Here is a 144,179-nt window from a genome sequence, read left to right on the forward strand (position 1 = left end):
CTAGGAGCTGGGAAAACTACTCTTCTAAATTACATACTGACAGAACAGCATAATAAAAGAATAGCAGTTATCCTGAATGAATTTGGAGAAGGTATGTAAACATGCAGAAACTTTTTTTTTGCCACAAAATGACAAGTATATAAAATTGCTGTAATCAAGACCATTGTAATTTGAAATCCATTAATGAAATTATTGATATACCCCATAGTCTTCAGAAGTGCAGAAAATCCTTTTGCTGGTGTTCCTAAAACAGTGCTACACATTAATCTGTTTTGCACTTAAATTCAGGCTCTCAGAGTAAAGTAAATGAATATATCACCCTGTTGGAAGTGCTATACCTCCATTTGTCCAACCCAGTTTCAAGCAAATGGAAATTAAAATAACGTGGTGGTAGATAATATTTTATTTACTTTCCCCTGAGCCATTTACAGATCACAAATTATCTTAGACCAAGAAATGGGGGGAAACGTGTGCTTGGTATCTATGGTTCTTTGAACTCTTTGCTTTCAGGATTTTTAATTGCTATGGCTGTAATTTTCTATCTGTGCCGTAGTCAGAGGTGCTTACAGTTTGCTCTGTGTTGGTGCTGGGCTCTTTGTTTCTTTGTTTTCATCAGCAAAGATGCATGCTGTTTTTCTGGCCCTGGAGCCTAAATAAAATGTAGAGACAGATCCTTTATTTGATACAGAGGCACTGGCTAAATTCCCTTTCTTTTAGCAAAGTTTGTGGCACTTATGATGTACATCATCCTGTGAGTTTTGGTCTTTGTAGAACCAACTTTACCTTGGCTTTTAAATTTGTCATAAAATGGAAAATGCTAATTTCCAAAGCACATGTCAGAAGCATGGTCTCAGAAGAAAAGAATATAATTTAAGAGTAGTAATGTGTACCAACTTGAATCTTTTTCTTTCTCTTACAGGCATTGGCATGCAAGATTGTAGATTAAAAATATAGTACTACTTGTATTTTCAGGAAGTGCCTTGGAGAAATCTCTGGCAATCAGTCAAGGGGGAGAACTCTATGAAGAATGGCTGGAGCTCAGAAATGGCTGCCTGTGCTGTTCAGTAAAGTAAGGAATGACTGTTGTACAAGTTCTTACAGTGAGTCTTGGGGGGAATTGAGGAAAGGAAAAGATATCCAGGATTTAGTTCCTAAAACTGAGGGTAGTATTGATTGAGACTTTTGTCAGATGAAACAAGAATTGGAATTAGGGAGATAGAAATTTATTTCCTTTTGTTGCCTTACTGATGTGGAGTTAGTGTCTTCTAGAAAACTAATCTAAATACTGGTGCATACGCTATTGGGGTATTGGAGAGTAGAGAGCTCTTCTATTCTGTCCCTCTTCTATTAGTATTATGTACTTGCATATAGAGAGCTAAAGATTCAAGGAGGCTGGAATTAGGACTCAGGTTTTCCAGTTTTCACGTTACTCTGTGTTTCTTTCTCTGTATGGTGGTTAATACTTGCATATTGTATATTGCATATTGTATACATCAGAAGGGGTGAATGGAGAACCTTTTGCAACCTAATGAAACACAATATTCAAAATTGTAAGCTGATGGTCATGTTAAAAAGCAGGAGAGTATTTGTTTCTTTGGCATGGTTTTTACCCTATTTGTTTGAATGCTAGATTGTTTGTGCTAACCTTATAATAAAAGTCATGGCGTGTTTGTCCTAAAAATTTGGAAGAATTGGTCCTGTGCCTAAGCTAATAATAGGTAATAAGTGGTAAACGGAAGTCCCTATTGCATTGTGTTCTGCTGGAGTGTAAGGAAGGGTACCATTGCTACTATGTTCTATATACATTGTTTCTTATGCTATAAATTTCTACTTCAGGCTGACTTCATCAGCTGCGATTTGAGTAAATGGCACATCTTAATTTTGGTATAGGTGAGATGGAAAGGTGGGAAGAGGAACGTGGTTCAGTTCCACCCCATCCCTTTTTTCTGTAATCTCAGCTGCCAACCCAGATATATTACATATCTACACAGGTCCCTACTGTCCTTTACAGAGTATTCAGTGTTTGAAAATAAATCTTCATTTGAGTCACCTTTATTATGCCTGGTGAGAGTAGGCAAGTACTATTTTCAGACTAAAATAAAATAGAAAACTAAAATTTGCCTAATATTATAGTAGCAATATGATGACTAAATTTTCATTGTAGACTGTAAGTCCTGACTCAGGACTTTGGCTTTGATGATACTAACACTGTGTTCTGCATCAGAAGATACATGTTAATGCACGTTTTAGCTTGTTTTCTCTGTTCTGAGGTTTGTTTCTTCTTACAGGGACAATGGTGTGAAGGCTATTGAGAACTTGATGCAAAGGAGAGGAAAATTTGACTATATATTATTAGAAACAACTGGTTTGGCAGATCCAGGTAGTTCACATTCTGACTTTAATAACCATGATAATTATTCTGTTTTTATGGAATGTTTATTTGCTCACCAGTCAGTTCACTTTGCAAAATGTAATATAAAATGGTGAGTTGTCAGGCATATATGCTTTGATTGCTGTGTAGACTCCAATGAATTGGATAAGGGCAGATGTGGGATTGTGTATGGGTTGTTTAGTTGTGTTTTGTTTTGTTGAAGTTGCTCCTAATTGACTCTAAAGGTTAACAGAAATCCAGTTAAAATATATTTCTATCAAGAAAAGACACTGGTCTTAGAGAAGAGGAGCACTCTCTGAAACTAGTAGTTTTCAGTAGACTTTTAATGTTCTACATTGCTCCTTTTAAAATGTAAATTGTTATCATCTATTGTATTGTTACACTGATTGTGATAGGCCTTATGTTTTGTGAAGTCCTAAAATACAGTGTGAAACAGACCAATACATTCTTCTTACAGAGCAGTAATACATTTTACAAAGTCTTTGTGTACTCTTTAGTGATATTTATTATAAGAAGGTGTTTAAACTTAAGCTCATGTTAATAATAACTATCTAAAACAATTTTATCCAAACCATCCCAATTAAAAATGTGTTGTTGATGGAGAGTGAAGGAAATTCTTATCAGAAATCCAATTGTTTCCCCTTTAGGAGACTGATGCCTTTCAGCTCAAAGCTAAATAGTTGTCATGGTAAAGTAATTTTCTTCAAAAGACAGGATATTGATTTGGCCTCTGTTACACACAAATTCTGTTTGAATCAAATTGGAAAACTATTAAGCATTTTGGAAAAAAATCAATAGATATCAGAAAACCATTACATGTTGTCGCCCTTGCTATATCTTGCATGAGTAAGCACTGTGAACAACTGACAGGTATTTGGTGTTGATACAGAGTGGTGTTTGAAGGACTGCATCTTATCACTTCAGGTGGGCAATTTTAGGTGTTGGAATGACTTTAGTTACTGATTTTTTTCTTTTTTCTTCTGACATGTTCAACAGTCTTAGCCTGATAGGACATTGAGCAACCTGGTCTAGTGGAAGGTGTCCCTGCCCATGGCAGAGGAGTTTGAACTAGAATCTGCTTTACAGGGCTATTTTAGCAGAAAAAAGGATTAGCCTACTCCTAGGCCATGTGTAGTACAGGTGTCAGGTCACACATTCCAGGTCTTTGATAGGATGTGGTCCCACTTGTCCAAATACTTGCTAATTCTTTTTTTCTCCTGACTTGTCAATTTAACATTTGCCATTTTACATTTTACTGTACAAAAAAAGACAGAGTACTGTGTGTTTCATTATTCAGAAACACCTCATCTTCATGGAAATTCAGTGGATATCTCCTTTTTGGCTGGTGGGGTGGGAGTGGACGTGTGTATCTCTGTGCCATGACCTATAAACAGGGGCTGAAAGATGAAGAGGGGAAGTACAGGCTATTTAGAAATGATGAAGATTTTAAAGATTTTTAAAGCTTTTTGTAGTCATAGCTGTGGACGTGTACACCAGTGCAATGCTTTGGTAGCTTTTGTTAGGTCAAATGTGTGGCTTGACACAGGGTACTTGACATCTGTGATTTCTGAATTTGAAGAGAGCAATTTCAAGTACAGCACTACAAATGCAGTTTTTCTATGAAATGTCTGCATGGTGGTAGTTTACTGGAAAATCTCAATTTTGCAACTGTATGTATACTACACTTCTTAGGAGCTGTGGCCTCCATGTTCTGGGTTGATTCTGAACTAGGAAGTGACATCTACCTTGATGGTAAGAAGTGCAAACTTGTTTTCCTATGTATTTGCATTCCGTATCTGCGTTTGGTGTAATATAGTCTTAGCATTTAAGGCAGGGTTTCAGACAATGTTTGAAATGCATGAAGTTGGTTCTCACATCTGTTTTGGCCACAGAGATACCCTTGCTTATTCTGATGCTTGTTTGTCTCCTTGACAAAATATTTCAGTTTGCTAAATCCAATAGAAGTTTTGTAGTGCTTTGCCAGGGGATCAGATATGGAGAGATCTTGATTGTCTCTTGATCCTCATTAGCTAGATGTTATAAAACATTATTTATGAGTAATATTAGAGCATGCTTTTTTCCTTTTTCTTTCTCCCCCCCCCATGCAATGTTTCCTAAGTGGTTTCCTTTTTTCTGAACTCGTGACTTGTCAACATCTGGATGATTCTGCCTTTTGTTTTTCGCTTTCTCTGCCTACTGGACTCTTGTTAGCTCTAGTATTTGCTGTGTTCCAATAAAAATCTGCATTTACTGAAATATAAATCATCACTATATGTAGTTCAAGGGCATTTTTTTAATGTAGGAAAAAATATTTAATTTTTGGCTTAAACAAATGTCCTACCAATGCTTTGGTCAGTCTGTGAAATACCCATTTGCCCAAGGAAGGAAACACTGAGTTGAATAAGAAAGAGCTTCCTAAAATTCTGCCAGAGACTTGCAAATTCCTGGTCACTTAGAATATCTGCATACCTCAGACAGTTCTCTTAATTTGTTTCAATATCCTGTAAAAGCATACCTTTGCCAATTTGCTGTTGTGGAAAAAGAGGCATCCACTTTGTGAGAATTTATCTCACCTGGTTTTGTAGACATTTTGTTACCACAGATGTGAGTGACAAATAAAAAAATGTTTGGGTGACAAGTCTAGAGTTCAGATACTTTCAATGCTTCCATTTTATTATAACCAATTGTAAATGTGCTGGTATTGTTTACCAGTTGTTAAAACTGTCGCCTGCTTTCAGCAAATTTCTATTCCATTTTAATGTTTTCTTTTAGGAATTTTATGTGTTGTTGACGCAAAGCATGGATTGCAGGTAAGTTACTGGATTTATTACATGTTTTAAAACTGCAGCATTAGAACACCTATTGCGATAATGTTTCTGTGGATGAATTAATTTTTACAGTAGCTGTAATTCTTACTGTGAATGAGGATGTTTCATTAGTACTGTGTTTTGAATGGGAACAAGGGGTTACTGATATTCATAGGACTTTAGATTCTTACTGACACAACTAATGTTTGCTAAGAGTTATCAGGTTGCTAAGTACTTGGTTCCTTCTAGTTCTATCACTTCACTCAGGAATCTTGCTTTTATTCCAAATAGGCATTTGGATTACTGTAAAAACAGTGAAGAAATTGGTCTTGCAGAGTGTCTTTGGTCCATGTTAGTTGAAAGGAGAGGACTGAGAACAGGCATACCAATGTGATAACAATTGAGTTAGGGCTTAGACTGGGAAGGGTGCTGATGTAATGGCAGTTGTGGCGATGAAAACACCAGTGTCCTGGTACTGCATTGTATGAAATTATTATTTCATTTTATGGAAGCAGACAAAAAGGGTAGGCATTAGAGTAATTTATATAAAGTATAGTGTAAAAACAGACATACAGAACAGTGAACTTGATTAACAAAAAAATTATGATTAAATCAAATAGTTCAACTTTTTTTTTATAATAGGTACATGTTAATATAGTTATCAGCAACATAATAAGTTTGGAAATTACTGCCTCGATTGGGTATTAATTTTGCAGGATTCAAAATAAAAGTAACCACAAGAAAAGATGCCTCCATGGTTTGAAAAGTTCGTCATGCTATGGAAGTGGTTTTAATATTTCTGCATTTTACATGGGGGAAAGGGTTGGCCCTTTTAAGCAAGAACCATCTTCTAAATCAGCTCAACCATCACAAGAAATCATGTTGTGTCTTAGGTCAGCCCCTTTTCAGCAGAGTGCCCACATACTAATTAGGATGTGTTTTATTACTTGCAGAAATGTTGTTCTGTTTGTCTTTCTTTTCATGTAATACTGACTTCTTGTCTTGAATGAAATATAATTGTGTTGCACGTAGCAGCACTACATTGTTACTGTTTGAAAAATAATTTTAAAAATATTTAAACTTTCAAGTAATATATCAGAAACAACACAAAAATGTTTAGAAACATTCGATTTTTCAATGTACTGTTATCTTTGACAGCTCACTGAAAGCTCTTACATTATCTAGTCAGGAAGCCTGTAAAACACTGACATTTACTCACAATAGTAGGAATTCCAGATTTTCTCAGTTATATACCAAGTAAACAACTTTTGCCTTGTATAAAGGATGTGCTAACTTGAGCAATTCCTCTGATTGCAAAGCTTGACCTCAACAGCTGCTTGTGATTCAAAGAATTTTGAAAGCTGTACAGGTAATGATATTGAGATAATAGGCTGCAATTTAAGTTGTCATGCTTTGAAGAACTAACCCATCAAAAGAAAAGCTGACAAATAGCCCTGTGACCAGTCAGCTAAATTGAAACTGAAGTGGTAATTGATATCATGGGTTATCACTGTAATGAATTTGTCACCCAGCAATCTGAAATACTCAGTTTTTTAATCGAGGGCGAACAGCTGGACAACTTGAAGTCGCATTTGTCTACTTCCCCGACTTGACATCTCGACTATGGACATTGTTCTTTTCAGGACAACAAATCTGACAACATGTAATTCAATAGAATCAATACACAGAGGAATACAAAGAAAAGGTCAGAGGAGAGGTTTCCTGACAGATATCTTGTAGTTACACTCTGCTTAGGCTGTGCAAAATCAGAAAGCACTTTAATTTGTTTTAAGGTGACAGACTCACTCAATAATCTATTTTTGTTTTTCAAGTAAAATATTGTTAGATGCCTGATAATTCCACTCGAAGAAAAAACCAATTTTCTGGGTTTCTTCTTTTAATCTATATATCTTCCATGACAATTAATTCCACTTTAATTTGATATTTCTGTATCTTGAAAGTCAAATTTTAAAGTAATATTCCTGGTGTATTTATAGTTGATGGAGGAACGCAAGGAGTCTAGTCTTCCCAGAGGTGTAAGTGGCGAGTTCTTACTAATGGTACAGTGTTGGTTTAAAGTTTTACTTCCTCCAGATGTCTGTAACATTTCTCTCCTGTAGATTGCTGCCTCCATGTTAAGGGGCAGAGAATAACTTGAAGCTAAACCTTTGCTGCTTCAGCATAGTCTGTTGCTGTGGCTAAATTAAATAAGGCTTTATATTGCTAAACTTCAGGCTACTGCTTGAGATGCAGGAATTTTTCTCCCTTTCACTGATTCTTCTTTGAGGACATTAGCTTGGGCAGACAAGTGGAGCACAAAACTGCAGATGATACTTAACTCGTGCGGCATGACCAGAAGCTTCTGATATTGGGCAGACTTGCCAAGGAGTAGTGGTTTATTCATACAAACCTGGAAAAAGGGTTACCAGTTTTTGCTGTCAAAGTAAAGTTTGTCAGCTCTTTCAGAGAAAAGGAGTGTGATTCAAGTTATGCATATGAAATACTGTACTGCAAGCCTAACCCATTTTTAACAGATAATTGAGGTCACACTGATTTGTGAAACTACTGAACTTTCATTTTTTTCATGGTTACTGTATGTTATGGTGACTTTTTTACTGCATTATAAAGCTGAAAAGTAATTAAAATATAATACAGTTTTTCAACTCTTTTGCATTATAATAATAAAATTATTTAGAATAGTTTTCATAAAAGTAATTATAAGCTTCTGTATTGGTGAATGTATAAATATACTTTATCACCATAATTTTCAGAAAAAATTATAGGTGCCATCTTCCTCAATACCTTGTCGAAAAACCTGAGCTGAATTGGGTTTGACCTCCCTTAGTTTCAAATTAATTTAAATGTAATTAGAATATGATTAATCCAATTGTTTTACTTTTTATCTAGCACTTGACAGAGGAGAAGCCAGAAGGCCTTGTCAATGAAGCATCTCGGTATGGATGTAGAAATTAATTATATATATCACAGTTAGGAATTGCACTGTATAGAAGTTCATCGGAACTGGTTTCTTTTTCTTTTATAAGGTTTTTTTCTCCTCCTTTGCTTTAAACCAAAGTTGGTTTATGGTGTAATGAGGCAGAATATAGAAAAGTGACTTCATGCTCCATTTGATCTTTCTGCCAAGATCTGACTCTTCTGCTTTAAAAGTGATGGGATTTTGCGTAAGTGAGGGGAAAACACCTGTGTAGGGGGGGGAAGAAAAAATTTCATGTTAGGATCTATCTGATGCTCAAAGTAGAACTGGAGGTAGAGGAATATTTTTTGATAGATGTGGAGCCACAATAATTAAGTATAATTGTAACAACTGAAGTTTTCATAAAGCGAAGAGACTTAAAGTATCACTTTACAAAGACTGCATGCAAGAGAGATAGGAACTTCTGAAGTTGTTAGATCAGTAAGCACTTTGGATTAGATGATGTAAAAAACCCATCTAAGCAAACAAACAAAAAAAAACCCTTGAAAAAAACACCCTGAAACAAAAAATCTAGCAAGCTTTGATTTGGTCTCTTAGGACATAGAATAACACCTCAAGGAGAAGCCAGTAGTACTTTAATCATAGTTTGATTAATGCTTGCCCTTCTGTATTAACAAAGTTCATATTATTTTTTGGGGCCATGGGAGAGATGATGTTTCTGCCTTACAGATATAGTGTTTGTTCACATTGTCTTTTTTTTTTTTAATACACAGGCAGGTTGCATTAGCTGATCTTATAATTATCAATAAAACAGATTTGGTTTCAGAGGAAGAATTGAATAAAGTCAGAACATCTGTGAGGTACGAAGCTTTTGGTATAACCATAACATTATTTTAATTTAAACATAGTTAGTTACTTCTTGCTGTTGGTACAGAAATTAGATCTCATGATTACATTGACACAAATTGTTAGCTTGTAAGGGAAAAGAGACTGCCTCTTTCTAATGGAATTTCAGTACTTCTGTGTGCTTATACAGCCTTAGCAGTTTGCCTCTTTAGGTAAGATCTGATGTTATTTACTAAGTACAGGCCTTTGTCTTAAGTGTCCATACTTTTACATTTCTGGGCATCTGTTGCCATTTTTCAGAATTAGCATCAGGGAAAAAAAACCCTGATGGTAATTGAGAATTCACTAGGAAGTGCAAAGATATACCAAGGAAGTCACAAAAAATTGTCATGGGAGCAGAGGAACCAATCTGAACCAGTGTGAATCAAATTAGTGATCAAAGACATGACCCTTTTCTATCAATACCATGACAACCCAAATAGAATATTTAAATTTTTAAATACTTTACAACTGTATAGTTGTTTGAAATCTGAAAGTAAAAATGCTTAGACCCAGTACAGCGTATCCTGAGGAGCCTTGGATAAGAAAATGCTGTTCTCACTGGTAGTATCTTGTCAGAACTTGTAGTTTCCCAACTCTGAGGGGAAACCAGTTATCTCAAACCAATTGTCTTGGTTTGACCTACAGGTTGATAACAGAGTTGGGGTGCTATTTTACATGGTGCTGTCCATGGTTAACATATTCAAGCAATATATCACAGTTGTATTTTCATCTAACTAATGATTTTTCTGTTTTATTTTAGGTCAATAAATGGACTTGTTAAAATTCTAGAGACACAAAGATCAAGGTATTAAATGGCCAGTATTACTAGGTACTAGATCCTGCTTCTTTTGTGACAGTTTTAAGTGTTCTATTAGATCAGCTTGCTTAAAGAAAAACTATTGAATTAGAAATATTTAATTCAATATTAATTTTATGAATAAACATCCAGATAAAAGAATTCTTTTAAATAAGTAAAAATGTATTTTTCTTTTTTTTTTTGTTAGTTTTCATATTGCAGACTCATGGAATGGGTCAGGTTGGAAGGGACCACAGTGGGTCATCTGGTCCCACTTCCCTGATCAAACAGCAGGGTCATTGTAGAGCACATGGCACAGGATTGTATCCAGAGGGTTCTTGAGCCTCTCTGGGCAACCTATTCCAGTGCTTGGTAAAGAATCAGTAATGAAGTTCTTCCTCGTGTTCAGGTGAACTCCCTGTGCATCAGGTTTTCTGCCCATTGCCTCTTGTCCTATTGTTTGCACCACCAAGAAGAGCCCGGCTCCATCCTCTTGGTACCCCCCCTTCAGATACTCTTATACATTGATGAGGCCCCTCTCAGCCATCTGTTTTGAGGCTGAACAGGTCCAGCTCCCTCAGCCTTTCCTTGTAAGAGAGATGCTCCAATCCCCTCATCATCTTCGTAGCCTCTGTTGGACCTGCTGTGGGAACTCCATGTCTCTCTTGTCCTGAGCAGCCCAGAACTGGACACAGCACTCCAGATGTGGCCTCGCTAGGGCTGGAGTCACTTCCTTCAGCCTGCTGGCAACACTCCAGTATGCCATTGGCCTTCTTGGCCACAAGGGCACACTGTTAACCAGGTCTTATAACTGAAGAGCAGCTTGCAAGGCCGCAGTGTCTATGAGCTAATAATGGGTCATACACAATATAGTGTTTTCTTTCTGTTGTGTCAGCTTAAATATTTTTCTCATGATTGCTGCTGCAAATGAGTTGTTACTGCAAAATTACTTTGAAAACAATGGAAGGAAGTTTATAAGAATGAGGAAAATCATTGCACCAGTTTTGTTTTTTTTTTAAATTGAAATTCTGACTCAGATTTCTTCTTTAATAAGGAGTTAAATTGATATTGTACTCTCAGGAATGTTACGAGAACAGTGTATCTTCCAGACTGCTAGGGACTGATTTGTGTACTTTTACATCAGTTATTTGACTACATTGTGATAAATGTTTCCATAATACAGGTTCTTGATTCAAGCAATTTTTAAAGGGAAAATCGTAGGCATAATAAAATATACTTCAATTTTTAAAGTTGTTGTCAAATGTAGTTGGAAAATGTAGACAAAAGAACTTGCAGTTGTTGAGTGATCAGGAATGACCAATTTTGAAGAAGGTATTAATACCATGCTTTGTGTCTTAAATGTCCATTTGGAAGACATCCAGTATGAGATGTGTTAACATATTCTCTGGCATCTGATGCCAACCAGCACTAAATTTTGGATATGAGATTAAGTGGGCCTCAGATTCAGTCCTCATTGACGACTCTTTGTTACTTGTAAATATTCTTTAGTAAATGACACATAATGTCTCTTCCACAATTAAACATTCCAAAAGTGAAATAAGCGCAAAATTAACTTATTGGAATGTTATTTGAGAACATATCTTTTTTAATTAGGAGAGTTTGTCCCTCAAAAGCCCACATTTAAAAGGGACTAACATAGCACTTCCTTGAGAGTTTTGGTATGATTTTTCAGACAGCTACTGAGAACAAACAACTGGCACTGAGCTGGTCATGAATTTTACACAGGAATTGTTTGTGTATTACATTATAAATCTTTTATCTTAGAAACTGCTTTGTAAAACTGCTGTTGAATGTAAAAGTTTAATAATTCTGGCTATGCTCTGGAGGTGGCTTTTTTAAACCTCTCATCCTCTTTTTATTTAGCCACATGCCACTAATTGCATTTGATAAGCTATCAATTCCTTTTGGCAGTGAAACCTATAGTCTATATTTCTTTATAAAAAAAAGTTTCTTATGCAAGTTTATACATAGCTGTTCTTACAAGCAAATATGATCAGAATTGTCTATTCTGTATTAAATTTTTCATTTGTCTGCTTCAGATTTTAGAGTTGAAATTCCACTTAGTAGCACTTGCCTCATATAGTTATTTCAGTTTTCTTTGCTAACAGCATGTCAGTATAAGCTACATATATTCCAGGGGTTTGTGTCTGTCTTGAGAGAGTCAGGATTCCTTTTCCCATTTAGGGAAAATCAGGGTTTTTTTCAGGCATCCATTATAGGGGATTTTATCATATTTCTTGGAAATATTTTGTATTTTGCTGTATTTTTAAAAATTTTGTTTCTGTACTTACTGTGTAAATAAACACAGCATTTCCTTGTAGGAAACAGTACCAACCACCAACATCCAACAATAAGGCTAAGTATGTATGGCATTAGTCTGATCGACAGGAAAACAAAGCTTCAGTGAACCCCTTTAAAAATTATTATTTAAGTATACATGATATTTAAATGCATCTAAAATACAAAGCTTTTGTTTTTCATTCTGTTTAGAGTTGATCTCTCCAATGTCTTGGACCTACATGCTTTTGACAGTTTATCTGGAATAAGGTAGGGTGATAATTTTGCTGTGTTCTATTAGAAATAATAACCATTGTATAAATACATATATGAAATAGACACCCTCAAATCCTGGCTCAAATTCACATTTGAGTTTTTGTTAAAAACTCGAATTTAGTCACTTTTTAAAGTGACATCTTGATGACCTGGAGGCCTCTTTAGATTTCACAGAAAAGAATGAAGAACTGAGGTTCCACAGCAAACAAAGGCACTGCAAATTCTGGTTACTGTGTTCCATTGTCCTGGGTTTTTTTAATGCCAACTGCATGCTTCAGCATGTTGGATGGATGCAAAAGTAAAACTGGAAGCAAGGGTAAAGGGCTTTCTGTTTATTTGTTAAGTTGTTCAGCAAAGAGAATGAGAAGTACTGGAGTAATCATAAAGGAAAGGAAGGAATATGCAGCCAAGGGCAGTATCAGCTTCATTTTTCTTCCTAGATGCAGACTGTTCATGTCAGGAAAGGAATTGTAGCCACTTCCTTACTCACAGAAGGGAGAACTGCAGGACATGCAAGTTAGTAACCTCTAGTAGGTAAGGTGCTTATGAGATTTCCCTGTGAACTGGTGCAGTACTATCCCAAGTGCTACCCTTTTTTTGTTTTTTCTTTTTTTATTTTTTTTACAGCCGTCGGCTTTTGTCTGATCAGTGAAAAGTAGTGTTTGTTTCTTTTGTGCTCCTTAAATGGCCCACTGAGATTGGTACCAATGGCAACACCAGGGAAGTTACAGACTAGGGATCCAAGAGAAAGGAAGGCCAATATATCCTTTAAGGGCAATAGATAGATATTAGTTCATAAGCCAGATCATAAACCCATGTCCTGAGTTCTTATAATGAGTCAGCTAACTAAATTGACTTGTCCTGAAGCCACACAGTAAGATAGATGGGATAAAACAGTAAGAAGATGTGAACCAGAAAAGAATTGTTCTTGATAATGTCAATTGATAGCTGGATCTGATTACATGTAATATTAGGTGGTGGTCTGCAAGGTTTACTAGGAAATGCTGCATTCTTCAAATCTGAGAAAGTTCTTAAGTAGCTGACAAAAAAACCCAAAACCAAAACTTTCTTGCTTTCCTCAGTCTAGTCTTCTCTCATATCTCACTCATAGTTCCTTTAGAGGTTCTCGATATTTGATATTAAACCAAAGGAAACACTCTAAAATGTCAACATTTAAAGACACATTCTAAAAGCACCAAGAAGTTCAATTTACTTTATGGTTGAACTCTGTACAGGAAAATTGCTTACCCTCGTATCAGTTCTTAAATACAGAACCAGTACACTAATAAAATTGTTCTTTTAACTGCATACTGCAGTAAGGATTTCTGCCAGCATAGCAGAGAGGTATAACATCTGATCAGTGTATTTGTACTGGTAGAACCTTGCAGTCTGTACATCCCCTGAAGTCACAGAAACGGATCAAGAATTCTGTGTTCGGTGGAGGGCAGTATGAGAAGAAGACAGCAAAGCAAGGAAGATGGGAGAAGTAGGAATGTGAAATGTTACTTCAGTAGCCTAGAATGCCTCTTTTCCCCACCATTAAAGGCTTCTTAAATTTTACAGTCATCAAATTAGGAGTAGGCATTTTTATGGGCAATATTCTTACACAAAGGAACATCCAGGGTCCTATACTCATTGAAGTATACATATTTTTAATACCAAAGACACTGCACATCAGGACTCTGATTCTGTTTATATTTTAAAAGAACATAGTTTTCTAACACAAATAGTTAACTATATCAAACAAATACAATCAAACATTTCTATTTTGAGATTAAAATGGAATTAACAGTTGAAGCTTTTTCTGGGTATATTTTTGATACTTTAGTTTTGCTCTGCAATACTGGAGTTTTTAAAATTTTGAAATGACACTTTGCCCACCTTTACTCAAAAGTGACATTTAACTTTACTTATTTTCAGTTTGCAGAAAAAGCTGGAGCATGTGAAGACAACACATGCGCATCTGGATAAGGTAATTACCAAAAATACTCCTTCCATGTTTTTGTAACAACAGGGTTGTTCAAGGTAATTGCAAGCTTTGCATGCTGATTATGGTACCTTTTCAGAAGGCTTCAGTTAGGAAGTAATGTGTTCTAAGATATTTGGAAGATTACTTAGGATACATAAAAGAACGTGCTTTGTTTTAGACAAGATTCTAAATGGCTATATTGTCTTACTTTCAAAAATAGCTTAGAGGCTTCCACTGCTCCAGACAGTCACATCATTCACTGATTCACATAGAGGGTATTACTGAAATAAATAGCACTACTCTTTTTAATATTTGTAGAAACAAATCCTAAATTTGTAGCCAGTCTTTATCTTGTAGGTTTTCTGTCCAAAACAAAATCTTTGTGGTTCAACTGTGGGTCACAGTCCTTCCTGGGGTATCCCCAGATGGGTGGGATTCACACATAGGTAACAGTTCCTTCAAGGGCTGCAAAAAAATAAAAACTTTTATTTTTGTAAATTATCTTAGAAAAGTGTGCTTTCCTTCTAGAAACTTGCTATGATTAAATTTAATTTTAAGTTTAAAATATGATGCATACAATGCCTTCATTTTTCTTTTTGAACTGCAGATCTTGACTGTGAAGTTACTAGTCTTGAAAACAGGAAAAGGCAAATCTCCTTTTGGAACTAAAGATTAAATATAAAATCAGTTTCATGCTTAACTATAATTGCTATGACAGTCTTAAGTTCACAGTTTTTGTTTCATTAAAAGTCTTAAACATACTCAGTTATAGAGTCTTAATAATTCCCTAAAGTAGTTAAACAAGTTAGGTAGAAGCCTTCCTGAATGTTACAAGTTATAGCGTCCTTGTATTATTAAAAAGATTATTGTTAGTTTTGTAGTGTGGAGCCATTCAACCAGTAGGAAACAGTGAGAGTTGATTGTTACTATCTCTATTTAGTTTAACACCCACATATTTAAGATGATTGTTGAGACAGACGAGGCATAAATGAGAGCAGAACAGCTCTTGTGGTAGGCTGCAAGTCCTTGTTGGCTGATAGTGTGTGCTTATTATCTTCATGTGGAAGGTCAGCAGAAGCAAACTGCATTATGTGTGGAGCCAGTGAACTTCTGTTGTGTTTTAAAGCTGCTCTTGTGTTGGCTTTTGGTGGTTTAGATTACTTTACTTGGTCATTAGATAGACATTTGCTGCTTGTTGCTTTTATTTTTTTTCCTTAAGTTAGATGAGTCAACTGAAAGTAATTGTTTGAAAGAATTTTAAGTTGTACTGAAAGTTATTCTTTATTCTTCCATGCCATTGAGAGGTAATAGTGACAAAAATTAAACACATTATTTCTTTTTAAAATAAATTGTTAATTTTATATTACATGTTTTATTTTCATATTCTCTTTTGATAATAATTAGTCCTGAGCAGTAAGCCAGTGGTTGCTTTGGAATGAAACATAACTTCAGACATGTTTATTTTCCGAATCTATGCAGATGGATGAAAACTATCTTGATTATTTTTTGTCTGACAGAATTGTCATGAAGATCAGTATGCCAAGAATACAGCACTTATCCATATTTGAAAGATAGAGCTTACTAGCGTCCAGTAATTAAGATTTGTAGACTTTCTTTGAGAACAAACATCAGCTACAGCAAAACATTGCATCTTAGAAGCTAATGGCATTAAACTATTCAAAGTATTGTGTATATTAAGTGCACACCCAAACAAGTAACAAAAGATAGAGCATAATTTAGAAAATTAGAGCAGAACAGAGATAGAGATTTCTTTTTTTAATTTGACATGGGTATATAGTTGCTATTTTTCATGAGGCCAAGTTACAAAGAACACCTTTTGAAATGACTGTAATGAGATGTTTATTCAGTTTAATAGGTAATAATAAGTGGATCTTTCAATTTGCAGGCTATAACTACAGTAACATTTGAAGTTCCAGGAAATATAAAAGAGGAAAACTTAAATCTCTTTATTCAGGTAAGGAATACATCACTGTCAACTCAAAAATCATGTTGTAGATATCATCCAATGCTGTTTTGTTTATGAAAACAACATTTCTTTTCATAGAATCTTCTGTGGGAAAAGAATGTGAAAGATAAGACTGGACGCACCATGGATGTCATAAGACTGAAGGTTAGTTAGAAATTATCAGCTGCTCTTTCTCTTTACAACAAAACTAAAGCTGCAGTGTTTTGTCAGTACCAGACATTTCAAAGGTGTTACTGGATCACTGTAGCAGAGCATATGAAGTAGGGAATAGCTAATTGCCATTGTTCCAGGGACAACTCAGAAGGAGATAGCTGGCATAAAAGCAAATATTGATCCTATTTGCTTTGGAGAGAGAGAGAGCAGATATACAGTCCCAAACATCAGTGGCAGAGTTAATAATCAAGATATGGTTATATTACTTTCCATTTTTCATCTCTATTCCTTTGAAAGATTCCATCCATCTCATATATCTAGGGTTTGGATACCATAGATTGGTCCTATAGATTGCTAGGTGTAATTATGGTTGTTGCAATAATATGCAGAAGCTGAATTTGGCATAACGTAGGAGTGCAATACTAGTTGTGATCTACACTTAACAACTTCTTACAATATTGTCAGACTGTAGTTTTAAAGATGCATCTCGTAAGGATTCATCTTTGTGGGCACTTCATAAGTTTCTCAGCTGCATGGTTTTGAGAGGAGTAGAGATGACAATTAAGGATTTATTATCATTTTCCTTATACCAAGCTGCCAAGTAAATAATTAAAAAATGAGAATCAAGTCAGTCATTTGGTAGGCTGTAAGAAATAAAAGAAAGTATGCTCTGATTTGTTTCCTGAGAAGACTTGTGCATTGTAGATAGCAACATAATTATTTTCATTTCATTGGAAGGCAGGTTGTTTTCTTGCTCTTTCAGCAACAAAATTAGAATATCCTTGCCTTCCCCTTCCTGATAAATAGAAGAAAATAGCCACTGATGCACCTTAAGCCATCTGAAAACAGTAATGCCATGTGCAAGTACGTTTTCGTTGTGCTGAGCATTGGAATCAAAATAATTCTTTAGGAAATCTGAGACCTCTGATAAGCTGTGTGCTGGCTCTGTCACAGAGCCAGCTGTCCCATATGGCAAAGAAAATGACCCCCAAGTAATTCATTACAGAATGGGTTCCAAAGTTTGTTGCTTTTATATTTATATTTTATCTGCAGTCATAATCCTTTGGGCAGTAATAGACATGGAATTCAAACTGATAGGTCAAATGCAGACCTTTATATATTAAATATTTTAAACCTTTTTTTTTTTTTAGGGGAAGTATAAGACATGTTTTACAGAATGTGTTCCACTAGAATATTTCAGAAAGTTTTACTATGAAGTGATGAAAACTGCTTTAATAGAACAGTTGATATGGGGGTTAATGGACTCACTCTGACAGTAATCTCTTCTAATTCTTTTACTAGTTGTTTTACTTCACTTCTTTCTCCAGTATTCAAAGACTGTATTTCAGAAAAGTTGAGCATGAGAGCTTAATCAGAATAATCTGAAATCAAGTATTTTGCTTATTTTACGTCATTGCTGTCAGTCAGGCTTTCATGGGCTCCCATGTCATACACCATATATATGCTCAAGGTGGCGTAGTAGCTGATGACATTTTATTTTTGCCCAAGCATGCTAGGTACTGACCAAACGAGGGATAGAAGGCACAGTATGGTTAAGTGTAGTTATTAGTCTCTAACAAAATAAGGAGGTGTGAGAATGTATGTTATGAGTAGAAGTGATGATAATACATGGTTATTTTGACTAACAGGTGATATTGCTAGAAATATTATTCTCTCCTGGGACTAGTTTCAAAGGTTTTTTCCCCCCTCTTATACACTTTATTTTTGAACGTTTGTTTATATATCCTAACAGTTATTTTTCTGATAAGGGACTGGTATCTATTCAAGGCAAATCTCATCAGGTGATTGTCCAAGCTGTCCATGAGCTCTATGATCTGGAAGAGACTAAAGTAACCTGGAAAGAAGATGAAAAGAGGACAAATAGACTAGTTCTAATTGGTAAGAGGAAATTACACATCTTCTTGTTTGACTTTAAGAAGCTGTTTTTTCACAGGCAGTCCTGTGACTTGTCCAATGAAAAGCAACCAGATTAAACTCACCAGAATAATTGCAGTATGTTCAGCATAACCTCCAGTCAAAGGCTTATTCATCAAAACTTCCTGCAGTTTTAATATTCCAGATGAGATGGATCTACATGATCTGTTTTAGTGACACTAAAAGAAGATAAAATTCCATGTAGTTTTAAATTATTTTGGCATCTTGAATGTTATTTTTAAAATCCGTAATTATAAATTAGGTGATTGGGATGGTTTGAATGAATCAAATATTCAGCAACTGTAAGGAAAGTGATTATAGCCATTAAAATGTGTAAAATCAGTTTTGTTTCTCAAAAGCTTCATAGCAATGTGCTGTGTTTCTATTTTCTACTTACTAATCTCTGCTTTGCAAAGTGTTTTATGATCAAAAATAACCCAGTTTTTCCTCCTTTCCCTTGTACAGCTTGAAGTCTGCTGTTGCCCATAAAATCTAAAGTTACCTTGTTATCTGCAGCTTAATTTTATTACTGCTGTTCTCATTCATTTGTATAATAAATATTTTGTTTGCTGAGAAGACTGGCAGGTTGCAACTTACATGCATTTTTTCTGATGCACTTTAAAATACAGTTAGCTATTTTATTTCTCTTTACAGGCAGGAACTTGGACAAAGAGACCATTAAAGAAGTATTCATAGCCACTGTAAGAGAAGAACAACGAAACAGTTGACATCAAACTACGGAAAAGATTAAATGTCTATTCTTAATCCTACAATCTGTTTATGACAGAGAAAACTGAATGACATGGGATATAGCAGTTTCTCTGTCCTTTTTCAGTTTATACAACAGTTAAACCCTGAAGTCTTCCTAAGAATCCAAGCTGACTGACTACTTAAACATTAGCTCCTATGGTCTAGAATCAAACACAGTTCTACCATTTTGGATTTGGCTTAAGTTATGTCAGTTACATCATGCACCTGTGCAGAAGTGCAGATAGGCAAAAGACTGTTGCTTATGCTATACATGAAATATTGTAATAGGGATATGGTAAATGTGTTTGAAGCCTAGTGCTTTCCCTAACTAACTGTCTTCTACTACTTGAAATAAAGCAATAGTTATTATTGCCAGTGATGTAATCACAGTAAAAATTATTTAGTGTTTACTATTAAACTGTCTTCCATCTCTTTCCACTTGTATTGTGATTTTTGAATGAATATTCATCCCAGGTACCACTAAACCTATTGTGTATATGAAACTAAAAATACATAGATAGCAGAGGCTCAAGACCACGTGGAATATATGCTATCTGCATAAAAGCTGTGAATGCAGTGTTTGATCACATAGTCAATGGGCTGAAGGATGTAGCTGAACTCTTAGATCTTCTAGGCCACGACCCTCCCAGTCCAGGATCTGGGGGATCAGCAACAGCACATTTTCACTGTGTTGTCCAGGCTGCCCTGCGTGATTTGTTATGGGGTTCTGTGACACTGCTTTGAAAACTTAGTTTGATGTTTTTTATCTCTGTACTCGTTACAATTTAGAATTGAACTTCCTGCCCTGTACCATCTGCAGTATTCTTCCTTTCCCATTAGCTTTAGAGATATTTTGACTGCAGCTGGGTGAAAGCAAAATGAGTGAATTCCAAAAAATAATGTGGAATTAAAAATGTTTCTAAGCAAAACACTAGGAGATGCAATTCTGAAGAATGAAGTCTTACTACATGGTTCTACATGAATGCTTGCTGATGTCTAAATAAGTAGAAATTTGTTTTAGGTTCTAGAGATCTGTTACTTGTCCCATACCCAACATGAAAAAAAAAGAAAGGGGGCCATTGCCTTATCAACAGTCTTAAAATTTTTCATTTTACTTTTATTAAAATATATGACTTTGGAGTTTGTTTTTGAAAGAGCTGCGGAAGGAGACAATCTTTTGCTGTCAGGAGTTGGTGTTTCATTTGATTAAAATATTTGTCATGTTCTTAACTAAGATAGAGCTCTTCAGTCTCCCTGTGGATATGTTAGCAGGCATGACTTCATTCTTCACATTGAAAGTAATTTTAGATAGCTTGAAGTAATTTCCAGAAACTATTTTCTCTAAACTAAAGCAAGGTAAAAAGGAAGAACAACCTGCTTACAACGTTCCTTTCTGTTTAGCAGAGCTTGGTGGCATTTCAGTGAAGTGGGTATATTTCTGAGTGATACTGTGACAGTTTACCTTAGCAATTGCATCTCTTAATTTTGAAAACTAATACGTGTTCTCACACTGATATATGTTTTGGACTGCATAAATGACAATCCTGCATGAAAATTTGTCAAATGATTACCATCGGTGTTATTGACTGAATAATAAGATCGTGTATGCGTAAAATTATGGATAATGCATTTGTATTTTCTGCTGCTCTTTTTAATTCTGCCATTTGTCATAGGGAAAGTAATCAAATACCTTCTATCTTTAGCAATGCCTCATGTAATTGAAGAACTCTGTTCTCTTTAGAAAGATTAGTCTCTGAAATGCCCAGCTATCATTAACTTTCTGTTTGAAAAAAAGTTCAGAGATTTAATAAGAAGAGCTTCAACCATGAGTCATAAGGGCAAAAGCCACTGTCATATTTTAGATGCTTATATTTTAATATTTGCTTACAGCCCCACAATCCAACACACTCTAAAATTCCCACAATGACTGTCAGTACACTGGGTTATTTTTTTGTTGTTGTTGCTGTAGTGGGGCATCTCTGCAGCCGGAAATATGTATAGCTCATCTTGATGCTGCTCTTTCTCACTAGGACTTTACCTGCCTTGCTTGCAAGTGGTAGTGTCAGAGAATCTTTAGTCAATGTACACGGCTTTGTCTCTGCTTGTCTCTTGTAAACTGCCTTCATATTTCCAGGGATCCCTTGGGACGGAGAACAAGCAGCTCCCAGGCAGGGTGGGAGTATGTACGCCTCTTGTACTTGCTAGCTGACAGGAGGCCCAGTGCTTTGTCTTCCATTCTCTTGACACATAATGATACTGGTGTCACAGCCAAAGGCCTCATCTTTATCCTCTTCTCTCAAGAAGACCACTGTTTTCTTTTCTGGGATATTTGTTTACCAGTGTTTTCCGGTCTGTTCTTCATGTCCAGCCTGGGGTCCTAAGTCTTGTTTTGCATCATGCCAAAAGGGAAAGAGGAGGAAAGGTAAATGACAGCAGTAAAAGCTGCCTGCAGTGAACTGGTTGCAATATTTGTGTTACTGGGAGTTATGTCAAGGATGCCCTTCTCCAAGGAACTGGAATTGGTTTAAGGTGAGAGTGTGCAGGAGACTGGAGGGGACAGGCTGGCACCACTCAGTCCTGTCCTGAGGTTGTGGTGGCATGGATGGTGGGGCAGCTCAGGGATGCTCAGGATGGGATGAGGAGGAGTCTGGTGAGGAAATGCGTTAGCATTTCTCCCCTTGCAGGTCCTAAGAGGGTCATAGCAGGGAGCAAGCTGAACCTTCTCCTAAAGAAGTGGTGGCCACCCACACCTGGGTTTACTTCCCAGCCAAATAACTCCCAGGATAATAGTGGTTTGTGCCCCTCTATCAAAACACATGAAGTAATAGGTACAAAATGATCTTGTCAACAAATCACACACATTTTGTTGCTTAGCAGAGGCGGTTCTGTCTTAGAGGCAAATTGCAATGATTTAATCACCACTGTGCTTTCAAGAATATCAAATGTCTACAGAAATCAACTTTCCATAACAGTGTTTTTCTCCACAGTATTCTACTTTCCACATGTTTTTGTAAGCTCTATTAAATGTGAAACTAACAGAAATGTTGCCCTTGCACTAACTCTTGTGCCATTTGTTTATATCACCCGTCGGTTTTAATCTTCAGGAATTGCCCAAGGAGATGGATGAGGTTTAATTTTTCTGTTTTATTATGCCCTTTAAAATTTAAGCAGTTCTGAATTTGGTAGATTTGGCACTAGATTCTTACTTTTTAATCCTTATTTATAACCTCTCATTGCGCTGGAGCAGGTTGTTGTGCATGTCCCCTCCCAATTCCTGTAGGCAGGATGTGGCTAGAGGAGACAGGAAGATTGGCGGTGGGGTCCCAGCCTCCTGCTGTCCCCATGAGCCACCCTGTTTCTCTGCTGCTGTGATCAGCCCAGGTGCCCTGCAGAGCCCACAGCAGCAGCACCTGCCTCCTCTCATGGGCCACTCCTGCTACCAGGAGTGTTGGCCTAAGCAGTGTCCATTGTTTCTTCTTCCTCCCTAAAATCCATTTAGGCATCATTTTTTGTACGTTTGCTACCATACTTTGCTGATCCTGCACTGCTCTGCAGCTTCACACTGCATCCAAATTTACTATATAAATTATATATACATTATATACACTATATACAGGTCCCAGTCTGCACTGTTTGTAGGTGAATTGTTTATAACAGTGGCATTCCAGTGCCTGTGCCCCTTTCTTACTCACCTCATGCCTGTACTCCACTACACCAGGTCCTTGTCTCTACTTCTGAAGGCCACTGATTCTGTATCAGTCGTGTTTCTCTGTCCTTCTTCATTGCATTACAGCCATAAATACCTCATCCTACACAGAATGGCAGCGTATTACTGCTAGCTGTAAAAAACTACGGTTGTAACATAAGAATAAAAAAGTAAAACACATTAGCAATTTATCAACGGCCAGTTAGAGAAACTGCTGTCACAGTTTCTCTTTGTCACACAAAACTTTAGGCAGGCCAAGAAAAGATTTGCCAGACCAGATGTGACAAACCTCAGCCCTGATGTGCTGCACACTCAGTTCAAAGCTTATGGCCTGTTACTGACAGTGGCAGTGGCATACTACATGATGACAAAGTTATACCCCAATGCCCTACATGTGGTCCTTTGTTCTTCCAGCTGTGAACATGCAGGTAAGGGGAACAAAGAGGAAGTCCAAGTCTGGCTGTGGCCAGCAGCTTCACAAAGACAACCTGCTTGAGGCATCAGTGCTCCAGTGCACCATGATCTCAGTCCTGCATCCACCAACATCCATAGAAATTTTGGGAAAAGAATGCAAGTGTAACAGATCAAGCATCAAGCAGTCTAGGATGAGTATTGCCTGTTAAGAAATGAAAAAAAACCCACTTGTTGCTTGTATTTACTTATAAATATTGGTCTAAAATGTGGGTTGTATAACAACTTAATGCCATTCTAATGTTATAACAAGATGAAGGGACCTGATTGTTGTTGACTGATATTGCTGTCATCAGTGTATTGGGGGCTACCTGAACCAAGGCTGGACATTCATGTGACATTTAAACTGTATTTTCCAGGAGGACTCAGTTATAACCATAGAATCACAGAATTATAAAATAGTTTTTAAAAGTCAACCCCCTGCACTGAGCAGGGACATCTTCGACTAGGTCAGGTTGCTTAGAAATAATAGCCTGGATAAATAAAGCTGCTTAAGTCATAATATTTTTATTTGCCTCTTTGTAAAAATTCTGCTACTTGTTCCCAAAAACACACCTGTGGGATCAGCATTTGCCTTAGAAGGAATTGGAGGAAGGTGAGTAAAAATCCAAACTGACGCCGTTTCTGGAGTTCCGGTTTGCAAACAAGACTATCAGAAAGCCTAATATCTCAGAGGACAACTCCTTGAAAGTTAAGACTGTAAAGCCACATGTTACCTGGGCTAAAAAAGAATTTACTACCCAGTAAGTAAATTTTACTCAATGAAAAACTGTTGTCTCCATGAGAAACAGAATTTGTTTCCAAATGGGGATTTATCCCAGCTCCTCCATTTCTTTGCCTGTTTTTGCCTTCTAGTAATTGATCTGCTCACAGGTAGGAAAATGTCACAGTAAACAGATATTTGCTGTCATCTAGTGGTAACATTTATTTCAGCAACTGTTTGTTAGCTTTGCAATGATGTGGATTTAGTCTTCTAGGAAATTCTATGTCTGATTTTAATGTTATGCCCTTTCTGTATAATAAAGGATTTATGAAGACTAAAAAAACCTGTATCCCTTTACTGGTGGTTCAGTCTAAAATCACAGTGAGATTTTTTTTTCCCTGCAAATTCTTTCCCCTTTCTTCTAAAATAGAATACTGACTTCACATTTTTTGAAGGACTTCACTGACATCATTACATGATTGAATTTTGATGTCAAAGGTGCCTGAGAAGGTAAGCTTTAGCTTTCCACACCCCCCACTGTAGGAAGAGGGATAACTTTAACCATGTTCTTTAAAAACTGGACAGATGCTTCTCTATAGCATCTTTTTAGTTTATTGTTCTCCCCACTCTCCCCAGTTATTCCTGATGCTACAGGATGTACAGTGGCATATCGTCTGTAATCGTCTGTACTCTCATCTGTAATATACTACTCATGGTGTAGTGGTTTACAGCTCCTGTTGCTTGGTTTAGCTTTGCATATATCAATAAAGCTGCATCGGCTTATGCTCTTTGAAGAACTGCCAAATAAAGCACCCCTGCTTTGGACCAGTTAAAGGCAATTACACTGACGGAATCAGGAAAATCACAAATGTTAAACCTGGGATGCTGGATTCTACCCAGGGTTTGGCATGCAGGAAAGGATGCATACAGCGCTGCTGGGAAAGGGTAGGATGGATGAGAAATTATGCTCTGCCATAATGCACCCTTGATTTAGAGATTACACGAAGAAAATGTGTATGGGGTCCTCAAAGACCCAACTCCAAATTTATGTGAGCCTCTTTCCAACTATTTCTAACAATGGCTATTGTAAAGAAGAAATTGTCATATGTTGTTAAGTATGCTTCCAGCACCTTCCACTTGAATGTGATCTTAGGAATACTGAAAGACAAGCTTGTAAACTTTGGCCCAAGTCATGCCAGAAAAATTATTTTGTCTTGAGGCAGGGATAGCTTCAACACTGGAGAAAAACTAAAAATAAAGGTCCAGAAGCCCTAGTACATTGCCAGTCTAGTAGGTGTTTGCTCATTAATCATGTGGCCATGGAAGAGACTAGATGGGAATTGGCATTATCGACATAATCTGATTCAAAGTAAAACCTGACAGGCAACAGGGTTAGGGTGGGGGTGGGGGATGTGCCACCACAAAAGGTCAACAAGAGCAAGTCAAACCAGCACCCTTGGTAAAAGAGGTAGATAGAAATAACCCTCCACTTCTGGGCAAGAGGAGCATCCTGGGAAAAAGAACTGGTAGTTCTAGAATAAGTAAGCCAGCCTGTTAATTCCCTAAATGCATTGTGGTCTAAACATGACAGACTTGTTCAAGCCAGTTCCATGACAAATTCATTTTTGCAGCAGTAGGTGCTGAAGACTTCGACACAGGTGTGGACTACAGGTATAAATATATACATTAACTCAGTGTTTCTGGCAATCTAAAGGAAATGCCCTACTTCACACCTGCATTTTATTATTTTACTTCAGCTATCCTTTTATTGCAACTGCCAAGTACAGCCACACTTATTTTCCACAGCACATCAATTTTTTTTTCCACTTACACTTTCATGGAATATAAGAATACAAATAAGAAAATCTGAAGTTACCCTGGGTTTATCTGAGACTAGATGAAAGGTTAGGCAAGACCAGGAATGGAAGACACACCAAAACAAAGAGTTAGTTTGTCTGACAAAAGTTTCCAAAGGTGAACATTCAAATGGTTATCCCTAACTGTGGCAGTAAATCTGTATTATATGAGAAACTGTGGTTTAAACGTTTCAAAATGGCTTTTTGTATTTCAGCAAAGTCACTGTTCCTTCTTCTCGACACCCTCTGTGAAGGACTCTTATCTCCCATGCAGGAGTGCCCTGGGAAGATGTCCTGAGATGTTTCTCACTGGCCTTTGTTAATCCCTTCCTATTGGCTGTTAACTCTTTACCTGATTGGTTTTTCTGTAAGACCCTGAACCTGTAATTGGTCCCCTTTTAACCCTCCTAAAAGCCTTATAAACCCCTATCCCCACAATAAACTTCCTCTTTCGTCCGTCCCTCCCTGGTGGTCTGTGTGAGCTCCTTATGGGTCGCCGGGCCACGTGGTGGGGGCAGGGGGGAAGAGCATTCACTTCCAAGTAATGGGCTGGCACCCAGGGCCTGAAGGTTCCCCCTCCAACTAATCTGCCGTACCTAACCAAGCACATTTCCTGGCTTGCAGGTAGTGAGAAGTGAGAGCAAACTTCTCAGAGATGAGCCAGAGGATATGGTACATAAGGGAAAATGAAATCAGTCTTTTCCTGTGGGCAGAGCCTCAACAGAGGTTGATGGAGAAGATATCCCCACAGAAGGAGGCGCTGCTTTACCACTTTCCCCACCTCATGGTGGCACCTGCAGCCACGTGGGGGTTTCAGCTGCAAACCAGGGCTCAGACCCAAATCTCCTGAGGTATCTGGAAATTACATCTTTGACTCATTTTGTCTGATTTTTGTTTGGACCTTTGGATTATTTTTATAATTTTGAAGCAGTGCTGTCTAACCTCATTGGTGGCCAGAAACAGACTCACTTGGATGTGGAAAGGTTATTAGCAGATATGGTGTGTTGCTGTGAGAAATTTTTCTTCTTTTCATCAGCTATTGTCAGAGTATACAACAAGTTCCCTGGCAAAATCAATTTCTCATGTAGAATTTAGATTATGTATGCTGAAAAATTACTTGACCTTTGACATGAGGCGGAGGAGAAATCTTAAGAAGAGAAAAATCTCACGTGCTTTGTCCGGGTCAGACACAGCCCATATAGTGAAGTTAACTATTCATTTTTCAGTGGGTGCAAAAACACCGAAAGCAAACAGTTAAGCAACTATGCAAAGTGATCAAAACCATAAAATTGACACTTTTTAAGGATCACTGGAATTCTGTTTGGGAGCCTTGTTTAAAATAGGGCATTTTAATCCCTAGGTCTCTAAGTGCTTTCTAAAACACCAGTTAACTTGATTGGTAAATTGAGGGACTTAAACGTATTGTGACTTCCCCAAAAACTCCCAAATAAAGCTACTTTTAAAATCCTCCCCCATTCAAAGGAGTTGTTTTTACATACTGCTTTGAGTTCTTGTCAGAGACACTTAGACTCAGAGCAGGGCAATGGCATTTTGCTTTACTTACCTTGCTATGTTGTTGTAGAAGCTGGTATAAGACAAGGAATCCCTGAACCAATCGTTATGTTGAGTGTGTAATTTCCTTCAGATATGTTTGTGAAGGGGTGTTGTGGAAACATTTCTTCCTCTGAGTTTTTAAACTTCTTATAGGCTTTGACCTAATGTTAAAATCATGGGCTTCTAAAACGGATGGACAATAGATCTCTACTATAAATTCAGTCTCTGTTTCATGTACTAATCTGTCAGTACAGCAAGAAACCTAGCAGTTTTCCTGCTACCTTTACTACTTAGCATCCCTGGGTTAGTAGGTAGATAGACAGGATGAATTTGAGAACGAGTGTCTCATTTCTGTATTATCACTGCCCAGGCTCCCAGGATCAAACAAATCATTGTGTCTCAGCTGAGATTTTCATTCAGTAATTTTCACTCAGTAATTCCACCACTGAGAAAGATAGACATACATAGAGAATGTGCTCACTTGTAAGGAGTGGAATTTAGACCTTGAAGTTATTTGTTTGCCAGGAATTTGCAGTGCACAAGTGGGTTACGATGTGGAAGAGGTGTCACAGTCTGATGAGACTGGAATGTTTACTAAAGAGGATGAGTTATGAGATAGACCAAACTTCTCTCTCTCAACAATTGTAAATTCAAAATTAAGGGGCTTTAATCGAGGAAGTGTGGAAAAAAACCAGAAGAAATAACAACCCTTTATTAAAAGATATATGTATATTGGCAAGAACAGTAACAGAACATAAAAACAACTAAACAATAGTCCTGTACCCAGAAGTTCCCTTCAAACAAAAGAAAGTCTGAATACTCCTCTGTCTTTGGCGCAGTCCTGACCGTGGCCTGCAGGGGCGCTGTTGGGTCGCCGGAGGTGCAGAGCTGCCGTTCTCGGTGCTGGCCTGCAGGGGGCGCTGTCGGGCTCTGGCGGTCACCGCGCGGGAAGGGGGTCTGGGGGGGTCTGGGATCGCGGGAGAAGCCGAAAGGAAAATGGGGACCCTTCTCCTAATGGGAGAAAGGCAGAAGGGAAAGCAGTTCACCCCTACGGGACTCACTGTTCCCAGATGATGGTGTTCCAAGGCTCTCCCCTTCTCTCCCAGCAAGCACAGACCTCTCTGATGAAAAAAAAAACCAGTAGGTCCCAGCTGGAGTCACGAGGCAGTGGCGGCGCAAGGCCAGTGGTCAGGCCTCCCCAGGACGAAAGAACCAGAAAGACTGGCTCCCAGGCTTTTCCTCCAGAAATGCCCGGACACAGTCCCTGTCTCTGACTTGGTGAGAGAACTCCGCAGTCTGACCTGTCCTCTGTCAGAGTGGCCAGCTCCCCAAATCTCCAAAACCTTCCCCCCCTCACTCCAGCATTCAACGGGCCATTAGCATGGAATGCAGCCTGGCCAGCCATTTCTTTTGTAAGGCTAATTGATTCCCTTTCCCCTTCCCTATTCGAACTCTGTTTCTCTTACAGGGAAGCAGGGAAAGAAAAATTTCTCTCTCAGATTTATAACCTATAACAAGAGGCCATTCAGTTAGCAGCATCTGTAAGACATATTTTGTCATAGTTACAGAACATGATGCCATCTGAGCATTACAGCCTGGAAGGCCAAATCATATGTCACTCTTTTTGGATGCAGTGGTGAGGTGTTGGTAGTACCTATTTCTTGCACCTCTGAAAATCAGATCTAAAATCTGCAGGTCTGCAGCAGTAGGAACAGTCTGTAGGTTGTGCTTTGTTCTTTCCACATTATGTGCTGGAATGCCAATCATATAGATAAAGTTTCTACTCTTAACTCATGACATAATTGGTAAATAACCACAAATGGAAGTGTAAGTCTTCCACAGTGTATATGAAGTAAGTTCCTCCTAAATCAGGCCTTGACAACATGGTGCTTACTTGGCAGTACAAACAGCCTTCTCCTCCAGTCAGAACCCCAGAATAATAGAATATTCTGAGCTGGAAGGAACCCACAAGGATCATCAAAGTCCAACTCCTGGCCCTGCACAGGACACCCCAAGACTCACACCATGTGTCTGAGAGAGTTGTCCAAACACTTCTTGAACTCTGTCAGGCTTTCTTGAACAGAGTTCAAGAAAGGAGATCATGAGGCTGTATACTACCTTCCCATCCCTAGCCTTTTCCTTACTCATTATAACTCCCCATTATAACTCTTTCCACCCTTGAATCATGTTACTTCCCAATCGGTACTTAATTAAATGACAGCAACAAACATTGCATGTGCTGATGGGTCATCATTCTATTCTGAACTTTCTGGTATTAATTTATTTTTAATCCCCACTAAAAAAAGATTAAAAAAAACCCTAACTCATGTCTGTGTATAATTCACAACATAAACTCAAGTGAAAAATCAGACTTTCTTCCCAGAAGATGCACTCTGCAAATGTCCTAAGTGGTTAGTGTGAGTCTAAACAATTATACAAATTTTACAGCTCATTTGACTGATTGAATCTAGCAGATCTTAAACAAATGTTACTGAACAATACCAGGAAAAATTTGAACCATATACTACTTACAGTATTTTTATCAATTAAGCATTTATTCCACCCTTGATCCCCTTGTGCCAATCCAGATGATCTGCCTAATGAGAAGCGGTCCAGAAGCATATCCACTATGTCGTGGAGTTCAGATATTCAGCAAAAGTCATTGCACAGCAGTGCCTGGTTTGGTCCACACAGCCATCTAGCAAATCTAGCACATGGAGTAAGACTTCAACTTCTCAGTTTTTATTTTTCCTTAACCTACAAAGAATGCATAACAGGTAGTGATCTAAGCAAGCTGTGTAAATAAGCAAAATGGTGCTCTTGCTAATAAGGTGACATATTCAGAGGAGAAGCATTGCATACCCCCTTGCATGATTGGAGAATGAGCTTACTTCGACTCCCACGAATTACATTTTGTTTTCTCTCCCATGCTGGTGAGTCACATTCCAAGCTGCTGTTAAGGCAAATTAAAGAGTCAGTTGCTTGCTCCACTCATGGCAGGACTAGAGTGAGGACAGAGACCATGGCTTGGGTCCATGTTCAGATTCTGCTTCTTCCCCACATTGGCCTAGCATTCAATGCCCTTGCATGAGTATTTCTGTGGAATTACTTGTTGAAAACAAGAGTGATGGGACTGGTCTGTCAGTAACACTGGAAAAGAAAAAATTAGTCAGTGATTCTAAGATATCTAATTTGAGTGACGATATTGTTGTAGTTTTGAAATGGACATTGGTCTTGATTTTCTCTGCTATGCACAAATTTATCTGAATAAACTTCCCGCAGTATTTGGACATTTTGGAGGATGTTCTTTTTACAACAGTTGCTTTTTCTGTTAGGTTAATGATTGATGATTATCCTGTCTCCCTTCCTCAGTCCCTTCCTTCCTTCCTTCCTTGTTTCTCCCGATTAGATGAATAGTAACAGGCAATTTTGTAAGTCGGACCTGACTTATACAACATCACAGAGCAGTGATGTTGACATAGCATTAAATCAATTATCAGTTATCAGAAATATGTTTTCAGGGAATTTTTCGTGTTTGAGTTTTGTAAATCAATTTGCATGCAAGTTTCTGTGAAAATGTTCCTTAGAACAATTTCACAGTAATTAGAGACTTACAACTGTAGTGGTGACTAAGTAAAATTTCCAGAAAACAACCTGAATTGTGGTATCCATGAGATCATACTTCTCAATAAAGGTCCACTACTAGGGAACTAACTTTCCTAAAAAAATGTAAAATACAATTTCTCTGCCTTTTCTAACAATAATAGAAAGGCTTGCATTGAAAGACTTTTATTTGAGAGCTGAAAGACAAGACAGATCAAGTCAGTCAAAATACCTACAAATTTTTCAATTTATTCTCTTCTAGATTTTTTTTAAAGTCTAAGTAATTTACATTTTGAAACAAAGGTGATTGCAAACAAAGTATTCACATGTAGGAAATGCCTCATTTAGAAGTACTGGGTTTTAAAACTGGTTTTGCTTTTATTAGCAAAACAATACATTAATTGTATTGTAATTCTTGGAGTGGTTTAGTTAAGTCAATTTACTTTTAGAAATTTTTTGCAAGATGCTTTTTTCAATAGCTCAGGTTAACAATCATCATCTTATAGTAAGTCTATGCCATTCTTCAAATGATAACTGCATTATAAGAGGAACTGGAATATCCTGTTCAGTGGCAGAATGAGAATTTGAACTTCAAAATACAGCACCATGGGGAACGGCTGAATTAATTTTGAGTATCCATATTTCTATCTGAAAGACATTTTACATGAAACAACTGTAGAAATATGTTTTCATCTAAAACTCAGGTGTACTATACTAGTGATGCATTATGAGCTTAATGGTTAAACTGAAAGACCTTGCTTAGTTAACTTGCTCAGTTAATGGTGCTGGTTCAGTTCTGCTGCAACATTTGCAAGCTGATACAAAATATTTTTCCTTAACAGAAAGTAAGCTTCAAGTCCACAGCAAGTTCTGTTATATTGGCATCAAATCAGAGCTGGGCTGGGCTTCCATAATCTAGCTTTAAGAAGATCCATCAGTAACTTCTGCCATTTTGCAGAGGGGACACCTCAGGTCACCAGATCAACTGAATCAGAATTGTGTGGCTATAAAAGGTTTTTGTTGCTATGGGACAGACTTCTTTCCTTCGAGTCAACACAGGCAACAACCCAATTCCCAGTTCAGTACATGAAAAAATTTGACCTAACAGAACAAAGAAAGACACCAGAACAGTGCTGGTAAAAAAAAAAAAAAAAGATAAGCAAACATAAAAGTTGTAGCTCTTAAAGTAATTAACATTGTCTTGTTATCACAAGACAAATGAGTTATGGTAAACATTTTAAGGCTCAAGAATTAAAAGGGGTGAAAATATTCCTGAACAGACAGCATACGTCAAACCAAGTTTCTAAAACTGGCAGTCAGAAAGGTAACTTTTTACTTGGAAATGGAACAAATTTAACATGTATCTTATCACTACATTAAGTTATTTTTTATTTTAATAACCTCTCAAAAACTAACTCACAACACGCTATGGTAATATGAAGAATAAATTTAGCTGTTGTTTTCCAACAAGACATTCCAGACTTTTAATATCATCCCACATTGATAATTAGTCATTTGTTAGAGATACACAGCAGTAATCACTTAATGCACTGTAATACTGGCAATTTACAGAGACCTTCACTTTTCAATGAAATCTGCTGAGAGTAGAACTGCTTGTGGGACTTGAGTTGATATAAAAGACAAATTGAAGCACTTTCACATGGATCAACATAATGCTACTCTGGGTACTGGGAAATTGAAGAATTTATTTCAAAAAGTAAGAATTTTTTTCTTCTTCAGCTTTTGTACTAAAATGTTCAGGCTCTCTACACTAACTTTTTCATGCTTTGTACTGTTACTGTGAAGGTTGGTAATTTTTTTTAAAAAACAAAATCTGAGCTCCTCCTGAAATAGTATGATTTTATGAAACTGAATTTTGCAAAGTATTACAGAAATCACAATGAAAGAGGGGTGACGCATACTTTTGCTTGGGCTTATCTCAAGCAGAGCTTGAGATTGAACTAAAAAATTTACAGTGCTCATTTCAATAACCCATTACACTTCTGGTAGAGCCCTTGTCAAGAGAATGCTTGAAAAGACTGTAAAACACACTTTTTCATTATTTTTCAGTAATGTTTACATAAATGATATGAGTTGAGACAAGTAGTTCTGGAAAATTGTCGCTGATTGTCCCTTTTAAATGTATATTCTGGGAATGTTTTCAGAATTTTTAACATTGATTCAAACTGATATATTTTCTTCCAAATGCTGAACACATTTCCCCAATACATATGAAAAATACAGTCTACTCTTTATTCAAAGACTATTGCATTTCTTCTTACTTTGGTCATATGTTTTCCTTTATTTCGCATTTTGATCTTATAATTTGTTCTTTCTAATGTTTCTGATCTTTGTTGCTGTTTCCTTGTTGGGTACTTGCTGTGGTAGATAGCACTTATCCTATTCTATTTCAGCTTTCACTAATGCAGACTATATGTCATGGTTTCACTGGTGGCAGTGCCCAAAATTATCTGAGATATAGCAATCTCATCTATAGCTGTGCCTTGTTTACAGTATGAATCTGAGATCTGGCATTTCCACAGGGCCGATTTGTTTCCTTTTGCTTTTTAAAATTCATTCTGAATCAGTACAAGAAGCCACAATCACGACTACAGGCTAGGAGGTCTAACAAAGAGAAGAGATTACTTCTTCCTTGTACGTGCTCTGGTTCTCTGTGAGAGTATATGGCCCCATATAAGAGCGTTCTGTCAATGGAGCTAGAATTCCTGTATCTGCTTCAGTGGATTAATTTATTTAAACTTTAAACTTTATTTAAATTTTTATTTAAAGTGTTGGGCCTTGCCTACCGTAGCATGCATAGTGTTCTACTGCAACGGCAGTGGTCCTGGCAAAGGGATGGATGTGTAGCAGACAATTGTATCTGAAACTGTCACACTCTGTCTGCTATGAACCACCAAAGAGTCTATAGAAATAGAGGTCAAAACCATGACTGAATTCCTCTTGTTACCATTCATCAGGTGACGCTCACTGATTCCTAATGAGTTCTTAGTCTGTGTAAGAGATAAAAGCAGTTTACCCCATGTTTGCCCAGCCACCTCCTGTCACAGAGCTAACCTGTTGTCTTATTGAGCCATGACACTCTGTTGGACTTATAGGAAGTTTATGAGCAGTCTCTTTCGTAGAGAGCAGAAAAATGCCTTACAAAATTGCTTTTGCCTGCTCAGGTGCAGGTGTACACCAGGGATTTCTTTAACACAAGAATGACATCGAGGTTACACAATTATTTTTTCCAGCTCTCCAGCCAACAGGGTTGTCCTGCGTGGGTGCAGTGTGAAACCAGCCTTTGGATGGCAAAATTCTGCTGATGTTTGACAGTTACAGGCATCTGTAACAGTTACGGCCTTTATACAGGGAAACGCCAGGCATCTTCACAATCACTAGGGCCACCACCTCTGCATCTAATTAAACCAGAATGAACACATATGTCAGTGAACTAAGCTTTGCCGCCGGCTGTTCTCCATGCCCAGAGGTAGGCGGCTGCTGCGGCTGCTGCGGCCCGGCGGCGGCCGGCGGGGGTCGGGGGACGGCCCCAGCGCTGACAGACCGTGATCCCCCCGAGCAAGTGTGTGGCGCTGGCTCGCCCGCTCCTCGCTGCCTCCAATTACATCCCTGGCAGGAGACGCAGCTCTCGGCTTCGCTTTCCAAGGTTATTTTTGGCCGGGGCCGCCGCATGGCGATGGCAGCGGCCTGTCGAGCCGCGAGCACCCTCGCTGACGGCAGGCGCCGGCGGGGGCCCCGGCGGGGCGGGCGGGGAAGGGGCGCGCGCACCCGCGCCCGCCCCGGCTCCCGCGGCGCCGGGCTCCCGCCACGGGCCGCGAGGGCTGAGCTGGCCGCCCCGCCGGGGGAGACGCCATTGTGGCTCCCTCCGCCTGGTCGGCACCCTGCGCCAGGGCTGCCGCTGCCAGCGGAGCCCACGCCGCGGGCGCGGGCGGCGGCCCTGGAGCGGACCCCCATCCGGTTGCTGCGTGAGACAGCGCCTAGGGGACGCCGGCCGCCGGGCGGCGGGGGGCTGCGGCGGCCACGGCGCTCTTCGAGAGCCAGCGCAACTACCTGCCCAACTTCGTGCAGAGCCTGCTCTCCTCCGTCGACCTTCGCGACCGGCAGGGCTGCACCATGGTGGTGGGCAGCGACGGCAGGTACTTCAGCAAGACGGCCATCGAGATCGTCGTTCAGATGGCCGCGGCCAACGGGGTAAGCGGCCCCCTCGCCCTCCCCTTCGCCCCCTCCCTGCAGCGGGACCCGCGCTGTGCCCGCACCAGCGGTCCCTGAGCATGGGGAGAACCTTCCAGTGTCGTCACCCGGACAGCGCTCAATATACAAATAAAACCAGGAGGAACTTCGCGTCCGGCTGTTTCGGCGCTCTACCCGTCAGGTGCCCGAGCCAGCCCGTGCCGGCTCGTGTGTCCCCTCTGCTGGGCTTTGCCATGGGTGGTGGCTCCGTCGGGGTTTGACGGTGGGGATGGTGGCACCCGCAGGAGACTGCCAGCTGTGCCGTGCTGTTTCACTTTATTTTAGAGTGAGGAAGGAATGGCAGTTGAAACATAGGGTTCACTCTGAAGGAGAAAATGTAGCAAGACTTAAAAATATGTGCGTGGGAAACAAAGGTATCAGAAATGTATTTGCTGCTCAGGATATTTTAGAAATATTCAAGGAAAATGGTACTATTGAGGGAAGAGGAGTTCAGCATTTTGGCTGCATCTTAAGAAAATAATCATTCTTTTCTGTTGTGCACTTGCAAACGAGTTACAAAATGCAAGAAGACTGCAGTCGCAGAAGCCTTTGTGGCCACATGGGATACAGATTTCTCTTCTACAGTTTTGAAAATAGGAAAGAACTTGAGTAGAAAACTGTTGTCTTCTGTTAGATACATGCACATTCGTTTGTGGATATATATGTACAGACAGCTGGAAATACCAGATAATGTAGGCTTGAAGTTCCCACTTCAAAGCAGAACTGAAGCTACTATCTCTTGTTATGGTGGCTAAATTGATTCTCTAGATTTGGCAAAAGGAGTGATATGGTTTTATAGATCTTTTGGTATGGAATTTAATTTTTTCCAAAAACTCATTCTTTCAACTTTGAAATGAATCTCTGTATCTGTCCAAATTTTTTCCTGCTGATTTGTTGTCACAAACAAGCTATATAGACTACCCAGTCTGATATTAATAATGAGTATTTTAGAATTATTCCTAAAGCATGTTCTCAACACACTGATAGCATCGAGCTGATGCTTAGTGATACTGGGGATTTCAGAGAGACTGTTTATGTTACATGCTGGCTTCCTTGTGCAAAATAGCCATTCACACAGGGAGTTGGTGCAGATGCGAGGGTTTATGTGGCCCTGGGTGTGAGAAGGGCTGTCAGGGGACAGTGGTTAAAGTGAGGACAGTGGCAAGGGTAGTACAGGTGGGATAAAGTGCAGCAACAATTAAAGCAAGAGTCTGGTGGCAAGAACTGCCCTACTGAGGCTGAGATCCTTGCCTGTCCTTGCACACTGGCAGGAGCTACAAGAGTGGGTTACAGCTGCAGTGTGACCACAAGGACTGAGGTACTGAAAAAGAAAAGAAATTTAGAGTATAGAACAGCAGGGGCTTCTCAACCAGGTTATGCTGACTAATTTTTTCTGTCAGCCTGCTTCCTTCCTGCTGCTTCTGTCACACTCCCCATCTTGCTCTTTCTTCCTTGAATATCTTTCTGATCTCAGGAGAGTTCGTTTCACATGTTTCTGGCACCTTGCTATAATAATGATTCCACTTGCTTAATTTACTGCAAGTTTCTTGGAAACAGTTTCTCACTAGTGTTCTGAAGCCAATCCCCAAACTTTTGTGCTCACAGTTCCCACAAATATTTGAATTCATTCATGATACTTTTACTAGTGGCACAGTCCTCACAAATTTGGTAGGCCAGCTGGTGGGGAGCTACTAATACTGAAAAGACTTCCCATTTCCATCTGCTAATGTTTCTTTCCCTCTCTAACATTTTCACCCTGGTCACCCTCTATTTCTCTCAAGCACACTATAAATGCTTAAGCCTCACATTTATTTAGTGAGTACTATTGGTGTGTTTTGTTTTTTGGCTGTTAAAATACACCTGGTGGGAAAATATCTAAACCTTCTTGATGGCACTGTTTAGTGCTGTGCTATGTAAGTTGGGAGAGAGGAAGGAAAGACCCACGAGGGCAAAGATCTCTCCCCTTGGATCGTATTAATGTCACTAGAAGGAATGTAGGTCCTATCACAGGGAAAGAAGTGAACTGAGGTAGGCAGGATTGGATGAAATGTGTGGAAGCCTTGAAGCTGCATTGAAAACCTTAAGCCACCCTGAGTTCCAGGAGAGGGATAGCCACATGTTGCTGAGAAACTGAACTTAAATCTCCTTCCTGGGAGACACATACTGAGTGTAACTGTTAGTTGTGCCTGCTGAGTACAAAAATAAAAATGGCTTTCTATTATCAACTGTAAATGTATTGCCCTTTAGAGTTGCTAGGTTCCTCTTGTTCTAACTCGGTGACTCATCCCACATTCCCCCTGTGTTAACAGCCTAGCACAATTGGCATAGACTCCAGTACAAGGAATGAGATGAGGTCCACTTCCCAGTCAGCTGGCAGTGCTTGGCCTGCCTTCTCCTTATCCTCGATCCCACTGGCTCATGCCATCCACCTCAGGGCTGAAGGTACATGCTCCATAGCTATAGCCTGTGTAGACTTCCACTGGTGGCAGCAGCTATAGCCTGGTCCATGCTCTGCAGTTGCAAGCAGCACATGCACCCACAAATCTTTCTGTTCAGAGCTGAAGGTGGCTAATCAGGGTCACCCTTAAATGGGGCACACAGCTGGGGCTGGAGCAAACACATTCGGGTAAGGGACTGCATGTCATGGGAGGGTGGGGCAGAGTGAAGAAGGCCAGACAGAGGTTCTGTACCATTCTGGGTTACAACAAGCAGTTTTACAAAGTAGTGGTAGGACAACATCTGAGGCTCTGTTGCTCTTTTCACCAGTGTCCTGCCAGTAGTAGCATCCTTCAGCCTTAATGTCTAGAAGAACTGAGGTAAAAAGCTCCATCAGTTGCAATACAGTTCCTCTACAACTTAGATGCAAATATTCCATTAGACCCACCAACTGTATAGGGTGTCTCATTTTTGATGCAAAGTTTGGGATAGGTTTAAATGAGAAGCTGCTATTTGTGAGTCTCAGTGGCAGATCAGAAGCTGACGATCATCCACTGAATATGGAAAGTCATGACAACATTCTAGAGAGATTGTTGAGTAATGCTGTAGAAGTTTGAGATGGCAGAGAGTTGAGTTTTACAGTTGTATTCTATATAATACCATGTTGGTTTTAGTTTCCATGGCCTTCCATGTGAATCTTGGCCTCCTTTCCTGGCCATGTGTGATTGATTTATTTGCTTCTACATAGATTGTAGTGCTCAGTCATCTTTAGAGTACTGTAGTAAATGATGGGAAGACACAGCCTCATGTTGTTCAGGATGTAATTTGCTTGCTTCATGTTCTTTTGAGTATAGTTGACTGAGGCATATGAGAGATTACTTAAAAAAAATAATTAAAAAAAGCATTAAGTGACTCCATGACAATCAACTGAATTGTCTGAAAATGCACAGCTGCAAGCGGTAATATTGCATAAAAATGTTCTTGTAAAGTACTTGTTATTTTATTCTTTCAGCTGTAACCATTTGCTGAGGATCTTTGTTTCTGCTGTTGCTACTAAACGTAGAGTGACAAATTATAATGTGGCGTAGGGACAAAGTATTAGAAGAGACATTACATGCCTGTGATCTTGTAGCCATGCAAGTTTTTGAATTCCAAAGATAATCTTTCAACGCTATGAAACTGTCCAAGTTTTTCAGAACAATGTTACTAAAACTTTAATTGTGAGTCAGTGTGTGGATAATATTTGGTTACTTTTTTAGCCCAGATTGTGAGAAGTCTATAAAATCTGATATTAATTAAATTGATTAAAGAGTTAACTAAATGTCCATTTAGTATTTGGTTCAGAGACAAAATTAAGAGCTTCTGAGCCAAGAGAAGATGACATTCTGCATTCTTGCCACCAAAACAAGAAAGCAGAGGAAGATGGGTAGCACATTTACACCTCTAAGATCTGCAGTGTCCTCAGGGAGTTTTGTAAAAGCACTGAAGACCTTAATATAAGGTGAAACTTTATAGTAGTCACTGCAAATAAAATACCGGTTTATCATTCATGTAATTTGACTTCAAAATCCTTAATTTGAAATACTAAGTATTGCAGTATTTCTATAGCATAGAAATTAGTATAATAAATACTTCTAAGTAGTATAGAAATGATAGCCTTCTGAAAAATGCTGAAAGCAAAACAAATTACTCATGTTTATATAAATATTTTGCATCCAGAAAAATGGGTAAACTAGTTTATGTAACTCCAGTTGAGCGGGAAAAATGAAATATGGTAGGTGCTAGGTAATTTATGCATTCTGAATAATCTGAGTATTAACTTTTAAAAATACAGTTTTGATGTGCACGAAGGCAAAAACTTAAACTCAGTAGTTTAGAAGTACAGAAAATGTACTCATGATAAGCCTGTAGGCAAGTATAAATGCATTTATACTTGAGTACCTTGAGATAAATTTAGTTTTGTGGTTTTCAAGCATTATGTAAAATGTTATCACTGTCATATTCCTTTTGCTTACCCATACACAATGCTGTTTTAAGAGCTGGCACCCATTTCTGACAGCTGTGTTTGGAAGATTGAGTCATTGGTCTAGCTTTCTACATGCTTCGTAGTTTAAAAAAGGGAGAGACAATATTCAAAACAAACATTTTCAGTATTTATTTTCATCATGTTTTTCTTTCCATAATATTTTTTTTTGTTTCTTAACTTTTTTTTCCCCTCTCCTTTGGAATTGTTCCAACCTGGGAGAAAAAAAGACAGTGAAACAAAACATTTTTCTAATAGTAGTAAGAACAAGTCAAATGAACCTTGAAGATTTACGTGAACTGTATTTATAATTTTGATAGCTCTCCTGTTTTCCAGCAACAATCCATAGGCTTCAAAATTAGCTGCAAAAACTGTGAAAAGAAAACCGGGTGGACAACCAATCATTGTATCCTCAGATCTTGAGGTAGAAATCTCAGTTAATAGAATGCATTTTCTCTGCATTTTTTTAAAATTTGAAAGCAGATCTTTTACTTCTCAGTGAAAGAGAAATGGCTAACCATAGCCTGTGCTTTGCGAGAGCTATCAAAAAGTAACTTGTGCTTACTTTAGAAGTTGATAATTTCTTTGTAGAAATCCTATTTTTTTAAACTAAAATAGTTCACAAAAGCAGGCTGAATAAATAATCTATTAATCCTTTGCTTTTCTGAAATTATTTGCAACTGCACTTCTGAGTAATTAAGTGCTTCACATGAGTGACTGGAAGGTCATCTGTATGTGAAGGAACAGCTCTTTATGGAAAGGAGAAAAGTAGCACCTCATGTACTGCTGCTTTGCCACAGAGAGCTATCAAATCTCCTTCAAACTTGAGAACAAAAACTGAAGTTAAACTCCCAGTCTGTTTTCACATGGGGAGTGGGAAGAATTCAGTGTTCTGGCTCTCCCTCTACCCACTCTCTGCCCCTTCCCAAACTACTACTCAGTAGTGGTGCGGGTGGGGTTGTTTTTTATAGTGATGTTATTAAAAAACCCTGAACATTAGCGATACACTTTTCAGCTCTATATGCAGCTGCATCAGTTCTCATCTGTGACACTAACCTCCCCTTCTCTCTTTTTTTTTTTTGTCTGCCTGTTTCCCAGAAATTGGAACTCTTTTGTATTTCTTTGTAAATACATTTCTGGTTGGCTTCTAGATTATTTATGTTCAGCTGAAGCTGTAGTATCTGTGTAGGGGATGAAGGCAAGGTTTTGAAATTGGAACCTTACAGTGGAACTGCATAATACCAAACACATTGAGTCAGAGTTTAATAACACCACCTATAAGGTCTTTTTTCACTTTAAGAATGGTGGGAACTTACCCTGCTCAGCTGTGCCCCGGGAAACACACCGTGTTCATTTGGAATAGCCCAGGAGTCACTGATGGCTGAAAGAGGAGCAATGTTTTCTATGGAGCAGGACATCCAATGGTGCCTTGGCAATAGAGGTGTAACTGCAAGAGACTGCTGGTCCTAGTGTGTAGTGATGCTTGTGGTTGCACTGAAAGGCTGCTCTTTGAAGGGCCATTCTCTTTCATGCTGGTTAAAGCCCCAGACCTGAAAGCTGCATCGACACAGTCAGCCCTAAACTATATTGGTATCTGAGGGGGTTTGCTGATTTGTGAGGATACCTGGAAAGGTTTGGTAGCAGGATCATGGCCCAGTGCTATGCTTGGGAGCTTTGCAAATCGCTGTCATGACTGTGCTCTTGCTTTACTGTCAGTACACAGTCCACTGGTGTTTAATGTGCCAGGATACAATGTTTTTTGTCAGTGCTCCAGATTAGCATGCAACCAACGCATGTATGTATATTTCTCTGCAAAAGAACATGTTCCATACTAGGACTTTACCATTTGTATTCTGTACATAAATGCCCATATGTGTGTGTTTATATATTAATTCTAAAAAAATGTAGTACTATTCAGAGTACTTTGGCTTTTTTTTTCCACCTAGATCGGCAGATTAGTTATTGGACAGAATGGTATCTTATCCACACCTGCTGTTTCATGTATCATCCGAAAGATCAAAGCAGCTGGTGGAATTATTCTAACAGCTAGCCACAGTCCTGGAGGACCTGGAGGAGAATTTGGAGTCAAGTTTGAAGTTGCCAATGGAGGTATGGGTTTAGCAACATACTACAACATTGCATCTTAGTATGCTGAAAATATGCTGACAAGGATAACTAGCTGCCTTTATGTGTTTTTCACTTTCTCTGTTAAAACTGTGAAGAACACAGGTGTCTCTTTTTTCTTTTTTTTGGTAATAGGGGTGTATTTGTCTGCATGGATCTGTACAATAAGCATTAAATCCTTACTGAAGTCTTTGTAGTAGCTGTGAGATTTCTATAAACAAGAGGTTTGCTATCCTGTTTTTACAGTATTATATGTAGTCTCCCAGATCACTGTAACAGTTCCATATAAAGATACTTTTATAAAGATACTTATGAGGGAGCTCTGTTCTGCTCATATTTGTGTTGCTTGTCTTGGCATTTACTTTAAAGCATGTAATTTCAGAAATGCTGTAAGCAGTATAACTCATTGTCTTGTATGGAAGAAAGCACTTCTTATGTTTACCCAGGAAGTAACTGGTCTTACCCAGGGAAAGGGTTGTACAATTTTAACTACTGCAGTTCCACCCCTGAATAACGGAATTTGGGTATATAGCTAATGTCCTGTTTTCCAAAACTGTCAAGCTAATGCAGGTAGGTATGTTACACATTCAGTATGTTTTATATTATATATCTGTGTACACCCATAAAACATTATGGTGGCAGTTGCTGACACCTTGTATACCTCATACGTATAGTGTTTTCTACCTGAAAAAACTGATCTGAAAGTGTTTTTAAAATCTTTCCTTCCCCATTTTAGAAGTGGGTGAACTTGAGAAGAGGGTGCTTCTCCCTTGTCCCTTTTTCAAAAAAATGTCCAGGGTTAAATGAATGAGATTTTATAAACAGAATAGGCTTGAATCCCAGAGAGATTAGAGGGACTGTGTAAGGGCATCCAGTGAGAAAGCCAGGGTCACAGCACACACATACCAGAGCCAAACTGTTAGATGTATTAGCACTCTATAAACTTTAAAACACCATGTATACCTAAAATCTCTATGATAAATGGGAAACAGTTGGTGGGGAAGTCTTTTTAGTGTACTTTGCCTTTTTAAAGAGAACTCAAAAAGTCTATTAAGCTTTATATATGAAACACTCCTCAAACAAAAATCACAAGGTTCAAGTATTTATGTTAATCATTGGGGACATAAAGAAAAGCAATTAGTTTAAGTTACAGCTGAGAAAATGTGGGCTGATAATTAGGTAAGGCTTTTGAAGTAAGAGAATGGCTAGACACAGCAACAAGCTCCTAGGGAAGGTTATCGTTGCTCTACGTTATTTCTCAATCTATTGATCCAGGTCAAGCAGAAGTGTTTTGTTTCTATAACTGTACAAGAAAATGTAGGGTGACACTGTGGGATCTCCTTAGCTGGAAATATCAATAGATAAGACATCCATCTATCAAGGATGATCTGGAGCTAATGAAATCTGTCCTCACCCTTTGAATGGGTTTGAATTAGATGAGTAAGAAGTAGTATTCTAAACCGAATGAAGAGTTAAGTGACTGTTACTTATTGTATTGGTTTGGAACATCTGGTACACTGCATCTGAGATGGACCACACTAATTTACATGGCAAAGCTACACGGCATATAATGGGAAATTAGCACTGAAAAAATCTTCAAAGGCACTTTGGCACAGGAGAGAGAACACATAAAAGAGACTAAAGGAAATAATTTTTAGAGTGAAAGCGTGGCTTTAGTATAAGCTATGCAGAGTCAGATAAGCCAGAAAGGACTTGCACTACATATGGCATAATTCATCTAGTAATTTTTGCATCAAGCCTGCAACTTTTATTTGGTTAACAGTAAATCTTTAAAAGCAGAGCCATTTTTCAGGCTTTGGCAGTGAAAGTAATTCACAAGTAAGATATGTTTTCTGTTTCTGAATGACATAATTATTTCAGGTTGAGATTACTAATTGTTGAGCAATTAAGGTATTTTAAATTCCAACAAAGATAAATTTCATTAAGCTATTGGAGGAAAACTGCAATACAGCACCACTGTCAAACTGCTAAGGCATTTAAAAGTGATCATTTTTTCTAATGAAATAATGTGGAACACCAAACTAGCAGACCTTCTGAAGTGTGCATTTGCAGAAAGTGCTATGAAACAACAGAAACTGCTGCTGAAGGACAGGCTTTCCTTTAATAACTACATTGAGATTCTATGAAGAATAAAAAAAGGCAGTCTTTGAGCAATAAACTCAAAGATGACTGTGTGTTTTTTGCTTCCCTCATCCTCCCTGCTCCTGGGTAATGATTGATTTAAATACTCTACGTAAATCAAAATGTTGTGTGTAACGCACTATATTTCCATGTTTTATTTTTGCAAAAAACATTTTAAACTTATGTTGTGGTGAAAGAACGGACCTTATTTACTGTAGTACTTTGTGTTTATTCTGTACTAACTCCAATATATTCTGAAAAATGTTTGCTATAGCACTTTTAAAATAGGGAACCTTCATTTAACAGAAATTACCTACCACATTATTTTCTCTTTTAGGACCTGCTCCAGATATGGTTTCAGAAAAAATCTATCAAATCAGCAAAACCTTGGAGGAATATGCAATTTGTCCTGATCTCAGAGTTGATTTATCACGCCTGGGAAGACAAGAATTTGATCTGGAGAACAAATTCAAACCTTTCCGAGGTAGCAATGTCTGCTTTTATGCATGCTAAATACATTGAGTCTAAATATTAGTATTGCTGCAGAATCATAATGCGTAATTACAAAAACAAAACTTTTGTTCTTCAAAATGCCTTACTAAAAGTTATTAAAATAAAAGTCAGTATAGAATCATAAGATGGTTTTTATTGGAATGTACCTTAAAGATCATCTCGTTCCGACCACCCCTGCCGTGGGCAGGCACATCCTCCACAGGTTACTCAGAGCTCCATCCAGCCTGGCCTTGCACACTGACGGGAATGGGTCATCCAGAACATCTCTGGGCAACTTATTGCAGTGCCTCACTGCCCTCACTGCCCTCACAGTAAAGAATTTCTTCATAAAATCTAATCTAAATTTCTCCTCCTTTAGTTTAAAACCCTTCCATCTTGTCCTACCACTATTCGCTTGTGTTGAAAGTCTTTGTATAAACCTCCTTTAAGATACTGGAAGGCTACTATATGGTCTCCTCAGAGCCTTCTCTTCTCCAGGCTGACCAATCTTACCTCTCTCTCTCAGCCTGACATCATAGGAGAGGTGCTCCAGCCCTCTGATCATCTTCATGGCCTTACCTTGGACCTGCTCCAACAGGTCCATGTCCGTTTGGTGCTGAGGACCCCAGAGCTTGACACAGCACTCCAGGTGGGGTCTTATGAGGGAAGCATAGAGGGGGAGAATCACCTCCCTTGACCTGCTGGCCATCTGTCTTGTGATGCAGCCCTGGATATAGCTGGCTTTTTTTGCTGCAAGTGCACATTTCTGGCTTGTGCCCAGCTTTTCATCCACAAGAACTCCAAGTCCTTCTCTGCACGGCTGCTCTCAGTGAGTTCTCCCAGTCTGTATTCGTGTCTGGACTTTCTGAACCTCAGGAGGTTCTCATGGACCCACATGTCAAGCTTGTCCAGGTACCTCCGCTTGGCACCCCTTCCTTCTGTTGTGTCAGTTGCACCAACCAGTTTTATGTCATCTACAAACCTGCTGAGGGTGCACTTGATCTCACTGTCAATGTCATTGATAAACGTATTAAAGAGCATCAGTCCCAAGACAGACCCCTCAAGGAAACCACTCCTCACTGGCCTCCACCTGGACATAGAGCCAGTACCCACAAGTCTCTGGTTGTGTCAGCCAGCTGATTCCTTATCCACTGAATAGTCCATGTGTCTCCAGTTCGGAGATAAGAGGTTGCGTGGGACTGTGTCAAAGGCCTCGAAAAAGTCTAGGCAGATGACATTGTTCTGTCATATATCATCTGAAAGATCAAAGCAGCTGCTAGAATTAGTTTAACATCTAGCTAGGGAGACTTGGAGGAGAGTTTGGAGTGAAGTTTGAGGTTGCCAGTGGAGGTAGTTTTTTTTTTTTTTAATAAAGCAAAGGTGTCATCAACAGACTCCGCTGGTCAAGTGGCCTGTAGTAGACCCCAACCACGAAGTGTCCTTTGTTGGTCTGCACCTTGATTTTCAAGCCCAGGGTCTCAGTCTGTTCATGGCTGTTTCTCAGGGACAGCTCTTTGCAATCTCTCCCTTCCTTAACAGAGAGCACAACACCCCACCCTTCCTTCTAAGCCTGTCTCTTCCAAAAAGCTTGTAGCCCTTAGTTGCAGTGCTCCAGTCATGTGACTTGTCCCACCATGTTTCTGTGATGGCAATTAAGCCATAGTTTTCTAATTGAACCATGGTTTCCAGCTCCTCTTGCTTGTGTCTGATGCTGTGTTCATCTGTAGGTAAGTGTTATGTTCATTTTGCACATAGGGAATCTGAACTACAGACTTCAAGTGCATCAGGCCTCAGCTTTTAGCCAAATATCTTTGCCAAATATATGTGCTTATGCTTGCTAGTAGTTAAACACCAAACAAAAACTGTTTTGGACTAGGAATGGTTTGCTTATGGAAGTCTAATTGACAGATGAGTTTGTGAGAATCTAAGTTTATTCATTCTTTGCTCACACTTTCTGAAAAGTTGTGGCACTATGCATCCAGTGACTCCAAATCTAAAGGGAGTGCTGAAGCACGTTTAATTTTAAGCATGTGAATACTTTTATGCCTACACTTGATTCAAAATGATCTAACTTAGCTATCTCCTTGAAGGAGTCAGAAGCAAAGGAAGGGGTTCTGACATATGTTTCAAATTTCATATCTATTTCATATCTATTCCATATCTATTTCATATATTTCAAATACTGTAAAACTCTGCGTGGCCTCAAAAACTTTTGCTCGTTCCTGATGCCCTAGAATTAAAGCTAGTTTTTTTTTCCACCCAAACTTTACATTTGAGAAATAAAGTTTTTCATTAAAAAACCCATTCACTTATGTTTTGTTTTATTTGGTTTGTGTTTGTTTTTTTTTTTGTTTTATTTTGGGTTTTTTGGTGTTTGGTGGTTTTGGTTTTTTTTTATTTTATTGCAGAGAACACATTTGGGTTTTTCAGGCACACAAAAAGCAAAGAAAATTCAGCTCCAGCACCACTCCAGAATCAAAAAATTGCCAGAATTTTAAATTTTGTTTTTTCAAGCTTTTTAATCTCTCCAAATTGTATGTTTCTAAATGAAAATGAGACAACCCTCCCCCACATTAGTATAAAAGTGCATACAAATAGTTGCAATTTTTCTGTTATGTTTTTATATTAAAAAAACATTTCCCAATCTTGTCTTCTAACAATACATCAACCTGAGACAGTAGAGCTACCAGGGAACCCTGCTGAAGCAATGTAATTGGCCTATAAGTGCACAAGTAAGTGTAGTTTACACAAATTTGAATGCAGGTTGAAAGTGCAGAAAGAATGAAAGTAATTTTAAAAGTAATTTAAGGTACTATCTGATGTATTTAAAACTTCTACTTTTTCTGTTGTATGAACTAATTCCTGTGAATCAAGCCTACAGAGGTGTTGAAGCAACTGAGTTGGGATTGATAGGAGCTAAAATAATTTTTGGACTTTAATCCTACATGCACTTTGTATTGACGTGTGCGAGCAGCTCCACTGCAGATGCACATTTGTTCATATGTGTAAAGCTTAGAGCCTACTAAAATACTGCTAGGAGCAGGGCATAGAAGATATGCAATAATATCATTTTACTGAAAGCTCGAGACTTTCAACGTATACCATAGAACTGACTAATTTTCAAGTAGGTTTTAGAGATTGTTTTTCATTCTTGAGAGCCTTTTTTGTTTCTTCCTTCAAGCGTATTGTCACAATCTATTCTAAGTGTTTTACTCAGGCTCAAAAAATGTCTGTGTCATTTTCATGTTACCTGAAAGAAGAGCATTAGGGCAAGGTTAGTGTTTCTGAGCAAAACTGGCTGACATTCTAAGTAATATTTTAACTTGTAACTAAAATATTTTAAGATACTTATTTAACCAGATGAAAAGACATTTTTATAACATATGCTTTTTAATTTAATCAGGAAAAATAATTCGTTCCAAGATTACTGAGAAGCATGGCTTTTGACAGTTGTTTAGTAACTGCTTTCCTTATGACAGACTTATTTTCATTGATACATTTTAGTTTAATGTTTTACATCCATAAGAACTAGTAGTGCTCTGCTTATGAATTTAAAATTCAAGTTATCAAGGCCTTAATGAAAAACAGATGTTGTATCTGAGCCTTACTTTTCTAAATCAGTGAGGTATACAATGCCAAAGTCTGTTAGATTGCCAACAAACTGGACACAGGTATTCCTGGTGCCAGAATTTAGAAGAATAGGCTGTATATCTCTCTTGATGGAATGATGCAGATAGATACTGCTATCAGAAGACTAGAATAGAATAAACCTATTTAACTTGGAAAGTTTTTCGGCGGCTTAGTGAATGATATATAAAGAGTTTACTTTGATAGAATGTACTCTCTTTAATGTTCTCAGTGAAATATGAACTGTCAACTTACATTATCTCTGCGGTTTTTTAGCAGGCAAAACTGTTTATCTTTTCAGCTTAATGGTTGCCACACTGAAGGCAGCAGGAGTCTTTGACTTTGCCTCTATGGGCTTCAGAGCAAATCCATGTTATGTAGAGGTTGTGTGCTCTGACATCAGTTGAGTTACATGACTGGTGGAACTGTGCTGGATCCCATGTGTGAACTGTAATCACTTTTTTCTGTGTAATTTTTCTAGTGGAAATTGTGGATTCTGTGGAAATCTACCTCAATCTCCTTCGAAGTATTTTTGACTTCAATGCGATCAGAAATTTGCTGACCGGACCCAACCAGATTAAAATAAGGATTGATGCCATGAATGGAGGTATGAACTTAAGTGGCTGTCAGGACAGAAATAGTTTCCTGATAAAAAATGTTACACGGCAATGGTTTCTCAATAACAGTACAGAATATAAAAGTCAGACTTTTATATAATGTTAAGGGTAATAAGAAAGGATTTGAACCTTATACTACCAACAAAGGCAATCTTAACAATGGGTTAGATTGCTTACTAGGCAAAGGAGTTTATCTTACTTCATAAATAAGCAAAGGCATATGTATCCAATTAAAGTTCTCTTTCTGCATTTGGAAGGAAGCAGGATGAGGTAATCTTGCCATTAAGTATGTTGCAGTATCCAGTGACCAAGGAGCCTCTACTAAGAGCAAATTCTAAATGTTATAAAACTAGATAAGTCGGAATAAATTGTACCCAGAAGCCCTTACAGAGTTGGCTGAGACCTCTGTCTCACTAATTTCAGTGTACTGCAGACAAGTTGAAAGTGTCACAGAAGACAGCAAGGGGACCAGTATTAAAAAAAATATAAGCTGTGTCACTTGGGAAGACATAGATAAGCATGAGATCTATCTTAGGCTATAGTATCAAAATGTAAGTAAAAATTTCTACAGATAATGAGTTGAAGGATAGGAGCATAAGTAAGAATGTTCAACATCATCTTATGGAAAGCCAATTCCATCAAACAAAACAGGTTTCATTCTTTAATGGGATTACAAAAATCAACCAATAAAGAGAGCTGTATAGACTTAGAAAACTTATGTAAAGCATTTTAGTCTTGACCTCTAATACAGTGTGATAGTCTTCAAAATATCATAGTGGGTTCACAGTCAGTGTGAACACCCAGTTCACAGGCCATGGCCAAGGATTATAGTCTGCATCAGTCGGTGTGAACACCCAGTTTTGCCAGGCTGTGGCAAAAGGGCGAATCGTGTCCTCAAACAATGTAGAGAGAGCAATAAGAAAGGCACTGCCTGCTGTCATGTACAGTACTGGAGAGAACGTTACCCAAATACTTCGTTTCTTTTTTACAAGGTAATGACCTTTATTTACAAGCTTTGTGACCTTGCATCTTGGTGCAGTAATATCCATACTATAATATAAAGTACACATAGATTAAGTGTATACAAGACTATTTCTTTGTACAACAAAGTAAGTTGTCGGGGTTTTTTTCTGCAGAAAAATTATTGTTCAGTCTGTTATTCCCAAAAATGCCAAAAAGAATCAATAGAGAGAGAAGTTGAGTCCAGGCAAATCCAGATTGAAATGTTGCTCACATATTCATGAGTAATGGTCAATAACCATTGGAGCAATCTATCAAAGGTAGTTGGGGTTTGCCCTTCTCTTGATGGCATGTGATCAGAAGACTTTCTGTATGAGATGCATTAGCCAAAAGTGAGTTACTAGCCACAGTGTAGTGAACATTAGAGAGGACCACATATGTATGTTGAAAAGCTGTCTTCTGAAATTTGTCTTCGATTTGCGCCTCTGGAATGTGTTTTTATGCTGCAAACATTGGTATTTTAACACTGGAATAAAAAAAGAGTAATTTGTCAGGAGTCTACTTTTGATAAGAACCTGAATCATGGTATGGTATACAGAGTTAAATTTTCTTGGAAACAAGGTTCTCACATGGTTTTACCTTTGGTCACAGTTGTTCCAGTTAGCAAGATCTCAGAATAAGGTAGGAGGAAGAGAGGGCATGAGAGACAGACCAGTCACTCGTATTTTTTCACCTCTGAGGCACCTGTTCACAGAGTGCTCAGTTAGTGGCTGATTAGTCACCAAATGCATACAATACTTATGGTATATAATAGCACAAACTAGGGTCTTAATTGGCCATATCTTTAACAAAAAAAAAAAGAAGAGAAGTATTTTGGAGTTAGTTTTGAGAAAGCTTTTATTCATTATCTGCATGGTAGCAACTAAAATATACTAAAATTCTTTGATGTCCAAATCTATTGCAATTTTCACGTGAACGGGAACATTAAGGTAGGTGTATTTCCCATTTACATTCCCCTGCTGTTTACTTTTCTTGCTATTATGTGTTAAACTGTTGTTTGCATCCCAGGACACATAGAATAGCATTTTATTTTCATGCTAGGTGAGAAAAAACCCTTTATGCATATGATAATTTCTTTACTTAATAATGGAGAAATAAAAATTTCATCTTTCCCCATTCAGTGATTACTTTTTCACTTCCTGTAGAGGTGAACTGTGTGTTTTATACTGAATAACAAATTAATTATTTACTGGAAGAACAATCACATACTTCTCTGTGAAATAAGAGTTTGGGTTTTGTTGTTCGGACAGATGTATAGAGTTGCTATGTAAAGTATGTTTTATATCAGCTCTCCCCAGTGCTGTGAAAAATTTCAGTGTCAAGCATACGCTTTAGTGGTTGCATGGCAGACTTCTGTTTTTTGCAGTTATGGGACCTTATGTGAGAAGAATCTTGTGTGATGAATTGGGAGCTCCTGCAAATTCTGCCATAAACTGTATTCCTCTGGAGGATTTTGGTGGACAGCCTCCTGATCCAAATTTAACATATGCAACTGCCTTGCTGGAGGCTATGAAAGGTGGAGAGTATGGATTTGGAGCAGCTTTTGATGCTGATGGAGTAAGTATTTTGATCTGTCTTGAGGTTTCACTATTGTTGTTTTGTCTGAGGTCAGATATGGGACGTGTAAGTATAATTTATTTGCTTTTCAGTAATGGATTTAAGCTGAAAGTGGTATTACTTTCAGGTACAGATGGTAGAATTTGCAACCCATCAATCAGACACATATGTTGCAATTTGCCTCTGCAGATGATTGCAAGTCAAGCAGGATTTGAAGGCAGAATTATTTAGAAAGAGACAGCATATATACATAATATGGATTTGTCACAGTAAGACCTAACAATGTTAAGTCCATTTTGGTTAGCATCATAAATTAAGGGATTTTTAGCTAAATGAAGCATTGAATCATAATCTCTGTTTATTTTAATTTTAATATCATATTATCAACATTATAAACAACAAAGTATTACAGAAACTTTTTGGCCTGACAGGGTGGGAGAAGGTTGAAAAGGTTCTGAAGAGCAGAAGCTGTTTTCTATTGTCAGTAAACACAAAACACCCTCCTGCTCACCTAATAGTGTGTGTCATTGGCAAAAAGATTCTCCTACACAAGCATTCCCTCGGCAGGAACAGAAGTGCTGAAGTGACATGTAGGCGGCTGGAGCTAGAGGCTGATCTGGAGCTTTGATTTGCAAGGCAGGAGGGAGTGATGGTGTGATAGTGAGATTGTAAACCTGCCAGGATGATGCCAGTGAATTATTCTGCCCAAAGAGGGATGCGAGTAAGCCAAAGCCTGTTCCTTTTTTTCTCTACCTGCATTGGATCTAGTAAAAAAATTACGGCTCCACAATACACAGAATTATAATTTCTTTTTTGAATTTCTTTTCTTCTCCAGGACCGCTACATGATTCTTGGCCAAAATGGTTTCTTTGTGAACGCATCAGATTCATTGGCTATAATTGCTGCCAATCTGTCTTGCATTCCTTACTTTTGTCAGATGGGTGTCCGAGGATTTGGCAGGAGCATGCCTACCAGCACAGCCCTGGACAAGTAAGATGAAACATTTATTTGTATCACCTTGGTCATTACTTTAGTTATCTCTATTTTTATTATGTAGCAATTCTAACATTGTGAAGTCTTTTGATAAGAGCTTCTAATTTTCACCAGCTTTATGTGCTTTATGGTTTTAACTAGTTTGATGACATTTAGATTTTATCTAAACTAATTTTTCCCATCTTAACTTGCATAAAAAGAGTTTAATTCAATCTGGAAAAGAAATAAATAGGTTAAATCTAATGTACAAGTCTTTGACTGGTAATTCCTTTTCCAGAAAACTTGACTCTTTTTATTAGTAAATAATGTTTTATAGTTTATCTGGCAGCCCTTCTTATGAAAGTCATGGAAGTTTAAAACAGATAAAGTACTAATTCAGTACTCAACAAGTATTAAAAAACCAAAACCCCCTCTCTAATTATAAGATGTTGAAATATATAATCTGTTAGATTAAAAAATGTCCCAGAAGTGACTGTAGGCAGTCATGAAATCCATTCCCAGTTTTAAGACAGATTAAAAGTATATCTAAAGCTATTTCTGACAAGTCCAGTCTACTCTTTAAAGATTTGCTGGATGAGCATCTTGTGTTAGCAGCTGAACTTTGGACAAGTCTCACCCGGGCCTCAATTTTCTGTAAATATCAGGATAAGATGATTAAGCTAAATATTATTGATGTATGTGGGGGGCCCCCTGGTGGTCTAGTGGTTAGGATGCGGTGCTCTCACCGCCGCGGCCCGGGTTCGATTCCCGGTCAGGGAACTCCCCCGGGCAGAAGGAGCTCGTCAGCCCTGTAAGGCCATCCATCTAAGAGAAGGTCACTCTAAACAAACCTACGTCCTGAGGACCTCACTGCCACCGTCCGAGCTCGCTCGGCCCCGGCAGATGAACCTCAGGATTAAAGGGTGGGCTCAGTTCAGCGCACACTGTGTCTCACCTAAAAAATCCACTGCGCAGGCTCGAAGGGTAATGACCTTTCCCAAATCTTCGCTCGCGAAGACTGGCCATACCTATTGCTGTATATACTCTGTGAAAAAAGTGTTCGCTAAATCCCTTGTGTCTCAATGTAGATCTGATTGCATAGCTTTACTAAGACAAGAGTGATCTGCTGCCCCCATTAAATGTGTCTAATCAGAAAACAGTTATTTTAAAATTAAATGTTGCTTGTATAAAAAGTTTGATTGCTCTCTCTACAGTTTGCCTATTCAGGAAGTTTCTAAAAGTTACTAAATTCAGAGCTTTCAGCATCCTCTAATACTTGACAGAGTCTTCAGGAAAATGTTCCTTACTTGTGGGTAGATCGTCTAGTTTAAGCAAGTACTGTTAGGTCAGTGTATGATGTATTTTGTTTATTCAGCTCAGAGATCCAAAAATCTCATTGTTTAAGTGACAAAGATAATGTTATATTGAAATATGATATAAAATAAATAGAGTTCATTTTGTATATGAACACCATCATATCTTAATTCCTGTTAGACTTGAAGGAACAATGACATTTATATATTTTAGTCTGTCTTCCTGTCATGAAGTTTGATAAATATGTCAGAAAGCATGGACTGGAGTCCCCTTCAATAACACTGTGACTGTTTGAATTATGTTCTTTACAATGTTTACTTGACCTTCTGGTGCAAAGATCGTCCTGTGATGATTACTGCCTTATTTAGTTCTGTGGAGCTAAGCCTGATTATTAAATAAAACTGAGCAATTGATAATGATGGAGGGATGTAAATATTTTCCCAGCTGTTTTTACAAATATTTATTGTTATGAGGTTTTCAGTCTGTGTCCAGGACACTTGAATTTTTTTTTTTTATTTCATTTTGTGATTGTCTTTGTTTTCTTGAAGCCTTAAAAGTTACATGTTGTCATGTAGTTCACTGTAGACCATCTAGTTCCAACCCCTTGCCACAGGCAGGGACACCTAACCACTAGACCGGGTTGCTCAGAGCCCCATCGAACCTGGCCTTGAACACTTCCAGGGATGGGACATCTACAACTCCTCTCGACAACCTGTTCCAGTGCCTCACCATCCTCACAGTAAAGAATTTCTTCCAGATAACTAATCTAAACCTGCTCTCTTTCAGTTTGATGCCGATCCCTGTCATCCTGTCACTACACGCCCTTGTATAAAAGTTCCTCTCCAGCTCTCTTGTAGACTCCCTTCGTTGCTGGAAGGCTACTTAGAAGTCTCTCTTGGGCCTTCTTTTCTCCAGAATGAACAGCCCCAACTCTCTCATCTTGTCTTCATAGGAGAGACCAGCCCTCTGATCATCTTTGTGGTCCTCCTCAGGAACTACTCCAACAGAGCCACATCTTTCTTGTGCTGAGAACCCCTGAGCTGGATGCTCAGTGAGGTCTTACAAGTGCAGTGTAGAGGGTTGACCTGCTGGCCACCCTTCTTGTATTGCAGCCCGGGATACAGTTGTTTTTCTGGGATACAGTTGTTTTTCTGGGCTGCAAGCACACATTGCTGAGTCACATTGAGAGTCTCATCAACAACACCCCCAAGTCCTTGTCCACAGGGCTGCTCTCATTCAGTTCTCCTTCCAGCCTCTGTTTGTTCTTGGGTTTACCCTGACCTTCATGCAGGACCTTGCCCTTGTCTTTGTTGAACTTCAAGAGGTTTGCATGGGCCCAGCTCTCAAGTTTGTCAAGGTTCCTAGGGGTGCCATCCCTTCACTCCAACATGTAGACCACACCACTGTAGTGGATTTCTGTGGCTGGGTTTTGGTAGTGGGAGTGGGGGGGAGGGGGCTAGAGGGGTGGCTTCTGTTAGAAGCTTCCCCTGTCTGGTGGAGCCAATGCCAGCCGGATCCAGGATGGACTTCCTGCCGCTGGCCAAGGCCAAGCAAATCAGGAGTAATAGTAATGCCTCTGTGATAACATATTTAAGAACAGAAGATTGTTGCGCAGAAAGAATTCCAGCCAGGGAAGAGCAGAGTGAGAACATGGGAACAACAATGCAGACACCAAGGTCAGTGCAGAAGGAAGGGGAGGAGGTGCTCCAGGAGCTGGAGCTGTGGCCCCTGCAGCCCCTGGTGCAGACCGTGGTGGAGCAGCTGTGCCCCTGCAGCCCACGGAGGAACATCGGGGTGCAGAGACCCACCTGCACCTCATGGAGGAGCCCCTGCTGGAACAGGGGGATGCATGAAGGAGGCTGTGAACCCGTGGGAGGCCCAAGATGGAGCAGAGTCCTGCTGGAGACCTGCAGCCCGTGGAGAGGAGCCCATGCTGGAGCAGATTTTTCCTGTGTAGGACTTGTGGCCCCTGTGGGGGACTCATGTTGGTAGAGCTCACCCATGAAGGACTGCACCCCATGGAGAAGTGACCCACGTGACAGCAGTTTGGGAAGAACTGCTGCCTGAGGGATGGACTCACGCTGGAGAGGTCCATCAAGGACTGTCTCCTGTGGGAGGGACCCCACGGGAGCAGGGAAAGGGCTCCTCTCTCTGAGCAGCGGCAGAAACAACAACTGACTGTAATCCCCATTCCCCTTTCCCCTGCACCGCTAGGTGGGAGGAGGGAGAACACAGAAGGAAGGAGGGATGGGGGGAAGACTTTTATTTCTCACTCTTTGGCTCTTATCCTGTTAGTAATAAATTTAAGTGCTATCCCCACTTTGAGTCTGTTTTGCCTGTGAAGGTAATCAGTAAGTGACCTCTCCCAGCTGTTATCTCAACTCATGAATCCTTAGCTGTTTTTTTTCTCTCTCCTCTGTCCAACTGCAGAGGGAGAGTGAGAGGGTGGCTTTAGTGGGTACCTGACATCCAGCCAGGGTCAACCCACTACAACCACACAGATTGGTGTCATCACGAACTTGCTGAGGGTGCACACAGTCCCACTATTCGTGTTGCCAACAAAGCTGTTAAGCAGTGCCAGTTCCAAGACCAATCCCCAAGGAATGCCATTTGCCACTTTGATCTATTGATAACTCTTTGAGTGAGAGTATCCGACCATTTCCTTATCCTGCTGAGTGGTCCATCTCTCAAATCCATTTCTTTCCAATTTAGAGATAAGGATGCTGTGCAGGACCGAGCTCTTCCTTTATCCGCTAACACTGTAACCCTGTCATAGAAGGCCCCCAAATTTGTCATGCACAACTTGCCCTTAGTGAAGCCATGCTGGCTATCACCAATTGCTTCCTTATTTTCCATGTGCTTTAGCATAGTTTCCAGGAGGATCTGCTTCATGATCTTGCAAGGCACCAAGGTGAGATTCACTGGCTTGTAGTTCCCCAGATCTTCCTTTTTTACTTTTTTGAAAATGGGAATTATGTTTCCCCTTTTCTGGTCATTGGGAAATGACTTCACCAGACTGCCATGATTTCTTAAATATGATAGGTAGTGGCTTAGCAATTTCTTTCAGCAGTTCCCTCAGGACCCATGGATACATCTCATTTGATCCTGTGGACTTGTACACCTTCAGGTTCCTTAAGTGGTCTTGAACCTGATCTTCTCCTACAACAGGCAGTTCTTCATTCTCCAAGTCCCTCCCTTTGCATTCTTCAACTTAGGCAGTGTGGCTGGAGCACTTGCTGGTGAAAACTGAGGCAAATGTCATTGAGTACCTCAGCCTTCTGCATGTCCTGGGTAACCAGGTTTTCCATTTCTTTCTGGAGGGAGTCCACATTTTTCCTAGTCTTCTGTTTATCACTGATATATATATAGAAGCTTTCTTTGTTGCCCTTGACTGGTTACTGCTTATAAGTGTGTGCTTTAAATCTATTGTGTATTTTGTTTCTTGATCCCTTTTATTCCTTTCTCATGGACTGGTCCTACATGCTTCAGGGACAATTATTACAGAACTGTTTTGTATATCTACCTATAAAGTTCATGATTCAAGCTCACACATTACAAAGAAAATATAAAAAAATAATTAAAAAACTGTACTATGACTATTAATTCTGGCAGAAAAGAATAAAATAATCAGAGAATAGTGGAGGCTGGAAGGGATGCCTGGACATTGTCTAGTGCAACTCCTTGGTTCAAAGCAGGGTCAGCTAGAGTGTGTTGCTATGTCCACACAGATTTTGAGTCATCTCCAAGGATGGAGACTCCACAGTCTTTCTGGGTAAATTTTGCCAGTATTTTACTACTCTCAGAGTAGAAAAGTTTTCTCATAAGTGGAAACAGAATTTGCTGAATTTCAGTTTGTATCCATTGCATCTTATTCTGTTACTGGGCACTGTAAGAAAAATCTGGCTCTGTCTTTGTTACTCCCCAACCCCCAAACTGGGTGTTTACGCACATTGGCAAGATTAACTTTCTTAACTTTCTCTCTTTGAGATGAAAAATACCATCTTTCTCAGTCTCTCCTGATATGGTCCAATCCCTTAGCCAACTTTGTGTCACTTTTCCAGAACTGCTCCAGTAGGCCCAGAACTGGACTCAAACCCCCAGTTTGCCTCACCAGTGGTGAGTAGTGAGGAAGACCCAATTCCCCACACCTGTTGGCAGTGCAATTCTAATGCTATCTAGGATATTGTTGGCTTTCTTTGCCCTAAGGGATTATTTCTGGCTTAAGGTCAATTCCCTGTCTACCAGGACTTCAGGTTGTTTTCTGCTGTCCTGCTGTTTGGCCCCCAGTATGTGCTGGAGTTATTCCTCTCCATGTGCAGGGCTTGGTGGCTTTACCCTGTATTGACTTTCATGAGGTTCCTGTTTGCCAGTTTTTTCAGCCAGTTAAGGTCCACCTGAATGTTAGCACAATCTTCTGGTGTATAAATCCTTCTAGTGTTGTATCATCTGTAAACTTGCTAAGGGTGCACTCTGCTCTATTTTCCAGGTCATTAATGAAGACATTAAACATTGTTGGTCACAGTATTGTTCCATAGGGGGAACCCCCAATGACTGACCTCCAACTGAATTTTTATGCTGCTGACCACAACCATTTGAGCCTTGGAACTCAGACATTTTTCAGTTCACTTCTATTGTCTCAGGCTTTCTATGTTTCATCATTTTGTCTGTGAGGCCTGAGGGAGAGACAGTTAAAAGCCTTGCAAAAGTCAAGATAGACAATATCTACTGCGCTCTCCTTATTATCTGAGACAGTTAACTCATTGTAGAAGACTATCGAGTTGGTCAGTCATAATTTCGTCTTCATAAATCCATGCTGACCTCTCAGGGAGGATCTTCTTGTCCTCCCTGACTTGAAAATGACTGGTTGCTTCATCACCGAGGGATAAATGTGAGACTGGTTTGTAGTTCTGTAGATATTCTTTCATGACACCCTTAGAGATAGGAATGTCTGTCAGCACCTGAGACCTCATGGACTACTATATGTCTGGTTTGTTTAAGTGTTCATCAAGATATTCCTGCTCTTCTGAGGGTGAGTCTTCTGTGCTCATCTGCTGCGGTCCAAAAAGGGGGGAGACCGTGGCACAGCACGGGTCTGGGACACAAAGGTGGGATGCAGGTAGAATGCTTTATTCACGCATGCACCCGGTCTTTTATCAGTTCGGGAGGGGAAAGGGCCAGAACATAGGGCAGAGCATGAGACAGATAAGTGAGGGGACAAACCAGGATAGGGACACGGGCAAAAGAGGGAGGAACCGGGGAGAGAAGGGGCAAATGGAGGCTGTCCCCTCTCTGCAGCTTCTCCAGCCAATCTGCAGGACATGCCCAGGAGATACAAATTTTGGGGAAGCATACAATGTGTATATACATAATAACTGTAAAGTCTGTATCACAAAGTCCTTTCAATCACTGTACATATTTTTCCATTTCTGAGATTTTCCGCATTCTGATTCCTGGTCCTTCACACTCATCCCTCACCTCACTCTTGTCTTTAGAAGACTCTTGTGTTACATAGTGCTAGTTATAGTAGAAAGTATAATTTTTAAGGTGAGTGAAAAAATTATCTGAGCGTGAAACCTTATGGGTATTGCTCAAAATGGACTTCATTAAATAAATCCTAGTGAACTTCCATGTAGTGTTTTAATGACATAAGCTGAAAGTTTTGAGTGAAATGTTAGGAATTGTCATTGGATGTTAGCTATAATCTATCCTGTTTGCATAACTTCCCAAAACTGCGTGGCTTTTGCCTTCTTTGCAACTATTAAATAATTGGACCAGTGTGGGTTCTCTACTCACTGCATTTTCTGTCAGAAAATATCCACTTGCTCCACCATTGCTCTCTCCATGGGCTGCAGGGTAATCTCTGCCCCAGCACCTAGAGCATTTTTTCCTCCCCTTCCCTCCTGTCTGACCTTGGCATTTACAGGGCTGTTTCTTCCTCAATCCCCACTTGCCCTTTTAAAGTATGTTTTCCGAGAAGGGCCACCAGCTTGGCTGCTAGGCTCGTTTGTGTCCAGCTGGTCTGTTGAAGCTGACTGGAACTGGCTGTGTCTGGCATGGGGCAGCCAGGGCATCTTCTCATAGAGGCCACTCCTGCAGCCTCCGATTAACAAACCCTGCCATGTAGACCAAATACAATATCTAAACCAAAAACTTTAAATACTGAAATATTTCTCTCATATCTGGCATTAATTAAAATTAGCATTTATTCCATTTGAGGTAGTAGATGCATAGCAGATCTTCATATATTCAGAGACTAAGTGGTAAGTTTTGTTCTTATTCATGCTAGTCTATACCTGTGGGTTTCTTAGACATGTCCCACTTACCTCAGTTCATTTAATCCTAAGTATGACAGCTTGAATTAGTCATAATTTGGCCTTTAATGCATGTTTTGTATCTTCCAGTTCCATGGAAATAGTTGTTTAAAAGTACTTTGAAAAATCTATTTTGTTAATGAATTTGAAGAAATAAATAAAGGAAAAGGACTTTCAGGCCAACTGTTATCTACATCATGTAATAGTATGGACAAGAATAAGAACAACATCTGATTAACAACGAAGGGAAAGCATGTTTCATAAACAGAATATTGAAAAAAATTCTGCTGTGCTGTTGAGTGCTATTTCTTATTTTCTGTATTTTGTTCTAACACTAGAAGTAGAAAAACTGTGTTAAAATAAAGATGATTGAAAATGACATAGCAATATTTATAATAGTAGGTGCAGTAGGATAGCAGAAGTAGTGCCTAGGAAATTAAAAGAAGCTTATATTTTGCTTATTTCTCTTTCTGAAGAAGCTAGGAATTCTAACTTTAAGCACATCTAACTACGATTAAATAATACAGTCACTACTCTATGGGAAACTAAAACAATTGGAAATCTTTTCCCAACACATGTTACTAGAATACAGAAACAGATAATGGTGACCAAAAGTATCTTGTATGTGAACATCCCTTCATGTTCTTTTTGTGAGAAAAAGCTGAATTCTGATAGAAATACTATATTTGATAATATCATCTCAGTATCTCTGAGATAGCAGTTCTTTGGTCTTTAGAGCCCCACTATTACCTGAATGGTGTAATTTGATTTGTGTTTACAAAATGAATCTTTCTGTAGTGTACTCAGCTGTCTCTTTTGACCTGCTTCTGGACCTTGGTAATAAGAGTAGCTCTTATGTGGGAGAACTGGATCAATTCTGTCTACTTGGCTACTCTATTCTGAGATTATGGACATCTCCCCTGAAATATATGCTAGGGAGCAAATGAAACCCACCTCTTTTTATGGTGTGTCCATATTGTGTGCCCACAATTACTGAACTAGAGCTTTTCCTTAGCTATATTAAAGAAAAACATCATACACAGTAATTTAAAGAAAGGAGTTAGAAAATCTGATCCTTTTTCACTTTTGTGCATGATGATGTGTTGTGTAGTAGTTTTTCACAGTGCATTATTAAACAGAAGGAAGCAATAATCCAGAGGACTCTAAATATTGCTTAGGAATACAACATGAACAAATGGAGCAGTGGATTACAAGATAATTCACTCAAAATATTTAACATTTGCATATGTTTGCTCGAAGTGACTGCTGGAATATACTAGTATGTGCTGTAGGGAGAACATAACACTTTACAGGAAACATCTGCTTTAATATGCTCCAACATCAACAGGACTGTGGCAGCACGTCTCCAGGTTTCAATTCTCTGGCAATACGTACCCTTAGGTCGATGTTCTTTTTCTTGTGGGGAATGTGAACCTGTGTACCCTGTTCAAAAAACTGTTCTTGTTTCATATCCTTGTATTCTGATTTATCTGATGTCTGCATAACAGGAAAGGAAATGAAATACTGAGATGTTAGCTAACAGTCTACAAAATGAGAATCACAAGGGTAAGTAAAAATTGTTGCTGTAGGAAATATGAAGCTAGGTGTGTGGAAAATAGCAATCAAGATGATTACTGCAGAAAAGAGTTTTTGAGAGAATACTGCTGTGACTAGCATCACCTGCTACCATGTTTCTACAGCTAGGTAGTTTCAACAGCATGTAGCTGCTCTGATTACACTTAGCCAGGGTAAAGCTAAGCAGTTCACTGTGCAGAACCCTACCATTTTACATCTGGGAGCCCATCTTTTAATGCAGCTTTAATATGTCAGTGTTCTGTCTGCTGATTGTCTGTTCACTCTCTGGTCATCTAGAGACAGGTTTTAAGGGCCCTGCCTTGACAATGAGTGTTCTGAGACTTTTAAAGAAACATCTTGATGAAGGGCCCTTGTGAAGGGCAGAGATGCCGTGAGCTCTAAACAATCTATCTTGGGTGCAAGAAGGAGGTTGACCCTTGTAGCAAGAAACATTTTGTCTGAAGCACATCAGGAACTTTACTTAAATCATAGAAACATTTAGGTTGGAAAAGACTCATAAGATCGAGTCCAACCACTTCTCCCAATCTTCCTGTTCTTCTTCCTGTTCCTTCTCCTGCTCCTTTCCCCCACTTCCTTATCTCCCTCTTTTTCTTCCAGCTTTTATTTCTTCTACTCTTTTGCTAAACAATTCCTTGTATTTTTATCCGTCTTTTTTCTCCTTCTTATCTTTTAAGTTTCTGTGTTCTTCCCCTGTTCCTCTTTTCCCATTTCTTTGCCATCCAGTTTCTCCTCCTTTTCTTCATATATATACCTCTGGCCATAGAGAACAGCACACCACATTCCACTTGTGCCTTTGTGATTATGTCCTTGAATTATTATATTACAAGGCCGCATGGATTTTTTTGTCTGTCTTTTCATGTACATTTCTCCTACATTGTTGATCATCTGAAGAAGTTTGTGCCAGAAGCAGGATAGGCACTGTGAATTTCTTGTTCTCTACATGTATGTCCTTTACTGTTGAGTTGTAAGGGATTTTCCCCACAAAATTACTTCTCCAAATTATAAATACGTCTTTGTACATGGTTCATACTGCATTCACTCCGTGACTGCGATTTGCTCAAGTTATGCCAGTTGTGACCTCACTCTTTTTATCTTCCTTCAGTAGGATAATTCAGTCTCACTGTCTCTTGTCTGAAATAGACTTGCTGTGCATTTTTTAAGACACCTCTGTCAAACTGAATCCATGTCACATACAAGCAGTTTTTAAATTAGATAGAGCAGAAGGACAATTTATGTTCTGGAATACTGCAGAAGGACAGCTGCATAAAACCTTCATGACTGTAGTTTAACGTTTGAAACATAATAGAAAATTCTGGAGTTTTTTCTGTATCAACTTTCAAATATATTCTAAATGTTTTATTTACACAGATGTGACATGTTTGAGAAGACTTGTGGCGGAAAAAACAACTATCATTGCAAGGCATGAATGTTCTTTGATTAGCTGTGCATCTTAGTTTTACAATGTACTTGTACTCTAGCTGCTATCCTTTCATCTCTGAATGTTTTCTAAGCAGTGGAAGTGATTTATCATTGCAAATATTTTAAAGGATATCTTTAAGGAGTTGTCTTGGTCTTTATGTTTTCTTTGATGTTTGATTTGGCATGCTTTAGTGCAGTGTAGTTTATTTGACTGTTGCAGGCCCACAATATGCTTGACTACCCAGTCTTTCATTATCCTAGCCTGCACTGATGAAAACATGCAATAGTCATGACAGGCCTCATTTTTATGTATGTGGGGTAAATGTTTATTCTTGATACTTTTCACGATAGCAGCAATCAGACCCTCAAATACTTTCTCAGTGAAAGATGAGAAGTAACATATCTCAGTGTATTGCATACTTTTGAATTTTCCAGGAGAGAATTAATCTTGTGTGCAGTGGCTGCTCATGAAGAAAAGGACAGAAAATATGTTAGTGTCCTGTGAAATATCAGTAGGAAACTCTGTGTCGTCCTTTATGGATGAATGGTGAGAGACATTAGGCAGTCCTGTGTATTGCTTCCTTTCACTTGGCACTCAACTTAGTTTTTAGGTCTGAGAGGGATTTACTGGCCAGTTCTGGGCCTGGAGGCAGCTGTTCCCTATTGAGAGTGGCAGGCTGCAGAGCAACCTTACACAACATACAGTTCTTACTCTCATTCATAGGTAGTTGCATTCTGGCCTGTGCTTGGAGAGGACTGCTACAGCTGCTTAGCTTAAAATGAGCAGCTTCATCGGTTGCGCAATGTGAAGCTTGCAGGACTGAGCCCAGAAAGGTGTACTGAAAGCTTTCTTCATTTGAGAAGAAAACAAGAGTTAAAAACTATGCAGTGCTCTGTTTCCAACTTAGGCTTTGGCTGAAAATGAGGTCAGTTTTTCAACCGAAGTTAGAGAGTGTGGGATTTACATTCTGTAAAATTGATTCACTCCTGTTAAGAAAGAAGTATGTGTATTTGCAGTTTTAACAAACAGGCTTAATGTGCTGTATCTGAAAAACTACCTGAGAAAAAGAAGCTTTTTGCAAAATCTTGCCAGCAGGCCTTGCACTGTGCAACAGACAGATGTTGGGTAATAGGAAGTCCACACTTTTCTTAGAGCTGCATCTGTCTTATATCTCAAAAAGTATACTGCTATGAATAAAGAACAGGAATTCCCACAGATGTTCTCATAAAAAGTCCAAAAGTGTTTTAATTAAAATACTGGAAGGAATCCTGCAGCAAGTCAGTTACAGAAGACTTTGTGAGTACTAAAGAAAGTTTGAAGGCCCTTTTTCTTTCAAGGGCTTGTGCAGTCTTGCATATATACACTTCAACCTAGAAAGGCTCCCACATGGCTTAGCGTGTCTGAACGTGTTTTGCCCATGCTGGACAGTACAGCTGGTGTCAGCCTGAGAGCAACATCTCCTATCAAAGGATTTCTTGTAAGTGGGTGACACTCAGGGAGAAGACTTCCTTCTGATTTCAGAAAAAACTTTCCTGGCACAGAATTTCAAAACAGTGTGTTTAAAATTCTGCTTCTACTCTGTATTAAAGTATAATCTTCTTACCCTTCTTCTTTACAAATTAAGAAGACAGGAGATTGTTCTTTACATTCTATGTGTTTTGAAGAAGATCTCTGTAAGACTGTGACAGACCCAGGGTATTTAACATTATTTGAAGAAATTTGAAAGTCCTGTTAGAACAGATCTTACTTTAGGTCATAATCACTTGAATTGTTATATTAATTTTGAAGGAGAAGAAACATTGTCTTCTATTTTCTTTTATGGGGAAATGAAAGAGGCCTAAAATATTTCCAACATCAACAATTCTGTGATTCTGTAGTAGTAGTCTGTATCTATGGCATATTGTAGTTTCTTCTTCTTTCTGAATTTTTTCTGTTTCTATGAACACTATCATAAAGTTGTGAAACTGCTTTTTTCCTTTCCCTTCCCAGCCAAGTCTCATAATCACACAGAGCACTTATTAATTTTCAGTCTCTAAAATCCACAGAACAGTTAGCAAGAGAGAAAAAGGAGAACTAGTGTTAACAAGGCAATCCAAATTTAAATGGCATCATTAGGGAGCTGCTGGAATCAATCGTATCCAACAAACTTGATTACCTGGATGATAAAACAATTGAATCTGTTGATGAGGTTGGGATAGCAGATGTCCTTTACTGCCATTTTAGCAAAGCTTTTGAAACTGTGTCCCACAGCATTCTTGTACTCAGCTCAGGACTTTCTGATTTGGATGGGTGGACAACTAGGTGGGTAAAAGTCTGGTTTGATTGTCAGATTCAAGGGCCATTGGTTAATGAACTGGTAAAAAGTGGGGTACTGCAGGGTCTGTTCTGTGACCTGTCCTGTTTAACATCTTTATCAGTGGTCTGAAGGAGGGGGTGGAGGATGCTTTAACCAAGTTTACAGATGACACCAAATTGGAGAGGTGCCTGTTAGTGTGCTGGAGAGCAGAGCTACCAGTCACAGAATCATAGAATCATCAAGGTTGGAAGAGACCTACAAGATCATCCACTCCAACCACCACCCAGCACCACCCCTGTAACCCCTCAACCACTAAACCTTATCACCAGATCCAGATGTGTCTTGAACACATCCATGGATGGTGACTCCACCACTTCCCTGGGCAACCTATTCCAATGCCTGACCACCCTAAGAGTGAATTTTTTTTTCCATCCTCTAATCTGAATCTCCCCTGTCTCAGCTGAAGGCCATTTCCTCTTGTCCTCTCTCTGCAGACACAGTAGAAGAGGTCAGCCTCTGCCTCACTACAGCCTCTTTTCAGGTAGTTGTAGATAGTGATGAGATCCCCCCTGAACCTCTTATTCTCTAGACTAAACAAACCCACATCCCTCAGCTGCTCCTCATACAACATGTTTTCTATACCCTTTATAAACTTCGTTGCCCTTCTCTGGACACATTTCTGCATCTCAGTGTTCTTTTTGAAATGAGGGGCCCAAAACTGAACACAAGATTCAAGATGCAGCCTCATCAATGCCTAGTACAGAAGGATGATCATACTGCCCTAGTCCTGCTGGCCACACTATTTTTGATACAGTCAGGGGAACCTGGACAGTTGGCAGGAGTGGATGGCAAAGACCTAGTGAAATTCAGCAAGGACAAACCACAAATCCTACCCTTAAAAAGGGAGAACCTTACAGTGATGCAGGCTGGAGGAGAGGAGCTGAGGAGCAGCTCTGCAGAGACAGCCTAGGGTCCCAGTGGACAGTGGGCTAGGCAAGGGCCAACTGTGTGCCCTGGAACTGGAAGAGCCAGAGGCACACTGGGATGAATAAGAATGTGGTACAGAGAGTGGGGGAAGTGATTATTCTCTGCTCACCATGTGTGAAATCACTCCCAGATACTGTGTTTGGTTTGGGGATCCCCACTACAGGAAAGACATCAGTAAACTGGAGTGAGTTCAGCATAGGATCACCAACAGAAGTGAGGGCCTTAAAGAAGAGTGCCCTAAAAGGAGAGGCTGGGGAATGGAGTTTGTTCAGCCTGGAGATGGATGGCTTTGGTGGGACCCAACAGCAGCTGTGCCTGCAGAGTGCCTGTCAGGAAGCTGGAGCCAGACACTTCACTGCTGCACATGGTGGAAGGATAAGAGGCAATGAAATTTGAAAGAGGGAAGTTGTTCAATGTCCAACTAGATAAAACCATGAGAAACTTCATCTTATAGTCAGGAGGTTGGACAGAGACGTCGCATGGTCACTTCCAGTCTGAATTATTAATAGTACTGTGTTCCTATGAAGAGATCTGTGCTGAAAAGTCCTAATGCTACCAAGACTCTTGAGCCTGCCTGCACCCTTGCAGTCTTGTAGTTACTATGTAACAGAAAGATGATTTATAGAAAAGGTTCATGTTGCCTTAAATTGTTTACATTTTAATTTTCTTTTAAACTAGGAAATTACCCATCTGGAGAAACAGAACTGTTTTTTCCTAATTCTCTTCATTCTCTGCATGAGAGGATGGAAGTAGTATTATAGGACTTGAAAGGTGAAGGAGAGGCTGTGGAAGCAACCAGTAACTTCTGATATGCACCTATAGCTATTCTTTCTATTATTCAGACAATTCAGAGTACTGATAACGCAATTTGAATTGCTGTCAGTATAAAGTTTTGTAACACATGTGGTGATTATACTGACATCTGGCTTGCGTCTTCGTCTGAGCACAGGCACAGTGAACCAGCTGACCTCATTGTAATATGCCTGAAAAGGCTAACGATTATGAACTGTATGTACTCCTGAGTTAATGGAGGGTCTTTTCCCTGTACTTAGTTCATAGAATTATTGCATTTCCTGAAAAAGACCACAGGTCTTGCCACCTTTAGTTATGATATTACTGAGGCTCACCTCAGTAAGTATCTGCAGAAGGAGGTAAGGAGAATACCTCTTTCTTTATTACACCTCGTAAAGTATTATGTCACTTTTCTGGTATAATAAAACATTCCTCACAGTTTCTATAGAATAGGAGAACCTAAACACGCTTCCTCCTTGCCTTCATAGACCATTTTTATTGCTGCAAAACACATGGGCTCTGTATGCAGCAGTAACTCTGAAGAACTCAAGACCAGAACACGAAGTATCCCTTTTTGAGGGTGGGAAGATGTGAAGGCTTTAAATGTTGGTTGTTCCTTGTTCAAGCATTGAACTTCCTTTTGTTTTTCTACAGTTTGCATGCATTACAGACCCTTCTGTTATTTCATTGTTGTACTGAATACGAAGCTTTTGCCAAATCCTTAATGGGACAAAGTCCACTGCTGAAATAAATTTGTGTCATTTTGTGGTCAGGTGTGTCTTATGTTAGTAGGTAAGCTTCACTTTCCAGGGACTGGCTTGCTTTAATCTGCTTGAGTCTTTTTGTTTGTTTCTGTTGCTTCCATGCATTTAGAAAGTTGTTCCCCTACTTGCCTTATTCAGTAAACCAGCCATAAGTCAGGCTGTTAATACAGCATACTACAACATAGTATTGATATGTGTTCTTCTGGATGTATATTGAAAAAATCCTGACTTTGCTTGCACAGCTGAGCTAGTCACAGGTCATTCTCTTGGAAATGGGGCAGACTGTCTAATACAGTTAGTTGCAGTCATAAAAAAAAGTGGACAGGATCTTTGTCAAAACAAGGCATAATCTTTCTGCTGCCGAGCCATGGCAGAATTTGGAGGCTAAAATAAACTTGGAATCTTTACAGGAATTACCTTTGTTAGGTAAAAGTTCACAAAATGGTAGAAGTCACCATACCTGATCACCATGCATTCTCTTGTCCTTTAATTTATTGACAAGGAGGAGTTAACTTACTCAATAAGCATATGAATGCTGAAATAATAATGAAAAGAGATTCTTGTGTCTCAGCCAGGAAGGGAAAGAAGGGCATGAATAACCTTAGGCATTACTGCAGTACATCTGGAGAGCATGGCCACATGCTTGCCAGATGGTTGGACTTTTCTTCATTACTATTATGAACTTTACAATCAAACCTCAAATACTCTGTTGATCTACAGTACATATGTGTGCAATTTGTCACTAGAACAGGCTCCCCAGAGAAGTGGTTGCAGCACCATGTCTGCCAGAGTTCAAGGAGCATCTGGATGATTCTCAGTCATATCATTAATTGTTAGGTCATTCTGCAAGGAGTAGGGAGTTGGACTTGGTGATCCCTATGGGTCCCTTCCAACCTGAGAAATTTTATGATTCTAATTTCACCTCACAGAGCCTCTGAGCACTATGCCAGCTGGTTTTATTATCGAAAAAATTCTTTTGGGGTATGTTGCTGCCAAAGCACATCTCTCACTCATTATATACTCACAGAAATGTGTGTGTTTGCTAGTTGTCTGTAGCAAAGCAGCTTTTGTCTCTTGCTTTATCCTTACTTTTAGCACAGCCATATCTAGATACCGTATATGTCAACAGCTGTTTCTAATCATTCTATAAGAGCTCGTGTGAAGGGGACAATGAAATATTCAAAAGGCACAGAGTCACAGGCACTCTGTCCTGAAGGTTATACTTCCTTTGGGAGTTGACTCTTGAAACATTTACAAAAGAGGGTGCAAAGTTATGTGTTTTGGATCTGAATCTCAAACTGATGACTAAAGCAACATGAGACAGCATTTGGTGTGGAACATCATGATGAGTACACCTGTTAACATCCCACACACTGAGGAAAACAACCCCATAATAAAAGAGTTACACAGACTGCATTTTATGCAAAGCTTTCCAATATGTTTGTAACCAAGAGAAACAGTTGAAAACAATGTTAGTTACTGTAATACTTTAGAAGTTTTCAGATTTGTAAGTTTGAGTTTGTGGAAAAGTACATTTCAAAGGCAATGATGGCACTTTTCATGAAATTGCATATTATACATGGGGGTTGTGTTATTTATGTTAAAAAGAAGAAATGTTTCCCATATATATAGCTTATGACTGTAATGCATAAACAGTCTTTTACTCTGACTGATTTGGATAGGAGACCAGTGAGAATCTTCATGTTTTCATCACTTTTATCAGTCATATCAGTCATTTGAGTTTATGACAAGAAGTATGGGCTTTCTTGTTGATGAAACTTACTAGTGAGTTTTGCTGTCCAAGTATCATTTATTACAACATAAAGCAACATCATGAGGTTGCCAGAATGTTACAGTGTGGACTAAGCCATAGTCTGTAAATTTCCTTAAAAGATTGCTCTTTTTTTAAAATTGTGTTTGTCACTGTGGATCTCAGGTGTGGTGTGTGTAATTATGGGTGGTTTGACTGGCCTGCAGAATCTTTCTGTGATGCCAGAGAGCAATAATATAGCTATGGCAAATGTCTCCATGCACTTACTACTGAGTTGTGTTAGGAAATTAGCTTAATCGTAGATCTATTTGTAAATTGTAGAATGAAGTTCTTTAGCAGCTGCTCCTGACTGGCTGATCACTCACTGCTGGGTTGTTTTATCTCTGCAATCATCCAGTGTCACATTTTCCTTGGTATCTTTCTTCCCAAGCGCAGATTGATTTCTTAGAGAAGATGGGACAAGGATAGCTCATTTGTGGGACAGTTAGCATTGATTGTCAGCCCTTGGGCACACCAGCTCTTGGCTCTTGAGTCTTTCAGAATCAAGAGCTAATTCTGCACCCCTCCCAGTTAGAATCTCTAATTCTCTGGTTAGAATCCTGTGTAGATTGTTCTTCAGAAACAAAAGAAACGGTTGTCTAAAGTCGTATGTTCTCAGGAACACTACTGTGAGCTGATCGTTCTCTGAGATTACCTCCTCTTGTTCAAGTGAATCAAATCTCAATCAGGTACAACTCAAGCTCTCTTTGCTTCTTTTTGCCAAATCTCTGCACAAATATGGTTTGTTTTTCTCCTTCTCCCATCATTTAAATGGCTTACGATTCTTGATTCATGCTTGGTTTTGCCAGTTTGAGAATCTTGTTTGCACTGTTAGCAGTCTGTGAGCTGTGTGCTCCTTGTCCATTTTAAAACTCTCTTTGCTCCTTTGCAAAAATTGTCTTTGTGGTGGGCATCACTCAGGCAGCATTATTAGAGAGTTAATTTATGTTCTTGTAACTCACTGAAATGAAGTAGTGGTAGATTGTCATGCTGAGTTTACTGTAATAATACTTAACTGCAGCTTGAACTAACCTGTCAGACCCTTTCTTTTCTGTCCTTGCACTACTATCAAATGCAGAATGTATCAAGTCCCACATGTCATAGTTTTCAGAGAATTTTGTTATTTGTATCAGATCAGTCAGTTCTTTGTTTCACTAGAAAAAATTGTGGAAAACCTGGCAATATCTTTTTTTAAATTCTTCAAATGGATCAATCAGCACATTAAAAGTTTGTTGTTAATGAATGAATGAATGAATGAGAGTCTTGGTAATGCTTCAGCATGTCTAAGAGTATTGCCATACCTGAGACAATAATGGGCAAGGAGTCTGTGTTTCTCCTGTGCCTCTTGGTATTAGTTCAGCGACTAATAATTAAGCACAGTTAACTTTTGGACTCATGAGAACTCCCAGAGATCTGAATGGAAACATGAAAGCCTTTTATAAAAGTTTATTAAAAAAATAAATTGGTGGAGAATATAGAAAAAAGAAATGTTGCACAAAAGCACTATTTTTTCCATTACTTTGCTGTTTTTTCTTTTTCTCCATTTTGTTATGTACTCATCTCTTTTTGGCACTGACTCCTTGTATAAAACACTTGTCCTGTAAAGGAGAAGTTGAAGTTGTGCTGTGACTGAGTCAGCATTCCCCAGTACAAACCTCTGAGGTTGCTTCTCTTCATAAATATCAGTGTGGGTGGCATGATGGTGCAGGGCCAAAAATATATAAGAAGACGTGGAAGGGAAAGGGTTAGGAAGAGCACAACTCAGAACATTCTGAACACGGCTCCATTTAAGGAAAATACAGTGCAGTTAATTCAGCAAAGCCTGAATTATGGCTGCTTCACACAGTGTAGTGTTTTTCATTGAAACCTGGATAAGCCCATGTGTCTTCATGGTATCATATAGAGCAGCGCAGAGATATTGTCTAGAGTCCCTCCACCTATGTGTTTGTGCTAGCAAAGCACCAAACTTGGTCTTTGAAGGAAACCAACTGAGGCACAGTGCCATACTGATGGGACCAGATTAACAGGTAGCTTCTTCACCCTGAGGTTGCAGATACCTGAACCGTGCTCAGTTGCTCCATGTGGCATATACCATTTGCACCTTAAGAGGTGCCTAAGGTGGGTGAGTATCCAGCAGAGCTTCTATCACTCTAGTCCTCTTCTCCCACAAAAATTTTGCCTACAAAATTTGTGGAGCTGCCCCTGAAAAATGCTGCACACTTGTTTCTGGTCTTCTTTCTTGTTTATTCCCATCCTGTCAGGTCTGTGTTTTCCCTCACACACAACAGAAAAGAACACTGTTGTAAATATGGCACTTAAAATAAATGTTTGCTCTTAGCAAACTCAGTCCAGATACAGGCATAGAGGTTGGCAGTCTGGGTTAGCTTTAAATACAGGGGATTCATTCTGAATTGTATGATTCAGTGGAAGAGAAAGATAAGTGCTGGCAATGTGAGGAGTTCAAAAGGGTAAAATTATTAATAGTTTAGAAAAGGAGTTTTACACTTAACTAATGCCTGGTAAAAAGTACCTGAGAGTCTTTTCTAGCAGTTAAATGTGAATTCACATAAGACCTGGTTCCGTTGATCATAATAAGAGCACAAATGCTTCATCTTAAATTAAAGGTTTTGCATTATGATTAAATTAACTTTTCTTTTAAAAACAAAGGCAGTAATATTGTTTTTTTTCTTGACCTGCTAATGTACTTATTACAGGTGAACAAGATAGTGGTCCTTAGTAGCTCTACTCATAGCAAGCACCACTGAACCAGTATTTATTCAGTTAAATTTCATTATTATTGTGTAAAAATCTGTCATCTAGTAGTTGTGTCCACTTCTGATTCCTTTCTGAAGATCCAAGATCTGCTCCAAACTAAAATCTGTGCTGTGATTTTTTTTTTAAGCTGACAGAAGGGATTTAGGTTGTTTGGTTTTGGGTTTTTTATTTTTTTTTTCTGGAGACTGCGAAGAATTGTGTTTTGTAGTCTGACCTACACTGCTTTCATGCTGACAGCAGTGTCTATACCATAATAGTCTGACTGAACAGAAACAGATGCCACAGACTTACTGGCCAGTTTCCTGTATGAATTAAGGAGCTTATGCTAAAATCCATTTTTTTATGATGGAATTTTTTTGGGGCTGTATTTCCTCAAAAAGAAGGATAGTTCTTAGTTTCTGTATGTACAAATTTCAATTACATTGAATTAAACATTTAACTCTTCAGAGAACTTTTTTCTTTTGTAGAATCTCATTGCCTAGATTCTCTATTATCATCCAGACTTCAGAGAGGAACTTATAAGCCAAAGCTATACTCAAGGTCTTAAAACTAAGGCTGTATATTGGTAAAAAGTAACTTCTTAAAAGTTCTTGTGATTTCTTAAAAGTAATTTAACTTCCCAGAAAACAGATTCTTTAATGATTCATGCTCACAAGTTGAGAATGGTAACAATCTCACTGTGATAATACATATGTAACTTGCATGCCCTTGATAGTTTTAAAATTGACAGTAATTTCATGTCTTGATCATAACAACAATAACCTATTTGCAGCACCTGCAAATATGGGGTGAAAAATTCCAGCTTTGCATGCCATCTGCTTTGTGTATTTGTTAGAGGTGCATTTATCATCCCTGTTCACCAGTGAATTCTGCATCAGTGGCAGTTCACAGCAAATTAGTGAGACTAGGTTAAAGTACAGTGCCCATAAAAAGTACCTTTGCACCTCCTGCCCATAGGGGACAGGATTATCACATTAGTTTTGAAGGCAAAGGCAGACTCAGCAAGGAGCCATGCTAGCTATTTTTACTTTGCCCACTTACTCCCTGAAGAGCAGGGAGGAGGCAGTAGCATTCTGCAGCCCTTTCTCCGAGATGCAAATCAGAGCTGTGCTGCAGCTATTGGGCTACTTACAAATGCATTTCAGTTCTGCACTGCTCCCCTGGCACTGTAGCTGGCTATGGAATTAGGCACATGAATTTACTTTTACCCCCTGAGATCGACTGAATCAGAAAGTTGTCTTTTGGGACTGAGGTGCAAATTAGTTTTCCATTATTTTGTAAAAGTGTCAAGTACTTTTAAAAGTGCTACCTTTTTGATTTGTTGCACAAGGTGCTTGTAACATTTGACTGAGGTATTACAGAGCCTCTGTAGGAAATCTTGGTATGAAATACAGCACTGTGTGTTCACACCATGACCTACAGGTGACAACAAGGAATATGATTGCAGTGCCTCTCTGTGGGTGTTTGGGAGCCTAAGTTCCCTGGTGAGTGTTCTAATCACCCTTGTGATGGTGCAAGCCTTTTCAAGTCTGCTCCCAAGGGAGACAGATAAAGTCCGATGAACTTGAACTACCCAAAGGGTGGTACTAAGTTTTAAATTTGTTGGTTTAGAAATTTAAAGCCAAGCAGCTGGTATTGCTCACAGTAGTCCTTGAGTATGGTGTTCATTGTGCTGAACATGGATGTGTTCCATGTAGCTGTTTCTACTGTGTATGTATGGTTGCTTTGTATTACAAGACACAAGCAAGATAGATTGTGTTTATGGGATTTATTAGAGAAACCAATGAAAGGAGAAGCATTACTGGACCTGGACCAGTGCATATGAACTCATTAGAGACGTTAAGATTGGAAGCAGCCTAGGCTGTAGCAACCATGCCTGGGTTGAGTTAATGATCCTGAGGAACACAGGCCTGGCAAGGAGCAAAGTCTGGACCCTGAATTTTAGAAGAACAAGCTTCCAGCTGTTCTGTGGATGTGATCCCCTGGGAAATTGTCTTTAGGGACAGAGGAGCAGACCAGAGCTGGCAACTCTTTAAGACCACTTTTCTTAGCACACAAGAGCTCTCCATCCCAGTGTTTAGGAAATCAAGCAGTGCAGGACAGAAACTGGCATGGCTGAGCAAGGATCTGCTCCTCAAACTGGGGAATAAGAAAGAAGTGCACAGCCAGTAGGAGCAGGGACAGGTGACCTGGGAAGAGTACAGAGATATGGTTTGGGTGTGTAGGGATGGGTCAGGAAAGCTAAGGCACAGATGGAATGGGACTTGGCAAAGGATCTGAAGAATAATAAGAAAGGATTCTATAAGAACATAGGTCAGAAAAAAAAGACCAAGGAGAGTGTTCCCATCTTGATAAATGAGAAGGGAGAACTGGTGAAAACAGATATGGAGAAGTCTGAGGTAGTCAGTGAGTTCTTCACCTTAGTTTTCACTGGCAGTTGGGCTTCCCATGTTTCTCAAGTCCCTGAACCTCCAGGTGGGGGTTGCAGGAGTGAAGTTTCTGCCACTGTCACAAAGAGCAAATGTGAGACTACTTGATGAAGCTAAATAGGCACAAGATTATGGGATCTGATGAGATGCATCCCAGGGTCTGGAGGGAGTTGGCTGATGTTGTTGCCAGGCCACTCTCCATCATACTTAAAAGGTCATGGTGGTTAGACAAAGTCCCTGGTGACTGGAAAAAGGGAAGAATCAGTCCTATTTTTAAAAAATAGAGAAAGGAAGACATAGGGAGCTACAGACCGATGAACCTCACTTCTGTGCCTGGGAAGATCACGGAGCAGAACCTCATGGAAGCAATGCTAAGGCACACGCAAGACAAGGCAACAATCCAAGGCAGCCAGCATGGCTTTGCTAAGGACAGATTGTGCCTGACTGGTCTGATGGCTTTGTATGATGGAGTGACTACAATGGCTGACAAGGGAAGACCAACAAAGGAAGACCATCAGATGTCATTTATCTAGTTTTCTGCAGTGCCTCTGACATGGTCCCACATGGCATCTTATCTCCAAACTGAAGGCAATGGATTTGATGGATGGACTATTCAGTGGATAAGGAATTGGCTGGATAGATGTAGCCAAAGAGTTGTGGTCCATGGCTTTATGTCCAGGTGGGGGCTGGTGATGAGTGCTGTCCCTCAGGGCTCTCTCTGGGGACCAGTGCTCTTCAATATCTTTACCAATGATATTGACAGTGAGGTTAAGTGCACCCTCAGAAGGTTTGCAGATGACATGAAGCTGAGTGGTGCAATTGACACAACAGAAGGAAGAGATACTATCAAGGTGTGGACAAGCTTGAGAAGTGGGCCCATGAGAACCCCATGAGATTCCACAAGTCCAAGTGCAAGGTGCTGCACCTGGGTCAGAGCAATCCCAGACATGAGTACACACTGAGAGAAGAACTCATTGAGAGCAGCCCTGTGGACAAGAAATTGTGAGTTCTTGTGGATGAAAAGCTGGACATGAGCTGGCAATGTGTGCTCACAGCCCAGAAAGCCGACTACATCCTGGTCTGCATCAAATGATGGGTGGCCAGCAGGTCAAGGGAGGTGATTCTCCCCCTCTACTCTGCCCTGGTGAGATCCCACCTGAAGTACTGCATCCATCTCTGGGGTCATCAGCATCAGAAAGATGTGGACCCATTGGAACGAGTCCAGAGGAGGGCCATGAAGATGATCAGAAGGCTGAAGCACCTCTCCTATGAAGTTAGGCTGAGAGACCTGGAGTTGTTCAGCCTGGAGAAGAAAAGGCTGCGGGGAGACCTCATTGCAGCCTTCCAGTACTAAAGAGCTTTTATAAAAGGAGTGAGAGCAGCTTTTGACATGGGCAGATAGTGACAGGACAAGGGTGAATGGTTTTAGACTGAAATACAGGATGTTTAGAATAGATATTAGGAGGAGATTCTTTAGCATAGGGTAGTGAGGCACTGAAACAGGTTGACCAGAGAAGTTGTGGATGCCCCATTCCTAGAAGTGTTCAAGGCTGTTGGACGGGGCTTGGAGAAATGCGATCCGGTGGGTGGCATCCTTGCCTATGGCAGGACTACTGGAACAAGATGACCTTTAAAGTCGCTTCCAACCCAGCCCATCCTGTGATTCTATGACTCTGTGATTCTATAACTTTGCCTTTCTGCTAGGGTAATTTTTAGTTTTTCCTGTTGAAAGATTTCAAACATAGAGAAAGGCCGATGTGAGACTGAGCAGCAGGAGACAATATTGGAACAGTTAGTTGGCACTGCAGTTACGTTACATGAGTGCCATGTGACTCCATTGACAGGAAATCAATTCAAAGTCCTGATTAGAATCTAATGATGATTTCTGCAATTATTATTAATGCCTAACTGTCCGCAGAACTATTGTCATCCAAAAAAATCGAGTTATCAAGACAGAAACTACTCCTGAACGCCAGAGCTTGATTCAGCATACCTTCAGTCCAGCTGCATAAGTACTTTAGTTAAAGCATTGCAGGGGTTGGAAGGAAGCAAAACAAAAAAAAAAGCTAAATTTTTTTGATCCTTTATAGTTAAATTGCCTTCAAATGCTTTTTTTTAATTGATTTCTGATTTTAATTGATTTTTAATTGTTCTTTGTGAGATGTAGCATACTAGAAAGCAAAAAGTAAAGGCATTTGTTTACTGCCTATTTTTTTCTGCCTTATGCTCCTGACAGTCTCTCTGCCAAACATGACAGCTTACATCTTATCTTAGTGGTGTGTCCTGGTTATCTGTGTTGTGTGCAAGGGCTTAGCATTCCACTGCTTTTTTACTTAATAAATTAAAGACTGGGAAGGAGTAACACTGTAATACTTGACCATATAAAGGAGGTGGCTGTTTTAGCTCTGCTCCTTGCACAATATGCAGTTGAAGCCTTTTAAGGGAAGGTGGTGCAGACAGAGTGAAAACATCCAGAAGCAGAACATCCATTTCACATTATACTTGGTGCCAGTGCTTGTGCTGTCATTGCTGCTGCTGTGAATTTCTTAGTCTATTGGAGTTGCACAGATAAAAAGGGGAGACTTACAGATGGGATTGAAAATAGATGTTATAACAATTTAGTTCACGACTCTTGCATCTTGAGAAATAATAAGAATGAAGAGAAGCTGACCAAAGGTGAGCTGAATTAGACTTTAAAAGTTGAAAAATGAAGTGGCAAAGAGCTCTCAAGCATCAGGAAGAAGACACCACAGAAGAACAACTGGAGACGTCATGCAGTGAGAGTGGGCTAGGTACTTGATGACTAAAAGGGCAATTAATATGGTGTCAATAAAGTTAAATTTTTTTTCTTTTTTTTTTTTTGGCAAATGAAATCTAAATGTTGAAGAGGGTACTCCAAAAGAATGAGCCCATTAAAGTTTGCGTCTGGTTGCAAGTACACTGAAGGAATAGTCTATATTATATAGTTAGAAAACAGCCCGAACAGATTTTTATTAAAGGGATGGAAAAATAACGTAGGCAAACATAATCAGTTGTGTCGATCTCAGAAGTATCCAGAGTGTTAGAAAAAAAATTCAAGCAATTCAGGCAGTAAAATGTCAGATACAAAGATTTGTATGCTAAGGCTAGACTGTGTGAAGACTTATTTTTAGCTAGAGAAATTATTTTCTTGATAAATCAGATGTGGATCCTTACTTGTGATACCTTTAATTCTTTTCCTGAAGAAGAGGAAAGCAAAACAAGTTTTCTTAATTTCAGTCAAATCGTAGTCTTGTCTTTGAAATAAAATATTCAGACCTTAAATCAAATGAGGCTTTTATCAGCTGGAGATTAGATAGCACAGGCTACTTCAGTGGCTAAGGAGAGATTTAGAAAAAAAAGGGAAACCTTTTTTTTCTATAGCCGTAGTAACTCTGAAAGAAACCTTTACAGAGGTTTGATCTCTTATCAGATGCTGCTGCCACACAGTACCCTTCAGTGGCCCTCATGTCTGTCCCACAAATTCCTTTAATTCCTTATTATTAGGGCCTGACAGTGCTTACCCTTCTGCAGAGTAAGGCTTGCTGGTCTCTAAGTTACAGCACCTCGTCTTCCTTAGTGCTGGCATCACAGAGAGGAGTAGGATTGAAAATAATTGTGTCCACAGAACACCAGTCTTTGTTTTGAAGCCTATTCACCCAGGTGTCTGTGAGCATCTTCCACATGTCAGCTGATACTTACAGGTGGTGTAAAGTAGGAGACAAGGGCATGCAATAGCTGCTTCTCTAGTGTTTTTTTTTTCATTACTATTTATTTCTTCCTCCAAGTTAAGACTCCAAAATTAATGGATTGCTGCAGTTTACCCTAGACAGTTTATCCCAGTTTACACTGGCATTTCACCTGCAATGCAAAGCTCTGGCCAGTCATTTGCATCATGAGGCCTGTCAAAGAAAGCTCTTCTCCCAGTGTTGTGACCTTTATCTTTGTGATGAATAGACATCACAGCTTTGGCAGGATAATTTTGTTTGATTGACGCATCTAGTCTTGGAGTTTCACTGGGCACAAGAAAGTCAGCTTGCCACAGGCCATTTATTTTATTTGAATGACTTGTATTCATCAGGAGGTTTTTGTGGCATTATATAGATTAGGTTGGAGAAAACTTCCCTCTGACTTTGGTTAATGTAAGTCAGGGTAATTCTGCTGATTTCAGAGATATTTTGCTAGTGCAAAGCCACGGTGTCTGGGAGATACTCTCGAGGACCACTTTGCTTTATTAGCCCACCTGAAAAAAATAGTCTCTTGTCTCTACTGAAAACTAAAAGAAAGGTATCACAAGGATATTTCTTTAACACTTGTAAATAAAAGAACATTTTTTTAATGGAAAAGTATCTTTTTACACAGCTTAAGCAGGCTAGTATTTTTACTGTAATTCAAAGGAAAATAATGTGGACTATCAAGAGTCCTATACCCTCTATTTTCCTAGTTAGGTGACATGTAGGTGTCTATGAAGTATAAGGAAGAAGACTTGGGATATTCAGCTGTGCAGCTGTACAGTTAGTAGTTCAGTTGCCTGGTGCAGAAGCGGTAATATTAGAACTAGCTGTTAATTTTTTTTTTAATCTGTCAGGAAGTTTGTAAAAATCCTGATCTTTATTATGAAGGTTATAATTAATGTTCATTATTACCTTTATTATAAACTGGCAAGCTCATGCTTAGGTAAGACTTATTGTGGAGTTTAAGAATTGGCTTAACATTTCTGTTTTGGTACTAAACTCTCTAATAATTCTGTTTTCTAGGGATGAAACTGCTTCTCATGGTTGCATTGTATGCATTCTCCTCAGATTTGAAAGAAAAGAGGGCAGTCTGCACAGGTAGTGTGGGACTAGCTCTTCAAAATAAAAATGACAGTGAAACTGTACAGTAGGAGGGTAAATTTAACTATATAACAGTACAAGAATTTTTATTCTTATTTTAACTCATTTTATCTCCGCATTTAAAAGCATCTACTCCTGCTTTTTTTAATTTCAGAAAATATAGTTTTAAATAATGCGTGTAATTGCAAAAAGTACAGTTCACTGTTCTTTGATTTATCTTTTTCTCCTTAATTAGTATTTCAGCATACTGGGAACATAAACGCCCTTAGCTCTGATATGGTCAGAATAACTAAGGTATTTTCAGTTTAATTTCAAGTGTAAATACTCTGTTTCCTAGTCTAGCAAGAGCTAATTAGTGCTACACACAGACTGAAGAATCTTTATTGTGTAATCTCACTGATGTAGTGAGCACTTGCACTGAAAGAAGGTAATCAAGAGGACTGTTTGAAGTCAGTCCCATTAAATGTCCAAGATGACAAGAACCAGAGTGTCTGTGGTCATTTGTAGTCTTTCTACATAGTTCATACTCATGGAACACATAAACACAGGTATATCAACTGTATGGTTAGACATAAATAGAATGCCTTTACTTCAAACAAGGAAAATGAACCTATTCATAGGGCATATTTTTACCCAGTTTTTATTTTAAATTGCTCTGGAACTATATTCCATCTATCAAGTCAGGCCTTTTGACAGCCAATACCTACACCCCAACAACTCAGAGCCTGAGGTTTTGCCCTTATAGGTGCACTACTGCATCAGTATCTTATACGTATATCCTTATACAAATATAAGAAAATACAAAGTTTACGCTGTTGAGTGAGACCTCTGCAAGATATAAACCCTTTGCAGTACTAGTTCCAAAACTAACTTTCTGAGAGAAGTAGTATTCTATCTCATCAAGAAATCTCATATAGACAAAACTCTTTTTCTTAACCACTTGGTTTTCCACTTCTGATTCCCCAAATTTAGGGATTCCAGTGAAAGCTGGAAAGGGAAGAGAAACTTGAAAAGCTGTACATACATAGTCTTGTTTGAACTGTCCTGTGAAGGTACATTGCTAAAAACATCATAGAATGTAATTAATGGATCTGTGATTTGTTATAGATTAAAATCCTTACTGTGACTTATCAGCAGTTGTTCTTGCAGAATTACAAGTTTCTGAAACCCTCATCCTAAGCATTTTTTTGCCTAACATCTATCAAGCTTGTAATGAAACCATATGCTGCATTAAATAGTGCTGGAAACTTCCAATGTTACATAGAAACTAATTTCCAAATTTTGGTCCACAGGGATTCTACCAGTCTCAGCTGGAACTTCTTTAAACAAAAACCTGGCTTTTGTGACTGAAAGCTCTGATTTAGTTATTTTGCCTACAAAAAATCAGATTGGTTAAGTAAAAAAAAAAGTTTTAGTAAATGAAGGTTATATGTATTTTTTTGATTTCTCTCCACTGAAGTAATACCAGTCACATTTTTTGTTTAGAAAGATGTAGATGTAGGAACATTAAAAAAAAAAATCCCTCCCCTTTCCTGCATCTTATCTCTGTTTTCCCTGGCTTTGAAGATCTCGTAATTTCACAGTCACATATTAGTTTTCTTCCTCTGAGGGTGTTTTCCTGTATTTTGTGTGATTATTTGTTTGATCTGATGCAATACATTATTTCTCTGAGTCTGCAGCTTTGAGAATTTTTGCATCTTCCTGTGGGAACCCTTCTCATGTTTTCTGGGTGGTCATAGGTTGCATAAAGTCACATTCTGCACTTATTGAGACTTCCAGTGATGATTCTTTATTTCAATAATGTCAATAAAAAGAAGCATGCCAACAGAAAAAACATTTGTATTTTCAGTGCTAGCCTAGTGTGTAGAAATCTTTGAAAACTGCTACAGCCTCTGAAAGTTTTTGGTGCTTACTGATCAAGGTAAGTTCATTCTAGGCTGTTTATCCTCAGACCAGAGGAATACAGAAAAGTGAAAGGGAAATGATTTCCTTCTCCAAAAACAGTATCGGGATGTGGGAACATTTCTGCAAGCAAACATATTCCTACTGTATTGTTAGACTACCTCGAGAGAACTGGTTTTGTTCTTCCAGCATGTTAGCTATTGTTTTCTGGTTTATTGTTTTCTATTTTTTTGGCAGTACAGTCCTGTTTCCAACCTGCAGTTACTGTCATACAGACATTAAATCCTTTTATGTTCTTGATTTTTTTACAGAACCAGACAAAAACCTATTCTGCTGCACACTCTGAAACCTCCCTTATGCAGCAGCATTTCTAAGGGTCAATAATATATATAGTGCTATATTAACACAAGGAGGTATACACCTACCTCTACCTCTAAACCAGACATATGAAAGCTCAGTTTAGGATTAACCATTTTAATAATACTTTTTTCTTCATGTACATCTTCAGCTCTTTTCAAATAAATATCAGCAATGGTTACTTGTGGACAGTTACTCTGTCTCATTTAAAAATCACTCTTTTTAGGTGTAATACATAAGTACAAAAATTAACACCTAGGCTGAATAGGAGGAAACATAGATAGCAATGGATATTTCTTACATAAAAGAAATGTTTATTTGGGGACTTAATATCAGTGTTGGTTAACAATGTAAAGATTTCGGAGACAGTACGTAAGGGCTGAACTGTCATGTCACCACTTACCATGGTGAATGGGACTAAGTACAGTTAGTGGCCGGTCACTAATGGTGTTCCCCAGGACTCAGAACTGGGGCTGATCCTGTTTTAACATCTTTATCAATGATTTGGATAAGGGGATTGAGTGCACCCTCAGTAAGTTCACAGACGACGCCAAGTCAGGCAGGAGTGCTGAACTGCTGGAGGGTAGAAATAGTATGTAGACGTGTCTGGACAGGCTGGATCGATGAGCTGAGGACAATTGCATGAGATTCAATAAAGCAAAGTGCCAGGTCCTACACTTGGGTCACAACAACCCCAGGCAGCACTACAGGCTGGGGAAGAGTGGCTGGAAAGCTGCCTGGTGAAAAAGGCCCTGGAGGTGCTGGTTGACAGCAGCTGTACATGATCCAGCAATGTGCCCAGGTGGCCAAGGAGGCCAATGTCATCGTGGCCTGTATCAGCAATAGTGTGGCCAGCAGGACCAGGGAAGGGATTGTCCCCCTGTACTCAGCACTGGTGAGGTCCCACCTTGAATCTTGTGTTCAGTTCCGGGCCTCTCACTACAAGAAAGACATGGAGGTGCTGGAGTAAATCTGGAGAAGGGCAATGGATCTGGTGAAGGGTCTGGAGCACCAGGCATATGAGGAGCAGCTGAGGGACCTGGGGTTATTTAACGTGGAGAAAAGGAAGCTGAGAGGGAACCCTACTGCTCTCTACAACTACCTAAAAAGAGGCTGCAGTGAGGCAAAGGTTGGTCTCTTCTTCCATGTTTCAAGTGAAAGGACAAGAAGAAATGGCCTTATGTTTTGTGAGGGAAGGTTCAGATTGGATATTAGAATTTTTTTTTCACTGAAAGAATGATTAGACATTGGAATAAATTGCTGATGGAGGTGGTAGAGTAACCATCTCTGGAAACGTTGAAGTGGCCTCTGGAAGCGGCACTTGGGATATGGTTTAGGGGTGATTATGGTCATTCTAGGTTGATGTTTGATCTAGATGATCTTTGAGGTGTCTTACAACCTTGATGATTCTGTGATTCTGTCATTTAGGTAGGTTTTGAAGGGGTTAGTGCTGACATTTAGACAGTTCATCCCATCTACTTTATGTGCCTAATTTAAGACAGAGTGCTGTACCGTCAGAAAACAGGTGTCTCTCTGTTGATCAGAGTGATGACTGCTTTCACCTTGACATGTAACTTCTGGGTGGATTGTATTAAGTGCGTTGAATCCAGCTTTGATTGATCTACTTTGCCTGGGCTTGACTGCAGTTAAAATTATGTAAATTTTCTTGCTTCAGGAAATGTTTGTTAGGTATGAATGTTGGAGCAGTCATAAGGTCTTTGTTAGTTGGTCAGATTGCTTCACTGTATCTCAATTCTTATTTTTCGGATTATAAAACAGTTGGTCCTGAAAATCCTAGGCACACAATGAAAACCAGCAAATATCATTAGAAATAAGAAGATTGGTAATATTCATTCTACATAAATCCCATTTTGATGGTGAGTTTTTTAGAGTTGTTGGGTGGGTTTTGTTTTCTTTCTTTCATGTTTTTTAGTCCAATAAGGGATTTTTTCATCATAGCTTATAATATGAATAGTTACCAGTTAACAACCTGGGGAAGAGAACACACATACAGATTATATGGTGGTTAATTTTGGTCCTTGAAAATACTGACACGTCACCCAGATAGTGAGAGGGCCCATCTTGTGTGTCAGAGGAGACAGGGAAAATCAGGGAACAGTTCATGTTCAGATTCAGTCTGAGATGGGGAAAGGTTTTTAAAGGGCATTCTGTGTCGTGGAAACTTCCCTGTATTGTCTTGGGCTTTGAACACATTAACAGAAGTACAAGTCTTTCAAGCATATTGATTTTGACCACCTGTATTTTGTAAAGGAAGGTACTTCAATATGGTACTTTAACTTTCATTAAAAATATTAGTATAACAAAACCATGTATCTAGAGTTAACTGTTTCTTGCTCAGTAAGAAGAGAAAGATACTGGTAAAGCCCATTGAGCTAACATCCTACATTTTCCAAAATACTACACTTAGTGTATAAACGTACCTGGATTCTGGTTGAAGTTGGGTTCTGAGACAAGGGTCAGTTTTGAATGGTGTTGATCTGTTCTTGTTTGTTTTTTTAACTTATAGCCCAGCTGTCAGGAAGTGTAGTGAGACCTAGAATATTCTTCAAATGACCTCATATCATATGTAAGAAAAGCACTGTCTTAATCTTGTGATGTTTTATTCCAGAGTGGCCAAAGTAATGAAGGTTCCTGTGTATGAGACACCAGCAGGATGGAGATACTTTTCCAATCTCATGGACTCTGGACGTTGTTCACTTTGTGGAGAGGAGAGTTTTGGCACTGGTAAGTAATACATACTCTAAAATTGCCACAGACTTTTATTGACAACTTTTAATTTTCTGGATGCCTCAAGTCAAACCCAAAAGAATCAACGAATTAACTGTTTTGTGCTGGAACTGTTTTGTACTGGAGAACTGTCTGTTGTTCACATTTTGAGGGTCATCTTTCAACTGTGGTGTCCATCACCTCCACCAGAGGTGTGAAAAATGTAGAAGACAGATGTTCAGAAGTGACAGGCAAACTTATTACTGTGCAGACAGCTTTTGGAGGTGCCTGGCACTCTCTTCTGACCTGAGCATAATGCAGAAAGGTTTCACTGTTTCCACTGTAATAGTCTTTTCACAGACTGCAACAGCATTTGGAGGGATTTTGCCCATATGGAAACCACGTGGTTTTTCCTAATGTGATTAGGTATACAAAGTATGAGGATTGGTATTTCCAATGATGTGTCTAAGCAAACCTGTTACAGGCAACCCTTTTTGAAACATCACAATTACTCAAACCTCAGATAAAATCATCATCAGAAGAAATTCAGTTACGTATTACCATCTCTGTTTTCCCTGGGTATTTCTCTCTTATCTATCACAAGAACCAGTCAAGCAACAGAATGCAGAATGAACAACAAATCTGAGTCATCAGGAATATAGTGCTGACAGGAAGCATTAGAGCAGACAACTAAAATATGTAGTCTGTAAATCTGCACAAATATGGCTTTAGTTTATGAGAAAAACTGAATAAATTTCAGAATGGGTCTTTTTTTTCTTTTACTGGATTCTGGCACAGGATCATGTACCGGAATAACTTAACCATATACCTGATTAATAGTTTATTCTATATTTTGATGTGAGTTCCATGGAGTTCTTTATTTTGAATGTGAAATTCTTTGGCTGCAGCTTTTTGTAGAAAATTATTTACCATGCAGTGAAACTTGTTACATTTTTCTCTAATTGAGTTAAGTCAAGTATTCGGTTTGTTGGTTGAGGTCAATTAGAGCAGAATGCTACTTCTTTAAAAATGAGGATACCTTTAATGCATAGACATGCCACTCTATGTGTCATTTACTGTATAGATCTGAATGGACTACAATGGAAGAACCAAAAATATGTTAGATTTCTTTAGATGTCTGTAAGTAAGAAGGAAGAGAATTTAAATTAATAATGAATATTAATTTTCTTTTTGTTGTGAATGGTAACCAATTTCCCATGATTAGCAACCTGGATGCCTTGACTAATCGCTGTGAGTGGCGCAGGTTTGTATTGCCTTGAAGTATCTTTTGAATAGATACTTTCTCTACAGGGTGTTCTGCAAGGTCACTGAATGATTTTTAATTTGAAGAGAAGGGTAGGAAGATCTTGACCTGTCAGAATATACTGCTATTTGTTGTGGTGTGTTGTTGAACTCTGCCTCTATTTGCCCATGAGAGGTATGAACTGGGAGTTTTCAACTCTCACTGCTTTTTGATGCTTTTTCACCAAGCCAGTTCTGTACCTCTTCCCTCTAAATATTTGAAGTTCCTCCTGCTCATGCAAAACCAGATACTTTCACGAAACTTCAGTGGGTTTAGAGGCACCAGTATGACCTCATTAGCACCCCAGTTCTTTTGAAAAAGTATCCTACCGTTAACATCATACTGAAGAAAGGGAAGCGTGGGTTTTAACTGGAAGGAACTTGTATGAGTTTTGATGGTGAGTTCCCATAGGCTGAAGTACGTCTAGATACCTTAGCCCACAGAGTGCAGCATATCCTGCTTCATGCAGGTTTATCTGTAGAGGTATGTAAAACAAACAGGGGGGTTGAGATCTTGATCTACTGAAAAGTGAGGATATTGTGATCTGTATTGGCTAAGTTTATTATCCTCAGTATCTGATAGTGGTTTAATTTGGGAAGGGAAACACTCATGGAGGTCAAGGAGGGGCATCTGGGGTTTGTCTGTTCCAAATAGGCAATAAAATTCCCCTAACTTCTCTCTGTTCTTGCCCTTGACTTTTTCCTTTGCTTGTATCTTTCTGTAGGGCCCTAAAACAATTGCATTTTGTACTATAGCCTCTCTTCCAAATTTGCAGCTCCTGTCTCCTGATCTCAGACCAGTCTCTGCATTCCTAGCACTCTCTGTATTCTTGTATTAATCTGGTGCTCCTGTCCTGTCATTAATTCTTCAGATTACTGATAAACCCTGTCTCTTGTGAATTCTAAGGGTTCTTGAACAACGTATTACTGCCAGCACGGAGAGCTGTTCTACAGCAATATCTCTGCATCACAGTATGTTCTTGTCAGATGAACTTTATTGTACCTGCAGCACTTCAGTGCAGAAAGCCTTTTGACCTCCAATTTAATCCAATTCCATCTAAGGGCAAATCTGGACCCTCAAGATTCAATCCCATGGGCATCCAGAGAACTTGAGCATGGGGTTTAAATTCTTCAGTGCATGTGTAGTTGCTGTGTAAAAAACAGATGACAGGAAGAGAGTTCCTCAAGAGGTTGTGGAGTCTCCCTCACTGGAGACATTCAAGAACTGTCTGGATGCAATCCTCTACCATATGCTCTAGGATGACCCTGCTTGAACAAGGAGATTGGATCAGATGCCCTACTGTGGTCCCTTGCAACCTTACCCATTCTGTGACTATGTGACTATGTGATACTTACATAGGCAATTATGCAACGATTATGATGCCTAGAGTTTGTTTTTCTCCCTGGCTCATTTTCCTTATCATCTTTCAGTTCAATGCAGCTGTCTGAAATGTGTCCTCATATACCAGCAGGTTTATTAGTAAAACATAGTCTGGTTTGTAGATGACCAATACTTTAGCAATGTGAGCTATTTTTGGCAGCAAATATTTACCTCATTGCGAGTCTTTTAATAATGTCCTAAACTGTGTGACCCTCACAAGTTTCTGCCAGTATTGGGCATTTGAATCAATTTCACAGCTTCTGCTCAATCATATCTATTTAGGGAGTTGAAACTTGGCAGTTCTTCAGCTTTCAGCATGGAATATTTATATAAATGTACCATATAGTGATCAGAGTGGGAAACTTGGTGCTCTGGGCAAGAGGAAGGAGTTTTAAAAAATCCACATTCTATCATCAAACTGCATTGGAAAGCGATTGCTTGTGTACCCAGGTAATTTAGCTCAGCTGGTATTTCCAAGTAATGCAGAGCCCTAGTTTTATAACACAAGGGACTTTGCTCCGACAAGTAAATAAAAGCAAATTTTCTACTATAAAAGGACAAAAGATTTTGAAAACATCTCATAGAGCTGTGTTTCCCAAACTTGTTTTCTGGCAGCTGATCTTGGAACTCAACCAGTGCTTTAAAAACTTCTTCCATTTTTGTAGCAGTGTGGGGACCTTGTCAGATAAAGTTAGTAGCTTTCTGGTTCTATGACTAATGCCCAACATACAGTTTAAAGAGGGGCATGAGTAGCAGCAATTAGTTTCTCAATTTCATCAGAAAACTATTAATCAGGATTAGGAGAGCTGATTTATCTCTCTGCAGTTTAAGCCACTTCAGTAATTGCTACAACTTCTATAAATTTGCTTGCTTCGTTCCAAATTTCTAGATTCTATTAACATCAGCCACCTTTCCCTGAAAGATTATGCAGAAGAAGAACTAGTGGGGAATATAATTACATGCTGTTGCTAAAATGAATGAAAGCCTCCAAAGAGCTCTTTGGTATCTGTTACAGTAACACAAATCTAAAATAATCTCATTAACTTGAATAAAAGAAAAGATCAGAATGCTCCTAAATTTTCATTTACCTAAAATATCAAGTTTCAAATTGCTGGAAATTGAAGGACTCAAAGTGTGTGCAAACAACATTATTTACTGTGTGTTTGTGTACTCCTGTGATTTTCCTTGTTTTAAAGTCACATTTATAAAATGCAATATGCTAGACAGTGATGACTAAGTTAGGGAAAAGCAATTACATTTTATTTGTGCATATGGCCCTCAAGGCTTGCTGTCCCTATCAGAATTGGATATCTCAGATATCTAAGTTAGACGTAAAAGCCAGCATATATGGCCAACAGCTTTCAAAGAGCAGAAAAATCATAATATGAACATATTTGCATGAACTTACTTTGTTTCTCAAGCTACTGCCTCTGAAAACTTTTTTTCCATTTAAACCTGTGGAAGCTGAGTACTTCTTTATGAATGGTAACATGCTCTGAGAATTTTTCCCAGGTTGTTCACTCTGAGTCTCGACATAGCAATTGACTGTTGCAGCAGTAAAAAATAACTTTTGCTTTGTTATATGGAGAAATAACAGATTAACTTAAAAATAAATTGTTGAAACAGGTATTGCAGGTATTATAATTTCCCTGAACAATGACAAATTACATGTAATAGTTAAATCAGAAAAATGAATGGTTGACTCCTCTGTTTTCCCTTTTTACTTCAGCTCATTAAACACAATTCATTAAATCTGTGGATGTTTCAATTAAAAGTAGCACTGAGAATCATACTGACACTGAGACCCCTCAGCAAGTTGGGAGGGATATTACTATTTGGATTTCAGGAATACATAGTTGCAAGGCACCTCCTTGTTCCCTTTGCACAGGTCAGGTCTACCTCTGCAGATCCACTGGATCCATAAAGCACAGAAGGGTGTTAGCTGAACTGAGACAGAGGAACGAACTCCCTCCCTGGAGTTTCTACAGTGTGAGCTGGGCTGAAGGAGCAAGATTCAGGACAGGAACAGTTCCAGGCGTGGAGAAAAACATACAGCAATTGACAGGATTTTATTATATGGACCTTACAGTTATTACATGGACTTTACTGTTATTATGTGGTTTCATTGTATTCACACTACACAGTGCCCAGGCTTGCCATGAGTTTGCCTGCTCCCTGCTTCCCCCGTTCCTCCCCCTTTTGCCCGTGTCCCTATCCTGGTTTGTCCCCTCGCTTGTCTGTCTCATGCTCCGCCCTATGTTCTGTCCCTTTCCCCTCCCGAGCTGATAAAAGACCGGGTGCACGCGTGAATAAAGGATTCTACCTGCATGCCATCTTTGTGTCCCGGACCCGTGGTGTGCTACGGTCCCATCCCCCCCTTTTTGGACCGCGGCACTGGGAGGTAGGAATAACCAAAGACACTTACAGACAACTGTATGAAAGGTGAAAGGTGAAAATCAGAGTTGACTAATAGCATTGCAGTAATAGATTTTAATTTGCTAAAAGAAGGAAGGGCAATAATTGCAGCAGCATATGTGCATACAGTAACACAGTTGATGGATGTGCTAGTGAAATAAAAGAGGGGGAATAAACTAGTGCTGAGAAATCCCAACTGTCAATTTTCCTTCTGTTAAGACTGATGAACTGAGACACTTCCTGGGCACACATACTATACTCATGTCAGGCTAGCATTTTTAATTGGTGACTTTTGATTCTGAAACACTTGGGTTGTTTCCAGCTTTTCCATCCAGACTTTTGCCTTTGGATTACTTTCTCCCAATCCTTTCTCTTTCCAGAGAAGCAACAATTTATGTCCTCCTGAAGGACATGCAAGGACAGACCACATGCCAAAGCTCCTAAATTGATTAGAAGAATATTATGTATATACATTCAGCCCTCCTCATATAGATTTATGAACTTAAGCCATGTCAGAACAAAGTTCAGAGTTACACAGTAGTGTAGATTCACAGTAGAGAGCCTTCCAGAAATGCTCCTGCCCATGTTTCATTGGAACGTTTTGGTTCAGTGAAACATATTCAAAGTGTTTGTTAAATCCAAATGCATTTCTTTGGTGTTCAGCTCGGCCCGTTGCTCAGTGGTCATGATGTATAGACCATTTTGCTGAATGACTGCTGTGCCTTTCATGGTATGATTTGCTGGCCTGCAGTCTGCAGAGTGTTACACAACGGGAGAATAAATGGTCATTTACCTTGGAACAAGTTGCTAAGGGGTTAAGCTTAGTGCCATGTCTCCACTTCTTGCTGGTGTCTGTTGAGACACTTAAGCCGTTTAAGTGGCTGGTGATACCAGCAACAGAGATGACTTTGTAGGTGAAACAGAATTTTTCGGTGCTAAGGATGAATGGCTGAAAGGAGAGGCAGGTAGGTTAAGAAGGAAAAGAACAGCCATGGTGGGGTGAGCTTGCTGGGTGACCTTGCTGTTACGAGTGTCCTGCCTGGCCCCCTGGGGCTCCTCCACTGCCCAGGAGCAGCACCCAGGCTGTCAACCCCAACTCCAGCAATGCTGCAACAGGGCCAGTCTCCAGCTCCCCACAGCCCTGCCATGCCTGCCTAAGGCCCTCCCCAAGCCAGGCCTACCCATGACCCCACATCCTGGCCTGGCCTTGCCCTATCCCCATCCCCAGGGATGTGCCTGATGCCCGGGGCTGGGGTTTGCCCTGGTGCACCTGGCTGCCCTGCTCCTGGAGCAGCAGGATGGGCCCTGGCTACTCCTGCCCTGCTGGCCTAGGGGAGCCTCCGGTGCTCCCAGTCCCCTGAGTGTCCCCAGCCCCTTGGGTGACCTGATGACTTTTCCTGCTGTTACCAGAAGAACGATGTATATGCTGAGGGGGAAGTGACAATTCTCTTCTAGAGTTCTCTTTTGGTGGCAGGGGCAGAAGCCTGTACCATTATCTTGGATATGGTACTAAGGACTGTGACTGTGCTGTCTGCTTTGCCTTATAGGAAGCTGACTTTGTTATCCATAGGACATAGTGCTGGTGTTCGTGTAGAAGGTATCTTTAAGCTGATCTAGCATGTTACTGCAAGGAGGTAGAAGAAAAGGTGAGGGATGACCTTTAAGGTCCCTTCCAACCCAGACAATTCCTTGATTCTATGACCTGACTGTCTGAAGGACTGACTTCCTGTAGAAGGACATTTGTTTTCCTTTCTGGTCTGAAGCTATTTGCAAAGCTTTGGGAGCTCATAAATAACACTGCCCTTTTTCTTCTGATTGTTTGGCACTCCGTGCCTTCACAGCAGGCAGGGCTCACAAGCAGGGAACAAAGTGAGCTGTGGCTCCTCCTACAGCAGCTTCTCAAGGATCAGCCCTGAACTCTGGCTGTTGTTCCAGAGAGCTCCCAGATTACAGTTCAAGACAGATAAAAAGTAGCACAAAGGAGGTGCTCTTACTATCATGACAGCCACTTTGCAGATGCAAAGGAACGTTACTATCTCAGCTCTTAAATCTTAAATGCCCTTTTCTGTAACACCTAACACATAGACACAAACATAATTTATCTTCATGAAAGTCTTTCTCCATGTTACAAGTGTTCAGTAACCATTCCCATACAACTTGGATATTGTGCTGAATAGAAATTTGCATTTATTTAAGTGGATAATGTTAGATTCAGGGTGTTGAGGTTGAATGTAACACAAGAAGTGCAAGTGCCAGTCAGAGCTGTGGCAGACCCAGGACAACAAGCTCTTAGCAAAACCATATGAGTAGGGGCTGCTGTCCTGATTGTTGATCTCTCCTAAAAAGTGGGACTGCAGGTTCAAGGCATCAGGAGTGACTGGAAGACTGAACCCAAAGAATCACCCTCTTGCTCTCTGCACGTCTTGTTATTTTCCTTATATACCTTTAATATGTTAACAGTTTTTCACAGGTTTAGCAGCTTCAGGGAATCAATTTACATTATGGGAACTATGTCCTCTGCCAGTAGCAAAACGCAGCTGACTGTGTGGACCTTGCAGGCTGTTATGTAAAACCACAGCACTGCAAAGCAGTCTTGCTGCAATAGGATTTTTGTGTTTGAGGAAGGAGGATACTTCGGAAAACAGGTTTTCAACCTAAAACTATTTAGATTCCTCTCTGGAGGATTTTGCTAAGTATCTTCTGACGACACAGACAGTTCAACTGGTTGCCTCTATAAACAGTAGTTAATTAATGGAGAAAACAAAATGGAGAAAATGTCTGAATTATTGCACTTGCTTTGTACTCAGGATTTCAATAATGTACATCTAGACAGAAAACCATAAGGTTGCAGCTAACAAACTTCAGCCAAATCTAGTATATTATCCCAGAGCAGTGGCCACATATTTGATCTCTCTTCAATTTTCATGAGTCTATGAGCTTATATAATTGTCTTCATTACTACTGAATGTCAGGGATCTTGGATCTTAATTGGATCTGAGACTATATGCTAAATCCTATGGGATATTGCAAAATTGTTGCTGGTCTTCATTGTTGGAATAACTTCTCCTGAAATATAAACCTAGCAAGGGGTTTAGATCTGGGTATCCAAACATCTTTAGATGGTATAGAGAAATGTAGAAAGGAGAAAAAGTGCCATTCTCTGGTTTGCTTTGGGGTTTTTTTGCTACAAAAATCTTTTCAAGCTCTTGGATTTTGTCCTGATGGGAGATCATGAACATTCTGAAAATTCTTTCACTGCAACTTGACAGATGAACATCTGCAGAGATAAGAAGATGCTGTTGAACATGACTCTGAACACAGAACGTTCTGGTTCATGGCTAGGTTTGCATATCTAGCCCCATTCTGGAAAACAGTAGCAGAGGTGAAAATACCCTTCAGTGGGCAGGAATCATGGCTAAAATTGTTTTACTACTACTACTGGTTTTTTTCAAACACTTGTACATATTTTTATTTAACTTGAGAAATACGGATTTTGTCATGTATTAATAAATCATATTTTAAACTTCATTTCTGATTATCTGACTGGAATATGTTAGAGGTGCTTAGATTAGTACTATCGATGACTTTATGTGACATACAAAGTTAAATTAGACATCTGCCCAGCTTCCTTACCTTGTTTTCTGATTTGCAGTGATACCAAATAATGCACTTTTATGTCTGTCTCTTTAGGGTCTGATCACCTTCGAGAGAAAGATGGACTGTGGGCTGTGCTAGTTTGGCTTTCAATCCTAGCAGCCCGAAAGCAGAGTGTGGAAGAGATTGTCAGGGATCACTGGGCAAAATTTGGCCGGCACTACTACTGCAGGTGAGAAAAATGAGGAAAAGGCTCAGGAACTTATACAGTTGATAGGAGAATTCTGCTACAGTCATTGTTTGTTTAGATATGCTCAGCTGCACTTAGGTGTGCATTTGCTGAATGAAAATCTGCCATGGATTATCGCTGTTCTGTAGGCAGGTTTTTCCTGATGAGTAAGTGGCAGAAGAAAGAGCAGCATATATATGTTGCTGCTAGTGTATGAGTAATTGAATTTTCTGATATTGAATGGCAGAAAGGTTTTAATTATTTACTTGTGAAATGTGTAGGTGTAGCTTGTTACATGACATTGAAAAAGAATCAATCCCAGTAACATTTACTCCTACATTTTTTTCTGCCAGTGCTTCCATATGACAATGTTTTAGTGAAAACTGAAACTATGCTTACTTTCAATTTAGGATAATTCCTCCAAGGATCCAAAATTTACTTATTTTTATTAAGGTCTCAAAATGGTGAATTCTAGCTGTCTTTTACATTTTAGCTTCTGCCCCTCTCTTAATCCAGACTAAATACAGAGGAGCTTGCAATTTGTAAGGTTTTTTGCATGTAGCTGTTCCTCAAAACTTGTAGCAAAGTTTTCTCTGTCTCCCTTGTCTGTTGAGCACTGCACTGTGTCCTTAATTTTGGAAAGCTAGCTGTGTATCAGTGATGTTTTCTATGCTACTTTAGAAACTATGCATTTTCTAAATTATTTCTGTTGACTCAGAGTCAGGTGGCCAGTGCAGAACTGTGCTGCACACATGTAATAGTCAGATTGCACAGGACTTGCACTTGTGTGCTGGTTTAATTTGCAATCAGTACTTCATTGGTCCACCTCTGATTTTTGAAGTGATCAATAAATTGCTAATTTTGAGTATATAGAGTTCTGTGAAAGCAGAACTGTCTTCTCTGGGGCTCTGAGGACTTACTTCTTGGTTCTGCCTTTTTTTTGATATATATGCAAGGTTTGATTATGAAGCGCTGGAACCCAGAACAGCATATTTCATAATGAGAGACCTGGAAGCTTTGATCACTGACAAATCATTCAGCCATCAGCAGTTTGCTGTGGGTAACAGTATCTACAGTGTGGAAAGAACAGACAGCTTTGAGTTCGTAGATCCTGTGGATGGCACTGTGACCAAAAGACAGGTATGGCTGTAGTCATGGAGTAACAAGGTTTCGCAGTTGTCATGTTGTCTCCAACAGTGTTGTTTCTAAAGTTCAGCTGGCAAGACTGTCCATTTATTTATAGGATGATGTTTTCTTTGCTTTGATAGATACTGCATTTTCTACTTAAGATCAGCTTGGTCTGGATAAGATAATCCACCTCTGGTTTAGCTTGCACTTGCTGTACATAATTGGAGACAGTAGCGTCACAGTGAACATAGGATGGGATGAAGTCTCTGTTGACAGCAATGCATGTATAGGGAGGGTTCCCTTTCCAGAACAGTGGAAAATGTCATATAAAAAGAAGATCTTTCCTTTTTCTATTTTCTATCTATATGCATGTATTACAAAAAAAGTTAGAATTTTCTTGCTCTTGGTGACCCACAGGATTTACATAATTAAGGTAAAATATCTATTGTAGCCAGTAGCATGCAGAGGACTTTAGTAGATTGTACCCTCTGTGGGCACAATTGACTTTTCTAGTCCAAATCACCAGTTCCTTCTGGGCTCTGCCTATATTGGATTCCTTAGCTATCAAGAACTGCAGTTCAAACTGAGCCTTCAGTGTTTTGAAACTCATTATGTGCTCAAGAGTACCCATGCACTTTTGCCAAGTGTAAATGTATATTCAAGTATCTTGAATATGAGCTATGACTCATGTTAAAATTTGTCCTGATTTTATGTTATTTATATTTTTTGTCCTGATTTCTCTGTTTTTTTAATTACTTGACCTGACCAGACCCTAGCAAATGATATTACAAGCCATTAAAACTGTTGTCATGCCATTCTGCTGAAAGTCTTTATAGTTTACATTCATTGTTGCATCCAGAAAACATAAGCAGCCCATCTGCCACTGAGCTACTCTCTGTGTGTATTACTATTGAAACAAGATATGAGGATATTGTCATATCCAAGTCCAGTGGAAAATTATAGGCATGGCAGACTTGTGACCTGTGTACTTTAAAAAAACAGCTTGTGGATTTTCATTGCACTTTTCTTTCCCTTAATTTTCATCCAGAGCCCTTGCTCTATATTGGAATATAATTGCTAATTCATGTCACTGTGTAACACAAACAGAGAAACATGACTTGACCTGTTATCAGATGGACTCTGAAAAGGAGACCTAAAATCAGAAAGCATATTTTGTCACAGGGAGAAGCTCTTAATTATTCAGAGTACAGTTCAACCAGTTTGCCTTTTGGCAAGGACACATTCCTAGCTCCATGTGTCTGCAGCCTCAGTGGGATTCTCCAAGCACGATAAAATAGGAGAGGACGTTGATCCATGCCAAAGAAACAAGAGTTCACTGCTACCATTATCCTCAGGTAGTTTGCTCATCCTCTAAATGCAGATGCCTCTTCCAGGCTGTCCTGAGCTTCATGTGGATTTTCCAGCTATGTGTGCAGGAACTTGTTCCAAGTTTTGTTCCCTGGTAGGTAGGGGAGAGCACTTTATATTCAGTGAATGAAAAGCTGGCTACATGCTAATTAATCAGTGTTAATAAACTACATATTCAGAAAACAAATACAGCAACAAGAAAATAGGCCGCAAAAATACGCTAAGATTGTAGCTTCTAATTAATTTTGTCTGTTGAAACACAGGAATATCACAGTGCAGTAATAAGACATAACATTAAATTAAACATTTTGCTGCTCTTGAAGACTGTTTTTATTTTTATTTTAAGTGCTGTTGTGCTAGCTTTTGCGAACACAAGCACATAACAATGCTGCTCCTGAGGATCCAGCAAGCCAGGAATGGAACCAGTTGCATTTTTGTGTGAAATTTGAATTATAAGGATGAAAGGTACAAGTTGCCCATTCACTAAGAGACAGAAGGCTCCAGGGAGACCTTATTGTGGCCTTTTCAGTACTTAAAGGGGGCTTGTAAGAAACGTGGGGACAATCCTTTTAGCAGAGCCTGTTGCAACAGGATAAGTAGTAATGGCTTTAAACTAAAAAAGTAGACTCAGACTAGGTATAAGGAAGACTTTTTTTTTAGTGAGGGTGGTGAAACACTGGAATAGGTTGCCCAGATTGGTGGTGGGTGCCCCATCCCTAGAAACATTAAAGATCAGTTTGGATGACACTCTGAGCAACCAGATCTTGTTGAAGATGCTCCTGGACATTGCAGGGGGATTGGATGGGATGACCTTTAAAGGTCCTTCCAACCTAAACCATACTATGATTCTGTAGTTATCAACCAATCAATGCTTTATGTGGTGCTGAAGATGTTTTGGCATATAACTGAGAAAACAACGGTTTTACTTATTCTTTAGAATATTGGAGCACTGGGTTTCGAACATCAGTGTCTTCTCAAGGTGCTGATAAAACTGGAAGAACAAAATGCATCTCTTTTAATTCTGTTCTCTCATTTTTTAATGGTTTACTACCCTTTAAACAAAAGTAACAAGGGTCTCAGTTTATGCACTAGGCATTTGACAACAGCAGGACTAAGGGGAACTAAAATTCAGTGGCAAAACAGAGGTGACACTTAGTCTGAGGGTACCATTTACAGTTCTTCATATTAGTGCAGAACTGGTAGAATATTGCAACACTATAACTATTCATCTGTGCAATTTGGTTCTGTGGTCTGAAATGGCCCCCCTGTAGAGAAACTGTGGATCCAGGTATATAAACTCTGGTTTATATATGCTGTACAAAATGGGGAATGAAGAAAGAAAAAAAGAGGTGAAGATGGGAGCAAAGAGCAAATTCACAGTTAATTAATAAATTAATCAATCACTTTTATTATACACACAGTTAATGTGCATTAATTAGTGTACTTGAAATTAATTACACCTAAAGTTTTCCAAGTTGTACTACAAACTTATTGAAATTCTTGCAGTCAGATATTAGTGCATGGTCTTTGAGGGCCAGCAACTGATCCTGTCTTTTGTATTCACTGCTGACAACTGGTTTTTGATCCTGGGATTCTGTATTTCTTAGGCCACTCATCCTTGGAGATATCATACCTATTTCTCAGACCACTGATTTTGCGCTCTGCCACATGGAACAAGAACAAATCAGGTCAAGAAAATAAAAACAGCAGTAAGAGAGTATTTGTTATGAAGAGTGGGAGGGAATGTACAACATAATTTCTAGTCTTTAATGGAGAAAAAGAGGAATGAAGGAGTTGTCCAAAGTTCCAGGGAAACAGGAATTGCATCCAAATGCCTCTACCTTTCACTTTTTATTTTAAAGCAGTGAATGGTGATTTGTAAAGTTACTACCACCCTACATATATGCTGTTTCTTCTTCTCTCATAGGGGCTACGGATTATTTTTTCAGATGCTTCCAGGCTCATCTTCAGAATGAGTGCTTCAAGTCATGTGAGAGCTACTCTCCGGATCTATGCAGAGAGTTATGAAAAGGATCCTAGCCAACACAATAAGGAACCACAGGTAATGAAATAGGATTGTAGTACGTCAATAAGTAATGCATTATCTCTGTAATAGCAGTGGCTATGGGTTCTCATCTTTAATCAGAAGTAACACTCAGTGTTTGGACTGGTTTACTGTGTTTGTAGATGATTTTCCTAGTCTTGTAAATGTACTCGCTTTGAGGCAGGAACAGCAGTTTTAATATATGTTTGTGTAATATCTACACAACAAAAAGGCACACTAATATCTAGCACTCTCAAGGGCTGAAATGCCTGGTGATGAATTCTGGGCAACGACTCCAGGTCTGTTAAGAGAAGACATTCTAGTTTGAATTTTTTTCACTATTTTTTAAAGGGTCATAATCCAAGTTCTAGAACAATATTTTAAAAATAAGATGACCATTTTTCAAGAAGATTGTCTGGAAGTCAGGGCATCCCAAGGATTCCTCATGGTGAGACTACAGTTAGGAAATATGGATGCCAGATGCTAAACAATGTAGAGATTCCTTTTAAGGGAAAGACTTGCAGTTGTCTAAGAATTATATCATAACCAGATTTTTTCCTAAGAAGAGTGAATGTTGAAAGCAAGTTGTTGTAAAGTCCAGCAGATGCCTAGAGCAATTAATAAAAATCATGTTTCACACACTAGATTTTTCTCAGGAAACCACCTTTATGCTGTGATATACAAGAGAGGACTAAGGATGTTTCATGGAAAAGAGGTTAAGCATTTGGTTGTGGTAAATCAAAACACTGTAGTTTTAAGTCCCGTGTAGCTGTGTGTTCATGACTGGAATGCAAATGCAAATGTCCCAAAACATAAAAGCTTTCAAATGCGTTTGAACCCTAGGTAAATGTTTGGTGTTGCCTTTTCACCAGATTCTCACCATAAACTTAGCAAGTTTCTTCTTGTGCTGTTAAACATTGTCTATCAGTCACAAAAAGTGCTTCAGTTTTTACAGAAATGTTGCAGACTCCATGCCTGCAGATATGATTTATTAATTTTATTTGCTTTTGTTTTTAAGTAACAGTTTGCATCCTCAGTAACTTCTTGGATAGAATACTTATCATGTTAAAGCTCTAACAGAGTGAAGGACCTTCTTTTAGCAATTTTATTGGTTTTCTGTGCATCCAGGTTTACCCACTAGCAAGATCATTGATGTATTTTGACTAGGGAAGAACACTGCTACAATCCCATTTACAGCTGCTACTGTATTGGATTTACATGGCAAGGTTTTGATAGCAAGGGGGCTACAGGGGTGGCTTCTGTGAGAAGTTACCGGAAGCTGTCTCCTTGTCAAAAAGAGCCAGTTCCAGCTGGCTCCTAGATGGACCCACCACAGCCTCAAGCTGAATTCCATTTTTCTTGTAGGCTCCCTTCAGGTACTGGAAGGCCACAGTTAGGTAACCCTGAAGCCTCTTCTTTTCCAGGCTGAACAAATCCAATTCTCTCAGCTTTTCCTCATAGGTAAGGTGCTCTATCCCCCTAATCAGCTTGATGGCCCTCCTTTGGACTCACTCCAACAGATCCATGTCCTTCTTGAGCTGAGCACCCTCGAAGCTACAGAGTACTCCAGGTAGGGTCTCACCAAGAGCAGAGTACAGGGGCAGAACCACCTCCCTTGACCTGCTGGCCACGCTGCTTTTGATGGAGCCCAGAATACATTTTGATTTCTGGTTGGCGAGTGCACATTGCTGGGTCATGTCCAGCCTCTCATGCACCAGAACCCCCAAGACCTTCTCAACAGGCCTGCTCTCAATCTGTTCATCCCCCAGCCTGTATTGATACCGGGATTTGTCTTGACCCAGGTGCAGCACCTTGCTCTTGGTCTTATTAAACCTCATAGGATTCCCATGGACCCACTTCTTGAGCTTGTCCAGGTTCCTATGGATGGTGTCCCATCCTTCAGGTGTGTCAACTGCACCCCTTGGCTTGGTGTCATCTGCAAATTTGCTGAGGGTGCACTTGATCCCCTTGTCTGTGGTCATTAATGAAGATATTAAATAACACTCATCCCAGTATGGACCCTTAGGGACACCACTTGTCACTGACATCCTTTGGGACTCTTAGCTGTTGACCACTACCCTCTGGATTCCACCATCCAACCAATTTCTCATCCATCTAACAGTCCACCCATCAAATCCATCTCTCTCCAATTTAGAGAGAAGGATATTGCGGGGTACCATGTCAAAAACTTCACAGAAGTCAAAATAAGTGACATCTGTAGCCCTTTCCTTGTCCACTGCTGTAGTCACTCCATCCTAGAAGGCCACTCAGTTGGTCAGGCACGACTTACCTTTTGTGAAACTCTGCTGGCTGTCCCGAATCACCTCCCTGTCCTCCATGTGCCCTAGTATAGCTTCTAGGAGGATCTGTTCCATGATCTTCCCAGGCACAGAGAGGAGGCTGACAGGGTGGTAGTTCCCAGGGTCTTCCTTTCTGTCCTTTTTAAAGATGGGTACGTTTCCCCTATTCCAGTCACCTGAGACTTCACCTGATTGCCACGACTTTTCAAATATCACGAAGAGTGGCTTTGCAACTGCATCAGCCACCTCCCTGAGTCTTGTGCAATCTATATTGGGTACTCCTTAAATGAGATGCAGTGAATCACAGATGTTGCAATTGCTTTTGCCGAAGACTAGTAAAGAACATGCTAGTTAGCTACAGAATCATGAGATTAGCAGCAGCCAGGATTTTGGGACATGAGTTGTTTCTTTGTGTGTTAATTGGAAAAGGCAAGCCAATTAAAAAAAAAGAAAAAAAAAGGTCAAAAATATATCTTGATCATCAAACACTGAATTTCCGAAACGATTTTTGAATGGCAAGTAGCAGAGGAAAAAACAAACTGATTTGCATGTGGACCTTGTTTGGTATGTGAAAATATTGTGTTACGTGTGGTAGTATATATGAGTGATTATATAAAGTGATTGATTGTGGTGTGAGTTTATCCAAGAGCTGAGAACTGAAATCAACAATCCAGAAGTCCTCGCATCCACTATCACTTAATAGGGATAAAACGAAAGGAGTCTATATGGTTCTGTCAGGACATTGATACAACCTTAAGCACAAGCTCAGTTTACTAGAGAATTATTACCTCTCTTTACTTTTGAAGCATTGAGTCTTTTAGCATGGTTCTGATCAGCTATTAAAACATACAGTATGGTCCAGAAAAATCATATAAAGTTGTTCTGGTTTTGTCTGAGTTAGTTTTCTTCTTAGTAGCTGGTACAGTGCTGTGTTTTGGATTTGGTATGAGAATAATGTTGATAACACAATGATGTTTTAGTTGTTGCTGAGTAGTGCAGTAAGTATGTTAAGGACTTTTCAGTTTCCCATGCTCTGCCAGTGAGGAAGTGCACAAGAATCCAGGAGGGAGCATAACTTTGACAGATGACTTGAACTGGCCAAAGGGATATGCCATACAACAGGATGCCATGTTCAGTATATAAACTGCAGGGAGTTGGCTGTGAGGGGCTGATCACTGCGCAGAGACAGGCTGAGCAGAGTCAGTGGGTGGTGAACTGTTGTATTGTGCATCGCTTGTGGGGTTTGCATTTTATTCCTCTCTCTTTTTCCTTTTATCATTCATATTATTATCATATTTTAGTTTATTTCAGTTATTAACCTGTGCTTATCTCAACCCACGGGTTTTGTCTTTTCCAATTCTCTGCCAATCTCACCAGGGGCAGGGGAGTGAGCAAGCAGCTGCGTGGTACTTAGTTGCTGGCTGGAGTTGAACTACAGTATACAGTGAACAAATTTTAAATCATCTGAGACTGCAATGGAAATAGATCATGTGAGAGTAATTATAAAATATTTCATGAATCAAAGAAATTAGTTCACTAAACCTGATCTTTGCTCATTCCTCTTTGGACATACTAGAAAAGAACTAATCTGTTGCAAACATAGATGTTTCCATGCACCACTCGGTTTACATTTTCTTCCTATCCGTTTCACCCATCATGCATGCCCTCCTCTATTCTAGGGGCAGAACTGACTTTCCGACCTTTATTATTATTTTATTTGAGTTGACCGGGAGACCTCTCTGAGCAGAGAGGTCAGTTTCCTTTTTTCCTGTGGAAAGTGTGCTGCTTCGTGGCAATAAACCTCACCACCAGTGCTGTGGATATTACAAAGTAGGTTCAGTTTGTTCCACGATGAACATCTGCATTGCTTAGATCTTTCAGGACAGGTTGCTGTGGCGTAAACCTTTCCGAAGACTTCTGGGTTTTTTTGGAATGCAAGGCCAAAGCAGCTTGAGCTGAGCTGTGTGTTGAGCCCCTAAGGCAGAAGCTCTGCAGGAGGTACAGCTGTGGTGCCAGACGTCAGTGAACTGCTAAGCTCCCTTTGTAGTTGTTTCATTCCATTATTTGTGTCTCTCGAATCACTTTAGTGTTGCTTTGTAAGTGTATTGGTTTGACTTTTAAAATATTAAAGCCGAAGGAAAAGCTCCTTCTGATAAATAAGGCCATCAAAACGTGCTTTGGGGGATTTGCCCCTCTCTTCTGCCTTTGTTTTTCTTTCGTTTAGTTCATATGATAGTGATTGTGTTGCCTAGGTTACAGAGCGCTAACAACAGCTTTAAGCGGTCACATGAAGCAGGGGAAAATGATGTGTAGGCAGGAATAGGTAAGAAAGGAAGGAGTTATTTCTCAGTTTCCCTGTGTCCTTGTTCTAGCTGTCTCATTACCCTGACCTGTCTGAGCAACCTCTCGTGTAATGTTTAAATGATAAAAAGAGAAGAACTGAGAATTAATTTAAGCATTAGGAGAGAAAAGGATTTCTAGCCCATGTCTGAAATGTCAAGGCTTATCATGATTTATACAATGATAACACCACCTAGCAATTACCGATGTTGTTGAGTTCAAAGCATTCTGCAAGTATGTTTTTCTCAAGGCTGCCATTATAAACTAGAGAACTACTTTAATTGATACTAAAACTGATAGACAAACAATTGAAGACATAGAATTTGAGGTTTGATAGCAGTTTTTAGAGAGAGAATATGCACAGATGGTAAAGACTTGGCACATCTTTTATCATGACAGAATACCAGGAGTTAAACTATAGCCCTTTTATGATAACTTCATTCTGTACTAACCCACTTATTTATCTTTCTTTAATTCTGAGCCATTAACAATTGTTCCAGGGAGGTGCATTCTTTTGGAACACGGAGTACTATGCCAGCACTGCTTAGAAATCTGTCACAAGGTCCACATGCTTGATCTGAAATAATTACTTTCTGTATGTGTCTTTTTGACTATTAGTATTTCAGGTGCCTAGGTGTCTAGTCATACAAGGTTTAACCAATTGTTGCTGAATCTTTTTCCCCAGTAGGACACTCTTTTAAGACTGGCTAATTCAGATGGCCTTACATTACTTCTCCATGTGGATGCAAGGAATATGTTGTTTAATGTTTAATGGTTTTACAAATAATAACATACATACAAATATATATACATGCATACAAATATAATAACTTTGATCCTAGTGTTCCACTGTGTACCTTCACTTGTGTATATGTAAAGCTGAGAGAGCCCAGAAGAGCACTGGTGGACACGATGCTGAATGCAAAATGCAGATGGGTGCAGTAAGAGAAGACAAAACAAAAGTTTGAGAACAATAAAAGAGAGTTGTAGTTACCTGATGTTCACTAAAACATTTAGATCCTATTTGAAAGTATTACCATTCCCTTAGTGTTTGTTTGTTTTATTTGTCCCAGATAAATTCTGCGGAATTCTGTTCACTGATGAGACCGATGGGGCAACTTGTTTTTGAGACTGTGAAAAGTGAATTTAAGATCTATGGAAAATGTCTGTGCATAGACTGTGTAAAATTGCTTTTCCTAATAAGACTGAAATTCATTGCAGGCTTGGGGAGAAGCTAAAGAGCCTCATGGGATTTCCAGGCTAAGCCTGGACAGCTGATTTTGCATCAGAACTGCATGAACTTGTGATGAAAGTTACCAGGTTTTAGCATAAAAGCTACACATAGAAGGCTTTCACAAGGTGTTTCTTGACATATAGATGGCATTTATGCACCTATTCTGAGAAAATTATTTTCTTAAGCCAAACTCCAGAGACATGCAGAGCTTTTAACCTGCAAGCAGGTACATTTCAGCCCTGCCTAACCCTTGATAAACCACGTGCATCATGGGACAAATCTTATGTGAGACCTTGATTAGAAGAGCGTGAGTTGTATGGAATTTTCTTGCAAGATCACAGAGAGAAAAGACACTACATGAGCCAAGCAGGAATGATATGCTTCTGACAACTCTGGTACAGATTATTCCCTAGGAAAAAGCTTTTAATCTTTATTTGCCTGATGTTAGATATCTGCTTGCTTGATTTATTTCGTGGTACGAGTAATCATTGCTACCAGTTATTTTTTTAGAGATATAACTTCTGTCTGTGGTTACTAAAGTAAAATTCTGATTAAATCAGTTCTGTAAATTTTCAATTCTTTAATTTTGTCTAAAGGATAAAATACCATATCTCCTAAAAAGTTACCAAGAGATAAATGTGTTATTTAACGTACTGAGTGATTGCAATTATTTTTTGAGCTGGCATATCAATCATAAAGTTTTACAATTTCTTAAGTAGAAAGAACCATTTGAAAAATATTTTTAAATCAAGATTTCTTTGAGATATAGAAGGCTTTCTAGAGTCATATTAATGATAAGTGATTGCTGGCTGGGATTTTTCTGTTGCAACTGAAGTGTAAATTATTCATGGCAGAGGTAAAGAAGTTTTTAAAAGGCATGTGCAATTGTAGTTCCTTGTTATTCTGTCCTGCTCTTGCCATTCCAAATATAATGCACTTTCACTTTTTTGTATCTTCTGGATGAAGAAAATATATTTAAATTGAAGTATGAGAAGACAGAATTGGAGAACGACTTTCTCTGTTGAGAAGCGTGGTTGACAAGAAGACAAGAAGAACATTTAGTAACAAGTGAAATCATTTGGCAAAAGTGCAGCACCTAAATTGTTTATGTAAATGGATGTCACATAAACTCATTTGATTTTGTGTTTTGTTCCAACATTGTATAAAGTGTTGCTTGGTTTATTTTTTAATTTTAATGTTGAATGCATTTGTTGCCTAAGAAAGCAGAGTCTAGTGAAACTGGTCAGCAGGGTTGCTTTTTAAATTTTCCCTTTGTTTTAGATTACATAAGGAAAAGGTTTCTTAGAAGAGTGCCAGAGAAGTTCATATGCTTTGGTGTCATCCAGACCTTATAGATTGGCATATTTTAATATTTACTTTTGCAGCATTTGCTCACAGATGTGAATTTATGTTCTGCATATTAATCTTCTCTAAGTATGTTTGACTTTAATAGACTTGTGTTCTGCTTCAGTAATTATTCACTAGATAGATATCTACAAATATGGAGCTTTTTTAACAATAACATGTCAGACCACTCATGCTTGTGCATTACTAAGTTTAATCATAAACTCACTGGACACCAATGGCATTCATGGTGTTACTGCATGAATACTTGCACAGCTAGTCTCTTCAGTCTTTTGACTGAACCATCTGACTGCTTGTGTAAATAAAGCAAATACCTCATCCTGTCAAAAACTGTTAGGTGGCTGAAAGAGATTAAAAGTATTGATTATATTAAGGTTATAAAAATATGTCTGTAAATTTATCCTATCAACATGTGGTATTACTCAAAACACACTTCTGTGAATTCTATTTGGGTAGTTGTTACAGTACCTTCTGACCTTAAGCTTCACAGAGTAAGTGTGTTTGGGAGGAAAATATCATCTGTGTGGCTTCCACTTATCAGAATGGAAACAATTCTACTTTTGTACAATTTTTTCTAGTTTTTTTGTACAGCAGATTTCACAAGAGCTCCACAATTCCTGTGACATAGAAACATTATCAGTACAGTGTATTTAGTGGTTTCTCTTTTCTGCATAGCTTAGGTATAGTCAGTGTAACACTTCACAAAACATGCTAAACATGATACTTCGTTATACCAAGTATAACTATGGCTGTGTCAGTTTTTCATATTGTTGAATTATTAACTATTATTATATAATTCTACAGTTAAAAGAAGGATTTATAAATGTCTGATGTCTTTTGATATTTATGCTTAATGTAATTCAATGTATTTCTCCCTCTTTAGGCTGTGCTGAGTCCTCTTATAGCAATCGCACTGAAAATATCTCAGATTCATGAGAGGACAGGACGAAAGGGACCCACTGTCATTACCTGAAGTCACAGAAGATTGTTAAACCAGGGCCAAAAGAGAAACAGCAAGGAAGAGACTGAACCTTGTTAAGACTTGTTAGCCATTTGTGCCTTGTATGATTTTAAAAGTTTTCTTGGGGAGAAAGGCAGGGTGGGAACTAAAATTCAATATAACATTGAGTATAGTCACTTGCATTGATCTCCAAATGCAATAGTATATTGACTTCTTTGTTTTACCTGCAATATCTTAATTTCAGATAACAATATAACCAAAGAGGCCTTAATCTTCAAATGTTGTCAGCAGTGTGACAGAAAATGACAACTGCTTGGTTTTGAATGCTGTGATAAAAGTTGGAGAAATTTCAATTATGGAGAGAGGGGGAGGAGTTGCAAAGCAAAGACATACTTGGTGAATATTGTTTGGGAATATTGTCACCTTCTTGTCAATTTATAAAAAGCATACAGAGCATGTATGAGCATGTCGTAAGGGCTGTATACTGAACTATGTATTTCGTCACTGGACAATTATACCTCCTCTCCTGCCTTTCCTGTTGCTCACAGATGCACACTGACAGCAGTGTTGTATACACATTTACACATGCTCCCAAAGAAGGGGTTATTCCGTATTTTTTTTTACCCCTGCTTTTAAAGCGTATCAATGTGACTTGTGCCTTTAGATTTTCCAGATTTTTTGACTGTTTGGTTGTTTTCCTCCAAAGGGAGACATTTGTGCTGTAGAGCTGATTTTATCCTTCCAGCACTATGTTGGCTATGAAATCTGACTGTCTTTTGAAATATTCCTCATGTCAGGAGATGATACTGGTTCTTACTGTGTTTGAAAGGTGATTATTGCAAGTTCAGCAATTCTTTATGAAGGAGTTACAGAAGTCTTTTAAGTCTTTGGAATACTCATGCTCCACTACTACAAAGTGAAATAAGTGAACAGGGGATTAAAAAAACTAATAAATTAAATAGAAATACTTGATCGATTCACTAGCTGAACACGGTTTCTGTTAGATTCTTAGTGACAGTGGATCATGGAATAAAAATTTGGGGAGTGCAAAAGGCGTCTCAGCATAGATCTGAGAAGGCTGTTGGGGATATGGACATCAGCATTTTTCTGCTTGTGAAATGATACTGTGGTTCTAGCTACAATACTGTGCCCTGAAGAAGAACACAAACACTTTGCATGTCATTTGTTTCAAAGCTTTGCTTTGTTGTTCGCTTGTATCATTCATCAGGGTGGCTTTGTGCAACTTGCCTCTTTACAGTGTATTTTAATTCATTGTGGTTGTCAAATTTTAGTGCAATTTATATAATATTGCAGCAAAGGAAATTGTTTTTATTTCTTTCAACACTTCTGTCAAAAAAAGGCTATGGCACTTAGTACACAATAAAGAGTAATGCTGTATATCTGTCTTAATATGTAATTGTGGACAAGACATACTGCACTTTGAAGCATCCTAATAAAACTGCCTTTAATACAGTTACATTATTACTTAATTGAATCTAAACGAATGAGGTACTAATGTTGTCACATACTATCTTACCTTACCATTACATATTCCCATAAACCAAATGAGATTTTAAGACTTTAGTTCTTTTTATAAAGATTTTTCTCTTATATGACAATGGCATTCTCACACAGTTTGGACATCTGCTTTTGAGTGTAAGAGTATTCATCTTTACAGAAACCTTGCAAAGAACATTTCTGGAAGAAACTTGGTTTATCTAATATTTTATATTTATTATAGATCAAACTCCTCTAGGTGCAAGATAGTAAGCTCCTGACTAGTAGATCACACATAGTCACACACTCTGGATTATGACAGTTCAAATTACTGGGTTGCATGAAAGAACGTTCTGAAAGGGAGCTCACTAAGACTTGTAAAATCTCCTACATGTTCTCTGACAATGAAATAGTTTTTGATCACATAGTGAGCTAGCTATTTATGCTATGGAATATCCCATTTGTCAAGCTTTTCTGGGATGGGAACAACGCACTTCGAAAGGTAAGATGTTCTGAAGCCAGGTGTCTTTTCAGGATGCAATGGAAAAGACTCACAAGGAACAGATGAGGACTGTGAAGAATCACACCTGTGCTTTTATCAGAAAGCTATCACTAGAGCTGCAGAAGATGACAGTCTGCTTTCCTGAAGGCAGTCATGATAAACAAAGAGTATATTTTAAAATCTTGATATTGACTTTGTCTTGGGCTCCATGTCCCTTTTTTTATAAAGATGGGTGATACTGATAAAAGGTAATTACTTTTCTCTGCAAGAAAATGAATAAAACTTTGTAAGGCTGAAGTACAGTGTATATCTTTATATCTGATGCATGTGGGGAAGGACTGTAGCCATAGTCTCACAAAGTGTGCTGCATTTCCTGAGGTCTTTTAATTATTAACGTGAATGATGAATGCTTGGGAAAAAAAGCAACATATACAAAGTTACACAAAAATGCAAGGCTCCTAAAAACTCCCCGTACATCTAGCAGAGGGAAAACTGTTATTAATTCTGTTCATCTTATCACAGTGTCTAGGTGCTGTGACAGAGACCTACACCCTTCTGTGCTATTTTTGAATAAGCAGTTTCCTCAAGTCTGGAAATTGCAAGATTCCTTTATTGTTCAGCTGTGATTGCACTAATATTTATTTGGACATAATTCTGTTCCCCAAAACCTCGTATTCTCTCTGTGTTCAGAGACAATTTGTAAGGCAATACTACTCACTTGAACCACAGAATCACAGAATCCTTGAGTTTGGAAGGGGCCACCTAGTTCATCAGGACTAAAATCACCTAGTCCATGTCCCAGCTCACAGCAGGATCATGTAGAGGAAGCTGCCCAGGACCATATCAAGTTGGGTTTTGATTATATCCGAGGGCTGAGACTCCACAACCACCTCAGGGCGAACTGTTCAAGTAATTGACCGCTCCTGTAGTGAAAAAAAAACCCAAACCCAAAACTTCCCTGAGTGGTCATATGGAATTTTGTGCGATTCAGTTTGTGCCCATTGCCTCTTGTCCTGTCATTGGGCACCACTGAGAAGAGCCTGAGTCCATACACTTTTTTCTTTACTATCAAGTATTTACAGAAATAAGATTCCTTACGAACCTTCTGTCTTACAGACTAAACACTCGTAGCTCTCTGAGTCTCTTGTCATATGACAAATGGTCCATTCCCTTCATCTTTCTGGCCTTTTGCTGGAGGTGCTCCAGTATGTCCATGTCTCTTTTGTACTTGGCAAGCTCAGACTCAGCCCTTCAGTTGTATCTTACTCTTACTGTGCTGAGCAAAGGGAAAGGATCACCTTCCTCCAACTGCTGGTGATGCTTTTCCTGATGCAGCCCAGGATGCCATTGGCTGTCTTTGCTATGCAGGTGCGTTGCTGGTGTGTTATCAGCTAGTTGACTGCCGGGTTCTTCTCTGTGGAGCTGTTTTCCAGCCCACTGGCTGCAGCATGTACTGGTGCTTGGATTTGTTCCTCCCCAAGGGCAGGACATCACATTTTCCTTTGTTGAACTTCATGAGGTTCCTGTTGGCCCGTTTCTCCAGCCTACATAGATCCCTCTTAATGGCAGCAAATCTGCCTGGAGTGCTCCTTCCAGTCCTTACAAAACCACTGAAGATGTGCTCTGCCCCGTTATCCACATGATGCCAGTATTTGCTCCAGGATTGACCTCTGGGTTACGCTGCTGGTGACTGGCCTCCAGATGAACTTTGTGGCAGTGCTCACAACCTTCTGGACTGGCTGTTTAGCTGCTTTTCAATCCATGTCACTGTCCACTTATTTAAATAATATTTTGTCAGTCTGAAGATGTTTTTGGATATGGTGTCAAAAGCCTTACTAAAGGTGAAGCAAACAACATTCGGTACTCTCTCCTTATCCGCTACTCTCTCCTCATCCACTAAGCCACTCATCTCATTGTAGAAGGTCATCAAGTTGGTTAAGCATCACTTGCTCTTCATAAATCCATGCTGATTACTCCTAATCACCTTCTTGTCCTTCATGGCTTTGACAAGGATTTCCAGGATTGGTTATTCCATCACCTCCCAGAAACTAAGGCGAGGCTGGCCAGGCTGTAACTTCCCAGATCCTCCTTCTCTTACAGACACGAGTGATATTTCCTCTCTCAGGGGTCTCTCCCAGTCACCCACAATCTTTCAGAGGTAATGGAGGGTGGCCTTGCAATGGCATGACTCAGCTTCTTCAGCTCTGTGCATGCATTCCATGTGCTCCCTGACCTGTTCTTGCTCCACCCAAGGTAAGTCTTCCTTGTCTCAGATTTTTCCTTTGGTCTTGAGGGCCTATAATGCCTGAAGGCTGGTTTTACCAGTAAAGATGGACACAAAGAAAGCTTTGAGCACTTCAGCCTTTTCTGTGCCCTCTTTCAACTTATGTACATGTAGAAACTTTTCCCATTACCCTTCACATTCCTCACCTCATTCAACTCCAAGTGGGCTTTGGCTTTCCTGATCTCAACCCCACATGATTGGATAGACAGTGTCAATCATGCAGTTGACAGGCATGTTGTCCTCCTAGTTCAGTCGTCCCTGCTTCCACTTATCATACATTTCCTTTTCACATCTGGGTTTAGTCAGGAGCATCCTGTCCATCCATGCAGGCTTCCTGCTGCCTTTGTTTGATTTCTACATGTCAGAATGAACCATTCATAAGCTTGAAGGAGGCAATCCTTGAAAATCAAACAGCTGTCCTGGATTTATCTCTTCTCCAGGGCTGTAACCCATGGGACTCTTCCAAGCAGATCTCTGAAGATGCTAAAGTCTGCTCTGCAAGCTTTGGTCTCACCTTTTGTCCTTTTTGCTCCTCTAAGAATTCTGAATCCATTGTCTCATGATCAATGCAGCAAAAACCTTCATGTGCCCACCCACTTCTTGGTATTGTGAGTGTGAGGACAGCAGCATCTTATTGGCTCCTCAGTCACCAGTGTCAGGAAGTTATTTGTCAATGCACTGAAAGAATCTGTTCTGTTCTGAAGCCTTAGTTTGACTGGTTCTGTCCTTCTGCCCAAAGAAAAGTCCTTTAAACTTAAAATTTCCAGCTGCTATTCTTGGCAAATATGACTTCATGCTATTAAATTTGATCAAAAGCAAACTGTTTAAAAGCCTTTGCTGCTATTTTTGAGCTCATTGCCCATGCCATTTTTCATTAAGTTCATAATCAAATAGTTCATTACCTGAAAAGACAAAGGGATTGTATCAAAATACCAGATTGTATCAAAATATTAGGTATTAACTTTAATGTTCTTTTTATCTCAGTAACTTTCATGTATCAAATACTTTATGGCATACTGCAGGTGGAAGATGCAGTTTTCTTCAGTTTCACATTTCTGGACCCATTGAGACCTCACAACATCTGCAGGGCTTTCCTGGAACTGGGAGAAAGGAAGGGAGGTTTAGCTCTTCCTGTTTGTTCATAAACTATGTGGAAAGCATCTGAACGAATTTCCTATAGCAAACTGGTCCAAGAGCAAACTTCAGGGCTACTCCTGCAGTACTTGCTCTCAGTATGACTCAGAACCGTAGTCTCAGCCATTTCCCACTCATTTGGTCTTGCATGAGTAGTTACCTAGTGGAAAAGTTTGATTTCCAGTGGAGGAAAAAAAAAGAAGTTGAACATGCAGGACAGGCATTTTGCCATGGGATATCTCGTGGCTGATCAGTCTCATTGCAACAATACTTGTGCCCACTGCCTTCAGGATCTGGGACTCTGGAATAGAGAAGCAAGAGATTTTGGGGGATGGATATGGTAGTAAGATACAGAAGTAAGACTGTAACAAGATCACTTGGCATAGTAGATCCTCACTTCAACTGGAAATAATGTGTACTTCTGGCTTTTATTGTTCTCTGTGCTGTGCTGCTTCTCAGTCACTTTGAAAAATCTTTATATGCTGATAGCATCTTCTATCAACTTCTTTTCAGGGGCTCTATTTTAGACTCTGGATGTTTTAATACATTTCTCATCATCAACTTACCTTGAACTGATTTTTCTTTCTCTGTAGTTTGTTCACCCCATTTTACTCTGCTTTTCTTTTTGCTTAAAGCAACGGAAGGTTTGTATGTTTTTCCCATAAAGGATGAAATTCTTTGAGGGACAAAACTGATGCAATTGTCAGTTCCCTGGCCTTAGCTATTGTTACCACCATGGCTTGCATTTCCAGTGCATGTACAGCCATAGTGCTTAACTTGTAATTTTACAGTATGTGGGCATCTGGAAAGTGTGATAGCTTTTCTGTTTCGCTGGTGTGTAACAAAATCAAAACCAGGTTGCCCAGAGGGATGGTAGGAGCCCATTCCTGAACAAATTCGAGGTCAGTGTAGGAATAGATACATTTCTGGAAGAATTTGTAGCAAAAGGTTAGAACTCGTTTTGCTAGGAAGGCTCTCTGCCTAAATGGTAACCCTTTCTCAAAGGGAATTTTAATGCTTCCCCACCCGCCCCCCCAACCTCCCCCGCATGGCAAGAGAAGTTCTCAGCCTTGCTTTCTGGTATGCAGAGAGACAACATGTTTGCAGACATGCACAAGTCCTCTTTGGGCCAGAAAGAGAGTAGAGGAGGAGAGAGAAAAGATAAAATAGCCTTGGAGGAGGAGGAACATTGCCTTTGCCCCTGGGGCCTGATGTGTGCAAGATCAAAAAAAGAAGTGGTCCTTGCATCTAAAATAAACCTCTTCTTCTTTTTTTTTTTTTTAATCCTTCCACTGCCTCGACATTTTTGGGAAGAATACCTGCATGTGTTTATCTTAGAGTGAAGTTGGATGGGGCTCTGAGCAATGCAATCCAGCTCATTGCCAGGGTTTGGACTAGATGACCTCTAGAGGTCCCTTCCAACCAAAAGAGGAAAACTCATCTATAGTGAATGTTGCAGGTTCAAATCTCAAGGAGCCTTCTTGAAATTTTTCTTGTCGTCTGGAATTACAGGTGATGGTGCCTGGATGCAAATTTGCCTTCGTGATTTTGTGGAAGGAAGGGTATATATCCAAGACTGTCCTTTTTTCTGGTATTTGTTGTGTAATTATGAGGTAACTTGTGTCAGAAACAGGCTACAGGGTCCCCTTCTCAGTTCCCATAGTCTTGAGTAAGCTGCAGTGGAAGCAACTGCCCTTAGAGGTAGCTCAGAGGAGTCAGAGATGATTTTTCCTCCTGCAATTGGTAGTTTCCTCTGAGGAGCTGTGAGCATAACCAGGATTCTCTTTTTGGCAGCTAGGAGGCATATTTTCTTGTGTCCTTATCTGGAATCATGGACCTCTCGTATTATATAAGGCATTTATTTGTTTTAATTACAAAATTTATTCATGAAATCAACAGTAAAACAGCAGATATTTTTACCCCAAAATAAAACACATAACTTGAAAGGCATACAATACAAAAATAATCAGTTATAAAAAATAATCTACAAATTTCAAACAAAAGCTGAGTAAATAGGTTTCCCAAGTCAGCTAATGTTTCAAAACCACAAATGAAGGCTTTCATTTGAAACTCCTTACAAGGCACAAGACATTTAGGACTAATAAGAGCATGATGCTTCATTTATCTTGTAGTGTAAGAAACTTCTATTACCATTGATGGTGACTCCTATAAGATACAGCCTGAACATTTCTATCTCTATGGAGATTTATTCTGCTTTGGAATACTGAGCATCTTTATATATCACCTCTAACTCCACTCACACTGACAAATGGTCAATGTTTTTCCTGTGCAATTTTACCTTAAGTAGAGTACTACTTGGGGTCACTGACACAAGTCTTCCTCCAGTTTTCCCTGCTTCACAGATGCAGAATTTTACTGGCTGCCCATCTCAGATGTTCTGACAGATGTTGCTCTTTCTGAGGTCCCCTGGAAGTCTATATCCTGTTGGTAACTGATTTCTTGCATGGATATATGAGAATTTGACTCCAGTCTGGGGTTTGAGTCTTGGTCAGCTGTTTGCTGCTGCCATAGCTCCCACACACACAACTTGTATGGTGGTGGCTGTTCCTGCTCATTTGTTTCACTGACGAACTCTGCACTGCTTTCACTGTATGGAGGTGGAGGGACATTGATGGCTTCTTGCTGTTTTACTGTGAAGGCAATTGATAGTGGGGAAGTCTGTTTTTCAGGATCTGTGCAGTCTTCATAGGAGGGAGGGTAGAAGTCAGGCCTAAAATAAGCAGTCCGAAAAGAAACACTTTATGGTGAAATGTGATTTATCTCACAGAGCTTGGTTAGGTGCTTTGTCTGTTATACTTCTGAAGTTTAGATGAGGCTTAAACTGTAAATGAAAACCTAAATAGGTTTAGAACAATGAAATATATTAAATTAAAAAGGTAGGCATAGCTGGGATCTTTTCCTGTGGCTTTGTACAGAATGTTTTATTAAAACACAACATTCTAAAAGGACAAGCCTTCCCCATGAAAATTCCCACCCCTGACATACAAACACTCGTGCTCATATTTCAACAGGTGCCTGAGAAAAGTTTAATTTGAAAGAAGATTGAAATCACTGTTCAAAGTTATTTACTATTACAATAACCATTGTTTTCCACAGTGTTAAAATGCATTTTGTATGACTCTACTTATGTAACCAAAATTTGCCAAATGTTGCTTTTATAGTGACTTTAGAGAACCTATTGTCAGTGTTTCTGGTGCAGTTTCCAAAACAGTCCAGGAAAAGTAATTTGTATCCAGTGACCCTGTTAAAGGCTTTTGCAAGGCCTAATGCCAGTTTAAGAAACTCTCTCTCTCAAAGCATCCGACTTTGTTAAGAAATAAAATTGTAGGATCACAGAATGTTTTGGGTTGGAAGGGAACTTGAAGATCATTTAGTTACACACCTCCTGCCATGGGCAGGGATACCTTCCACTAGACCAGGTTGCTCAGAGCCCCATCCAACCTGGCCTTCAACACTTTCAGGGATGGGGTATCCACAACTCTGGACAACCTGTTTCAGTGACTCACCATCCTCACAGTATACCATTTTTTCCTAGTATCTAATCTAAACATAACCCTTCTCAGTTTGAAACCATTCCCCCTTGCCCTGTCACTACATGCTCTTGTGAAAAGTCCCTCTCCACCTTTCCTGTAAGTTCCCTTCAGGTATTGGAAGGTGCTATAAAGCCTCAGTGGAGCCTTTTCCAGGCTGATCAACCCCAGCTCTCTCAGCCTGTCTTGACAGGAGAAGTGTTCCAGCCTCCTGATTATCTTTGTGGCCCTCCTCTGGACCCATTCTAGCAGGTCAATGTCCTTCCTGTGCCGAGGATCCCAGAACTGGATGCAGTGCTCCAGGTGGGGACTCAAAAAGCAGGGTAGAGAGTCAGAATGCCTTCCCTTGACCTGCTGCTCATGCTGCTTTTGATGCAGCCCAGGATTCTATTGGCTTTCTGGGCTGCTAGGGCACATTGCCAAGTCATGCTGAGCTACTCATCAACCAGCAGCCCAAGTCCTTCCCCCCAGGGCTGCTCTCAATTCATTCTTGGCCCAGCCTGTGTTTATGCTTGGGTTTGTCCCAATCCAGGTGCAGCATCTTGCACTTGGCCTTGTTGAACTTCATGAGGTTCTCAAATAGGGAGGACAGTTAGACCAGAAAACTTTAGCAGGAGCCATATAATGAGCTGAAGCTCCCTGCATACCTCAATGTTGATAACTTATATAAGCACCTGCCCTACAGCAGCACATCTGAAATCGTCTGTTGAGATGGAACTCGGGATGCTCCTGCATGAAGTTGGTATAGCTTCACCTGCTGCCTCCGTGTGTGGCTTTGGAAACTTTGGAAACTGTGAAACCTTCTCTATTTCCTCTAGTAAACCTTACATTCTGTATCACTTGCGTGAATTACTGCTTGCACGTTGCTCCTTGCTCTAGCAAATAAAATTTCAGACTACAGTTTTCTATAGTAAATATAAAATTTTGTAAAATTTTGTAAAAACCTTTTATTGCTCCTTTTGTCTGACAGTATGTTTGCAAAATACCATCCCTCCCTCCCAAATCATCAGCAGCAAACTGCAGCACATACCTGTCTATGGTGCAGACACGTAGTTCTCGGTGACTGGGATTTCGAATGATGATGCCAAGGGCCCTGTATTTCAAGACTTCATGGAAAGTGCTCCAGAAAATGCCAGTAACAAGGAGAAAGAGCCCCAAAACTATCAGGCAATAAAACACTAGCTCATTATTTCCACATCTGCACATGGAGGAATTTGTGGAAATGCAAAGGACTCCCAGACAAATAGTGGAGAAACTGAGTAAGAGCACAAAAAGACGAACGAAGGTAAAAACATCTTTTGGCATCTTTCACAGCAGACACAGCACTTTGTTCCTGTCTGCTGTTTGTTTGCTGGCTCTCTTGGCTGTACTTCTCATCTTCGTGCATGGGTACTTTATATACTCCAGGACCAACTGGCCTTAGGCAATTAAGAGAAGCAGGCAGTTTTAAGACACTCATTAACTCTGAGAGATTTATAAACTCTTTTGAGATTAATTTGTAACCTTCTACGTACTTCAAGGAAGGAAGCAGAAACTTCTTGAACCATTCCTTTGTTTCTGTAAACTCCAGAGTGCATACTGGACTGCTTCATTAATTGCATGTTATGATTTGCAGTGGTTTATACACTTTGCTGTTTATGAATGAGACCTGCATTTGTTAAATTTTGCTTATTTGACTTTAGAAGAAAAACAACCTACAAAAATGCAGTTCATAATTCCTCATTAAAGGTTTGAAGAGCAAATATGCTTTTTTCTTAATCATCCATTTTCATCTTTCATTGGATTTTGGCCTCCTGCCTTTACCACATTATTCAACTCCCTTGATATTTTTAATAGTTCTTTGGAAAAGGATATAATTTCTAGCTTGCAATGTGTTATAGTAACTGAATTTAGTACATAAAATGAAAGAAATCAAGATTACATCATGTCAAAGAAAAAAAGGCATATAAGAAATCTTCTTTGTCTGCAGGTTCAATTGTACTCTGATTCCTTTATCATTTATCTGTTCTCTCTTCCAGCAAGTTTTGTTGACTGATTTTCAAAAGGGTCAATACTCAAAGCTATGCAAGAACAGCTATAATCAGTTTTCCAAATAAATTTAGACATTTGAAATTCAGAGATGCTTGCTATCAACAGATTTGAGGCCTAAATATTGCTACCTTCAATACAAAAAACAGTCTTTAGGATTAGCCAAATTATTTCCTATTGGAGCATATAGCCACTAGTTTTCAACAGGGTGTAGCAAACTTCAGAATCAGAACTTGACTTGTCTAAAGATGCTACCTTATTTGAAAGATTACTAATTATATTTTCAGCAATGAAGTTATTAACAAGACCTTACCTAGGTTTGTTGCAAAATCTCCATTGCACACAGTGAATAAATCAGAACAGGGAACAATGTGAAAAATAGTTTTAGTCTCAAATCTTCACTGAAATAATGAGTTCATTGCAGGTATTGTTGAGTGATATTCAGTGAGGTGATTTACATATGGATAGCAACAAATGATTACGAAGATTTTCTGCCATTGCCTATAAAAAGGTTTCTTCCTACCTGCTGTGGACTCTTCATTTTACTACTGCAGTCTGGGGGAACTGTGGGACTTCCGTAGTCAGTGTGACAAAACTTTCTAATACACCGCTTGGGTCTAGTATGCAAATCCTGAAAGCAGAAGTCATGTTTGATGAGATGAAGAAAGCTCCAGCTCTTCTTAATGTAGACCTTCCCTGCAGCTCTGGAGGGGAAAACTCTACACAGGCACTTTCAATAGGATGCCTGAGCTTCATATCATCAACTTAGAGGAGACAATTTTGATTTTTGACTGGTCAGGGTTCTTCAAAGTACTGGGTCTCCTGTCATTTGGTGTCCTGGGCTGTACCTGTGTGACTGCAAAACAGTACACAATCCCACGTTATATCTCACTGAAACTTTGTGGTATCTCATGTGATGTTGCATATCTGCTCAACCAGCACTTTATTTTTCTGCCTCGTGTTTATCCAAATGTGGCAGATGTTCATTTACAACAAATCAGAATACTTATGAGAAAGCAGCAGTTGGTACCAAGCTACCACACATTCTGATCAGGCACAATTTTTTTGAGCTCCCACCATCATTACTGCATCTTTAGTTCTCAAAGGATCTATGACGAGATTCTCACAGTTTCTTTTCAGTATCTATCAGAATGTCAACAATGAGAACAAATCTCATTAAACAATATAATCATTAGATAGAATTTTTCTAAAGTGGGTCAGTCTTATGTCATAATAAAAGTGAAAGTACAGCAAGACCAGCTGCTACCCTTCCTAAGGAAGGGTTCAGGCAAGGAGTGATCTGGGGTAGTCTTCATTTTAGGGCAAAACCCTGCCAAAGTTGTGATAGTCCTGTTCTGTCAGGCCTTGGCTATAGACACCTAAACATCACTAAGGAAGGATGGCACTGCTTCATGTGCAGGTGAGGCTGTGAGTGAGTGCCAGTTGATCTGTGACTGATATGATAAAACAGGTAAAGTAAATTGGGTGTTTTCCACTCTGCAGTGCCTTCTGACAATTCCAACAGGACATATTTTGTGTAAGTCACATTTTCCTTCAGCAGAAGTCACCTATTTATTTTATTCTGATGTGTGTACTTGAAGCTTATGTTCACATATGAATTTCTGTGCTATACTTACCCTATTGAATTACGACAAGAAGGAAATTATCTCTTATAACTTAGTAGACCATCAATATTCTTGTGATTCTCTGGCATTTGAACAACAGAGATTGGTGTCAGGATCACTATACACAATAGCAATTCACAGACCTATTTCAATACAACAAATCTCCCGATGCCTTGAATGCACATAACTGTCATACATGTTCCACTTACATGTCTTGAACCCTAGATCGCAGCCTGTACCATGGCAAGTTTCTCCTCCTCGCATTTTCACATGATGCAGGCTGGAAAGCAGGTACTAATTATGTACTTATATCTACGGTTTTGTTTCCCTTCTGCCCCCCAAAATTTGCTAATAATTTTGAGAGACACATTGTCTTTCCTGATCATGGATGAATAGAAAAGAAAATTGCTCAGTAAAGCTTCCCCTTGGGAGCTCATGTCTTGTTCTAGATCACTGCCACAGGTTTTCAGGCAGAGCAGTTCAGTTAGGGGAGTTGGTAGAAAATTTTGGATAGCAGCAGCAATCTGATTCTCAGTGGTGCATGCTCCTCACCTGCATGTCCCTGAAAGAGATAAGCTCTTATTCCCCTTCAGGAATGTGCTTTTCTTAGTCCAGTTGTCATAGATACAAGATGCAGACAATAGCTCTGGTCAGGACCCCTGCTGCTGCTGCAAAACTACTGGCCTGCTTGGAAGGAGTTTCACCTGCCCTTAAAAACCTGCATCAGCCATGAAAAACACTCTGCTGACCTCCCATCACATCGAGATACAGCTAACAGACCTTTGATCTTGGGCTCTAGATCTCCTCTTGCTGAAATAGTAGTTTCATTGATGCCTACACTGAATATGCATTTCCAGGATGGATCTGGTCCCTGTCACCACATGGAAGAAAGGCTGCAGCACTCACTCCAGCCTGGAGTCAGGTAAGTTTAATATGTTCCTGGGCTATCCCAATTTTTGCTAGGGAAAGGGCAAATTGATTTACCCCCACCTCACTGTGAAGCAGTGAGCAGAGAGGCTCAGACCACTGCAACACTGGCAGCACAGATTCTTCTCCAGCAGTTGAACTGCTTCATGTGAGCCTGGCATGGGCACAGGTGTGTTATTACTCAGAGTTACTGCTTTTACTGCACCCTTCACAGAGAGGACAACCCAGTGAAGCATTGTGCAGGTAAAACCTCTGCATTGTTCAACATTTTAGCAGAGTGCTGATACATACAGGGCTGAACCTCTTTGTCTGTCTAAGGAGTTCAGCATTTTGTGCCAGCATGGTCTGTGCTACTTCTTATGGAATAATAATAATGAAATTTGAACTAAAAATGCTCTCTATTGCTGAATACAATTTTCTGATCCTTATGATGAGAACGAACTGCTCTGTCTGTTTGTCTGCATCTTGCCCATACATATTTGCTAATGAAATATAAATTTTTTTATCTTTGTGGTGTGGAAGCTTACAGCCCACCTGGTTCACAGTGATCTCTCCTGTAATGTGTTTCCTTGATGGAAGTGAATGTTGTGCATTGGTACTTTTAACGTGAGTTAGTTCTTTTGTAATGAGGATTCCCTACAGAGAAGATGAATTCTGTTCTTGTCATCCCATGGTGAAAGCACAAGTCCATGTGATGCATGTAGAGGTTGGAAATTGGCTGTAAACGTGACAAGTTCATTTTTCATGTGGTTTTAGTCCATGTGCTTACACGGCACACAGGCTGTGGGCTGCTGTCACAACAGTTACCAATACATAACTTTCCATGAGGTGAGCTGGCTCATTTTCCGAAAGACCTGTTACAGCAGGCCTTGAGGATGAGCCAAGATGGAAGTACAAGAGGTATGTATGATAGAACTGTAGGAATAGTTGTGCTTTTGCAACAATTTGTAACCGGAAAGCTAGAAAATCCTTTTTGTTAGGAAGCCTGCAAAGGGCTTTTTCAAGAGCATTATATGGGGTTTTTTCCCTCTGCAGTCCAGAGGGGATTGCAGAAAGCTATGTAATCTCTCTCTCTGCTACGCCAAGAGAGATAACCCTAACAGACATGTACAGAAGCCTCAGGAAGGCAAGGGAGAAACAGAGGATAAAAAGGCCCTGGAGAGGTAAAGAACTTGCCTTTTCTCCCTGAGGCCTGGTGCTTAATAGCACTGTGAGGTATTTGTAAGTTCCTCGTGTTCTGGCCTTCTAAATAAACCTTTGAATTCTTTCCACTGCCTTGGTGTTTCTGGGTATACCTGTGTATCTTACTTTACAGAACCATATCTATACACATGCATACATACAGACATTGACGTGGGAGGGAAATGGGCATGCATGGATAATAACTGCTGTTTTCTGAGAGGGGTATCATATCTTTTCCCTCTGACTTGTCAAGGTAGCACTAAAGATTATCAGTCTCCCACAGGTATCAATCTAGGTTCAACAAAGGATTTAATTCTCTAAGCACTAGCTGTTACCATCCAACACCCACGGCCAGAGAGCCTACGAAGCTGACATGAAGCACTAGCATGACCTGTGCAGTCCATAAAGGAGTCCAGCACCTCAGACTGGGACCGAGGGAAGGCCTGAGAGGTGTCCGTGAACTCCCAGAAGCAGCTGCAAGAGGCATTACATCTCTTATGAGCAGGTTTCCTAGACATGAAGCTGCCCCAAAGCTATGCTGGGTAGCTCTGAATACCACTCACAGGTTTATCCCCAGCTGCTTAAGCTGTGGCTGATGGTTATTAGAACAGGCAGATCACACCTCCCTATACTGTGTTGTAAGGTTCAAGCTGCAGAAACAGCAAAAAATTCAACTGCAAAAAGCAACTGATGAGCACAACAAACAGATAACTTCCCTTAAAAGGCATTAAGTGGAGCAGATTACCACTAATGTGAGCTGCCACTTAGCAGTTGTGCAGGTTTGTGCTTCTCAGGGGCTGGGGGATCATGGAAAACTGTCATTTTAGACACTGGTTTCACCAAATTCAGGTTGCCTAAAGTTGTGACAGAGGAATTGATGAATGTTCTTCCTGCAATTTGTTTTTCCCCATAGGCTACTAGATTCAGCAGAATTTACAATAATATTTTTTCCCTGTATAATTTCTACTTTCTCCCTATTTGTTAAACATACTTTACTTTGTAAAATATTTTTTCTTACTTCTGGGTTTTTTGATGTTTCAGATCTCAATCCATTCTTCCACTACATGGTATTTCTGAAACAAGTATGTTGATACTTTCTACTTCTTTTTTTCTATATAGATCTGTACTCACTGATCTGTATGTGGCAAATTTATGGCTGGAACATGATGGCATCATATCTGTGGTGATAGAGGCTAAGTCAATTGTTATAGGAACACCTGGACAGGAAATGATACTCTATCTATGTGGAAAAATCTAAGAATTTAAATACACTCCCTTTCTATACTGGGGAAAATGTTTAAAAGAGATAGTTTGAAAAAGTTTTAATGAGGAAGTTACAAAAACTAAAAAAATATTTAAACTCTCAGAAGAATCAAAAGCCAGTGAGTAGGCTACACCTCACTTAGGGAATGGAACTGCTTTGCATTATAAACTTTAGCCAAGGAAAAACTAATTTTCTATCCCATCCAATTCACTGTCAATTCTAAGAAATTAAAGAGGAGCAAGTCAGACCTGTCAGTAGCAGCTGCTGGCTCCACAGGATGGCAAAGGCAGAACCCATCCCTCTGTGGGGAGCAGGCCTGCAGTGTGACTGCAAGATGAACAGAGAAGAGATAGCTCAGCATTGCACAGGAGCTGTGGATGGAGGGGTAACAGAGAATGAGGGGTTAGTCCTTGTGATGCTGCGGTAGATAAAGGTATATAGTAGCCCCTTTTATGGGGAAGAAATATATCTGACTCTTGTTTTCCTTTTGGAGGTCTTCCTTTTTTTTTTTGCAGGTTGCAGAAGTTTGATGGTTTCTCTAGGAGGTCAGTTAAGTCTATGGCAATAGGCTATGGGTGTGTTATCCTTGAAAATAGCATTTGATTCCAAATTACTCCATCTCACACAGTAGGTATATAAAGGAAAAGGAAAAAAAAATAAGAAGATGAAATAGCTCCATAATGATCTTTAATTATTGGGGTTCCACTATTTTTCTTATTTTCCAGAGTTCCTACAATGTTGTTCTTGGCCTTTTTCAACTCCTCTAACACTTTGCAGCTTGATTGTTTTATTGGCAGTGAGTGTATTGGACTGCATCAGGCTGGATGAGCAGATTTCCTATTCCTCTTACAAAACAGGAAGAAAGTCGCTTCTAATGAGGACCAGGTCAGAAAGGGAATAGCTAATATGGTGGAAAGGTTGCTGAGCAGAATTGGCTGCAAACCAAGGTCAAAAGGTAGCAGTCCAGACGCACAAAAAGTACTTCTTAGGAAGTCTGATTGAAAATGAACTTCATGGATGTTCCACTGGATTATTTGAAAATTGTGATTGTTTGGCAACTTGCATTTCACTTGGAAAGGTCATTGCTTATCCTGTATCCTGTTGAAACATGTAAGGCTTCAACAAATTAGTTTTTGGAATTATGCCACTCAAAAAGAAATTTGTGATATCATACACATTTTTACAAGAGTGGTGAAACATGAACATATTTTTAAAACTACTAATAAAATGGAAAACTTAAAATCATTTCTCATGCGCAGCAAAATAGAAAGCTTTTAAAATGAAAAAAAAAAAGAAGCTAACAAAAACCATGTCCACCAGAAAAATGGCTTTGGTGTCTGTTTACCTAAGCATAAGGATTGGAGCCGTGGGGTGAACACTGCAATGTGAGTTAGTAGGGTGGGTATGTAAGGTGGTAATTTCTGTTCTACTCTTTACCAACTGTTTGCCTCACACAGTGGTGCCTCAAGGAGAGTTATATCTGTACAACTTCTGAGTAGGAAGCAATTTTATAGCACAGCTTAGCAAACACAGATACCTTTGATCCTGATGAATGAGGATCCTCAATCTTCTGTCCGTGAGACAAGTTCCCTTTTGTTCATGCACCAATAATGTAGATGATGTGCCAGCTGAAGTGTTCATCTTACAGAAAGTTTCAAGTTCCACCATTACACCTGTAAGGATTTTGGCAGAATTCTAACAAAAAATTAGTAAAAATCACTGGTTAGATAACAGTGCTATCATAGGTAATTAGCTGATTATATTGTTTAATGACAGTGTAAAATGTCTGGGGAAAAAATTTACCTAGGAAGAAAGTGAAAAAGCATAATTTTCCATTCAAAGTTTATGTGTCAGTCTTCTTTTTTCCTTTTGCTCCTCCTATATACTTAGTTTCCATAGAGGATGGTTGTCCTAAGATTTTTAAAATGAGATTTAAAAGTAGAATATTTTTATGTACAAGGAGTCGAAGCAAGACATATACCTCCTACAGATGCTTCCAAAAAGGACTCAGATAAGTGTGCAAATATATGACATTGCCCTTATGAAAAGTGCTGTCCTTCTCTGGGAAAGGTGAGGACTATCCTGGGCACTTGTCGAATCTTTAATTTTACAGTGAGTAAGGTGCTGAAGCACAGTCTTGTTGGCACTGATGCCTATTTCCCGTGGGCAGCAGGAGCAAAGTCAAGTATTCTGGCTTGGCTTTAAGACTTGGTTTTGTCAAAAACAGATCAAAAGTGAACTCTGAAGGAGCTGCTGGTAGTTCTTGTTCTAACAAAGCACAAAAAGATTAGAGCCAGCTGTTTGGTTGTGCTGGAAGGTTTAATATTAAAACAAGAGTTCCTATTTGCTTTCAAATAGTTAAATATTGTAACACAATTAGATTGAACCTCCAGAAACTCTTCTTATTTGACGTCATTCCAGTAGGTTGCCCAAACTCTACAGTGAAATATTTTATACTGATATAGCTTAATTGTTATAGGTGTAACTTTTTAGAATTTTAAGTGGGAAAGATGCAAAAGTCCTACTCTAGTTTAGAGAAATATCTTTTGACAGAGTTTTACACAAAACTAACAAATGGTCCCAGGTTATAAGGCCTTAAAATATTTTTAAACAACTATTTTCAAGAGTGAATCTGATGTCAGAAATTACAATTATCTGTATTTGCTTAACTGCAGAGCATGTATGTGATTTTGTTGGCAAGGGTCTACCCATCTCTTATTTGAACTAACTGGGTTATTCAGTACCCAAGTAAATCTCAACAGTCCATCATTCAAACAGTCAGGTTTATAAAGAAGCAGGTTTCCTGCACTTGCAGCATACTTGGCCTGCCAAAAAAGTGAGGAAGGGGAATGTAACAAGAAAATGCAAAATAATTTCAAAAGAGAGAGAGAAGCACAGCGATATAAGCAGCACTTAGAACAAATATGGGTCGGCTGGGAAAACACATGGAAAAGAGCTACAGCCTGTGGCATGTACAAAGCTTGCACTGTACAAAACTTTCACACTTCTGTGCAAATTAACAGGCCTGACTGAGGGAGAATTTGTCAACCATACTTAACAAAAAGAAAAAAAAAAAGAGAGGCCAGAGCAATAAGGAGACTCCCAAGAGGTGGAGGTTAGAGATGAAGGTCTACATTCTGGTGAGTGGACATGGAAACATTAGGAGAGCCTCAGGGCTCTTCAAATCTCAGTTCAGAAACCAGACTGCTGATACTGTTAAGGAGTACCTGCACAACACTGCTCATTAATGCAAGGAGCAAGGAGACCTACATATAGGTAGTTGCTTTACAGGAAAATGGAATGCAGGAGACTGAAAGCTCCCTGTTGATTCAAGGAGGAATGTCTCCTGCAGTCACAGGATCTGAAATTCACCACCCACAGGTGCATGCAGAGGTTGACAGTCCCATTGCAAAAACTGACCAACTCCAGGCCTCTGGGAAGAATCTCTGTTCTCTTTGCAGACTGATATAGAATACAGTGGTGGCATTGCTTGTTATGATTTGAAGATCCCCTCACACACATATGGGAACAGAAGCTCCACAGAATGCATGTGCAAACTCTGTCTCCTTTGTAGATCACAAGACTTTCACTTAGAGAAGACTAACAGGCATTTTCCACCTCAGAAGAGGCATCTGTTAGGGTGGTTATGAAGGGTTTGCAGGAAAGGAGGGGTCCCTCTTGAAGTCAATGGCTAAGCCATCCCATGGGCATGGAGAGGGAGAGTAGACACTATTTTTGGTCAAAAAGGCTGATGTATGTGTATTAAAATACAACCTGGTCTGCAACATCATGGAGGTCCAAGATCTCTCCAATAATGAGATCTCTTCATGGCCTACAGCTTCCTCATGAGGGAAAGCAGAGGCACAGGTACGATCTCTTCTCTCTGGTGACCAGTGACAGAAGGCGAAGGAATGGCATGAAGCTGTGTCAGGGGAGGGTTAGATTGAATAGTTTGGTCTTGATGGCTTCATAAGGGAGGTAGAAACCATGCTTGTGGTCTAGTACCCTACTGCTTACACCTTGATGGATTCTATATCCACAGTGGAAAAAGGCAGCAAATGCCACCTTTATTCTCTAGGGTATAAAGTTTAGGAGATTTTAAACAGCACAGGTGATGGGGCTGGTACTAGAAAGATCTCTTCTTCAGGGATGGAGAAGTGTTAACATCCACATTCAAAGGCAACGATGCTATACATGGCTTATGTTATCCTGGTCAAGGATCCTTTGAACCTGCATCAGACAGACAGAAGCACTATGAAGTGAAGAATTGAAAAAACAGCCCACTGTACAGGGAGGAACTGAAAGTACTGGACATGTTGTACTTGGCAAAAATGAAAGCTGAGAGGCAATATGGTTATTGTCTACAAACACATCAACAAGTGAGCACCAAGGCCAGAAAGAAAAGAACTATTAAAATTACTGTGATGGAAGCATGAGATAAAAAAGGATTCAAAATAGCCAAAGTAGCCTGAAAATGAGTAAGCTTAGAAGAAAGAAATTCTTGATTAATTTCTGAAGCAGGATGTAAAAAAATAGCAGCTATCAATCTGGCTTGATAGAAAGGGACTAAATACCAGTGAGTTCACATCCACAGTGACTAGCTTCCCTGCCCCATATTCCCAAGACACCTTAAATAAACAGATTTCCATAAAATGAGGATGTAGACTCCATAAGGGCTATGAAGTTCACCTACTGATATAACAGATTATTCTGAACTACAGATTTACTCTCTTGTAAATACATATAATATACTCTAATTAAAAAACAATGTAGTCTCTGTGAGAAATAATGTCAATCTTTTCCTTCCCAAGTTGTTGCCTCCAAAGCAAGAAGACATAAAAGGCTTTTTGGAGGTATTTTATCTGCAAAATTTAAGGTGAACCTGTTCTCCAATTAATTGTGTCAACAATCTAACTCACTTCTGTTACTGAGCTGAATAGCTTTCCTAGGCTTCACACTAGGCAGCTCTTTTTCTGAATAATTTATCTTTCTGTTGTATTTCAAGTAGGAGATAGTTTACTTATGCTGTAGTGCAAAAGATGAGGCTTTCTTACCGTGAATAGCCAGAGGAGGTTTTCAGCAAGAGGGAGATTCACATGTTGGTGAATGCCTAGTATGAACAAGCATCTCCATGAACAAGCTAGCAACAGTAATTTTTGTTGTTCCCTTTACTACCATGAAGTATTATGCTTTCAGATCTATGAAATGTACTTCCATTGTTTTCGAAAATAACAAAAAGCCTCCATCTAGTACACATATGCCAGATAATTTGGGTATTTCCAGGAGGTAGTAATAATTATTATTGCATTTAGAGAAGGCTGCTAAGACAAAAACCTCTGATCAGCACTGCTGCAGCAAATTTCCCTCCATATTTTCATCTCTGAGCATGCATATCAGTACTGGTGGTGGCAACTCAGTTCAAACTCACTGTGAGTGATCTCTTCTGACAGACATCCACAGATGGACATCAATAAAATCATTGCCTTCTAATATCTGGGGAAAAAAAAGCACCAGAAGCTGAGCACAGCAGAAAGTGACTTGAACTTAGTTTCTTTTGTATCCCAAAGTATACACATATAATATGTAGAATGCATTTGGTATACACGTATTAACAATTTTCCAAAACATGAACGCAAAGTAAATCACACCATATTGTCACAAAATAATTTCTATGGTTCTCTGTCTGTCTCTACACTGAGGTGATATTAACCTGCTGGATTGTGACAGCAAGCAGTAGCTGATAGATTCTTTACTATTTGTTTCCTGCACGTACATAAATCCATAAATCCTAACTCATTCCTTACTTCAAAAGAAACCTTGAGCGATTAAGTGCAGTCAAGAAGACCTTTAGTAAACCTCATAAGTAAAACATAAAATTCAACACTATCATCCTATCAACAAGTGAGGCTGCGCAGTATTTACCAGCTCATACAGAAATTAGAGTTGCTTTCTCTCCAAGATTTGCTGTACAGGAAGGCTTACTAGAACAAAAAAAAAAATAAATAGAATTTTAGATATAAATCCTACAATACTTAGTTCAAACCAACTTGCTGAGATGCAGGAAAACACAGCAGCTACAAAGGTAATCTGCAGCAGAGGCAGTGTTAATTGTACTTTTCAACACGACCTGCCCACCACAAACACTAGTAAATTTTTTTTATTCCTTCCAGAGGCAGAAGCTCAGCAATAGTGCCTTGCTGTCTCTCTCCTGCAGGCTTCTCCCACCCCAGGATTTTGCTGCCTATCTGCCATGGATGCAACTCTGGTATGACTAACATAACGTATTAATATGACAGCTGCATAATCTTGACTCAGCCAGCCAGGTGGTCAGACAGGACTGTGCACAGCTCAGGGGTTCAGAGACACTTGATCCATGGCTCACCTCAAAGCCTGCACACAGGTGGCCACTGTTTGGAGGTGCAAGCTTGAACAGTATGAAGGACCAGAGCTGCAGGGCTCAGAAACAACCTTAGAGAGAAGTTACAAGGATCTTGTTTCACTGTCTTAACACAAATCTGAGCACCAAATATCCCTTTCCACACAATAGGAATAGTCTGCAAAGACTAACATGACTGGTGATAGTCATCAATTGAAACTAATGAGTCATTAATGAAATTTTTTCCTCCAAAAAAAAAAAAAATCATCAAACCTCAAATTAGCTCAATTTGAGCTCAATTAGCTCTGCAATGCAATAGAATAATTGTGGCTTTTAAAACAGAGGCATTTGCCTTCAGTACTGTGTAGATCCTCTACAGATTATGATAAAGAATGGCAGCTAGAAAGGTTTGCAGGAATCAGAACTATTATTTGTAAATTGTTAAGCATGAAACTGCTTCATTGACAGTAAACAGTGCAGATAAATGTAAGTTTTTGCAGGTTGTAGTGTTGGGTTTGTTGCTTTTCCAGGTACAATCAAAGCAAAAGGATTTTTGAGCAGTTGGAAGTAAAGTGGTATTTTCAAAAGATAATGTATAATGTAGTTCTATGTCTGGTTACACTTCACATAAAAATTCATGAACAGTCATTAGTTCTCAAATTTTAGCAAACTACATTCTTTTTAAATCTCGAACAATGAAAGTTAAGGAAAACAGAATCTCACAGAAGTGAGAGTGTGGTGGATTCACCTTGGCTGAATACCAGCTGTCCACCCAGGCGCTCTATCCCTCCCCTTCCCAGCCGGACAGGGGAGACAGTAAGGATGGGAAAAGAAAACAACACAAGTCGTGGGTTGTGATGAGGCAGTTTGTACTTATGCAAAAAGAAAGCAAAAGCAGTGTGCACGCACACAAAGCAGAAGCCAGCAGTTAATCTCTACTTCCCATAAGCAGCGATGGTCAGGCACTTCTCCGAGGAGCAGGGCTCCAGCACGCATACAGTTGTCAGCAGGCAGCCATCAGAGACAATGAGTGCCTCCGGTCCTGCTCCTTGCCTCAGCTCTTATATCTGGGTTGACACCATATGGTACGGAATATCCCCTTGGTCAGTTTGGGTCAGCTGGCCTACTTGTGTCACCTCCTGGGATCTCTCCCTCAGCTGAATGTTACAGTGCTGTGCTCAGCAGTAGCCAAAACATGGGTGTGTTATCAACACTCCTCTAGCTACCAATGCAGAGCTACGGTGGGGAAATAAATTCCAGCTCAGCCAGACCCACCACAGAGAGCTTCCATAGGATGGGTGAGGATGCTTACAAGTATTTTTTTTACTTTTTCCAGAACTGCAGTGATAAAACTTCTGAAGGTACACAGTCCTGTAGGCACAGCAGTCTTAGCTTCTGGTTATCTGAAAGAGCTGCCCCCAGTCATCCCTTCCAGGCACACCTGTCTGGCATGTCTGGAGGGGCCCCAGAGCAAAGCAGCTCAGCCTCAACTTGCTGCTGAGAGCCCCTCCAAGGAGGAGAACCAGGGGAAGGAGTTCCTTGGCTTGGCTGAGACTGTGCCAGCCTCAGCAGCTGGTAGTGGCACTGCTCTCAGCTGAAGCCAAAGTCGCTCTTGGCTGTGTTGTGAAATTACCAGAGCAGACATGTAGCTGTCTTGCTGCTTGATCTGTGGCTCTCTTTTGAAAAGGGAGGATGATTTAACACCACAGTGCATTCCCTGTCAGAAAGGTTTTTCTGCAGGGAAGTTCTGATGAGGAGTGCATGCATTACCATGGGAAAGGGTCACAATGCAGGGTTTTTCTCAGAAGTGAAGACTCAGTAGACATCTGCTCATACAGCTAGGACAATATAGAGCCGTGATCTGCTTGGGAAAGACTAATTCCTTTTTCTCCCTCACAGCAAAGAGTTGCTATACATCTCTAACTCCTGTGTAGGAGGGGTGTATCAGGACATATCTGTATCCCCAAATGGTCCCAGATGGATCCTGTGAGGGGGTGCTTTATGCTGTGTCTGCTTCCGAAGGAGTGCCCTGACTGAATGGAGATCACAAAGATGTAGATACCACAGCATCATGCCCGGGCAAACCCCTTGGAGAGTGCAGCAGTTTAGTTGATCTTATGTCCCTGAGGACAGTTGCAAGCATCCAGCTCTTTGCCTCAACAGTTCTCTTTAAGATCTGTCTTGCCTTGGTGACTGCAAGGGCCAGATAAACGCTATGAGTCAGGGCTGGGAGTGGGGAGTGCAAAACATCCACGTCTAGGGTGCTTCTCATCACATACATGAGCTCTCCTCTCTCTCACTCTTTCAATCACTCTCAGAGTACTAACAACGGTTTGGGAAGTCTTAACTAGAAGGGCTGCAGAAGGTACAAAGTGGCTCAATGTAATTAATGTGGAAAAATGCAAATAAGGCAGAGCTACCCAGTGCTGACAGAGAAGGTGAGCTTGGGCCTGCAGAGTCCAGGGAAATGAGGGGAAAATACACTGGAAATTTAGCACATGAAAGGAGCCACGGGATGGGGAAACTGAAGATATCGGGCCTGTGAAATTAAAAGAAAACAGATAGGGTTTTATGATACAAAGGAAAGGCTTAGGCCAGTGTAGAAGTGAACTGCTCTGCTGATTCTTTAGCCTGCCTCATTCCAGGAATGGTCTTTTCTGAACTTGCCAGGAAGCCGTGTCTCTTGAACTCTTTTTCTAAACTGCATGCTTTCCAGGTGATGAGCCTACAGCCATGGAGTTATACTACGTTAAACTTCCGTGGTTCAATAAAACGCCATGACTTTTTGCCCCAGAAATCTTAGAAGTGACAGTCTTTCACTGACACCTGTGGATAGAAGACAGAATTGCATGCAAGCTCTTATACTCTGAAAGTCAGGGATTTCGGCTCCCAAACTTGCTGGAAGAGTGCATTGCCTCAGACTTTTAACTGAGAGGGGGCCTCAGTACCATGCAATGTTCATACCACTGCAGTGATGAAGGCAAAGCGGCACGTGTTAGCCTGCGAGATCAAGGTTTGTCAGTCTTTCTCCCTTTCCCAGGGGAAAATTATCCATCCAAAGTGATTTAGGGATTTTGCCTTTTCCAGGTGCACACCTAGCTATGTGTTTTACAGGAGCAAAAGCAGAGCAGAGCAGTATTCCTTGTAGTTGGAGGAGAGAGATATGAGGAATTGAGAGAAACTACCCATTTAGAAGCTGCCTTTGGCCTGTCTGTGGCTTTGCCTGATGAGCAGGACAGTGGGATGGGAAGAGGGGACAGTGCCTGGTTCCCAGTTTGCATTCCTACTGCAGTTAAAAGTGCTACTGAAATAGCTATAACACTGCTAACATCCTGCCCTAGACCTCCTTGGGCTAACACAAGTTCACATTTAGCACAGGCTGAGGTACAAATTTCATCATGTGCCTCTGTGTGCAGTATAAACTTTTAAGTGTTTGTTTTGCTGGTACTTTAAGGTGTGGAAATTCTTTTGCTGACATACAGGATTTCAAAGAAAGTTAGTGGCTTGTTGAAGGGAAGTTGCTGTTTCTATGAAAACTTCAATATGGAACTAGGATAAATCAACCTCAAACTAGGATGATTTTGATGCCAAAAATGCATATTTTGATAAGGCCTATCTTGCCAGTGTCACATGCATGGAGAATCTGACAGGAATTAATCTACATGTAGCATAATAGATCATTATAAAAGAGAGAAAGGCAAGGCAAAGCAAGGCAAGGACCATCTCCCACCACCCTGTCACTCCCACCAATGAGGGCTACCCCTGGCCAGGGACTTGCTGGACTTAAATGAATAAGTGAGTAGATGCATTAATCATCAACATGGTGTACCATCACTTGCAGTTTATGGTGTTTTTCTGTACTGGTGTATAGCGTATGCTCGTTAGGAAACATTTCTCATTTTCTTGCCTTTGTCCTCTGTGGTTGTCTTGACTGTCTTGGTAAAACAACAGCTCTTCTAGGATCAGTTTTGTCCCTGACACAAAGCTCTGCGCTAATGCTAACTCCAGCTGAAGCTGAGCCTAGGAAGAGTCACAAACATTTGACAATTGTTTGGGGTCAGATTGATTAACTGCAGGAGTACCTCTTCCTGACTCAGAAGTACCCTCTCCCCCACCCTTCTTGCACAGTAATTTGTGTGCTTTGTTGAAGCTTTGATTTGTAAACTCTTTCTTGCAAATAGATTTTGAAAGAGCTGTTTATTACCCCTGTGACATGTGGTGGGGTTTCTGCTACATGCTGGAAAATAAACCATTTTCTAAGTGGCATTTGTAGTCTTTTGGAAATAAATAGTGCCTGATCTTCAACACTGTTCGGGGTGAGAGAAAAAGAAAGCCTTTTGTGTTGTTGACAGAAAGTTTTTGACTTTCCTGTGGGATCCTCTTGGGACAAATAAAGATTAAACAAAGTTGTTTGGTTATGGTGGGGCCTTGCTACCGTATCATGAGAACCATGCACTCATGGCTTGTGATAGATGAGGATCCATGAGCAGCCCTCTGGCAAAGAAAGCTTGGGAGAGAGGAAACCTCTTGGTAGTAGGGCTCTTAGCTTGCAACAGACCTAATCACACATTTCAGTGATTTTCGTTTTTTTTAAAATCTTTTTCAAGATCTTGAAATAGATATGGACCTCTCTCACAGGAACTCTTCCTGTTTGTCAGTGTAGGCATCCTTTTCTGTATCCCATTCCAGTGTTATATCAGTAACTCCCACTGAATGGCAGTAGTAGCCTGCTGATATAATCCTGGCTTATCTAAAATGCCAAGTATTAAATTAAGCACACACATTCCACCAGACCAGGTTGCTCAAAGCCCCATCTAACATGGACTGGTTATGCTAGGGAATTTGTAAGCAACACCCCACCAGTACCCTTGTAGACTGTTCACATTTCTCATTTAACTTAAACAATACTGTGAAATGCAGTAGCTCTTCACTGAGATACCTCTGCTCAGATTGCTACCAAAATACCAAACCAAAAAACAACACAACTTTAAGTCTCCAATGTTCTCTTTAAAATACATTCCCAGATAAGGGACAGCAGTGGAATCCTGGCTTGTATCAACAGTAGTGTGTCCAGCAGGACCAGGGCAGGGATCATCCCCCTCTACTCAGCACTGGTAAGGCCACATCCTGAGTACTGTGTCCAGTTTTGGACCCCTCAGTACAAGAAACATTGAGGTGCTAGAGCAAGACCAGAGAGGGGCAATGGAGCTGGTGAAGGATCTGGAACACAAGTCTCATGACAAACAGCTGGGGCTGTTTAGTCTGGAGAAAAGGAGGTTCAGGTGGGACATTATTGCTCTCTACAACTACCCAAAAGGAGGTTGGTGCAAGGTGCAGATTGGCCTCTTCCCCCAGGTAACAAGCGACTAGAAGAAATGACCTCAAGTTGTGCCAGGGAAGGCTTAGATTGGACATTAGGAAAAATTTCTTCACAGAGTGGGTTGTCAAGCATTCCCATGCATGGCATTCCCATCAAGGGTGACTGAGGAAGTGGATGAGTCACTATACCTGGAGTTATTTAAAAGACATGTAGATGTGGCACTCGGGCACACAGTTCAGCGGTGGACTTGGCAGTGCTGGGTTAATAGTTAGACTTGATGATCTTAAAAGTTTTGATTCTATTGAGATACACTTGCATGCCCTTTATGTAATAGGACTGTCATGTTCAGCAGCTCTGGAACCTTATGTCTTAGTTAGAACAGCTGGGACCAGTTCATCATTGTATGGGTGTAACCCAAAACTTTGTATTCTATAGCCTTCCATGCCATTTCCCAGACACTGTTATCAATGAACCATTTACACCATCTGCACATAGAGCCTGACTCCCCAGGCTGTAAACTGGGTGTTAAGAGGCCTGCGAGATAGGAGTTGCTCTTGTCCTCACACCCATTAAGGAATCCCCTGCCCTGAGGGAGGTACTGAGCATTCCTGCCTGAACTGGAGGATATATAATCTTGGAGTCTTGGGACTTTTTTAACCACTTGTGGGATCCAAAGGAAGACTGCAGATCACCTCTCTCAACCAGACTGCAGACCATCACTCTCGACTGGACTGCAACCACCACTTTTGACCAGACTGCAACAGCACTCTCACCAACAGTTCAGGAAGGATATTGAGGTGCTGGAGCAGGTCCAGAGAAGAGCAACAAGGCTGGTGAGGGGTCTGGAGCACAAGTCCTATGAGGAGAGGCTGAGAGAGCTGGGGTTGTTCAGCCTGGAGAAGAGGAGGCTCAGGGGAGACCTCATCACTCTCTACAACTACCTGAAAAGAGGTTGTAGCCAGGTGGGCATCAGACTCTTCTCCCAGGCAGCTCTCAGTAAAACAAGAAGGCATGGTCTTAAGCTGTGCCAGGGGAGGTTTAGGTTAGATATTAGGAAGAAATTCTTTACAGAGAGGGTAATCAGGCATTGGAATAGACTGCCCAGGTGGATTCTTCTGGAGGTTTTTAAGATGAGACTGGATGTGGCACTTAGTGCCATGGTCTAGCAACCACGGCAGTGTTGGATCAAGGGTTGGACTTGATGACATCAGAGGTCCCTTCCAACCCAGCTGATTCTATGATTCTATGATTGTATGATTCTTGAGGCTGAACAGGCCCAATTCTTTCAGACTTTCCTCATAAGTGAGGTGATCTATTCCCTTAATCTCCTTTGTAGCCACCGCTGAACCTGCTCAAGGAGCTCCATGTCTCTGTTGTCCTGAGAAGCCTCCAGATGTGGCATCACCAGGTCTATGTAGAGGGGCAGGATTACCTCCCTCAACCTGGCAATACTCTTCCTAATGCACCCCAGGATACCACTGGCCTTCTTGGTCACAAGGGCACACTGTAGTTACCTACAGAGTTGTCTGTGCTGCACTGACATGAGGTGGGCACCATTAAAATTCATCTGTGCTTTAGGTGATGCTAAAGTGAAAGAAAGAGCTACAGAGGAGATGAGAGTGAAAAAACCCCCATTTTGAAAAGTCTGCTGATACTTATGCCCATCATGTGTCAAAGAAGGCATAGATGTATATTCACTTCATGGCTGGTCTTCGTGAACGAAGATTTGGGAAGGCTCTATCCACATTTGTTACAGGCACGTTGGTGACTTATGAGGCTAATACGAGACAGACATATCTGATTGCAAAAGGCACAGCAGAAAGACTCTTTGGATGGTATATTCTGCAAAACATGGTTCTTTCTGTGTTGCCTTTTCTCCTCGAGAGTGATCCTGCGTGTGTTCTCAAAGGAGACAGCTGCGTTATAGATGGTGTGTCTCCAGACCTCCCAATTGGAGGCCAGAGTAGACCAGTGATGTTGATCAATATGGCCAAGGCTGAGATGTTGTTTCAGGGAGTCCTTGTATCTTTTCTTCAGGGCTCCTCTCATGCGGCAGCCAGTGGCACATTCACCACAGAGCAGGGTCTTATGGAGGCGGTGGTCCTTCATCCTGGAGACGTGCCCTGCCCATCGCAGCTGTGTTCTCATCAACATGGCCTCTATACTTGTAACTGCTGCTTGCTCCAGAACAGATGTATTGGTCACAAAATCTGACCAGTGGATGTTTAGGATTGTACAGAGGCAGCGTTGATGAAAGCGTTCTAGGAGTCGCAGGTGGTGGCGGTAGATGACCCATGATTCGGAACCATATAAGAGAGTAGACAGCACTATGGCTTTGTAAACACTGATCTTGGTACTTTTCTTCAAGTGTTTATTATGCCATACTCTTTTGTGGAGTTTTCCAAAAGCACTATATGCCTTTGCTAACCTGTTGTCTATCTCTCCGTCAATCTTACCATCTGAGGAGATGAGGCTACCTAGGTAATTAAACTGCTGGACTGATTTGAGCTCTGATTGGCCAATGGTGATGTGGGGATGATGGGGGACTTCCTGAGGTGCAGGTTGATGGAGAACTTCTGTCTTCTTTAAGCTGACTTCCAGCCCAAAGAGCTCAGCAGCATCTGCAAAGCAGGATGTTAAACGCTGCAGAGCTGCTTCTGTGTGGGCAACAAGGGCGGCGTCATCAGCATAGAGCAGCTCCTGGACAAGATGGTTTAAGGTCTTAGTGTGGGCCTTCAGACGCCTTAGATTGAATAGGCTTCCATCAGTACGGTATCGAATGTAGATACTGCAGCCTTGTTTCACACCATTCTTAATTAAAAAGGGCTCAGAAAGTGTGTTACCATATCTGACTTGGCTATGTTGATCCTCATGGAGTGAGATGATCATTTTAAGGAACTTGGGGGGACAACCTAAACGTTCCAAAATCTGCCACAGACCTTTTCTGCTCACAGTATCAAAAGCCTTGGTGAGGTCGACAAACGTTACATAGAGACCTTTGTTCTGTTCCCTACACTTCTCTTGCAGTTGTCTGAGAACAAATAGATGTATATTACTATAATTCTAAGAGATTATTTCCCTGACAAAGGAAAATATGACTAATTATTCAGGCCTGTGAGGGTGGGAAGTCCCTGATGTAGATGCAACCGGGGAATGTGGTAATTCCTCATACCTCCCAGGAGTGTGTGAAGCCAGCAGCATGCAAGCAGGGGTCAGGAGGAGGAGGATCCCTGCACCCAGTGATTCTCAATGTGCTTGCCCACTTGCATGGTCAGCAAAGAGTACAGAGAATGCAAACAGAAGGACTTTGGATCAGAGCTGTCCCAAAAGACATTTAGTCAGCTTTTTAATCTCCTTTTAAAATTTATGACTACTAGTAATACTGCTAGGTAACTTTTAAACTTTTTTATTATTTTAAGGAATCACAGTGGAAACATCTAAAAAAGCAGGAGAAATCTGATATCCCTGGCATTTACAACACAGGCAGCAGCATGAACAGCTGATGTAAAGAAGCCTCATCTGTTCTAAGTTAAACAGGGAAGAGGCCCCTGTTCATAACCCAGTGTTAAAATCAACAGTATTTCTTTCGAGGGTAGTGCTGAGCCACTGGTGGCTCAGTGCAAGACGAGTTTGGGAGTTTTTTATATATGTCGTATTTTCTTACGTTTCTAGTAGTACAGCTACCTGCTTGTAAATCCCTTTAAAATCTGACAGCTTCCTTGGTACTATATGGAAAGTATAAAAAAGGTATTCCTTCCTCCAAAAGGCTTATAAATTAAGTGCCCAGGTTTTTTTCTTCAGTGTGTTTCCCCACTCAGGCAAACAAAAGGAGGACTAGATCGGTTACTCTCACTCATCTCACTCATGGCTGGGCTTTGTGAACGAAGATTTGGGAAGGGCTCTACCCACATTGGTGGCTAAAAAGGCCAATACGAGACAGGCACATCCGGTTGCAAAAGGTACGGCATAAAGACTCCTTAGGTGGTATATTCTGCAAGACGTGATTCTTTCTGCGTTGTCTTTTCCCCTCGAGTGACCCTGCGTGCTTTCTCAAAAGCATCAGCAGCGTTATAAATGGCATGTTTTCAGACCTCCTGACTGGAGGCCAGAATAGACCATTATGTTGATCAATATGGCCAAGGCTGAGATGTTGTTTCAGGGAGTCCTTGTATCTTCTCGGGGTTCCTCTCTTGCCGCAGCCGGTGGCAAGTTCACCATAAAGCAGGATCTTAGGGAGGTGGTGGTCCTTCATCCTTGAGACGTGCCCTGCCCATCGTAGCTGTGTTCTCAGTAACATGGCCTCAGTACTTGTGACTGCTGCTTGTTCTAGAACAGATGTATTGGTCACATAATCTGACCAGTGGATGTTTAGGATTGTACTAGATCAGTACTGATGCTGAAAAACGCAGACCATGGAAGACTACTGCTTTTCCATCCACAACCACATGTCCTTGGCCTGGCAGCCTGACGGAGTGGTCCTGTCCCCAGAGAAACTCTATTTCCTGAGTTTGGCTGAGCTGGAAGCAGCACAGATCACGGTGATTTGTGCTCTGCTTGTTTTGCTGCTCCTGATGTGGAGCCAGAATAGGAATCATGGCTATTTAGAAAAATAGTTGATGTTTAAAAACAAACTTCCTGATAGTCAGCTGTAATTAGTAGTTAGGCTTGAAAATGCCAGTTTAAGAGAATAAAAATATGTTTCCTCTCACCTCAGTGAGCACTTTACTCTCACCTCCGTGAACACTTCACTTACTCTGCACTCTGCAAGAGGCCAGAGGTGGCACAACACATCCGAATTTGCCACTCCTGGAAGGTGAACCAAGTTCAGCTGGGAGGTAAAAAGCCTAAAATGGGATCTAATCGTGGGGATCTGATTGCTGTTTCCGGGTACCTAAGGGTTATAGAGGACATGGAGTCAGTGTCTTTTCCAAGATATAAAGGTAAAAGGACACACCAAGGAAAATTCTGAGCAGGTATTAGGAAACAGTTCCTCACTATGGCAGTCATTACACAGAAACAGGCTGTTGAGGGGTGCTGTGAGGTCTCTGTCCTCACAAAAACTGTCTGAGAGAGGCCATGAAAAACCTCATCAATTTTGATATCAACTCTGTTTCAAGGAGGTTGTTGGATTAGAAACCTCCGGGGCTTTCTTCCAATCTATGAAACTAATGAATTTATCTATGAGGTAAATTGATAGGTTATGATGAATTATTCTATGAGATTTTTAGACTCACAGAGATTATTTTACTACTTCGGGTTAAAAAGAAATCAGCCAGGTAATACAGAATATGGGAAAGCCTCTTTCATCAAACTTAGGCAAAGGCTTAAGGGAAGCCTGTTCTTTCTGTAGCACACTCTCTCCTTCTGTATTATTCTTACGTCAAACTCGTGTAAATAAAACAGTATGTATATTTGTGAGGTGATGACAGTGACTGTAGATATGTTTAATGTTGCGCAACATAGCATGATACATTGTAATTATCTATCCTGAACAAATAAAAGTGAGCCCTGTAATAAAAATTGAAGAGTACTATATTATTTGATTATATAAGTTTTTAAATAAAGATACACAACCTTGACAAACTGAGCAAGAAACCAAGAAATTGTGCATCTATTATTGTCTTCTATGAGCAATCCCCTTGCTACCTCTGTGGTGGTTCTGTGGTTCTGTGCCACCTCTGAAAGCACCTGTGATGTTTGAGCTACTTTAAGAGAGATAATCCTTTCCTAATGGGGCTCTCAGTGGCATTGCAGTGTGTCATTGCAATGGGGAACTTTAAGGATCCTTTTGCATTTGTGTTTCATTGTTTGTGGCAAGTGAAGCTTTCATCACAGCCTACACTTCTATCTGTAATCATAAAATCACAAAATGGTTTGGGTTGGAAGAGGTCTTTAAAAACCATCTAGTTCCAACCCCCTTGCAATGGGCAGGAACACCTTCCACTAGAACAGATGGCTCAGAGCCCCATCCAACCTGACCTTGAACACTTCCATGGATGGAGCATCTACCACTTCTCTGAGCAACCCATGCCAGTGTTTTACCACCCTCATTATAATAAATATCTTGTATTTCTTATATTTCCTATATTTAATCGAAATCAACCCTCCTTCAGTTTAAAACCATTATGCCTCATCCTGTCATAACAGACCCCTGCTAAAAAGTTTGTGCCCATCTTTCTTACAGGCCTACTTTAAATACTGAAAAGCCATAAGGTATCCCCAGAGCCTTCTCTTCTCCAGTGTGGTGCTTTAGCATAGCTATGTAAGTATTGCAGTCTCTAAGGGTTAGGAATCAGTATTCATTTTCCCTTCAGGCTACAGTAAATCTGCAGGAATATGATCTGACCCTGGTAACTTTCTCCATATTAGTCATGCCTGTTGTTTCTTGCCTGAGCAGGGTGAGCAGGACTTGTTTCCAGGCTATGCAGCAGCAGTGCTAGCCACCACAGGACGAGGTGGGTAAGAAACAAAGAAGGTGAAGGTGTTGGCTTCCCCTGCCAGCCTCCTTTTGTGGACACTTCACATGGCCAATAGGCGATAAATATTACCTACCTATGGAGAAATGGTGAAGCCTGGGGAAGCCAGTGTTGCTGCATAACAGATGGCTGTGTCCCTTCCTAGGCAGAGGCAACAATGCAATCAGGGGGTCAGGCTAAGTGCATCACCTGAAATTTCAACATTTAATTGACATTTACAAAATTTTGTGGATCCTCATGAGACTTTTCTCTTTCTGTAGGGAATCAGCCCATGTAGTTATTGGGCAGATGTCAGTCCTTGGCTTTAAGCTTGAAAGTCTGAGCCACACTAGCTTTTTCCCAAGTTTTATGTCTTGATCTCTGATAACATATTCACTCCTGAGACAGAAATAGCAAGTCTTTACAGAACTTCTCAGATTTTTCTCCATGCAAATGTGTGTCTGTGCACATACCCTGCAGCCAATCTGTTTGAAATTCGCATCCAAGAACTGCACCAAAATCTGAAATCAGTGCTTGTAATGATTTTTTAAAATAAAAATAGAAAATACCCTTATCATAGGATATTAAATAACACATTTATGGTTGATTGCTGGGAAGGGTGGTTTACAGTTACAGGAAGTGTGAAAAACATGTAAAAGAATACAGTGGTGTGAAGGTATGTAGAAGAAAGGGATTCAAAAAAAGCACAAGGCAGTGAGATTTTAGAAAGGCTTGAGGTGAATGCTATTAGAAATCTCCCTAATGAACATAACACCTTGATCTGGTTAGAAAAGTCTTACAGGGCAGAAGGCAAAAAATCGTGCTTGGAGGGGCTGCCCCAGTGGTTTAATGGTACATCTAACCTCAGCCAATGCAATGTAGTCTTACACACCAGTGAGATAAAACACTTGCTTAGACTGTTGTTTAAGCCTTGCTTAAAAAACACTCTTAAAGGAAAATTCATGCACATTCTGTATTGCCATATTGCATATTCTGGATGTCAAATACAGCATACTACATTTGTACAGCTTCGTTGCCTCCTGATTTCTCTTGGGAGACAATATTTGTTAGAAACATGATTTGGAAAAGATGAATATCTGAAGGATCAAAAGAGAAAGTCTTAAATTATTCTATAAATTTGACTTAATTTGTTGTTATTGTTTTCCTTCTTACTCTGTTTTTTAACTTACACACTTAAATTAGGCAAATGGACCAACTTGCACAACATCGCAGCTCATGTCCTTGCCTGCTACTGTTTACTTCAGACACTGCTGCTCTTATCTGAGGGATATAGTCACCAGAGGGAGGTGGACACATGGTCCTGCTCTTCTCACATTCATCCTAGAGAGGAAATTCATAGGTAGTGACCAGTAAAACCTTCTCTAGCTTAGTGCATTTCTGTGTAAACCTTGTCAGGAGATGTTGTGGGTATATTTGAAAAATAGCTTTAAAAACCTATCCAAACAAATGAAACCAACCCCTTCCTAAATATGAACGTGTCTTACTGATGCAGCCATGCTTCAGGTAGAAGTATCATCTCGGTGAAGTGTTTCACTTGCATCAACAGAGGGCACGATTCCCATAAAAATCACCCTCATTCTTTATTTAAAAGGGGCCCAGGTGAAGCTTAACTGTTAATATTCTGAACCTTTGGGTCTTGAGAAGAAAAGCATCTGCTGCTGCTCCCCCACCCAGGTGTCCAAGTGGTTTTGGGTGGGTACACTGTATTTCTCAAGGAGACTGTGCATGTATTAGCATAAGTGGCTGTTATCCAGGCTAATTTCCCACAAGCTGTTGAGGTAATAGGTCTCCAGTTTTTTAAACTGGTTGTTGGAACCTGACACCAAAAATCCTTTTAAATGTAGCTGACTGAAACTGCATAGCCAAGTCCTTTCTGATGGTTGCTGAATCTATGTTTTTAATGGAAGCATCAAAAAAAACATTGCTTTTATAGATTTCAGCCTTAGTTAGTATATCACTTGATTTCAGACAGATCCTTCTACTTCAGTAGTTATTTGGTAATAGTCAGGGCTCGTGGTTTGCTGTTATAATCTTTGTAGTTATCTTTCTCCACAGCAGATCTCACCATCTGCTTTAGCACTACTGCCTGGGGGATTGAAGTTGCTTCATTCTCTCTCTTTCTAAAAATTCACAGAATTATGCCATCAACTAGGCTGGAAAAGACCTCTGAGATCATCAAGTCCAGCCTAACACCATCTTGTCAACTAGACCATGGTACTGACTGACACATCCAGTTTTTTCTTAAACACCTCCAGGGACAGTGACTCCATCATATCACTGGGCAGTCCATTCCAATGTCCAGTCACTCCTTCTGTGAAGAACTTCTTCCTAATGTCTAACCTTAACCTCCCCTCACACAGGTTAAGACTGTGCCCACTTGTCCTACTGCTGTCGCCTGGGAGAAGAGACCAAATCCCCACCTGGCTACAAACTCCTTTCAGGGAGTTGTAGACAGTGATGAGGTCTTCCCTGAACCTCCTCTTCTCCAGGCTAAACAACCCTGCCTCCCTCAGCCTCTCTGCATAGGACTTGTGCTCCAATCTCTTCACCAGCCTCATTGCCCTTCTTTGGGCACACTCCAGCACCTCAGTGTCCTTCCTAAATTGAAGGGCCCAGAACTGGACACAGTAGTCAGAGTGTGGCCTCACCAGCACTGACTACAGGGCAAGAATCACTTCCCTAGTCCTGCTGGCCACGCTGTTCCTGATCCAGGCCAGGATGTCATTGGCCTTCTTGGCCACCTGGGCACACTGCTGGCTCATGTTCAGCTTCCTGTCATTCAGTATCCCCAGGTCCCTTTCTGCCTGGTCACTCTCCAGCCACTCTGTCCCCAGCCTGTAGGACTGCAGGGGGTTGTTGTGGCCAATGGCCAAAGGGCAGGACCCGGCACTTGGTCTTATTGAACCTCCATGCCATTGGATTCAGCCCATCTATCCCACCTGTCCAGGTCCCTCTGCAGAGCTCTCCTGCCCTCCAGCAGATTGACACTCCTCCCCATCTTGGTGTCGTGCAAATTTGCTAATGGTGGATTCAATCCCCTCATCCAGATCATCAATAAAGATATTAAACATAACTTGGCCTAACACTGATCCCTGGGGGATCAGTGAGCAGCTGCCAAGTGGATGCAGCCCCGTTCACCACCACTCTCTGGGCCCGGCCCTCCAGCCAGTTCCTAACCCAACACAGAGTGCCCCTGTTGAAGCCTTGGGCTGCAGTTTTCTCAGGAGTATGCCATGGGAAATTGTGTCAAAGACTTTGCTAAAGTCCAAGTAGACTATATCCGTAGCCTTCTCCTCATTCACCAGGCAGGTCACCAGGTGGAGATCAGGTTGGTCAGGCAGCATCTGACCCTCCTAAATCCCTGCTGACTGTGTCTAATTCCCTGTCCATCCTATAGGTGCCGTATGATTGCACTCAAGATGATCAGCTCCATGACCTTGTCAGGCACTGAGGCTGACAGGCCTGTAGTTTCCCAGATCCTCCTTCTGGCCCTTCTTTTGGACAGGCATCACACTGGTGAACTTCCAGTCATCTGAGACCTCCCCAGTGAGCCAGCATTTGCAATAGAAGATGGGGAGCAGCTTGGCAACCTCTTCCGCCAGCTCCCTCATAATCCTTGGATGGATCCCATCTGGTCCCACAGACTTGTGAGGATCCAAGTGGTTCAGCAGCAACTGCT

General features: G+C 39.9%; 4 protein-coding genes, 1 long non-coding RNA gene and 1 other non-coding gene across 6 annotated transcripts in view; 4 read left to right on the forward strand and 2 right to left on the reverse strand.

Annotated features, from left to right (window-relative positions):
* Positions 1-1,073, forward strand: part of LOC115307369 (COBW domain-containing protein 1-like) — a 1,085-nt gene extending 12 nt beyond the window's left edge. The window contains exons 1-2 of the mRNA XM_029959042.1: positions 1-91; positions 973-1,073. The exon at positions 1-91 is cut by the window's left edge and continues 12 nt beyond it. Of these exons, the coding sequence (XP_029814902.1) occupies positions 1-91; positions 973-1,073 (192 nt within the window). The remainder of the gene's footprint in view (positions 92-972) is intronic.
* LOC103755734 (COBW domain-containing protein 1) lies at positions 979-19,620 on the forward strand. The gene is made up of 13 exons (XM_018070427.1): positions 979-1,069; positions 2,289-2,380; positions 4,085-4,144; positions 5,165-5,202; positions 8,107-8,153; positions 8,908-8,994; positions 9,783-9,827; positions 12,330-12,386; positions 14,313-14,364; positions 16,268-16,336; positions 16,427-16,492; positions 18,271-18,400; positions 19,091-19,620. The coding sequence occupies exons 2-13, from the start codon at positions 2,320-2,322 to the stop codon at positions 19,162-19,164; spliced, it is 786 nt and encodes a 261-aa protein (XP_017925916.1). The 5' UTR covers positions 979-1,069; positions 2,289-2,319; the 3' UTR covers positions 19,165-19,620.
* Positions 19,621-28,408: 8,788 nt separating this feature from the next.
* On the reverse strand, positions 28,409-30,355 carry LOC108639268. Its single transcript, XR_001920367.1, has 3 exons — positions 30,339-30,355; positions 30,009-30,233; positions 28,409-28,487 (listed from the first exon to the last, which is right to left on the reverse strand). It is a non-coding gene; the product is annotated as an uncharacterized LOC108639268 (long non-coding RNA).
* A 4,790-nt stretch (positions 30,356-35,145) lies between these two features.
* Positions 35,146-108,626, forward strand: LOC103755681 (phosphoglucomutase-like protein 5). Its single transcript, XM_008921653.4, has 11 exons — positions 35,146-35,291; positions 41,736-41,898; positions 44,393-44,539; positions 48,656-48,781; positions 51,178-51,368; positions 52,204-52,358; positions 84,576-84,691; positions 93,462-93,597; positions 94,551-94,734; positions 98,018-98,152; positions 106,257-108,626. Exons 1-11 carry the CDS (start codon positions 35,214-35,216, stop codon positions 106,344-106,346), a joined length of 1,521 nt encoding a protein of 506 aa, XP_008919901.4. The 5' UTR covers positions 35,146-35,213; the 3' UTR covers positions 106,347-108,626.
* On the forward strand, positions 53,049-53,120 carry TRNAE-CUC. Its single transcript has one exon. It is a non-coding gene; the product is annotated as a tRNA-Glu (tRNA).
* Positions 108,627-113,594: 4,968 nt separating the features above from the next.
* TMEM252 (transmembrane protein 252) lies at positions 113,595-116,633 on the reverse strand. The gene is made up of 2 exons (XM_008921715.2): positions 116,333-116,633; positions 113,595-114,482 (listed from the first exon to the last, which is right to left on the reverse strand). Exons 1-2 carry the CDS (start codon positions 116,605-116,607, stop codon positions 114,125-114,127), a joined length of 633 nt encoding a protein of 210 aa, XP_008919963.1. The 5' UTR covers positions 116,608-116,633; the 3' UTR covers positions 113,595-114,124.
* Between the last annotated feature and the right edge of the window lie 27,546 nt (positions 116,634-144,179).

Source organism: Manacus vitellinus, unplaced genomic scaffold, assembly GCF_001715985.3.
Source record: "Manacus vitellinus isolate BGI_N305 unplaced genomic scaffold, ASM171598v3 scaffold_18_pilon, whole genome shotgun sequence".
Classification (NCBI taxonomy): Eukaryota; Metazoa; Chordata; class Aves; order Passeriformes; family Pipridae; genus Manacus; species Manacus vitellinus.

Bases quoted from the DNA above. Each gene is read 5' to 3' on its own strand.
- LOC103755734 (XM_018070427.1), top strand. From the start codon at position 2,320: ATGCAAAGGAGAGGAAAATTTGACTATATATTATTAGAAACAACTGGT. The intron at 8,995-9,782 runs GTACGAAGCTTT...GTTTTATTTTAG, and splicing joins AAAGTCAGAACATCTGTGAG to GTCAATAAATGGACTTGTTA. The intron at 16,493-18,270 runs GTTAGTTAGAAA...TTTTCTGATAAG, and splicing joins TGGATGTCATAAGACTGAAG to GGACTGGTATCTATTCAAGG.
- TMEM252 (XM_008921715.2), bottom strand. From the start codon at position 116,607: ATGCCAAAAGATGTTTTTACCTTCGTTCGTCTTTTTGTGCTCTTACTC. The intron at 114,483-116,332 runs GTATGTGCTGCA...TGCTTATTTTAG, and splicing joins CGTGTCTGCACCATAGACAG to GCCTGACTTCTACCCTCCCT.
- LOC103755681 (XM_008921653.4), top strand. From the start codon at position 35,214: ATGGTGGTGGGCAGCGACGGCAGGTACTTCAGCAAGACGGCCATCGAG. The intron at 52,359-84,575 runs GTAAGATGAAAC...GTTTTATTCCAG, and splicing joins ACCAGCACAGCCCTGGACAA to AGTGGCCAAAGTAATGAAGG. The intron at 93,598-94,550 runs GTGAGAAAAATG...TATATATGCAAG, and splicing joins GGCCGGCACTACTACTGCAG to GTTTGATTATGAAGCGCTGG.